Consider the following 144,179-nt stretch of genomic DNA (forward strand, 5'->3'; position numbering starts at 1 on the left):
ACAAGGCAAACAAAATAGGCTGACCCTGGAAGGAGAAAGAAAAGCGGGGGGGGGGGGGGGGGGGGGCATTTCCAAGGAAGGAAAAGGCAGGGGGGGGGGAATGGCCCGAGTTCAGAGAAAGCCAAAAGGTGGGGGCGGAGGGGGTAACAGGAATGTCATGGTTTCCGAGAACTGGTAGTAGGGGCTTAGGAGAAAGAAAAAAAAAGGGTGAACAAAGGGAGAGGGTGAGAAGGCCGGAAATGTGGTGGAAGATATGACGTGGGAAGGGTGCAAAGAGCGATAGTATACTCAGAAGTACTTGTATTTGGGCGTGTTGGTTCATAACTTTTCAGGAGGACACAGGGGCGCAACAAAAGACACAGACATAGAAGCAGACAGGGACAAGCCCTTGTCCCTGTCTACTTCCACGCCCGTGCCCCCCATCCCGCCCCTGTGTCCTCCTGAAAAGATAATATACTTATGCGAGGTTCTAGGAAATGGTCTGAGCACGTGCAAGACATTTGTTAATTTAAAATTATGCTAACCCTGGAATGTACCTGAGAGATTCCAGGTTTCCTCTAGACATGTTAATCCCTGTTGGTTGCAGTGTTTTAAATTTGTGGATTAGGAATGCTTCTCTGTATTTTCTGTCCCTAGTCGATTTGAAGCCTGACTGAAGAATGAACAATTTGAGTTCGTCGAATTTGTGATGGCGTTGATTAAAATGGGTCGACACTGCCTTCTGTTCATTCCGTGTTGTGTCAGCCCGGTGCCCGTTTAATCTGGCACTCATTGTTTGCCCGGTTTCCCCGATATATTGTTTCAGGCAGAAGGAGCACTGGAGCATGTAGATAATATTGGACGATGTGCAGTCAAAACTAGTCTTTATATCGAAACTGAAATCGTTTGCCGTACTTTTAACCGTAGTGTCCCTTTGTAAATGTTTGCATGTCTTGCATCTAGGTCGAGAGCATGAAGTTACTGTCGGTGGTGGTTTCTTACCGAGCCTAGCATGCACCAGGATGTCCTTCAGGTTTGTGTTGCGTCTGTATGTTACCCTTGGTGCGTCGGGAAATATTTTCTTGAGACGGTCGTTACCAGTTAAAATGGGGTGGTATTTCCGTAGGATATTGTTTATTTTTGGAAGCGCGTTTGAGTATTTCTCAAACGGATTCTGAAGCATGGCCTTACATTTTGTCCAACTAACAATAATTTTAACGAGTATGAACTTCACAGATATCACAGAATTTGCGCGAAGATTGCGAATTAAGGAATTCTTTGCAGAAAAAACGAACACCCCTATTACTAACCAAGCTCTTTCCTGTAACACGTGGTCAACACGTGCTCACCCTACTGAAGTAACCAGCCTTAATCCCATCCCTCTTAAAGCCGAAAGCACATGGACGCCGGAAGCGCAGCAGAGTCCCGAATTAGACTTGTACATTAAATCTGTCTCGAAAGAAATTATAGACCAAACAAAGCAAGCTCGAAAACGCAGAAACGTCACCCCAACAGAACAGGCTACTCTGAACCACTTAGCTTCTAGAACCGATATAGTCATTAAGCCTGCAGACAAAGGAGGTAGCATAGTTATCCTGCCGGCCGAAAAATACAAAAAAGAAGCTTTTAGGCAACTCAACAACCCTTGTCATTATAGGAAATTAGATTCAGATCCCACTTCAGAGTTCTGCAAATTGATTCTGAACAAACTGGCAAACTTATTATCACGGGAACTAATCACGCAGTCCGACTACCACTTCTTAAATCCGCTAAACAAACAGGCAGGACGCTTTTACCTACTTCCAAAAATCCATAAGGTTTCCGCAGAAGACTTGTTTACCGCAGATATCCCCGGCAGACCTATCGATTCAAACAATAACACGCCCACAGAGAACTTATCAATTTTCCTGAACAACTATCTTGCAGATATTTCTACCCACCTCCCTTCCTTTGTCGAGGATACACCGCACTTTCTCAGCATAATAGAGTCTCTGAATGACGCTTCCATTATCCCAGCAGATAGCATACTTGTCACACTTGACGTCGCCGCTTTGTACACAAATATTCCCATAAATGAAGGTATCGACGCACTCTCCAAAATTCTAACTCAAAGTCCTCACCCGCACGAAACTGAAGTGTACCTCACGCTACTTGAATTGGTACTAACACTCAACTACTTTGAATTCGATTCTTCTTACTACCTTCAAGTATTTGGAACAAGCATGGGCACTCCCTTCTCACCCACTTACGCGAACATTTTTATGGGGCTACTAGAATCTCAACTTCTAAATTCATTTCTAAAAAAACCACTTATATACCTGCGTTACATAGACGACATTTTCATGATATGGGATCATGGGGCTGAGACCCTGAAGACATTCGTCGCACATTTCAATTCATGCCACTCCAGCATTAAATTCGCCTTCAACTCCTCGAAAACGCAAGTCAATTTCCTTGACACCACTGTCCGTTTAGAAAATAGCAAGCTCAAAACCACACTTTACAGGAAGCTCACTGACCGACAACAATACTTAGATTTCACTAGCCATCATCCAAGACACTGCAAACAAGGTATATTCGTAGGACAGGCAACGAGACTAAGAAGAATATGTAGCGACGACGACGACTACCTGAAACACCTACACTCGCTAAAAAACACACTAATCACCAGAAACCATCCACAGACAACCCTCAATAATGCGTTCCAACGAGCAACCACTTTGAAACGAGATGTAGTTCTTAAAAAACGAACAAAAGCTAACAGTCAACGACCTCCTGCACTTATAACGAAATACTCAAACGCGCTTCCAAACATAAACAATATCCTGCGGAAATACCACCCCATTTTAACTGGTAACGACCGTCTCAAGAAAATATTTCCCGACGCACCAAGGGTAACATACAGACGCAACACAAACCTGAAGGACATCCTGGTGCATGCTAGGCTCGGTAAGAAACCACCACCGACAGTAACTTCATGCTCTCGACCTAGATGCAAGACATGCAAACATTTACAAAGGGACACTACGGTTAAAAGTACGGCAAACGATTTCAGTTTCGATATAAAGACTAGTTTTGACTGCACATCGTCCAATATTATCTACATGCTCCAGTGCTCCTTCTGCCTGAAACAATATATCGGGGAAACCGGGCAAACAATGAGTGCCAGATTAAACGGGCACCGGGCTGACACAACACGGAATGAACAGAAGGCAGTGTCGACCCATTTTAATCAACGCCATCACAAATTCGACGAACTCAAATTGTTCATTCTTCAGTAAGGCTTCAAATCGACTAGGGACAGAAAATACAGAGAAGCATTCCTAATCCACAAATTTAAAACACTGCAACCAACAGGGATTAACATGTCTAGAGGAAACCTGGAATCTCTCAGGTACATTCCAGGGTTAGCATAATTTTAAATTAACAAATGTCTTGCACGTGCTCAGACCATTTCCTAGAACCTCGCATAAGTATATTATCTTTTCAGGAGGACACAGGGGCGGGATGGGGGGCACGGGCGTGGAAGTAGACAGGGACAAGGGCTTGTCCCTGTCTGCTTCTATGTCTGTGTCTTTTGTTGCGCCCCTGTGTCCTCCTGAAAAGTTATGAACCAACACGCCCAAATACAAGTACTTCTGAGTATACTATCACTCTTTGCACCCTTCCCACGTCATATCTTCCACCACATTTCCGGCCTTCTCACCCTCTCCCTTTGTTCACCCTTTTTTTTTCTTTCTCCTAAGCCCCTACTACCAGTTCTCGGAAACCATGACATTCCTGTTACCCCCTCCGCCCCCACCTTTTGGCTTTCTCTGAACTCGGGCCATTCCCCCCGCCCCCCCCCCCTGCCTTTTCCTTCTTGGAAATGCCCCCCCCCCCTCCGCTTTTCTTTCTCCTTCCAGGGTCAGCCTATTTTGTTTGCCTTGTTCTCATTTCCCTGTACCACGCTGACTAATCCTCTTATCTGAGTTTTTCAGGTCCATCCAGCGCCAACCCCCCGCCGCAGCCCCTTCAAAGCCTTTGTTCATTACACGCCCCCTGGTTATAAGTTTTTCCACTATTGCAGCTTAAAGAATCAAGATTCACCTCCCTCCCCTTCCTGACACATATCCCCTCTCACACCACTTTCCTTCCCCACCCACGGGGCCTTCCTCCTCGGAGCGAAGGCCCTATTTAATCCCTGCCAATGATGAACGCTTTGCCCAGACGAAGACAAGTCCCCTTGTCGAAACGTTGGCTCAAGCAACCTGAGGTTTTCCCCTCCCTTGTTCATTTTTGTGATTAAAAAGCTGACTTCGTTTACTGTTCCGATTGGCGAGCGGAGTAATACAAAACGCCGTGGACCGCGGCCCAGTGTTAGCAACTGCTGTTTTTTTTTTTAAGTTGTATCCTACTATAGTACATTGCAGAAGTGTCAGTCTTCTTCCCAGACACCAGACTTCATTCAGTTTTGTTCTCGCATATACTGGGTGCCATTTGCATACTTTCTAGCGCAGACAGCTTCGGATTGGCAAGCCTACGCGCTAGACTGTCTCATTTTGTATGAAAAATAGAAAGTGTGCTGGGCGTGCAAAAAAAGTTGGGCTGATACGAGTCCCGAACCTGTTCGGAACGGCTCCTTTGAATCGTTTCGGTTCGGGTTCAGCTCCAAGATGGCGAAAAATTATGTGTTTGGTTCAGTTCCTGTTACGGGCGAAAATTCGGTTCCGGTTTCGGGTTCAGGTTCGGTTCCGGTTCGACACCCTGTTTTCAAGCAAAAGTTCGAACTTTAAGTACAAGCAACACAGTCAGCAACGCCACTGACAGAAGCTGTTAAAAGCGAAAGGCTTCTGACTACTGCCGGGGAAGACGCACTGGAAGTCTTCAATAACTTTACGTTCGCTGAAGGCGAAAATAGGCAAGACTACAAGACTGAGGTAAAAAATTTGAAAAGTACTGCGGAGAGCAGCAAAACGAAGTCTACGAAAGATACGTCTTTAAAACAAGGACGCAAGATGAAGCTTAACCGGTGGAGCACTTCATACGACACCTGCGCAAGCAAGAAAGGTACTGTAACTTCTGTCTGCTTTCCGATTCGGTGATTCGCGACCAAATCGTGTTTGGTACATGGAGCAGTAGACTACGAGAAAAAAAAATGCCCAGATGCGTTGCATATTGCACGGTCTTTTTGCGCGAGGTATTGCTTGGCGGCACTCGATTTTCTCAGCAGCTTTTCCTCCGTGACGTATGGGTGGATGGATGGATGGATGGATGGATGGATGGATGGATGGATGGATGGATGGATGGATGGATGGATGGATGGATGGATGGATGGATGGATGGATGGATGGATGGATGGATGGATGGATGGATGGATGGATGGATGGATGGACGGACGGATGGACGGACGGACGGACGGACGGACGGACGGATGGACGGATGGATGGATGGACGGATGGATGGATGGATGGATGGATGGATGGATGGATGGATGGATGGATGGATGGATGGATGGATGGATGGATGGATGGATGGATGGATGGATGGATGGATGGATGGATGGATGGATGGATGGATGGATTCCTAGGAGCGCCCCCTTTGAAACGGGGCGGTGGCAACCGCCACCGTGCTCAGCCGTCCTTTCTTTATTCCTTTCTTTTCTTTGTTCTTTTTTGTTTTCTTCTTTTTCCTTTTCTTTTATTTTTTTCTTTTTTTGTTTTTTTTTGTGGTTTGGTGACGTCGCGTCACCACATGACGTGACGTCACCAAACCACGTGACGTGACGTCACGTCACGTGGCTGCCCGGCCGCGCCCAAGGGCTGAACTGAGTGCAATATGCTACGCATAAAGTGCTGAGAGAGAAGGATTTGACGCTCCAAAATCCGTCAAAGCCACTGTGCTTGAGAATTGCCGTGTGTGCGACGTGACGCGAGCTTCGCCGCACGGCCGTCGGACTGTTTTCTGCGGTGACAATAGCGATGTCGCCATCCTTCTGTGCCATGGTGCTCCATTCAATATATTGTGGTGATGGGTGCTCGGGTTACGACTCGCCGGAGGAACTGTGTAACCTGTGTGAAAACATCGATGCAGTGAAAATGTATCCTCGGGAGCGTCATTTCTTTTTATTTCCTGCCGGCTGTGCGCATATTTGCTCGCAACAAATATCGGCGTGATGAATGGGTGACTGAACACTTCCTCTAGCCATTTCGGTTTAGGTTGTAACATGGTATTACGCGATTACAAACAAGAATCATTGCCGCATTTAAATCACGGCAGTCTGTCAGAGTACAAATCTCTAATATGTGCCAACTCATGAGTCTATTTTTCATGAGCAATGTAGCGTAGAAAAAAAAAGTGTTGCAGCGGCTTTAAGAGAAAATATTGGGAAAATCTTTGCCATTGCTTTTATTTCTTTTTGCTTAGCAGTGTTAAGTCAATATTGACAAATTCTTGGCACTACGAAGTTGAAGTGGGATCTTGGTTTCCACTGCAATCAGAAAAATGCAGTGGTCGTGAAGCGCCTCATGGGCAATGACAATGTTTGTTGTTGATTTTGCTCACGATCCCTTCCCATCATCGGGAAGTCCGCATTACGAAACTGGATGATATGTTCACATTGCTATTGTTGCAGAGTTGCTCGCGAAATCAGCTTTATTGGTGTTAAGCGGTTGTTCAGCAGCGCTTCCTGCGTCAGCCGCAGCAGTTTGTTTAACAAGACATTCTCAAAGCCCTGAGAAGATGTCGATGCACTTGCATATGTCTGTCTGCTACCTTCATTTGCCTGTGACTGCTTGCTACAGACATGATTACTTGCAGACTGCAAAATAAGCCCTGTGGAGCTGGTAAAGCTACGCTAGGAACAAAGACGGCGAGAACAACGCCACTGCACAGGGTAGCAATTCTTGCCCTGTCGTCGCCCCTTAGCGCAGTTTCGACATGCCAACTTGGCACCGGTTCACCCCACAGTACGCTATGATTAAGTTCTGTGAAATTTAGAGAAAGCAACAAAGGGACAGGAAGCAGGTTGTGTAGGCATATCCAGTACATGCTGTGCAGAGAGCTTCCTGCCTCATAATAGCTTGGCCCCTCTGTTCTTTATCCTTCATCACCCAGCACCTATGGCCCATTTTTGTGGCATTGGCATGTGCTGCAAATCACCAAACACATTTCGTACTCTTGCACTGCTAGATTGTTTTGGCCCATTAAGTTGTTTCATCCAAATCGGCAAGCTTTTAGAAAACATTTCTGCAACAGCCAACTTTCTCTCGCTCTTCACGACATGCACTTTGACTGCAACCCCTATGATGCTTTTTTTCTTTCCTTTGAAAAAGCATGCGATTCCCTTATTTACGTAAGGCTGGTTTTCTCGTGCTTAAGTTGCGTCCAATAGCTCTAAACTGGATCCGAGCCTAAACAGCCAGCCGTCGGCAGGCTTCCCTTGCCAATTCTCATGCATCCTGCCTTTCCCTGCAATCTTCGACGTCCACCAAGGCACTCCGTTCGGCCTCAGCTTTTGATTACCCACATTATGACCTTCCCTTCAGTGTTGTTTTATCACATGCCTTCACTGATAGCTATATAGGGTCTGCCATCTTGCAATCAATACCAGCATTTCAATGTTTCAAAACAACATTTTTCACTCTCTGGAATGGCCTGTTTGCTAATGTTACTAAGAATGCACTAATATTTTTTTTATTGTCAGCGTTACATTTTCCCAAGTTATAAGGCTTTGCGATAAAGGTATATTCACGGTATACTGGTTTAAATACTCAGCTAATAATCCTCATACACACCCCAACAACCTAGGTTATTTACACGAGGACGTGTCCTTGGTATCACCGTCTTCCATGTTACTTCCGTTCAAATCCCATGTATGGCATCAGCTTGGGTATTCTAATGGCACATGGCACAAATCTAACTTAACTAGAATCCTGGAATGAGTTCAGACCTGAGCTGCTTGTTTTATTCTTTCAGACTGTTTTTGAAGCTCCAGTGTAACAGCACTAAAGGTGAATCTTCAAATTTCTTCATGTCGAGCAGAAACTGCAAGTTTCTTTAACTGTTCACCATCACATAACCAACTAATCTGTTCTGACTCATGGGTCCCTCTGCACCAGTCGCACAAGCACTGTTGTGCCTCAGTTAGCTCATGCCACTGTATTTCTCAGCCGCCGCGATGGCTCAGTGGTTATTGGGCTCGGCTGCTGACCCGTAAGACGCGGGTTTGATCGCGGCCGCGGCGGTTGAATTTCTATGGAGGCGAAATTCTAGAGGCCCGTGTACTGTGCGATCTCAGTGCACGTTAACGAACCTCAGGTGGTCGAAATTCCCGAAACCCTTTGTGGTGTTCTCATGTGTTCATGTGTAGCTTTTTTCTTGTTGCGTGTTGGCAACCTGTTGAACTCAGTTCTGTGCAACTAGCATTGTGCGCCCACTAGCCGAGGGTATATAAGCCGCTTACCCCAAATAAACGCTCTCTTTTTGTTCGCCGTTATTGGAGGTTGGGCTCTGTGTCCGGTGTCTTCTTATCTTCGCGCCCTTTCCCTCGGGCTGCGATACAACATAAATGGCGATGAGGTAAAACTGTTGTGTACAGCGCATGCCGAAACTTCGTCAACCTTAAGCATGAGAGCTCCAATTGCGTCGTCCGCTCCAACGCCCTCTGTCGCTCGCCACTTTGCGCAGCCAAGTTATACCCCTGTCACACGGGCACTGTAAAGGTACTTTGAACTAAAGCTCCATTACGCTACCAAAGGAGCACTACTTCAAGGGAGTTCGCCCGTGCTACACGGTCGCGGAACGACCTTTGAAAAACGATTTTAGCGCCCTCATCGGTGAAAACTGGATTAAAATTGCAGACTTCAGTGCACATGAGAATATAGCAGTGTCACATATTTTCATAAAAAAACTTGTTTTATATCAATATTATGCTCAATCGACGCGAGGCTCAGGGCGCTCGGGGCCGAGCCATGCCGGGCCGGTCTGCCAGCTCTGATGCCAGCCGCCGGCGACTGAAAAACGCGCTAGTATTGTTTGTTGACGTTCTAGCAAGCCCAGGGATAGATGCATGTCAAAATTGCATCACTTCTGACGATCGTTGGCTAATACCGAGTTGCACGTAACAAGAAAATTTCATCCCACAGCCGCTTCGGTGCTGCTGCTACTTAGTGTGGTTCGCCTGCCGTCTGCTAATCCGTTTCTGAAGGCGTCGTGGAAATCGAACATATCTTTTATTATGGGACGAGTTCGCAGTCAAGCAATGTGAATAGTAGGCCTTTTATTATAGCACAGGCGACTTCCGAAGCGCTGTCAGCTGCGCCTTCGACGCGAAATCAAGTAGGCCTAGCGACGACTACGGCAGCCGGGACCAGCGCGCAGTTCGTCGCCCAGCGTTGCCGCAGCCGGTGTCGTTGCCGAAAGATCCTCTTTTGCACAGGTATATTGTCGTTGCTCGAATCTAGGAAGCATCCTCTCTGGTACATGGCTGTTTTGTACTTTCTTGTGCGAACGTGAAGTACTCCGAGCATGCCGGCCGGCCGGCCAGCCTGGATCCCGTCTGCCGGCGTCATAAAAACGAGCTAAAGTGTGTTCTTGACTTAAATAATAAACGCTGGGATGAGAAATGTGAAAAATATGTCATTTTTGAGGATCGCTGACCAATACTGAGCTGCTGCTAAAGGTAACGACTGCGATACAAGCAAACTTCTATCCGCAACCACCCCGCAGCTGCCGCTTGCATGGCGTTGGGGTCCGGCTCGCCTGGCGCTCGCTCGCTTCGCTGCCGAAGGCGTCGCGGAAATTGGCCATATTATTACTTTATTGTGAGATGATGCTGTTGACAGTAGAGCGATGTGTGGAGTAGGCCTTTTATTATAGCTCAGGCGACTTCCGAAGCGCCGGCCGCTGCGGTTTCGATCCGAAAGAGGCTATAGGCCTAGCGACGACCACGGCAGCCAGGCAGTAGCAGAGCCCGTCGCCCGGAGCGCCCGCGAGCGGTGCCGTTGCCGAAAGCTCGCAACATAAGCAGGCATGCTTTGTCGCTGCTCGAGCAGACTTTCTGATAACAAGGCAATCTTGTCTTTTCTTGGGATATTTGTACACGATCACAAGCAGCGCTGAGGCACCGCTGCACGGCGGCGAAGTGTGACAGCGGTTGTGGGCGGAGCTTGGGTAGAGCGGCGCAGCGAATGCTCACCGCTCCGTGTGTCCCTGTTTGCAGTGGGATGCCAGTTCGCACGCGACGATCGGTGCGGCGCGTCGGCGAAGTTGTCGCACATGTGTCCCCTGCTTTATGCTCGGCGATCTCCGTCAAGATGTATCACTAGCTGCTGTCCGCCACTGTCCGTACTTGCTGAAAACAACAAACATGGCCGACATGGCGTCGTAGTTACCGTGGCGCTTGTAAATCCGGGACGAGAGTATGGCGTGGTGAAACCGCCACAAAACAAATAACCTTATATTTTAAAAGACCAATAATTTTACGAAGCAAATTTCAGAAAAGAATATCGATCGTTTCTTATCCCCATTTATTTTTGCTGCTAACTTACTGGGAGAGAGAGTACTCCCTTGCAGCCTCAAAGGACAAACTCGAGCTGCCTTGATTCGAAGTTCCTTTGAACTAGGTGTCCTTAGGCGCGCCCGTGTGGCAGCGCGCGTTCTCCCTTGGAGTAATGGAGCTCTAGCTCAAAGTACCTTTACAGTGCCCGTGTGACAGGGGTATTAGGCCTCCTGCGCTGCCAGTGTCGCCCTCCGCTTTGTTGACGCCTGCGCCTCGCTCTACGCTGGTAAGCCATGGCTGCCTTATTCAACTACAACCCGCCGCCGCCTCCGTTTCTTGCTACGCCGGGTCCTGCATCAGTGCCGTGGAAACAATGGAAGCTTGCGCTCCTCAACTACTTCGAGGCAATCTGTGGTGAGGACCTCACGCATCGGCGCAGAAAAGCCATCCTACTGAATGCACTAGGCTTGGAGGTGCAGCGCATATATTACAGTTTGGCGCCACTACCGCGTCGGAGCTCATCAACGTAAATGTCAAGGCCGAGCCTGACACCGATAATTCCGACGAGGCATTTGCACTGCTTGACAAATTTCGCTACACGCGTCGATGAGCTGATGGTGGTGGTGGTGAAAAGCATTTATTTAGTATTTTACAGAGAGGTGCTCGGGGAGAGGCCCCTAATGGGTCTCACCCCTTACAGTACTAGGCGGAGTCCCTCATTCCGGGATCCCGTTGGTCGAGACCGCTACACAAGTCCGCCGAACCAGGGCCTGTTGGGCCGATAGTTCCTGGCAGCTGAGCAGGGCCGCCTCCCAGTCCTCTCGGGTCGGGGAATGGGTGATGGGGGGGAGAGAAGGATTTTTCTGCATGCCCAAACCATGTGGAAGGTGTCGGCCACCTCCCCACAGAATGAGCAGCGGCCGTCAAAAGAAGGATTAAAGTGCTTGAGAACCACCGGGCACAGCAGGGTGTTTTTAAAGAGCCTGAGGAGAATTCGTTCCCCAGCTTTACCCAGTCCTTTCATAGGAACTGGGTATCGCCGGTGTTCGGCCCGATAGCGCTCAGTAATGTCTGATGGAGCGACACCGCTTTCGCCAGAGTCGCCAGCTGCCACGTGAGCCTTTCGAAGCGTATGCCGCTGCACTACGCCAGCTCGCCGCAAGATGTGACTTCGGTGACCAAATTGAGAAGGCTGTACGAGACCGGCTACTTGAAGGTGCAACATCACAATCACAACAAATACGTGAGCGTCTGCTTTTCGAGGGAACAAGACTTACGCTGAGCCGAGCTGTGGAACTTGGCAAACACATCGAACAGAAACGACAAGAACTCAAGTAGCTGTCAGCTGATTCGGTCGTGCAGATAATAGTTGAGAAGCCTGCAGGTGGGAGCACTGGTGGCTTTTCGGCGTGCTACCGTTGTGGGTCTACCGATCATCGTGCCAGTACAATAGAATGCCGAGCTAAAAAGGCGAGATGTCCAAAGTGCGACAAAGTCGGGCACTTTGCATCTGTATGCCGGTCAAGAGGCAAGTCCGGCTCTCCGGACAACCGGAAGAGCAAGGCCACGTCTGAAACGACGAATGCAATCTCCGTTCTCAACCTCAGCCCTGACGGCATGCGAGGAAAAGACATCTACATCGACGTAAATGTTAATATTTCTCTGAGCCTCCTCATCGACACTGGGATGTCTGTCTCTTTGCTGAGGGAAGCAAGCTTTCAAGAATACTTCCCCGGCTGTTCACTTACGGATGCCAAAGTGAGGCTGGTGGACTACTCGAAGCAACGGATTGCGGTGGAGGGTCGCTTTCTGGCGAATGTGGTTTGCAAGCAGGTTCATACTTGCTGTCTTTTTCATGTCGTGGAGTGTGGTACATCGCTTCTGGGAGTTGATGCCATACAAAATCTTCAACTTTGCATTGAAGGGGACACTGTCTTGTCTGCAAACAGAGTCACAGTCTTCATCACTGCTGCCAGCCGCCTGCGTGGTGAATTTTCACACCTGTTCTCCGGTTAACTTGGCCTAGCTAAAGGTTTCGTACACCAAGTCAAAGTTCGTCCTTATGTAAAGCCTGTAGCTGCCAAGCTACGAAGATTGCCGCTCACACAACGTGAACGTGTGTCTGGTGAATTGCGCCGAATGGAACTGCGCCGAACTTTTGAACTTTGAGGCATCATCGAAAGAGTGGATGCATCTCAATAGGTGTCTGCTATCGTCGTCGTGCAAACGCCTAATGGGACTATACATCTTTGTGTTGACCTACAAGAGGTGAACAAGGCCATCATAGTGGATTGGTTCCCCCTCCCCCACACAGAAGAACTTCTGCACCAGCTGGTAGGTGCAACTAGGTTTTCGAAACTGGATTTGAAAGCAGCACACCATCAGCTGGAACTGACAAGTGAGAGCCGTGAGCTCACATTTGGGAAGTACGAAGGACTATTCGGGTTTAGGAGAATGTGTTTTGGCCTTGCATCTGCTCCTGCAGCATTTCAGAAGTTGATGTCAGCGATACTGAAAGGGTGCCAAGGGGTACTTTGTTACATTGATGATGTCATAGTCTGGGGCAAGACTATTCGCGAGCATGACGAGAACTTGCGTGAAGTTGTGAGACGGATCTCTAACGCAGGGCTCACATTGAATGAGAAATGTGTTTTTGACGTAGACAAAATATCCTTTTTGGGACATGAAGTCAGCAGTGAATTGGCATTGCACCTATGCATTCGAAGGTGGAAGCAGTCACTCGGGCAGTGGTGCCATAAGATGAGCCAGCCTTACGATCGTTCTTGGGGCTCGTCGGCTATTATTCGCGTTTTCTGCCACACTATGCGGGCGCTGCGTAGCCGATGACAAAACTCTTGCGCAAGGAGCAAGCATTCGTCTGGGACGAAGCCGCGCAGCATAGTTTTGATGCAGTCAAAGCAGCGTTATCATCATGCAGAGCCATCCCCATGTTTGATCCAGACTTGCCAGTGGTTGTGTCTATCTACGCATCCGACACAGGACTCGGAGCTATGCTGCAACAGCAGGCTGGGAAAGAGCTGCGAACTGTAGCCTTTGCATCCCGATCATTAACAGCTGCCGAATGCAAGTATTCCGCTGGAGAAAAAGACCCTCTCGCATGTCTCTTTGCATGTGAACATTGGCACGTTTACTTGTGGGGCCGAGAGTTTCTTCTCCGAACTGATCATCAGGCGTTGGTGACATTACTGTCGTCGAGAGGTGCCGCTAGAAGGCCGCTACGAATTGCAAGGTGGTCTGCCAGACTTCTGTATTACAACTTTAACATCATGTACCACAAGGGAAGCGATAACTTACAAGGGTAGACGTGCAGGCTAGTTGGTGAACCATGATTCTTTAAAACAGCGCAAAAGACAGGGACACAGATAGAAAAGACACACGTTGTCGCTAACGTTGTCGCTGATTCCTTGTCCAGGTTAGCACTCACGTCTGCTGCTACTGCTACTGCTACTGCTACTGCTGAAGATGCAACCTTACAGACTGTGGCCGAATAAATTGCATCTGGATTTCCTGCCAAAAAGCTTTTAGGCCCAGAGCTAAGGCCCTATCATGAGGTGCAGGAGGAACAGTCGGTCATAGACAACATCGTCATTAGAGAGGAGAGAATTGTGCCCGCAGCCTTGACATCCGAGTTAGTGTTGTTCGCACATGACACTCACCCCGGCATAACAAGACGAAACAACGCCTTCCAGAGAAATTCTGGTGACCAAAAATGGACAGGGACGTGAAGCATGCAGTGAGAAGCTGCCATGTTTGCCACACAGCTGAGAAGTCGGCAAAACCAGTTCATGCACCCCTGCAGCCTGTTGCATTTCTGGGACTGCCATGGCAAAGGTTGGCTATTGACATTGTAGGCCCCTTCAAATCGCAGCAGCCCAACCCGAGGTTCATAATAACTGTCATAGATTATCATTCCAAGTGGCCAGAAGTTTACTTCACCAATACAGTGACGTCTGAGGTCGTCATCGAGTTTTTTTGTGGTGTCTTCAGCCGTGAGGGCTACCCGGAAGAACTTGTCTCGGACAATGGACCCCAGTTTAAGTCCCAAGTGTTTGAAAATTTCCTGAAGAAGAGGGGCATCAAACATTGCGTCTCTTCAGTGTACTACCCCCAAGCTAATGGCTTGGTTGAGAGGTTTAATAGAAGCCTGAAGGACTTAATTCAACTTTCTACCTTAGAAGGCCAATGTATCCAGTCGACTGTACTGGAGTATTTGACCGTGTACCGGGCGATCCCGCATGCTACTACGGGAGCCTCGCCGGCTGTGCTACTTCATCGCCGCCAGCCCAGAACCTGTCTCGACATTGTGGGCATACCTTTGAAGGAGTTCATTCAACAGCCTGCCTTGGCTATGCGCCGGCTACGTGCCCATGTTCGGGCAAAGCAGACTTCAATGAAGACTTACACCGACGAGAGGCGAGCAGCGAAGGCTCCGAAGTTCCGGGTGGGAAGTTCTATGCGAGTCCGTAACCCAGTGCGTACGGGAAAGGCAGGGCTATCCTACTCCAGCCCTTGCGAATAAGGAAGCAGCTAGGTCCAAGCTCTTTCCGCCTGGAGGATGGTCGCAAATGGAATGCATCCAAGCTGTTGTCTGTTCCAGAGAAACATCTGACCGAGAGGAACCAGCACTCGTGCCAGCTGCCTATTGGGGAGGACCCAAACCCAGGTGTTGCGGACAACTCGAAACTGTGTCTGCTAGCTCCAGCACCACTTTCTAGATCACCGCCTGATGCTTCAAGTTCATTCAACCTCCTGCAAACGACAGTCCTTCAGTAGTGGGATCAAGAGAACCATCTACTAGGGACAGAAGGATGCCGTCACGTTTCCGGGACTTCTATGTGTAACTTCTCATTTTTTTGCGAATGGGCTGGTGTGGTCTTCTCATGTGTTCATGTGTAGCTTTTCCTTGTCGCGTGTTGGCAACCTGTTGAGCTCAGATCTGTGCAACTAACATTGCGCGCCCCCTAGCCGAGGGTATATAAGCCACTTACCGCAAATAAACATTCTCCTTTGTTCGTTCGCCGTTACTGAAGGTTGGGCTCTGTGCCCGGTGTCTCTTATTTTCTCGCCCTTTTATTTTATTTTATTTTATTTTATTTAGTACATACTGCTAGCCTCATGCCAAGGCTGTTGCAGGATTGGGGCATATTATACAAGGGGAGAAAATGACATTAAGACAAAGTGCACTTAAATTATTTTTATACAGTTCTAGTTGGCACAGTGGAACAAAGGAAACAAAACTACACTCACAGATCATAAGTAAAAAAAAATTGCAGGAGGGCAAAAGTAAAATAAAAAATCGAGAACATTCTGCAGTCAGGGTACAGTTGATAGCTGGGAAAGAAAACTTTCCAGGGACCGGCACTTGACCATGTCGTCACGTAAGGCATTCCATTCACGGACTGCTTGGGGGAAAAATGAATACTTAAAGGTGTTGCTGTGAGCCCGGTATTCGATTAAATGCTTGGAGTGTTGTGTTCTAGTGGTGCGGTGAGCTGAGCGGGAGATGTAACTCTCACTGTTGATTTTAAAGGCTCCAGACAAGAGAAGATAAATATATTTGAGGCGTGTATGCTTGGCACGACTACTAATAGTTCTGAGACCAGCCTGAGTAAGAAGTTCGGGTGGTGACTCGTGGCGGCGATACTTGTTATAGATGAACCTAATTGCCTTGCGTTGTATGTTTTCTAATTTGGTAATTAAATTATTTGTGTGTGGGAACCAGCATATTATGCTGTATTCTAAAATTGGTCGCACGAGGGATGTATAAGCAAGCAATTTTGTATCGAGTGAGGCGAAGTTGATGGAGCGCCTTAATGAGCAAAGAGCGGAAAATGCTTTGGATGTTACTCAAAAGAAAACATTCGACAGAAGTCTGTCTGGTTGGGAAATTTAATGTTAGGAGAAGGTAAGTGACGCCAACCAAGTAAAATACAGGAAAAACACGACGTTTCGGGACCGTCTCGGCCCCTTCTGCGGTGGTTACAGAGCTCTTTAGGCGAAGGCTCACGGGTATCACATCCTTTTCCTTGCAGGTCTTGTTGAAGTTGAGATGTGTCCGGAAGAGAGCAGTACTCTTGGTGATGTTGATGTACCGCTTTACTAGCTGCATGGCATCGATGCCGAAGTCTTGGCGTATAGACTCAAAAGAAAACATTCGACAGAAGTCTGTCTGGTTGGGAAATTTAATGTTAGGAGAAGGTAAGTGACGCCAGCCAAGTAAAATACAGGAAAAACACGACGTTTCGGGACCGGCTCGGCCCCTTCTTCACGGTGTGACTACGGGCGAGCGCAGCCCCTGCGTGGAGGACCTCTGGGTCAATGGCAGCAGCCCATGGACGTAGGATGAGGGGAGTGTCCCCAGGGAACGATTAACATTCTCTCGTGTTTGCTGAATGTGCCACGACTCGAGCAGAAGCCTCCTGCGTGGGTTAACTTCCGTTTCCAATACAATGGTGCTGTCGAAGTCAATTGGGTGGTCGCAGCCTTCGCAGTGTTCGGCCACGGCGCTGCGTTGACGATTCATGTGACGGACGTCCGCTTTGTGTTGGCTCATCCTTTCCGCGAAGTTCTTCGTTTCCCCTATGTACGACGCCGGGCAGACGGAACACGGAATTTTGTACACGACGCCCTGGGCCTTTTCTTTGGGCTGCCGGTTTTTTGGGCGGGGGAGAAGGCGACAGATAGTGCTGGTCGGTTTGTGCGTTGCCAGCACCCCTTCTTTTCCGAGAATGCGAGCCAGCGTCTCGCTCACGCCTCTCACGTACGGGATGCAAACACGTTTTCGCTTCTGGCACGCGCCTGAGGAAACAATAGATCGGATTTTATTTTGCCTTTCTTGTTTCCTGATAACGCGCTGGATGAATGAGCTTGGGTAGCCGTTCTTTTGGAGGTCAGAAATGACTCGGTTCTTCTTCTTCCTTTTTTCTTCACGTGAGGAACATATGGAGTCGGCTCTCTTCAGTAATGGTGTAACGACAGATGCTTTGTGCGGGATGGGATGGTTCGAATCGAAATGTAGGTACCGTCCTGTGTGGGTTGTCTTTCTGTGCACCGAGAACCGCAGGCCTTTGTCGTGCCTTGTAAGTAGGACATCCAGAAAAGGCAGGCTGCCCTGCTGTTCATGTTCAACAGTAAATTATATGGCCGGTTCAACTGAATTTAGATGACTCTGCAGGTTTTCTTTCTCTGAGGTTTTCACCACACAAAAGCAGTCGTCTAGCTAACGGAGGAATAACTTTGGCTTGGGATTAAAGGAGGAGAAGGCCCGGCTTTGGTTAGGTTAGCCACTGTGACTGAAATCGATGCCCCCATAGCAGTTCCGGTTGTTTGCTTGAAAAATTCTCGGTTGTAGGTGAAAAAGGTACTGCGCAGACAGACGTCGAGAAGGCGACATACCTCATCGACGTTGAGTGGAGTTCTCTCGTGCAGCGTTTGGTCGTTTTCGAGTGCGCGGCGAGCAACGGACACAGCAAGGGGAACCGGTACGCAGGTAAATAATGACACCACGTCAAACGAAACTAAGCTTTCGTCTTCCTCCACGGTAAGGTTCGAGACAAGTTGGACGAAATGCCGCGAATTCTGTACATGTGTGGGTGTTCTGCCGGCGAGCGGCGCCAGTACCTTGTGAAGGTAGTCCGAGAGACGTCGCAGAGGAGACAGGGTGAAGTCTACAATTGGCCGAAGGGACACGCCAGGTTTGTGAATTTTAGGTAGCCCGCAAAAGCCTGGAGCTGAGCCGTTGCTGGATGTTTCTGTGGATGTTTCTGTGGTTCTGTGGTTATGTGGATGGTTTTGTGGATGTTTAGCATAAGGTAAGCATATCTTTTGCATTAACAGCGTAGGGAGCCAAGAAGAAAGCCGTTTGCATATTACTGTGACTGTGCAAAATGCTTGGGAAAGGCTGCTCGTGCAATAATTTTTTTTCTCTGCCAGCAATGCAAAAACACTGCACTGTGCTGAATAACTGACTAAAATTTTAAGTATGTAAACTTAACTATTTAAAAAATGTGATTATCCCGATTAAAATTGCGAACGGTTGTTAGCAGCCTGTACTGCAGACTGCCTCGATCGGGAATTCGCAGTAAGAATCGCGTCGTCGTTCTGAAATCGTCGCGGCAGCGTAACTTTCAGAGCAGGCAGCATTCTGTTACCTTGGGGCAGAAATGACAGGCCGTTGTGAGAAAGTATCGTAGAATGAGGAGGAGTGCTCGATTGCGATGTGACGTGTTTTTCAGTCATCATCATCATCAGCAGCCTGACTACACCCACTGCAGGGCAAAGGCCTCTCCCATGTCTCTCCAATTAACCCTGTCCTTTGTCAGTTGCCGCCACTGTATCCCCGCAAACTTCTTAATCTCATCCGCCCACCTAATTTTCTGCCGTCCCCTGCTACGTTTGCTTTCTCTTGATATCCACTCAGTTACCCTTAAGGACGAGCGGTTTTTCAGTCACTTGGGTAGAAATGGTCCAAACACGTATCGTTTCCCACGGCATCGCTTAAAATGATCAGACTCGCCTTCGATGTTGCAAATTTTTGTCGCGAATTGGTTTGTGGTTGTCAGGGTCGACTGAATCTAGATCCTTGCCATCACAGCCAACGCCGATTTCACCTTCGACGAACATCCCGTAGCAAAGGAAGCGTTGACGCAACGAATAGCTCTCGAATATGCCGCAATCAATACGGGTAATTTCTACCCCAAGATATCTGCGTGTTTCGCTACAAACACATGCCTGTACCGCCTCACGCGATTAGACGGGCGGCACTGCCGGGAGCGCCAATCGGAACGCTCGAACCATCCGGCTCGTCCGCAAGCATACAAAGTGATCGTACAACGCCTTTCCGCCCCACGCCCAGGCGTAGGCTGAAAACAAGCGGTCCGCTTGCTGGCGGAATCTGCCTAAAAAACGATTTAAAGCGTCAGAGGGTAGCACACGCGGAGTGCTTTAGAGCGCAGCTCTTTGGCGTCCGTTTCTGCGTTTCGAGGCGTCGCCGTTGCCGTCACCGTTACCGTCGCCGTTGCCGTCGCCGTTGTCCGTTGTAACCAGCAGTGGTCACCATAGTCGCACTTTAAGCTGCGAAAACAATGGACGGGAGCTTGGAAAGCAAACGAAAGGCACATAACTGCCCTCTTGGAACAGTGTACACCTCAATCGTGCTTTAAGCTTAGTTGTGGGTTTCTACGTGGACAAAGGCCACCACCCACCGCGGGTTCGAGCTTCGCGCGAGCCAAGGGCCCCGATCAGCCGTCACCACACACACACTGGGACACCGATGCGGTGCACTCAACCTCCGCTGGGAGGAGAGCGATTCGCCGCAAAGAAATAGGCCTCCAAGTTCACAAAGGAGACGTTTATTCACATCGTCCTCCAGCTGATACACACACACTCAATAGTCACCCCGTCCCGGGGGCGCGCGAGGAGCAAGGCTCCGCTGCGCGCACGAAGCGACTCGAGTAATGCGCACCGCTAGCACGCCGCTGCAGGAGAATGTCCCCGCGGCAGTGCTGTGATCTCTCTCTCGTGTCGACCGTTGGGCCGGTTGCGAGAGAGAGTGGGCATTCAACGCAAGGTACGCCTGTCAGAGGTCGCTGGACCCCGCTGGACAGGCTCGAGCCGCTGCAGGTCAGAGGACACGTGCGGGCGAGCTCGAGTAAGCACTGGTCCGAACGGCAACGGCCGGCACGGACAAACAGTAACGTACGCACCTTACGCTGTCTCGGAGGGATCTCTCTCTCTGGGCCCCGCTCGGACGGTCGCGGGATGCGCGGCCGCGGCCGCCAAAACGGGTCCCGGATTCCCGCCAAAAGGCGCCAATGGCAAAGGCCCTTGGGGAGCCGGGGCGGAGCTGTGGCTAAATGACAGTGATTAGTCACCCAGCCGCCTCTCCACCGCCTGAGGCGGGAGCAAGGGAAAGAGGAGAAACAACGCGGGCGGCCGGCACAGCCGCGCAAAGGCGACGGCGGAAAGCCAGATTCCCACATCCCCCTCTCCTTAAATGCCCTCCTACCCATCGGCAAAGCACGCGGCCAAAATAAAGAAATCAATACACGAAAAAAAATAAGCTACACTTCAGTTCCAAAATAAAGAAATGAATACACACACACAAAAAAAAAACTAGCTACACTTCAGTTCCAAAATAAAGAAATGAATACACACAAAAAAAAAAAAAAAAAACTAGCTACACTTCAGCTCCAGCCAGAACAACGTAAAAAAACAACGCACAGACAAAGAAAAAACAAGGCAAACAACACTTGCATACGCTTCAGTAAATCAAAACAGCTTGCAGATTATATACACGGTACACAAGGAGATGTGAATACCACTGTACAGCTGTGTTACAGGTGGATGCCAGCCTCAAAGTTCGATGGCGCGGCAAATTGGGCCGGTCGGCGACTCACCGCTCGCAGACTTCCAAGTTGAACGGGTTGGGAGGGCCGACGACTGATGGCGGTCTTCTTTCAGTTGATGTAGGGTGCGTTGATGACGACGGGGCCGCGGCAGAGCACTGACCTCGCGCCCTTGGACACGACATCACGTTCGGGCACAAGAAAGTTAGTGCACCCCTTTCACGCCGGCTGAAACGGGCGAGGACGATCGGCGGCGTCCAGATGTGTAACCTTGTCCACAGCGAGGGGTCCTTCTCATCCTCGCGCTCACGCAGAAGGACACAACGGCACAACTCACAGGCGTCGCCTTGGCTCATGGTTACGCGCGCACACAGCCACAGCCACAAACACGCATACACCGGCACGTGCGCGGACGCTGGTCGGCGACAACGACCCCCCCATCAGAAGCGTCCAAAGGCGCCGCGGCGAGGGTCAAAGGGTGCACTTTCCGCCCCCCATCGTCCCAAACGCCCCGTCAACTTCCCCTCCATACGGGCCGCACAAAACTCGCACCGCGACACACGGCTCCTTAACGAGCCAACCACCCACAGTCGGGCCGGAAATGAGAAAAGGCGCGCTGTACAAACGACACCTAATCCAATCTATTCCTTCTAGAAGATAAGAGCAAGCACGAGCGGGCTGAAGTTTGCCTATGTACATCTCGGTACGTTAGAACGAAAACAGATGTACAAGCGGGGAAACGAAAGTGGCTAGAAACTGACTCAAACAAAACAAATAAATAAATAGATAAACACACAAGGTCGGAACTGAGCATGCTGCAAAAACAACAAAAAAAATAATACACCGTGCTTCACCTGGGTAGGGCCTGACGAGAAAGCTCGCCAGCTAGCTGAGGCTGCGTGCCTTCGGTTGCGGAAAAGTCCGCCGTCCGGCATCAATCACACAGGTGACCGTCGCCTCAGATTGTACCGGTGCTCCGTACGCTTGCGTTCCGCAGCACCAGTTGTGCCTTTGATACCAATGGGTACCGGCGCAAGCTCATCAGAACGTGACGCGTAGGCCTTCAGGTCAATGAACCCCTGCTTGCTCCTGGGGAAAGGCCCCATCAAATCGCAGGTGGCCATCTGCCACGGACGCACACTGTCAATCGGTTTCATCATTCCAGGCGGCTTGCCGCCCCGTTACTTCACCGCTTGACAGACATGGCAGGAACGGCAATAGCGGAAAATGTCACGCTTCATGCCGGGCCACGTCACCGATTGACTCAGTTTTGCAAAAACTTTGTGGAGTCACTCAGATGACCGGCCAGTGGTTCGTCATGAGAGAATCGCAAAAGTGCGCCTCTTAGACTTTTGGGGATAACCACCTAGAACGGGTCGATGGACTCGTCATCGGTGGCTATGTACTTCAGCACGAGCCCGTCATGGTCCAGCAAATATGACTCCCCGGGGTTCGCCGCGACACACGCTGGCTTCTGCCCCCCTGCGCCCGCTACAATACAAGTAGCGTCACGGCGCTCCGTCTCCCTGAGACCGTCGCTCACCTCGCGACAAAAGGGGTCATTTTGCTGGGCTTTCAGTAGCTCTTACGGCTGAAAACGATTCCAGTCATCCCAGAGGGGAGCATGGTCTCGTCCCCACTCAGGTTTGCAGCCAAAATTTCCGTTCGCGTCGGCACCTCCGAGGCGCTCACGAAGAGCTTTGCCTCTCGTCCGCTTTGCGAAGCGCTGCTCGCCTGGTTAGCGGAATGGGTTAACCCGTTTGCGGGTTCCCCCTCCTTGCCGCCCGGCGGCTCGTCCGCTGTTTCGCCCCCTCCGCCTACAGGCGTCAAGGCGCCGTTGGCGAGTGGGGCACGGGATAGCGCGTCAGCTACCACGTTCGTGCTCCCCTTTCGATACTGCACGGAAAAGTCGTAATGCTGTATCAGGAGAGCCCAGCGCGCCAGCCGACCCGCAGGCTTGCGGAGCCGCATCAGCCAACTGAGCGCACTGTGGTCTGTCTGCACCACGAATTGCGTTCTATCAAGGTAGACGTCGAATTTGCGCAGTGCAAACACGATGGCGAGGCAATCCTTCTCGGTCACGGAATAATTCCTCTCCGAGGGCAGCAAGGAGCGGCTGGCAAAGGCCAGCGGTTGCAGCACGCCATCGAATTCCTGTAGGAGAACTGCTCCTAAACCCAGATCGCTCGCGTCAACCTGGACTACGAACTGTCTGGTCAGGTCGGGTAGCCTGAGCTGCGCTGTCTCGGCAATGGCACTAGACAGGAGGCGAAAGGATCGCTCTTGCTCGGGCTCCCATCGCCACGCGGCAGTCTTTCCCAAGAGCTAGGTCAAGGGTGCCTGCACGCGGGCACAGGACGATAATAGTTGGCCATTCCCACACCACGGCGCAGGCCGCGTACGTCCTTGGGCGCGGGAAATTCGAGTATGGCTCGAAGTTTCTCCGCATCGGGCTCAATGGAGCCCCGGCCTCAGCGACTGCGCCCCTGCCTCAGTGGAGGCTTGGGCGGGCTGCACGAACGAGGGAGGCAAGGCTCCTAGTTCGATGAGCGGCGCGGTTTCCACAGGGAACCGGCCAGCGCCTCGCCGTTCCCAGAGCAGAATTGACTGCTCGCGGGGCACGGCTGCTGCTGTTCGAAACTGCCGGTTGCGGCAGCGTGACACGAACTGCTTTCGCACTGGGCGGAAAGCGTGCACAGCTGAGGCATGTGACCAGCGGATGCACCGCAGGGTGCTTCCGATACAGCTCCAATGGGAGCCACGTGGTCAACATTTTGGGTTGTGTCACCGTAAACCCCAATGGGGGCCGCGGCCAACCACGGTGTCTAGCTATTCGAAAGAACAGCAGCCAGCGCATCAAACGACGCTACAACTCCGTAGGGAGCCGACATGTAGCTGCCGAGTGCCGCGCTGGGGGTGGTAGACACGGTGCGCAAGCGTGATCGTCAAGGCGACCTGCTCGGCTAATGTGTCATCAAAGGCGTAAGCGCCAATGACTTAGCACGTTGGGCGCCAGTTGTGGGTTTCTACGTGGACAAAGGCCACCACCCACCGCGGGTTCGAGCTTCGCGCGAGCCAAGGGCCCCGATCAGCCGTCACCACACACACACTGGGACACCGATGCGGTGCACTCAACCTCCGCTGGGAGGAGAGCGATTCGCCGCAAAGAAATAGGCCTCCAAGTTCACAAAGGAGACGTTTATTCACATCGTCCTCCAGCTGATACACACACACTCAATAGTCACCCCGTCCCGGGGGCGCGCGAGGAGCAAGGCTCCGCTGCGCGCACGAAGCGACTCGAGTAATGCGCACCGCTAGCACGCCGCTGCAGGAGAATGTCCCCGCGGCAGTGCTGTGATCTCTCTCTCGTGTCGACCGTTGGGCCGGTTGCGAGAGAGAGTGGGCATTCAACGCAAGGTACGCCTGTCAGAGGTCGCTGGACCCCGCTGGACAGGCTCGAGCCGCTGCAGGTCAGAGGACACGTGCGGGCGAGCTCGAGTAAGCACTGGTCCGAACGGCAACGGCCGGCACGGACAAACAGTAACGTACGCACCTTACGCTGTCTCGGAGGGATCTCTCTCTCTGGGCCCCGCTCGGACGGTCGCGGGATGCGCGGCCGCGGCCGCCAAAACGGGTCCCGGATTCCCGCCAAAAGGCGCCAATGGCAAAGGCCCTTGGGGAGCCGGGGCGGAGCTGTGGCTAAATGACAGTGATTAGTCACCCAGCCGCCTCTCCACCGCCTGAGGCGGGAGCAAGGGAAAGAGGAGAAACAACGCGGGCGGCCGGCACAGCCGCGCAAAGGCGACGGCGGAAAGCCAGATTCCCACAAGCTACGTGGCGGTTGTGGCCGATGTGCGCTGCATTCGTTGGCATTAACAACGTTGGGCCATTTTAAGGAAACGAAGTGCGCATGACTGGCCCCCTGGGTCAGTGGACCCATGAATCGCGCTTATATATACGTGCGGTGATCAGAGAGAGATATGGGCTGCAGGCATTGACTACGTTGTGCCAGAAACGCGGCACTGAAGCCATGGGCTGTTGGCGTTTATTGTGTTCATTGTTGGCGTTGACAACGTTTTACACTCCGATCATTTTAAGAAAAGGAAGTACGCACAACTGGCTCCCTGGGTAAGCGGAGAATCGCGCTTAAGGGTACGTGAGGTGATGAGAGAGAGTTGTGGGCTGCATGCGTTAGCGCTGACAACTGTGAGCGAAATCTCGCGATCAACCATTAACTACCACCTGCCAGGGTGGCAGGGCGGGTGGGGACTTTAATGTACATATAAAGACAAACAGGAATTTCTTACTATTTATGCGGAAGAACATCCCGTTCCTCTCGCTCGTAACGCCTGCCACGGCTGTGACAACCTCGCGAAATACTTGCATAGAACTCGTCTTTGAGAACCAGGCATTGGTGCAGCAAGTGGAGCATATATCCATCTATTTCTCCGACCATAAAGCTTCCCTAATGACAATCAACAACTCTTAGTGGAGTGTTTCTTGAAGAAGGAATATGTGAAAAATAGCAAGTTGTCTGTAATTGTACAGGTGCCGTCAAAAGTAAATGGAAGGCGATATTAACATAAAAACTTAATCATTGCCATCCAATCCATGCATCCTTGAATACATATGTGCAGCCTAATTGTGATTGTGCGAACTGCACTGTGCACCAACAAACATGAACCATTATGCTTGGGATTTAAAAAAAAAATTTTTTTTGACAAGTCGCCTTCCATTTACTTTTGACGGCGAGTGTACATGTATGTCTTGCTCCAATTCATTTCCTGAATCTATCGAAAAGCTGAAACAGCTGATGAGCTGCGCTAAAATTTCCCATTAGGAAGTAACGTAATTGTCGGCAATTTTTTTTTCCACTGCGGGTAACTACCTGGTGCGGAACAAACGGGGCGTCAAGCCCCTCTGTTCGAAGTACACACAAACTGCGAAAGCTTGCTGTTTTGGTTCTTCGTCACCACAGACCATGGGGATTTCAGATTAATTTTGATCGAATAAGACAAGTACTGCAGCCAACCTTAATATAAAACAAAACTGACCACCAAACTACACTTTTGTCCGAAATGTGAGGCCGAGTAAGTGGACGGTGAGGCCGAGAGAATTTTTTTCGATTTCCTGTGATCGGCGCAACTGACGGAATATTAAGAAACCTTATGCGCAGTATGCTCACAATCCCCATAATACTTGTTAGCCTGCCGTCTCCATAGCGTTTCTAAATAATACATTAAGAAATTCTATGGCCGTCTCCGTGCGCCTTCCAATGGAAAGGTGTTTTCGGCCTCGTAGTGGGTGCAGTGGCGGCGCTTCCTGCAGTTGGAGCCGCCCGGCTGGAGCGTCGTCGTCGCTCCGCCGTATTTCTGAGACGCTATATATGGCGTGACTACTGCCTTCATGGTTGCCTCACTCATTGCAGCGTTGACGCTTTAAACCACGCACGCTATGGGCAGGGTTTTCAGTCTGCTCTAAGCACACTCCGTCGACCAACCTTTCACAGCCGGCAGAGAAATAATCTTGCTTGTTCAGACTGTCGTCTGCTCTCACCGTATACGCACAGGGCATAGGCTCAGAAGCGAGAAACAGGAATTTAGTACAACAGATGTCGACACAAATGGTGAGTGATACGCTCGAAACAGAGCCCCCCAAACTGAAATGCACTGTTGAGGTTCCTGTCAACCGTGGCTAGAAGCAAGGTAAGTTGCGCAGTGCAGCAAGGCGGAACGGAATGAGAACGTCGTTATAAATCGAAGTGAATGTGTATGAGAAGCCGAAATCGCAGTTGTTTCTGGACAGCAATTCATTAAACTGGTCAAAGTATTAATTCACTCACAGCACAAAGGACTGCTGTATGCCAGAAGAGGGCAAATACGGGCTGGTTGGTACATGTTTTACGAATTGGAAAAACAGCGAAATCAAAGGCGACACAAGAGAAGGACAAAACACCAGCGCTGACTAACAACCAAATGGTTTATTGCTACAGGTGAGGCAGCATATAAATGAAATGGCTCGGGTAAAAACACAAAATAAGCATGAAAGATACCGCGCAACCACACAACTTTACTAAAAAAAGGCACGTCCCTGATAAAGATACGCAAGTTCCATAGGTAGTACATTTTTCGATGGGCTGCTGATACAAATGTTACCTAGCTTTTTGATATGGCAAGCCACCGAAATGAGGCTTGGCGTTGCCTACACCAAACACTATCTTCACAAGATCGGCATCGAAAGTAACCCAAATTGCGCACAGTGCCACACTCCAGAGACTATTGGACACCTTCTTTGCGAGTGCCCGAACTATACTGCTGAAAGAAGATTGGAGGCGACCGTGAAACAACTGGACTCTCGCCCTCTCTCTGAGGAAACTCTTCTGGGCGCCAGGACGAGACGTTCTGTTTGGTGGCGTGTGATAAAGGCCCTGCTCAACTTTTTGTGTGAAACAGGCCTGGATACTCGTCTGTGACCGCCTGTGCACAACCTACATGGTTAATGACATGTGTCGGTGTTTGTGTTGCAGACACCAGTTTTATGAGTTTTATGTGCGTCTACTAACCGCGATGCGAGTGCCAGCCAGTGTGGTGTGTGTGTGTGTGTAGACATCACCCGTGAAACTCATTGTATTATACCATCATCAGCCTTCATTCGCACTTTCCTTTTCCTCCTCTTCCCTTTCCCCTGTGTGGAGTAGCAGGCCAGGGCCATGTTACCACCGGCCGACCTCTCCACCTTTCCCTCATTAAAATTCCTTTTCTCTCTCTCACCGAAATGAGCCTTGTGGTCTCATCTTTATAACGGGCGATGATAGTGGTCCGATTGAGGTGCGCTTCGCAATCTTCACACTCAGCACACTGCACAGCAAAAGATATAGAGAACAAGTCTCGCAGAAACCATCTTGCTGTGCACTGTGCTGAGTGTGAAGATTGCGAAGCGCACCTCAATCGGACCACTATCATCGCCCGTTATAAAGATGAGACCACAAGGCTCATTTCGGCGGCTTGCCATATCAAAAAGCTAGGTAACACCTCTATCAGAAGCCCATCGATAAATCTACTACCTAAGGAACTTGCGCTGGATGAAGAAAGTTGTTAGAATCGAGGAAGTTTATGACATGGGAATAGATGACATGTTCTATGATTTTGCAAGGCACACTGGTTAAGGAGATGGGGCGGTAATTCAGTGGAGAGTCCTTTAGACCTGATTTGTGGACCGGAATGACCCTCCCAACCTTCCAGTCATCCGGTAGCATTCCTGCTGATGCTCTCTTCCTGCTGATGAAACTCTTCTGGGCGCCAGGACGAGACGTTCTGATTGGTGGCGTGTGATAAAGGCCCTGCTCAACTTTTTGTGTGAAACAGGCCTGGATACTCGTCTGTGACCGCCTGTGCACAACCTACATGGTTAATGACATGTGTCGGTGTTTGTGTTGCAGACACCAGTTTTATGAGTTTTATGTGCGTCTACTAATCTTTATCTTTATGTGCGCCTACTAATCTTTATCAGTGACGTGCCTTTTTTTAGTAAACTTGTGTGGTTGCGCGGTATCTTTCTCTCATGCTTATTTTGTGTTTTTACCCGGGCCATTTCATCTATATGCTGCCTCACCTGTAGCAATAAACCATTTGGTTGTTAGCCAGCGCTGGTGTTCTGTCCTTCTCTTGTGTCGTCTTTGATTGCGCTGTTTTTCCAATTCGGAAGACTGCTGTATGCTTTAGTGTTGCATCTAATAATAAATTCACTTGAAAACAAAAATCCAATTTAATTTTTTAACCTCGCGTGGCCCTATAGCAGTAGCGGCTTTTTTTCCTTACAAAATTTGACATATTTTTCGATATTTTTATCTTTTAGTATGTTTCTATTGCCATTCTCTTCTTTTCCTTCCTTTGCTTACCTCCCGTTCTCCTTCCTATCTTCAGGTTGCTATCTAAATTCGCAGTCCATTCTTAGTTCATCACAGCAGTTCTTTTATAGCGCATAGTTCTGAGCATACTACGATTTCTCCCACTGTACTTCGGCTCCCCTTTCCCTCCTTTCTACTTAATTCCTACCTGGTGACAGGTTTCTTCCCACATTCCTTCCCATTTGCACAACACCCTTCGTTCCTCGGGCGGGGTTTTTTTCTTTTTGTCTGCTTCAAGGAGTATCGCTTGCCAGGTGCCAGTAGTGTTGTGGTTTTCACAGGTGACCACTTCGCAGGTCGGCGCTGTTCGCACTCGTGAACAAGCCTTCATGCTGGGCTGACTGTGAACGTAGGTTGTATATGTTGAATCAGTGCGAGCCTTGAACATTCCTTTTTTTGTGTTATGCTTTCCGCATAATGACTTGCTTCGTTTATCTCGCTGAGCTCAAATTACACCGCTGCAGATACGTCAATCGTTTCGACCACGCCACAGGAAATAGTTTTTTTTTGTTTTTTCGGAAGGAATTTAAACTCTAGCGCAACCACGCGCACGTCTTGGTTATGACTCTGGTGCACAGTCCGAACCTTGCTCTCCCAGCGACATTTTTCGTCTGGGAGAAGTCTGTGAAGACCCTGGTTAACGTTGCGGTGCACTTTTGAGGGTCCACGAAGAGTTCCGGAGCAAATGAGGCACAATGCTCGGTATGCTAGGAAACAGGACTAATTATCAGTTTAAACTGCGACTTGTGGTAGTGAGGCTCACCTATGGGAGGCGATGCTACGATTCAGCCGGCTGGAGTCTTTCCTGGAGCTGGAACGAACCACGTGAAAGACTGCTCTGGATTCAGGAGACGTATCGGTGCTTGTGGGGCGAGGTGACGGTTGCCCCGTAGGAAGATGGCCAGGATTCCAAAAGGTCGTCGTTGTTGCCTCGTCCGCGACGAAAGGGAAGACCCTGTCGAATTTCTCCCACAGCGTGTCCGCGACTGATGGGACTATAGTGGAAGGCGAGCTACTCCGATGTCTACACCCTTTGTCTGGAGCTAGTCGTTCTCCTCCCCTCCCGCACTTCGACCTTGACGTCCATCGGCTACGTGCGGTGTCACACTAAAACGTTCTCCCTCCCATGCTGCGTCTTAACATCCATTGTGGGCTAAGGGCGGACTTACGCCTACACAGGGCGCTCACATTCTGTGCCGTACCTTTGACGTCTATTATGTACCTGCGATGAGTCACCAACAGTGGGATGCACTTCGACTTTGAAGAAAGGTCCGAGCTGGCCAGTACTGCCTCCCACTCCTCGAGAGTCCTTCTGTTTGCCTTGCTACATGACCAGACTGCGTGATAGATGTTCGAGACCTGCGCATTGCGGGCATAACCTCCCGTATCTTTCTGGCCAAATTACATGGCATCTTACTAAGTTGCGGCAGGTGCCGGCCTGTAGGCCCCTCCAAGCTGCTGCCTGTGCCCTATTGAGTGTTTTGTCGGGCGGCGGCAGTTTTCTCCTGTCTAGTTAAAAGTATGTAATCATTTCCCCGTATGAGTTTGGCATGAACAACCGCAGGGGCCTATCCAGGACTCCACTGCGCGTGTAGCCTCGAGTTGCCCGGTCTATATCCATTTGTACTGGTGTCCATAAAACTTTGTCTTCCAGGGATATCATTGTCATTCGTTTGCATAATCCGGCAGGCTTGTCTGCTAATTTCCCCTTCCTGGAAGGCTCTGCATGCAGATTGGGAGTCACACATTATTGTTGTTTGTATGCCAATTCGATCTGCCTCTTTGATTGCTGGTGCGATTGCGACTACTTCTGCCACTTGAATTTGGTCAGTCCGTCTTGTTGCACATACGATTTATTTGCCTTTCTTGCGCACAACCGTTGTTACTGTGGCGACTTTTCCCCTGCATTTCTCAGCCTCTGTGAAGAGTATAGACTCCTCCATCTCGAGTATGTCTTTATTCATTGCTTTTATGCGGGTCTCTCCTTTTCATTGACGGTTGTTCGGATCCATGTTTTGGGGATTAAGTAGGACCCAAAACTCTGTTCTTTCGGCGTTGCTGAGCTTGCAGCTTTCCTCTGACTTCCCTGGTAGCCCGGCTTCGTACCCTAGGTTTTGTAGAACCTGTCTTCAGGTCTTTGATTTTAATAATCTGTTTCTCTGAAAAACAGCAGAACCTCTTCGTGTTCTTTATACGTCTCGAAAGCACCCATAGCCATGACTCTTTCGTTTGGGACGAATGCTGGTAAGTCGAGAGCTATATTTTGTGCCTTTCTAATTTGACCTTCCATTTTCTTCTCTTCCTCTGCGGTTTTATTGTGACAAGGCAGACTGTCGGTCCATCTTGGGATCAGCAGAGTAGTTACCCCCGGAGTGCGTCCTCCTCACTGAGCCCCGCTCTTTTGTTTATAATCCTCTGAAGCATACCACAGATCTAGCTGGTGGTTTGAGCGGTTTTCTCATCACGAAGTTCCTTTCCCAGTGGTTCTGTATCGACATGCCGAGAACTGGTGGAATTTCGGTTTCTAATTACCCAAGCCTAATACTAATCGATACAATTTAAATTTTCGTGTTTGTACTCTTATGTATTCTCATTTTTCGGGGCACATTGCATGCCGCTATTTCTCGCAAAACTTTAAATGCAGGTCAAAGGCCTTTTGCAGTTTGTCCTGCTTTTCGTCGGCAGAGCCCGTATTGGTCCAGACAGTAATGACATCAGCATACAGTACAGGGCGTATTTAATGCCCTGTAATTCCTGCAGTTTCCTTGCCAGCGGGATCATCGCCACGTTGAATAGTACTGATGAGACGATAGAAACATACAACCACTTTCTTTGCAGACTTCCCCACAATTAATGTTGCCATGCGGTCCGTTAAGAAGGCCGTAACGTAACTGTAAGTCTTCCCCCCGCAGCCTGTCTCCTGCAGGCTACTCGTTATCGCTTGGTGACTGATGTTATCGAATGCTTTCTTGAGGCCAACTGCCTTAATGACTCCTTCATTTGCTCAGGAGTAGCGATCAAGAATGTCCTCGTTGAGTTGCACCATGATGTCCTGTGTTGACAGGTGCTTCCTAAAGCCGGGGAGTATGTCTTCTTCCTCTAGGAATTCGTATAGCCTGTCATTTGCTGTTTGCTTAAACCATTTGCCTAGACATGACGTCAACGAAATGATTCTGAGGAATAACCTCTGCATGTTTCCATTAATTTGGAAGTTTCCCTAGGTCCCAAAGCTCGTTTAGGATTCGTTCACATGTTCCAACTTCTCGTCGTTTAGATTCCTCATCTACACCTTATGGTTGGCGCATGATGGTCTTAGCTGCCTATGTAGCATTAAAAGCAACACAACACAGATTCCTGATGATGGGGCTTCCAATTTGATCTTTATTCGGCGCCGTGTTTTTCTGAAAGAATCAAACCGCTCCGCAGATCTCTTTTATCGTGATCAGCGCGTCCAGTTTTTGGCTTTCTCTAGCGTCGTAGTTTGGTCCCAGGCTGAGTTTTGAACGCTGTCTGCGTATTACACCCACACTTTATCTAGTATTTCTTCCCCCGTGCCTTCTAAAATGTGAATTACTGATCGATTACTTTGCTTTTTTCCCGCGTGATACTTCTCGGATCGATAAAATACCTGTGTAGCCTCCAGGTTTGGTCGTTTAGTAGATTGCAGATTTGAGCCCAGTTGCTGCGTGATAGGTTTTCCGCGTCCGCATGAATTTTATTACTGATTTGCTTGATTTTTATCTTGAACTTTCTATTGCTTTTGAGATCTCCATCATTTGATGAGGCCTCGGCGGGCTTCCCATAGTTGCATTAGGTGCCTGTATCTCCGGTGCCGAGTGCGCGGTGCTTATTTTTTTTTTTGTGCACTTCTTGTACTACTTTTTGATGACAGTGATCCTAGTCTCTGCGGTTAGAGGTGAGACAATCAGTTTGAATTGTGATTCCCAATAAATAGTGGTGGCTGCCAAAGTTTAAATTCGTGTTGGACCACTCCGTTCCTGCAAAGTTTGCCACGACGGCTAAGACTCGGAAAACGCTGTTGCCAAGCATCGTGGGGAACTTATATTTCAGTCACAATGAGCTCGATCCCCTATCATGTGCCTGTGCCCGTAACGCCATACCTGGTAGGGTGCATTGAAGTCTCCGGCAATAATAATCCCATTGCCTTTTCCACACATCTCTTGATAGGTTTTCGACGTCTGCTTTGTGGATATACGTTTAGTATAAAGACACTCTTTCGTTTGCGACTTCTTTGTGATGATCTCTACCAGGACGTTCTCCACACTACTTTCGCTTGTCTGATGCTGGATAACTCTACATTCTTACTGCATATCGTGACAGTTCGTTTGAACCAGTCGTCCACAAAGGTGTCTTATCCGGGGCTCCTGAACACCGTGTGTGTCTTTTGCAGCAAGATGATCTCCGGTTTGGCCTTCCCTTGCCCGATATGCATGCAGAAGTCCTTTTGTTGCTGAAGCCCCTGTAGTCCCGTTGCCCCAGTCTGCAGTCCTTGTTTGTCTGTGTGTTAAGGCTGTTATTTGGATCCGTCATAACTGTTTGCTGGTTGACCAGTGTACCTGCAATACACATAGGGTTTATCTAGATTTCTCGTCCCCGTTCTTTATTATTTTTGCCTGGCTTCCCCGTCCAACTTGGCTAGTATTTCCTCAGTTTTGCTCTGCCCGGCCTCATTGGTTATCAGTTTGGCTGCGATTTCTTTTTATCCATCTTACATGCTGCTTACGTGTTCAATAACGATCCTTATGTGCTTTTTGTTTGTTTTTTTTATAGCGAAACCTAAACTTGGCTAGAAGAAGCGCATTTCGCGGTGCCTGCCAAAGGCCACTACTGCGCATGAGCCGTTACCATGGCAACCAGTACCATGGCAGCCATGGCGCCGCAGCCGCTGCGCCGCATTGCGCATGCGCAGAGTTGCGCCGCTCAGCTGAGGTATAAGCCGGAAGCGATGCGCTCGCTCCTCAGACGCGCACCATGGAAGAAGGAGAGCGCCCGTGCTGGTCACGGCAGCAGTACAGACTGCGTGAAATTGAGTCTTCCGATTCAGAAGTCTTCGCATGGTACAAGACCGGCCCACAGCGTGAAAAGCGGGAGGCCTAGACGCCCGAAGAACGAGGGGAACGTCTCGTGAAGAGACGACGCCAAGCTGCTGACCGACAACGACGACGTGTCGCTGCCGAAATGTCAGTAGACAAAACTGCTTTCGCTACGTATATACTGGCCTAGCTGAGCTAAGCCACTGCCAATTTTTCTGTGGGAAAATTTGTCTGTTCCTGAGCGCGTTTTCATCAAAACTGATTTTGGAGCTCTCTGTTTTTCTCCTTCTTGCGGTGAAGACGGCCTGGGGGGCAACAACCGCCCTTAGACTAACGGACATCCCTATACAGAAGAGATCAATAAGGTGTTTTTCTCTCTCGCTCTCGATACCCATTGTCGACTTCAGGTGCCTCAGAGGTCTAGAAATATCATATCGGGTTATTCGTCTTTATCGAATGCAAACGCTAGGTTGTGAATTGTCTCTGTCAGTTGAGTGGTCGGAGACAGACCTTTCCTAAGTCCAAGCTGTTTAGGCAAAATTCTGCTGTTCTGTAAAAATGATGCGGTACGTTTTAAGAATTCAATGTTAAAGGATTCTGCAGGTCGCACAAGTAAGCGAGATTGATTAATAGTCTGATGAAATGGCAAGGTCGTCAGTTTCATGTAAAGGAATAACCTTAGCATTTTTTAATTTCTCCCCAAGTTCACCTTTTGGCGATAATTAAAGAAAACTTATAGACGATCAATTCCACTGATGCGGCAAAAGTATGCGTTAGAATCAGCGTTCTCCCCGACGGAGCAGCTGACGGGTTCAGACTGTGCCACTCCACCGGTCACCGTGTGACCCCCGCCTCTCTTCCCTCTCCATTCACTGCCATGAAAGTGCCCTCTATCCACTTTGCCATCTACCAGCAGAAGCATAAGCGGTTGAGGCTCTTTCGCCTCTGAGTGGGCTGGATATTCGCGCCCATATGTCCAGATGCTTGTGCCTAGCGTGGGTGGCTTCTGTGGCAACCTTTGCTTCGTGGATGTTGGTAGTAGATAACAATGAATAGATTAAGGTAATAAGTGACCATGGCAATAGTTGCAATGATTGTTCAAGCAGTTATGATGGTTAAAATAGAATTCCGTGCTTAATTCCGACGTGTACTATGTGCAGTATGCTGGTGTAATTAGATATGCGTAGTTAATGCACAGGAGACAGAGGTAACTTACCTGAATACGCGTGCGTTTTCAGGGTTCAGTAAGGTGCCGCCTATAGTCATCTTAATCGAAAGGCATAAACTAAGAGAGAGAAGAACCGAACAAAGTGCAAGATCCTGAAATGCTATTTGATTCAGCCGTTGTTTCTCAAAGGAAAGAGACTTGCCACTTCATTCTCGGAACATTGATTTGACTTAAGCTCACTGGCTACGGCAGCCATTCTTAGAGCTGCCATCTGGGCCTCTTAGCAAGCAGGCGGTGTATATGAACGCAGCGGGCTCCCTGTATGCACAAGGAGCAGGCGACGTCAAGACGAACGCTAACGCGCCTCCTTTTACTTTGGAATATGCTTAAATACCAAGCGGACAAAAACTCTCGGCACAACTGGCCAAGATCGGCCAGACGGCCAGCCTGGCTCAACCTTGCAGAATTGACACTGGCCCGCGACTGGCTGAAGGTAGACTACCAGCATACAGCCGACCTATATTTCCAACCTGGCGAAATGCAAGCCGGAAGTGGCCTGCAGTGGAGTCCATTATATTTGCAACCTTTGGCCGAACGTGCTTTCTACTGGCGCGAAAGTAAAGCTGACGCAAAGTGCGGGAGCCAAATCCGCTGAGGGCATGGCAACAAGTCGTCCGCAGCTCGATGAAAAGTATTGCTCCACAAAATTCTACGGGCCACTTTCCAGCCTACACCATCGACGAGGATCTGCGAGATGGATATTGACGAGATGGATATTTTAAGTTGATGCGTTGCACAGCCTGCAAAATCCTTCAGCATTTAATTCTTAAACATATCTTATAATCTATAGAGAAAAATTACTTAATTGTGGCCAACTAGCTTGGTTTTAAATAGGTTTGTCTACGACGACTCGACTGATGAGACTACTCACGACCTACAGCGCTTGCAATAGACAAATCCGGCTAACCCGATATGATATTCTTGGACCTTCCCAGGGTGTTGGATTGGTTTTCGCGTCCTACGCCCCTTCAGAAATTCATTTATTACCTCGCTGGCAACATCACCAAATGGTTAAAAATCTGTCTTAGGGGTCGGCTTCGATATGTACCCTAGAACAGAACAGAACTAGAACTTCGGGTTGCGCTGATTTGTTCTCTGGTGTGCCAAAAGGTGCCGTTTTAGCGTCTGTCCTCTTTCTTATTTTTATCGATGACCTGGAGGATAACATAGATGATAGACGCAACAATAGCAATGTTTGCAGACGGTTGCAGTACGTACAAGAAAGCAACCTGCCGCGAAGACTACGTAACTTTAAACAATGAGCTTGAAAAATAACACACAGGTGTGAAACGTGGAAGACGGTGATTAATGTGGAAGGAGGTTTTCATGACTTTGAAGAATAAGACAGCGCCCATTAACTTCTCTTATCATCTACACGGGAAGATGCTGAAGAAGGTGCAAGAATATAAATATTTACGCATAATTATTTCCTGAGACATAAAACGGAATAAACGGGTCACATATATTACTGACAAAGCTGTGGTAGCTCTGTACTCACTAAAACGCTCGCTTAGATTCGCATCAGTCCATAATAAGCGCCAAGCATAAATTTCACGTGTTTGCTCATTACTGGAATATGAAATGATAGGTGGTTCTCCTTCCGTAAGCCTGCGTCACGCTTGTGTAGAGCGCTCAAGAGGCGCACTTCTCTCCATAAAAATGGACGCAGCTTCGAGGAAACGCTTGAGCGGAGCCACACAGACCTGCAGACAAGGTGGGCACGAGCACTTTGCCGCCCGCACACCACGGGCTGCTTTCTAAATTCAATTTCACGTGTTTGCTCATTACTGGAATATGAAATGATAGGTTGGTTCTCCTTCCGTAAGCCTGCGGCACGCTTGTGTAGAGCGCTCAAGAGGCGCACTTCTCTCCATAAAAATGGACGCAGCTTCGAGGAAACGCTTGAGCGGAGCCACACAGACCTTGCAGACAAGGTGGGCACGAGCACTTTGCCGCCCGCACACCACGGGCTGCTTTCTAAATTCGGTTTTTACTGCAGAGCACCCACTGTTGGAGCGTACAACGGAAAGGAAGATTTATTTTCAACAAATATTGCCGTCATGACTCCCCTATTAAGGCAGAAGGCAAGCCGTTCTTCCACAATCGAGCCATATTACTGCGTCTTAAGTTTATTTTTCTTATTCTTAATGGCAGCATGAAAATCGTTATAACTGAGTACTTACTTCAATGAAATACACGCAGTGCCAGAACAAAACGCACTAAGCGCAATTCTTTTTTCCCTCACACATCAAGCAATGCTTTGTAGTTATGACGCTGTGCTCTTTTTTATTTGTTGACGACATCTTTGTTTACTTACCTGGCTTTTGTCCCCTAGCTTGATTCTTTGTTGCGCAGGACAATTTTCAGCAGCTGCTGTGTACTATTTCTTGCTCCCTGGGTATATAAATTGTCTGCTGTTCTGTTAACATTTTTGTATGTCTAAATCGTCGAACATGCGACTTACACCTCTTCATTGTCGTCGTTTAGCGCTTGTAAAATTAATATGCACTCGCATGTACTCATGTACTGCCTTGTCCAACACTAACTGCCTTCTTGCGCGCTTCTACTTGCACTTGGTTTGTTTTCATATATATGATGTGCTTTCCTGCAACGGTCTCAAATGTGAGACTAGCAATATGTTGAATTAAATAAATGGGAAATTCTCGCAATAAAAAGGTTCATTATCTAGATTGAATTATGCCGCTAATTAATTCAAATTTATTCTCACTTGTGAAATTTTCGATTACTACATTACAAAGTAAATCAAGTAGGCAACAAGGTAGATAACTGTGCCGTGGGTGCTTCCCAAGCCGAGGCAGAAAGGCGGCTTTACCGAGGCCTGCACGAAGTAAATGACGAACTTAAGGCGCGTGTAAATATCGAGCTCACTACTGATCTTCACTTAAATTTAGACTCCTCATTTCAAACCGATATCATCTACTTAGATTTTGCCAAAGCCTTCGATCGCGTCCCCCACCAACGCCTGCTGTCCAAGCTCACCCGTCTGTCTCTCGACCCTCTTACTTTATCCTGGATTCATTGCTTCTTAACCAACCGCCAACAGTTCACAGTCATTGCCGGTCGTACTTCCGAAACTACTCGAGTAATCTCCGGGGTCCCCCAGGGATCGGTTCTTGCCCCGTTACTGTTTTTAATATTTATCAATGATCTACCTTCTGGCATCTCATCAACCGTCCGTCTTTTCGCGGACGATTGCGTCATCTATCGCCGCATCAGCAACAGCAGTGACCAGACAATATTACAGGAAGACCTCAGCAGAATCCAGAAGTGGTGCTCCGACTGGTTAATGCAGCTCAATGTTTCAAAATGTAAATTCATGCACATTTCACGCAAACGCTCCAATCTTTATTTCCCATACACCCTGAACTCCATAGCCTTGTCTCAAACTAATTCATACAGGTACCTCGGCACTGAAATAACGACCAGTCTAACATGGGCAGATCACATGACGAAATTATGCGCTAGCGCTTCCAGGTCACTTGGCTTCATCCGGAGATCACTCGCCATGTCCCCCCCAGCCATCAGAGAACTAGCATATGAAACATATACTCGCAGCAAACTAGAATACGCCTCAACAATATGGAACCCGCACCAAGCCTACCTCATTGACTCACTCGAGGCCATCCAGAACCGGGCAGCACGTTTCATCACCTCGCAGTACACACCTCAGTGTTACTCTCATTAAATCATCTCTTGGTCTCAAATCATTAGCGCTTCGCCGAAAAATTTCAATCCTCTGCCTATTCCACAAACTGTGCTTTAATTTTCCAGCACTTCGTGAAAACCTTCTGCGCACTCCGGTACGATCATCTCGCCGTTTATATAATTCATTTAGCATACAGCGCTTGCACGGCTCCACCAATGCATTCAACAAATTGTTTCTTCCTTGCGGATCGAATTTTGGAATAACTTACCCGAAAACATTGTCGTTGAAACTAATCTTTCCAACTTTAGACAGCTACACATCGACCATTTCCAAGAAAAATAAAACTTTCCATGTATCAGCTGCGATGTGCTACAAAACGATCGCTTTATTCGACGCGTTGTTTTACTGTGGTGTGTATTTCTGTATGTTTTTTTTTTCACATTGTTTTTGATTGACTATATTAATGTATTTACTATTTTGCTTGTTTCTCACATTGTCTTTGATTGACTTCATAATTTGTTTACTGTTTTGCTTTGTCTAGCTTTCTTTCTAGTTTTTATTCCTTTTTTCTTCTTGTTTTTTTTTTGCCTTTTCTTATGTATGACCGTCGGACACTTGTATCCCCCCCCCCCTTATGTAATGTCCCCACGGGACCCTTAAGGACTAATAAATGATGATGGTGATGAAATGTGCAAAGGCATTGTAAGCACAACTTTCTGGCTTTTTTATAACGGCAGAACTTTATTAGACATTCTAATGTAACCTTCAAAAAATAAAAACAGCTTTCTTTTGCGACAGCTTGAAACGATAACGGCCAGTTTTATCGAGCAAAAACCATTCTCTACACAACCAGTGAAATAGCTGTCGCACCACCACATACAACACCAACAACAACAGGGTGACAACACCAAAGCCTAGCACTAACAAAGCCTAGCACTAATAAAATAGTGTAATGCTGCTCTATATATGCCAATTATTAACAACGCAGTTTGAAACAAACCAGGGCCAAAAGTTTAATAGAACACACAAACAGGCGGTGAGGAGCCCTTTTGCTGCTCCTGGGCTTTAAAACAGCTAAAAGATACGAAATTTAATGCTTGCATGGCAATACAGTTGCTTCCGCTATCAGTCCGAGGTGTGCTTTCAGGGAGCTGCGTCAAGCATATGCCACGGTGCATGCGCCAAGGCGAAGATGGTCTTCTACTTCAAAATCATAGATTCGCCGCGTAGCTGGGTTTCGCTGTCTTTTCAACACAAAGCACGATCCAGCACTAAGAAGTAGTTCTGATCCGTCGATTATGTCGAGTAGTACTGCTTTCCCGTCTAGTTTGTAAGAGATGCGTTAAGAGAAACACAACGCTGGCAATGGGATGTGCAGCCGCTAACACCGGCAATTGTCATGTCCCTTTTTGCTGGCAAAACATCCGAATCTAATGAAACTTGTCACGTTCCAGTGTCGATCGCGGCGACCGCCATCGGCAAGCGTTCAACGCGATCTTTCTACGCTGCGCATGCTTCATTAGGCACGACATTTATTCGACGCACTTGAGAACAACCGCTGTGCGGGGCATTCGTCACTACTCGCGTTGGTTTTGATGAGTCTACATTGAAGCTCAAAGCTCTTCTCCGTAGGCAGGACGCTTTTCTTATAATGTCTTCGGCATTAATATTGCCCGATTTAAGCACTAGTGCTAAGGGCTCTTTTTTTCTTTCAGCGCCCCAGCACGCAGAGCGGCTGGCATATCCAGCTCCATCTGCAGGAGAAATGTCACCAAAAAGTGTGCGAGCCCACCCAAACAGCCAAGAACACAGGGGCATGAACACCTTGGTGAGATCTGCAAATGCTACTGGCAGCATTTGGTACGCACTGCACCACGGTCAAGGCGCACACATACATTCCGGTTTACCATCACCATGTTCTAAACAGTTTCAGCCATACAGCTGCTGTCGCTAATTCGCACAGAATGGACACGCGATCGCAAATTTTTACGAACAGCGTTGGCTTCGTAAGCAGCCGTTCGTGTTCTTCAAAATATAAAGCCTCGCCACCTTCGTGACCCTGTCTCGGTGCGGCATCACTGTGGCGAACAAAGAAATAGACACAAATATCGTCCTAGGAAAAACTGCACAGCCATGGAGTCCTGCGTAGGTGCCTGCCTGCACTCGCGTCCTCCAGGGCACGACCCGGTACTCTCCCGCCGCACACGGCGCACACGGTATCTTCAGCCACTTTCCATTGCTCGGTTGCTTTGCGATGCGTTCTGCTGCTCGCACTTAGATGACGCAGGCTTGAACAACGCGAACAGTAAAGCACAGAACAAAATACACTAACGAAGCAGCCCTGTTCTCTGTTCGATAAAACCCTAGCTTCCACACAAGCAGCGATGCTTCTTCCACTATAAAAAAAAAGAGGCAAACTGCCACAAAATTTCTTCTGCACCAAGGTGTTAAACGTACTGTAAACAAACTTTAGGCGCACCCTTCAAGCACCGGTTGATGCTACCCTGTTACAGTAGTACTTTGAGGTGTGCTACATTACACAACTCTTCCGCAGCGCAGAAGGGACAAGGCGTCTCCCGGTCGGCGGCCCTTCACACGTTGAAGAGAGCGCCAGCAGTCCCACCGGGACACATCACCTGGACCGGCTTTGGCTTCGGGACACTTGACGAACGCGGAGCGCGGGACGCAAATCCTCTGCACCCTACTCCACGGCAATATTAAAGAGGGGGTGCTTGCGGCCCCTTGCACGGTTTTTGTACTTGAAGCATAATCCAACTTTGGCTGACCATTAGTGCTATTTTTCTGTGTTAAACGCACTTCTAACATGGGCACAAACTTAACGTAAATTACTCATCCTTCAGAGAGCTGATGGAATGAAGCTTGCGCTTTGACCTAAAGTCTGAAAGAACACCGATGGCCCACACTGCAGCGACAGTCAATCCCTTTAGCAAAGCAAACGACTTTACTGCAAAAGTAACGCAACCGGCATAACTTTCGGCTGTGAAATTCAGATCTTTTTTTGTGTGTGTAAAGCACGAAACCAACAGATAACCGGATTAAATATCCCAGCGACATTAGATATCCCCTTATTAAATGTATCTGTCACACTGGAAGATTTAATTTCATTCGAACCGAATCGCATTCGATGCATCTAATTAAACTTGGTCTCTCGGTGCCATACAGTAAAAAATAATTTCATTTCGCAAATGATGGCAATGACCAGCAGTGAATAAAAAATTAGAACAATTAAGGGACGTCAGAGGTGTTTGCAAATGTTGCGTAGTATTTTTAAAGCCGGTGAAACTATTCCTGTGGGCTTCAAATATTGTTACCGGCCATGCTGCAGCACTTCAGCCATCAAAAGCCGAGCAGAGTATAAAGTCAGTCATAAATCCGATAGATGCAAGCAAACAATATGGCTGACATGGCGGAGCGTGAAAGTGACATTCAAAAGGCGAAGCGCTCAGTCGCAGCGTTAAGTACTTCGTAGCTAAACGCTCGTGGAAGGCCAACCATCGCGGGCAGTCCCGCGCTGCGCACTGCTAAGACCGAGACTGATAGATATATCTACGACCGTGCGTGCAGTTTCACGCCAAATTTAACATTTTTAGGCAGAGTTCAGTAAACGAGTCTTAACTTTGGTGGAACGCACAATATTTTTTTCCGTTGCTTGATTCTGCTGCGCATATGGTGTACAGAGTATGCATTCGGCTTGAGATCGAATTCAAATGAGTTTCCCAGACTCATTCGATAGCGAACGTCACTCCAACCTAATGGCATTCAATGTTTTCATTTAGGAGCTGATTAATGGCTTCAGATGATAATGTCATTCGATTTGAATGACATTAAATTTTCTAGACAGTGGTATGTCTTATCAGCGACGACGTACACGTAGCGGCAATATGAACGGAAGCCCATTATTAGCATTCAACCAAAGATTACTCGACAAGTGCGAGCGGAAAGTGCACTTTATTCCTTTTTGCTAAGCTGTTTACGTGTGCACCAATAATACTGAAAACATATTTCAAACTTCATTGCAGAAAAAGACGACAAAATTGCTTCCTATATGCAAGCTGAGCGTTCCCTTTTTTACTGCAGCTAACTGTACTCTTCTTATGCGCCTGTGGTAGCAAGACACAAGCATCAACATTAAAAAATACTCGCTAGAGGGCTTCACTACACTGTGCCAGGCAATGAGTCGTTATCGGAAGGCATCCCAGAACATTCAAGCGGTTCTGTCTGACGTACTGGGCTGCGTGGTGCACATAGAATCACATCTTACACAATCGACATTTGGCACATGACCAGAGCGAGTGAAGAGGGAAAAGAAGGGCAAGGAGGTTAATCGAAATATGACCCCGGTTGGCTGTCACGCACTGAGAGAAGGATAAAGAAGGCAATTTGTGAAAATTGCAGGTTAGGCACAAAAAGTTGCTACAATATTGGCAGTATTGTAAGCAGTTAGAACTTTGGCCACGCAGCATCATTGATCGGCAGTTAACTCTCGAACTGGCCCGAAAAAAACAATAAAATCTGTAATGGCGATCTCGGGAGGAGCCGCAATGTTGTTTTGTCCATATGTTCCTTTCGGGAAACTGTTCATCATTGAATCGCAGGCGTAACCGTTGAAAGAGCGTTACCTTGGAAAAAGAAAAAAAAAGAAAAATTTTGAATATTAAAGCCTTGCTAGGTGAGCGACCCTGGATTTGAAGCCCCACATCAAACACAAATCGCCTGACATTCAAGAATCTCCAATAAGAAACAAATAGTTTAGTGTCACTTGGCACAGGAATAAAAGATGAGCAACTGAATACAAAGGCACATCAACAACATGCCAAATATGTGTGTTCGCGATGCCTTGGCCCTACTGCACAGTGGCCAGTCTGCAATAAGGCCAGCGTGCATCGCGTTCTACCAAGGATAATCAATGATATGAGAGATAGAGCAGCCTGTGATTAATAATTCCCTAACTTTGCATCGACGTTAACGTCGAGGGCCGAACTCAACCGAAGAAAAAAAAATTGGCTGGCAGTTTAGCATTGCTGAGCACGGAATATCATGCGAAACACGATTTTTTGCAGGTGGACACCACCGCCACGTACACAGCTCAAAGCGCGATCGGGGTGTCCACTCCCCCAGGGATCCGGTTATGCGCCTTTCCTTTACTCTTCTGACTCTCTCAGAGGCTTCACGGCCACCTTTTGGTTTTGTGGGATAGAAGGCTAATAGCGCTTTCGGACTCAAAAAAAACTACAATGAAGTGTTGTTAAACCATCCGGCTGCGCTGCGTTTTTGCATTCCTGGGCCCCAGTGCGCGTGCTGCAAGGTCCTCGCTGTGTCGCGGTCGTAAGAGATCACGTGCTCGAGAGCGCAAAGTTGGCAGCACCGGAAGTCGGGAGACAATGACGCGCTGGAACCACGAGCAACCTGCAGTGACGAAGCATTCACTGGACGACCTGAAACATCAGCCAGGGCACAAATGATGCTTCGCGTGCTGTGTCACTTTACTGTCATTCGTTTGGCACAAAAGGAAAATATATCGACACAATGTGACACAAGCCTTAGGCATGCCAGCTCCTTATTTATGATGTACACAACGAAAGGATGACATCCTGCGAAGATGTCTCCTGAGCGAAAGGACCTTGATTACGCACCGTTTCCATTGGTGGTTTTTCCATTTCGCGCTAGCACGCGACCAGTGCCCATCCTCAGAGCGCCAAATGCATTCGCGAATGGCTGTTCCTTTTAAATTGTAACAGACAGCTTAGAAACGACAAGCCTATTCATGACAGCCTCCGCGGTGCCGGCCGTCTTTCTCCCTCCCTTCTAGTAGCAGCTGCACGCCGGAGATGAGTTTTCGCCCATTACAAAGGGAAAAGAGCGCTGACATGATCAGGACGATATTACCTGGAGGAGCGCATTCACAGGAGGGAGTCTACTCACCACAGGCAATTGCGGGTCACACAAACATTTTGTGTGGACAATATTCCAAACATGAAAATTAAGTGGTATACATGAACCTGTCGTTCAGTGCACCCGGCAGCAGCAGAGGCTTGTGCAAGGTGAGAGGGACGCGGGGGGGGGGGGGGGGGGCACAGCTATTGTAGCCTGGTCAAGGTAGAGATAAAGGGTAGAGAGAGAGAGAACGGAATTTTAATGAGAGGAAAAGGAGGAGAGGTCGGCCAGTGGTAACACGGCCCTGGCCTGCTACACCACAAGGTAGAGATAAGCTTTCACTCTAGGTCAAGGGGGCGCGCACTTGCTAGAGAACGGCGCGAAAGGGGGCAAAAAGGTGGTAGGTTTCCTGCTGCCAGCTTTCAAAGCGCAAAAGTCATTCACTCATCCTCCGCGATCATTGTGAAGAACTACTTGGCATGACCCATTTTTCAGACCATTCACGGTATCGCAAGAAGCTCCGGTATACAGAAAAACGTCGCACGCTAAGTGAAGCGAAATTATAGGCTACAGCCTGGTCGGGATTCTGTGGCAGAAGTGTCCCGTTTTTGGAGCGCATCGTAACTGACACGGCGAAATTGAAATTCCGCAGCCCAGTATGAAACAACTTTTGTTCATTTTGGGGGGGTTCGCGCCAGTTTCTCCTAATCACCATCTCGCTAGGTGTGGTTTGGTTTTATGGGGTTTAACGTCCTAGAACCACTCAGGCTACGAGGAACAGCTTAGTGAAAGGCTCCGGATAATTTCGACCACCTGGGGTTCTTCAATGTGCACCGACATCACGCAGCACACGGGCGTCTAGCATTTCACCCCCATCGAAAGGCGACCGCTGGGATCGAAGCCGATTTCTTCGGGCCAGCAACCGAGCACCACTGAGCCACCGCGGCGGGTGCCACCTCGTTACGGTCCTACGCTGAATTTTCATCCCCAGTTAGGTTAACGCATTAAAAGCGCTGAGCAACACTCAGGTTTTATCAGCGCATCGCGTTTTGTTTGGAGTGCCGCATCTACGAGCTCACATGTTACGCAAGCGAGGTGGCCGAGTGGGTTCCATTAAAAGCGGCGCTGGGTGAATATGAGTTGACTTTTTCTGTCGTAAGCGCAGTTAGAATTAACTGATGTAATACTGCCTTAACAAATGTTCTAATGTAAAGCGAACAAGCCGTTTCTAGCACGTTTGCTTCCTGTCCAAATATATCATTTCGCAATAGCTACCAGTACCATCTAAAGTAGTTCAGACAAAAACAAGCAAAGGAGAACATAACCCAAAATAGCATTCACAGCCTTGCTGAGCAAAAGAAAGCAGCAGGAGATGCAAAATGATCAAGGCATGTCAGGGGAAATGGCTGTCGAACAGTGTAATAATGGCGCAAGCACTAACCGAAAGTATACTGAGAAAGTGCATCGCTGTCCAGGCAGCCGCTACTGATGCCATGCGCTAGAAAGCAATGCATCGGAGCGAACAGATTTCCATCGTGCGCACACACATAGGCTGCAGGTTCGCTGCGTGCCGTCTGGGTGACACGTGGCGTCTGTCCATCGGTGGCGTTCGCCTTTGATGTGGTACAGGCGTGGGCAGAAATAAATGTATCTCGCTCTTCGGAGTCATTTCGCTCTCGCCTGGCATAAATTCGCACTGTACCCACACACGACTCTATCATGCTCTCGCACAGGGTCGCGTACGCGCGTACTACATCTTCCGGCTAGGAGGCGTTCAGCACATTTGGAAAGTGTGTCACCGCGCCGTGACATGCTGCCACTAGAGCTGTGAAGTATGCAGATGGCATTAAGAGCTCCTAGCGATGTCGTCCCCCACAAATCCTACCAACCGAGCGAGTCGGGTGGGCATAGCGGGAAGGCACACTGGGCAAAGGCTATACCAGCGTTTGTACCCTTTGTTCTGGGCGAGGCATCACAGGCGCATACAACAAATCATGTCCACAGAGTGCACCCCGACAAAATGAAGATCCTTTAGTAACTGAAAAGATGGCATATCGCAAACTTCCCATAGCAGTCACTTGACTGCTCTCAGAGATGCCTTTAACGAAATGCGTATTTTCACAGAGCTTATCTCGGGTTCAATTTCCATTTTCCGGTTCAGGTGCGCGGGAAAAACTGCAATGTTGTCATATTGCCATTTTCGTAAAATTCATTTGACTTCTGAAAATTTCAAAAATTTAGAGACTCACAGCTATGAAATGTAGATAAACAAAGGCTCTCACTTTCTCATTCAAAAAATGTTCGGAAATTGAAGAATTTCAAAGTAGTAAAATTTAGCTTTCACAGCCCTCATAGTTCCGTGATGAAAACAGATATGCACATCCTATAAAATACACATGTTACAGCGTTCAAGGCACAAAGCTTGCATTTTATATTACTGTACCTGAAATTGCTATGTGAATGGCGTGAATTTTTCAAAACCAGATTCGTAATATAGTGCCGGAACACATTTATTATGCTTCCTTTGCCCGCTTCAAAGACTCTAGAAGATTGTTTGCAGCGCTTCTTAACTGCTATCATCTCCTAGCTACATAGTTCCAAGCTATAAATTCACACACTAAATTTGTATTTGTATGAATAAAATGGGTACCGTGGTCTAAACTATGCAGAAATCCCAGCATGCTGGCACGCAAGAACGAGCGAGCCAGGCCTGGAGTGCCCCAGGGGATATCCGCTCGCAACTGTGAACAGACGCACTGCGCCGATATGGTGACGCGCATAATTTGTCCTATCGGAGCATTTGGACCTTCGCGCTTTCTTGTAGACACAACACAGAGCATCTACACCTGTCGAGCAACTGCTGACAAGCATTTTGTGTGTCAAAGATGCCCCAGCTCTTCCAATGATAGACAGAGAGAGACTGAAGAGAGCTATCAAAAGTAAGCAGGAGCCGACAAAATTACCTAAATCTATTTTTGCCCATGTTTTTCATGTACAGCATCTTACCAACTCTATTGCCTGCACGCAGCATCATTCATTCAAAGATTATTTTTTATGTGTCTTGGCTACGCTTGACGACCTCCATACCCCACCTCGGTTGTTCCAGGATATAGCTACACAGGATACACCCGCCGCGAGTTAGCCTCGGCGATGCGACGGTGAGGCATCCAGCGGATCGCCCGAAGTGCGTGGCGCAAGAACAAGGCCCGGGAGGTAGTTATTCACGTGGCGTCATCCACAAAGGGCGCTAGTGCCCGGCGCGGCATTCGCCATGTTGGCGGTCGCATGCGGCCACCGCAGCCAGCCGCAGCATTTAACTCCCTGGTTATGTGTGAAATGTGAGTGTATTTCACGCCTCGTAGCAGATAATTTCTGTCCGCTCCTTAAAGCCCTGTGACTGAGTGGATACGCTACGAAATGCGCGAAACAGAAAACAGCGGGCACGCTGAAAAGGTTGCAGTCGGTGAAAGCGACCACCCGCTGGAATGCGGAGGCGCCGGCGTGGTGTGCGACTGTTGCCGCGCGTTGAATTCACCGACATAGAGGCCTGGCTCGTGCACAGCTCAATTCTGCCGATAGGCTAAGAAATTAAAGCGTACAAATCTCCGACAGGGTGCAATTCCTTGACAAGCTGGCAAGCCCAAGAGCCATGCTGAGGGTGCCGACGGCCGAAGTGCCATTTTTGGAGAGGTGAGTAATTCGACTTCTCTGTTATTGTCATTTGTCATCTCTATCTGCTGAAAGTAACCTGTTACTACTGAATCTAGCGGAATCACTGCGCATCGCGTTGCTGCGAACCAGCCCACATTCCAGGTCTTGTGCATTCGAAGCAGCGCTACGTTGCTACAATCAAAACTGAAAAACACTCTCGCTGGGTCTGCCACTCGCTCTGTGAGCGCATGACAGTATTTTTTCGACTGTTCTGTCGCATAATTAAGGCAGCTATGACCATTTGCCTTTATGCTGAAACACCGTCTGCGTAGCTTAAAACCAGTTCGCGAGTGTGAGTTTCTGCGGCGTCAGTTTTGTAATTCGGGCAATTAATCTTGTGCTGTTTATCGATGATGTGTCCTGAATGAGTAGCAGGCAGTTATCAACTGACATGAAAAGCAGCAGGTCGTGTACTCTCCTGTGTGCAGTGCAGCCGGCCAGTTTTGCTGCCGAGTTATGGCTCATAGGGTGGCCGCTTAGCTGAAACACTGAACAGGCAGCTCGATTATATCATGGCACAGAAGAATTCTGCTGCAAACTTCATGCTCACAAAGCGTTCCACAAAGAAAAGCGGACGTTGACGCATTTAATAACGAGAAAAAATGTTACGGATCACTAATAATATAGGCCGAGTACGTCACGGTGTACTTGACACTGCGCAAACTGGCATGAAACGACCATCAACATGGCGCGCTAGCCGTGACGACGCTCGCGCTGTCTGGTAGCGCGGCCCCAGTGAATACCTCCTATATGTTGCACCTACAGTGAGAAGCGCGTGCAGGGCGCATAGAGACTGCCTTAGAACAGCAATCATGACACGTGCAGCACAGCTAAACATCATGGCTGTGCGCGCCTTACGACGTTCAGTGGGCGTTCCACGGCATTGTCGCAAGGGGCCGCGGCGGAGCACGCAGACCTTCGTTGAACCTCGTAATGCCTCCTTATCCGCCGCCACGTGCACTGTGGCTTCATTGGTGAGGTACCATGGCATCGTGGGTTCGATTCCGGCTCTGCGAGGCGGCGACCGTTCACGCCCTCGAGTTGCTACGCAGCTTGCGGTCGCCTCCGGACGCACCAGAGACGCGCCGCAGCTGCCGGTACTGGCAGGCGTCCACGCTGAGGCGAGTGCTAAGGTGCCAGACGCGGAACAGGTAGGGCGTTCCGAGCGTCGGCAGGAAGGCGATGAGCACGGCGAATGCGAACGACAGGTCGAAGTGGACGCTGTGCTCCGGCCCTTCATGTACCACGTGCACGATGAGGCGAAGCACGTTGAGCGGCAGCAGGCAGACGGCGTACACGGTGACCATCATCATGACGGTGTTCTGGGTGCGACGCTCCTTCATCCAGTCGACTGAGTCCTCGGGCGACTTGTAGAAGGCTGCTGACGAACCACGGCACGCCTCGGAGCGAGAGCACGAGTCCCGCGTCGCGACGGGAAACGTGGCGCATGAGCGCGTGCTGTGCACCGACTCGGGCACCATGGACGAGGCCAGAGAGCAGACGGACGCTTCTTCGCCGCCGTTGCTCTCTCGCCGAGCGTGCAGGGCGAGAGACTGCGACGTCTCCTGGGCCTTGATCTCGACGCTCACCTTCACGTGGAGGTAGATGACCAGCGCGACGGGCAGCGCATACAGGACAATGAACAGGCCGCGGATGTACTCCTCGATGTTCTCCGTCAGGTTGATGGCGCAGATGCCCGTTCCCTGGAACTGCTGGCCCAAGTACTGCTCCAGGCCGATGAACTTGGTGTAGGCCGCATACGGCAGCGTTAGGATTCCGGCTACCAGGCATACGCCGAGAAGGCAGAGCAGGGGTGGTATCTGGCGCTTCATCGGGTTCATGGCGTACCGGTACCGGTCGCAGGCAATCGCCACGAACGTCAGGAGGGTCAGGTAGAAGGGAAAGTCCTGCACAATGGGCGACGCAAAGCACAGGAAGCTTCCAAAGACCCAGTTGTGGAGGAAGAGGATGACGAGGGAGATAGGCATCACGACGAGCAGCTTGAAAATGTCGTTGAGAGCATTTGCGAAAAGGTAGACACACACGGTTTCACGCGGCCGCTTCTCGCGATATATATGCAGCACCATCCAGCAGTTAGCGATGAGAGACGACACGAAGAGGGACCCGTACAGCACCAGGAACAGCGGATACGACGAGCGGAAGGTGCGCCGCAGTTGAGGCTTGCTAAATTCTGATGTGTCGTTCTGAAACTTCAGCATGAAGTGCATGATGTAGCCGATGTACTTGTCTGGGATCTGCTGAATGTTTAGCTGGTTGGAAGGTTCCTCCTCAACACTTGTGTTGGCCATCTTCGAACAACAGCAACACCTGCAAATAAAAACAAGCAGTCGTAGTTTAGTTACGCGCAATAACCGCAATGGCCGAAATTATGACAAAATATTTCATCATGAAAATCGCCGAAATTGTGACCGGCACTAAATGCTTCTTAGCATGTCGCCAAACCACATACTATGAATTAACAGACAGTTCCAGTGTAACGTGGCATTTACTGGCTGCTGTGTACTCATTGCCAGTACTGTTCGCTGATACCGTCCTCCCCACAGCTCCAGTTTTATACTCCGTTTCATACATAGCTGTCAACGCTGCCAAAGGTACGAAAGTAGTCCGCTGCAAAAAACAAGCAAAATGTATCCGTCCGCCTCGGACGACGACACCAGATAAGTACTTGGGCGTTCCGCTCGATGCGTACCGTGACAGCGAACAGTATTGGACAGGGCAGGTCAAAGAGATACGGGAGAGAGCGGATAAGTGGAAAGGGATGACCTTGTCCATTTTTGCCAGACCCACTGTTTGCAACCTGTTCTTCATCAGCAGGCTCTGGTACGTCATGCAGGTGTTGCACTGTTCACGGTTAAGCATTCAAAAGCTGCACAGAATTTTCGCCGTCTTCATCTGGTCGTCTGACTGGGAGCGCTGCAGCCGGACCAACCTGTTCAGACGGGTACAGGAAGGTGGGCTGGGACTGGGCCATTTGTTTCTTCGACAGCTGGTGAATCGTTTCTTGTTTTTTTTGGGACACAAGAGACCCGTTATTGCGCACCGTATGCCAAGTTAGGCTGCGGCGCCTGCTGCCGGAGTACGTAGTCGGAACTGCTGAGGTTTACAGTAGGGTCAGCTGTTTTTACCGGGAAATGTTGCCAGTGTAAGGTTTCTTTCCGCGCGGTTTTCGAATGACTTTCTGTCCACTGTGAAACGAAAGAAACTGTACCGTGCTTTGTGCGATGTAGTTTTCCCCGTGCCCTTGTACAGGGCCTTGTACAGTGGAGGCCCAGGCAAAGATGTTTTAAAGAGAGTGATAAAAATGCAGGTGCCGCCAGGAACAAAAACCTTCTTTTTTAAGCTGCACACCGGAACCTTACCGGTTAAAAAATTTTTAGAGGTAAAGGAATTCTTTTTATCCTGGGGATCTCACTGTTTGATTTGCAGGAAGCCGGAAACAACAGACCATGTTTTTATACACTGTTGGGAAGGGGTTTATTTTTGGGATGTGTTGCAGCGAACCTTAAAGAAAGAATTTCCGCTAGACCCGTACGGCATTCGGTACTTATCTGTTGAAAATGAGGATGGGGTGCCTTTCGACTTAATAATGCTGACAGGCCTCCACTGTATATGGCGCTCCAGAATGGTAGGCTACCATTGTGACCGAGACGCAAGACCTGCCAGGATTTACTTTCGCGAAAATATGAACATGTTTCTGGCCATTCAGAGGGCCGCTGCGGACCCTCCGGAGTGGCTCTCAAAACTAAAGCCGCTCTGTACATTGCCTGAATTTTAATTAGACGAAGCCAGATTCATGCTGGCTGACCACAAGTCGTATGTACATAGCGTTTATTGTGTTTTGTTGATTGTTTGTTTTGTCCAATTTTCTTTGCAAAAGCCAGGCAATAAAGAAAAAGAAGCGTCGTGGCTGAGTGGTACGAAGCGCGCGCCTGTGTGTTCATTTTACAAAGGGCCTAGGTTCGACTCCCGGCCTGGCTGGTTTTTTTTTCATTTATTTTTTATTTTTCATATAATTATCATTAGATAGAAAGTCGAAACTGTCAAACTCTAATGCCTACTTTGAAAAACACTGCGCTATTTCCTTGCGCTGCTTACTTGTTTCGAAGGGAAAAAGCAGTGTAGTGTATTGGCGACGGACGTGATTGCGAAGTGCTGTTCTCGGGCGTTCAGTGACTCTTTTGCATGCGGCACACAATGAATCATTAATTGTGTGGTGATAGAATTCAGTGCGGCGTCGATTATTCCGAGCAGCCTCGGCTAGCGGCAACCCGGCATTGATCGGCGTACTCAGCGGCTTTAACGTGAGCGACGTCTGATTCGGGAAGTCTCCACTTTTGAGCTGTTGTCACAAGGAAATTTCTTTGAAGCGCTTCCTATCGTAGTAATGTTTTGTATTAGATGTAGGATTCGGTGTGTTATGAGTGTGAGCTAGTGCGGTGAGATGGGGATTGTTGAAAGCTGTGTATTTGGGCCGTGAGCAGAGATTCCGTTGCGCAGGTCATCGAACGCAACAAGTGGTGTTGTATACAGGGTCTGTTCTGAAAGTAGTAGGACTCATTTTTTTAAAGAAAATTATTCAAGAGTATAGTAAAAATGATTGGAATTTTTCAAGGTAGCAAGCACCCTTCCGCACCTACACGCTGCTGCCAGTTTTGAGTTTACCAGTTTTCGTACGCCTCCAGGAACGCCTGAACCGAAATGCTGTTTAGCTCTCTCGTCACGGCCTGTTGAACCGCCTCTACCGATCCGGGACGTTTCCCCTTGAGCGTCGATTTTATTCTCGGGAATAGAAAAAAGTCTGGCGGGGCCAAGTCGGGGCTGTAGGGGGGCTGAGGCAGCGTTGCCGCCTTGTGCTGGGCAAAAAATCGGGGTCCTCCTTCACATGATGCAGAAGATCCTTCAGGTTGGCCTTTTCCTCCTCTAACAACACTCCCGGCACCAACTTCGCGCACGCTTTCCTCATAGATAAGTTCTCTGTCACGATCTCAAAAACTTGGGTTTGAGGAATGCTCAAGTCATCAACAATCATTCTGATACTCATTCTACGATCACTGTCAAGTAAATGTTTCACTCTCTACACATTTTCGTTGGTCTTGCTGGTCGAAGGGCGTCTGGAGCGGTCGTCGTCTTCCACTCTTTCCTGACCTTCTCGGAACAGCTTGTGCCACTCAAAAAAGACCTGATCTACCCATGGCAGCGTCACTGTAGGCCTCCTTAACCATGTTGTGAGTCTCTTTGCCCGTTTTACCAAGATTTACTCAAAATTTGATCGCGTATCGCGGATCCAGTAAACGCTCCACGATTCTGCGTGACGAGACGTTTCGACAGGGGTTCACAGTACAAGCGACCTCCTCTCTTCAACGGCCGAGAGCCGACTGCCGAATTTCCCCAGCATTCCCAATATCCCCCTTCAACGATCCTGCACGCGCAGACCGCCTCTCGTCCGCCCGTTCGCCGAGGAAAAAACCAGTCCTACTTTCAGAACAGACCCTGTATTAGCGCACTTGCCGCTGCAGTTGACATTGTTATTGTGAGAAGCCGTCGACGAGGTTCCGTGGTTCCTGAATAGGGCGCACAAAGAGGTTGACGAAGCTCGCTGTTCGTTCTCCACACAGTAGCTCGTCATCGCCCTCTCGCGGTAACAGTATAAGCGAGTAAAAATTCGGGCTTCTTACACACCAATGAGATGTAAGCGCAGCTTGAGTGAACGTTGTGGCTGGCATTTAATTGTTGACATCCGCTTTCATGTTTTTAATCTTTGTAAATATCATCTTTGTAACTAAAGTTGTCTATTTGCTCGATCGTAATCTACTATCGTTGTTTGTCACTGCTGCCACAACTCACAAGAGTGTAGAAACTGGTGCTGTAGGTTATGGAATGGTATACAGGGTGTTTCACCTAAGACTTTCTGCAATTTTTAAAAATAAGCTTTTTGAATTAGATGCGCGCTTTTTCTGGCATAGCATTGTCAGTGGTTTAGTACATCATAATGCAGCTAAGACGGGCTAACTATCAGGCTTGTTAACCAATATTTAATAGTTAACTTTTAAGCTATTACCGTTGGGCTCCTTAATTATTGAGAGGCATGTAGCCCACCGTAAGTGATGTCCATATCCGTTTTTAGAATTTCGAGAACGCGATTATCCTCGGCGCTGTGGCCCAACAAATTTTGGCTATTTCGACGAGTTACGTGCACTGGAGAGGTTGCTTTGCCTGCAAGCTTCTCAAACCGCATGTATTTTGGCGCGATGTAGGCGAAATTTGTTGGGCCACAGCGCCGAGGATAATCGCGTTCTCGAAGTTCTAAAAACGGATATGGACATTACTTGCGGTGGGCTGCATGCCTCTGAATAATTAAGGAGCCCAACGGTAATAGTTTAAAAGTTAACTATTAAATATTGGTTAACAAGCCTGCTAGTTAGCACGTCTTAGCTGCATTATGATGTACTACACCACTGACAATGCTATGCCAGAAAAAGCGCGCATCTAATTCAAATAGCTTATTTTTAAAAATTGCAGAAAGTCTTAGGTGAAACACCCTGTATATAACATTTGCTACGCGTATCATGTGAGTGGCCTACAGCGGTTGTACGGTCGGTGATTTTTACAGAAAACAGAACAGCGCACCAGATCTCGGAGGAAGGAAATGCTTCAGGTGAACCACTCAAGCAGACGACATGACCGGCCGGCCTGCGCGGACGGCCTAGCTGCGAAAACCTGATACAGGAGGGACAGGAAAAAAACCCAAAAAACTAAGCCACTCTGTTTTGTAGAACATAAAAAAGCAATCTTTTTGCAAAATAAAACACCGTTATTATTATACTGCAATATCAATCAACATTTACTTTAATTTTGAGTTCATTCGATTTTTACTTTGGACGCACTACATTACGATGCGGACGAGGAGCGCGAACAGGCGCCGCAGCCTTGGCTGCGTTGACTACTATGTATGAAACGGAGTATAGTGAAGCGCGGACGACCAACTCAAAGCAATGAGACATGATCTGGAAAAAAAAGATTCAAAGCACTCAAACGCAGCAGTAACAAAACCTTATCCGCGATTGTTTATGACAGGTCTCAATGAATTAAGAACATTTATTTGTTTCGCAAGGCAAGAAATGTCAACAAGAAACAAATATGAAAGGCAAAAATCGGACCAGCTGCTTTTTCCCAGGTGGTGGCAGTGAGGACAGTTAAACTTTAAGCTTAAAAGCTGGGAAATGGGCAACATATCTAAGAACACCGTGAAGTTATCACTTACATCTTAGCGTATCAATTTTATTATGCAACGCGAACGCAAACATCGCCGTTTAGAGATATTTATTGCGCTGACAAGTCGCTTCTGTCCGAACCGGCTGGCATAGCACCGCCATTCAGTGAAAGCTGCTTGCATATACAAGCCTCAATAGCGTAATGAGCATGTGCCCACAATTTTATTGTGTACGCGAGGCTTTTGAGTGCATTACGCCATGTTGTCTAGTGTCTCAAGACCCAGCGGTGCACCACTGTCAATGCATCCATATAATTCCATCACAAGCGTTTCCTTACAGTGCAAACGTGCGTGTCTTTTGGAATGGTGCCGCTGCGGCCGGAGATGAAACCCGCGACTTCTTGGTCGACATCAAACAAGCACAGTCCCATAGTCGTTCTCAACGACTCATCCATCATCATGCTGAAGGCTTTTTAAAAGAAATTGCGCAACAGCTCTCCAACTGCAAAACGGAATCAAGGGTCAACCTATGTTCTGAATGCATTTCGGAGCCCTTCCCTACGGCGTCCCTCTTAGCCTGAGTCGCTTTGGGACGTTTCGGACGCTTTGTCTGTGGTGCACCGCTGGGTCGTGAGACACTCGACAACATGGCGTAATGCACTCAAAAGCCTCGCGTACGCAATAAAATTGTGGGCACATGCTCATTACGCTATTGAGGCTTGTCTATGCCCTGTGCTAAAAAGTGTACAGGCAAGGAAGTTGTGCTTTAAAAACAACGGCAAACGTCTGAGCTGTCTCACTCTTATTTCTTTGTCTCATAGCCGGCTTGGCCATGCCAGGAGAATCGAGGTGTGCATGCAAAACTGGAATTACTGTAAGCACGCAGCTGCGATGTGTCTTCATGTGAATAACTAGCCAGAAAATTCATGCACCAGCCAGCTGCAGAAATGGGGCAAACCAAGTGGAAAGCCATAGAGGCGCCCAGAATGTTTAGACCTCTTCCCCAGCGAGTATGAAAAGTCGTCACGCTGTAGATTGCACTATTTCATTGCTTTATTAATTGCATCAATACTGAACACTTGAAACATTCTTTCTGGTCAGCAACGGTTCAGTTTACCCATTTTTTTGTGCGTTTGACGTGCCGTACCTTCAAGCTGCAGTTATTTTTTGATTGAATCATTAATATGTTCGTCTCTTGTCTCATCCTCCGTAATAGGCCGGGACAGTAGCATTCATGACACAAAGCCTACTGACCTAAACCTCCTTTTAAACTATCCGGACATAGTGTGCCTTTTCAGAGAGGTATTGGAGCTGCAGAATAAAAACGCTGACGATGGCACTTGTACAAACGTGGTCAATGACACTGTTGAGCAAGTGCCAGAAACATTGAAAAATGAGACCTTGAAGGACTTCTGCACCCAATGGGCATCGACCTGTTCAAAGGCACCTCGGTGTTCTTGAAAACAAAAGTACTCAAGTGAAGGATTTTGTGGGCGAAATGGACATTCAAAGGGCTGAAATCTAGAACACAAAAGTAGTAGGCAAAGAATCTCCATCTGAATCCAAACTTTATTTCACAAATGTGCATACAGTCTTTAGAATGAGCCACAAGCCAAAAGTTAAAGAAAATAGCTTGAAAATGCCTGTGGCTCATCTAAGAGTCATTACAAAATAATAAATAAAATAAACGCATACATACAACGGTGGCAGGTCGCATCTGACCTGTGCCTTCACACCACAGGCCAGGCACACTGCTCACGGTAACTTAACTTCAGTAAAAGGTAGCCAACACACCTCATATATATCGCATCGTATCATGTTTGCAATTCTGACAATTTGCAGATGGCATAAACCGCATCGACTTCGCATACGCAGCAAGAAAGCGCATGCCATCCGCACAAAATTGAATGATGAAGAATTGAAAAAAGCTGCCGAACAACTTTGAAAGACCTCATCGTACACAAGTGTTGCAATGCACTACGGTTTGTTTTCCAACAGCATACAACGTTACTGAAAAGAAACATATGCGGTGCTTAGTGATGCAATCGCAACACTGTGTTCACTTGTGCAACAGCAAGCTTGAAGGCAAACTTTGCAAAGTCTACTTTTCATAACAACAAGCAAAGATATTTAACCAGGGATCAAGACGGAAGCGATACCCCGAGAACAGCTCCAACAAAAGCTTGGCGTCCGCATTGTGCAGGTGAGTTTGCTTGCTGTTTCACCTTTCATGAGTTGCTGCATGTCCGGTCTTCTATCGGTTGCTCATTTGAATTGGCTTTTTATTTGCAGGAAACAATACAGATGAATCCCTGCGGGTGGCATAAGGCTAAAGGCTTGGAAGCCTGACGAGGCCTTAGACCCCTCACATCAGTTACAGCCTGCAGCAGCAGACACACATTTTCTGAATTTGAGCATGTACGCGGTTGCAATAGGATAACGTGTTCACGCTTTTCAATTAGAACACAATGAATACGAGAAATACACAGTACAATGCAGCAATATAACTTAAGTGCAGTTCGAAAGTTTGGAGCAGGAATGACGGTACATATTCATCCATGTACACATGAAAGAAACTAAGCCATAACTTGCGTACGTTGCGTACAAACTGGCGTTGCGTACAAACTGCAAGTTTCTAATAACACCATTGAGCAGAATTGAGTATTACCTTATATCACAGTCTAACGAAGACCCAGGCACTAATTCCAATTATTCTTTTTCTATTCAGGACTCATTGTGCTTCCAGAGCAACCATGGCTATGCTGCAGCCCAGATGGAATTACAAAAATTGGCAGTGAAACTGTAATGATTGAGATCAAATGCACTTACAAGCATAGAGCGGAATCTTTCATCAGCAATAAAGACTAAGCTTGCTTCCCTACTTAGCATTCAATGGGGACGTGACTGTGTTGAAAAACACACCTAGCTATTATACTCAAATTCAGGTTCAAATGTATATTCCAAACCTGCAGACGGCCCTACTCTCTGTTTACAGTCCAGAGCATTCAGTATTAGTTCACGTAAATAGGTACGAGGCTTTCCTATGGGATCTGATTCCCGAGATGGAGTAGTTTCATTTCAAATTTCTAATTCAGACTTTGTCTAGATTTCGTGCTTTAATTTCTTGGCTCATGCCTTGTTCATGTAAAATATCTGTTTTGTATATCCGCCTTATGCCATGTGATTTGCATACTGGTTTTGTATTTCTGCCTTGTTTAGTTTGAACCCTTCTCTATATATGATTTTATTATACTGTAGTGAAACCTATTTCATCATTTCGTATTTCAAGGTTAGGTACATTTATGTGGATTTGATGGTATGGCATATCGGGTTTAATGTCCATGCTTTGCGTCGTGCGCGTGTGTTTGTACTGTGTCCTACCAGACCTTCACGCGCGTGCGACTTGTATATATTTATATTTATCATGTATATATGTGAATAGATTTATTGTCAGTGTACCCCTCCCCCTGTCCTTCCTACTACCCCCTCACCCCTTTCCTTTCACTTCTACACACTGCCTGCTATCCTTTATTTCCGCTGCCCCAGCTCAGGTGCTTCCAGCCGCGATAGCAGATGCCGGGGTAGCAAAAATTATTTTACCTTCCATATTCAATGCAAATAAAAGCCACTACTACTACTACTTAATGTCCAAAAACTACTCAGGCCATGAACGACACCTTAGTGGAAGACTCTGGATATATTTAGACCACCTGGGGCTTTTATGTGTTTCGAGTCTTTTTGTTGTAATATTATATTTAACTGGCCCACAGCTTCAAGCATTGCGTACACAGTTGTTGTTCGTCTGTGTTGCCGTGCCGATGTCATTTGCTACGGTAGGGATATTTTATAAATTGAAATGCTAAGCGTTCACCTATTACAGCCTATAGAATATCCTGTCGAGCATTTGCTTGCCTTTTACAAACAGCACTGTGTAAATAGAATGGCAACCGTCACAAGCCTGCATTACATTCCATTTATTTGTCATGTAGTTATTTGTCCTGTTATTCGTTTGTCATTTGTATGTTGTGCATTGGGCTGACGGCATAAACGTTGCAATGCATAGTTGTCGCTAGTCTGTGTTGTCATTTTCCGCAATCGGATGGAGCTCACATTCAATAAACAAGTGTTCTGTGATATCGTTTGGATGCCAAGCGCTACTTCACCCATTTGCAGTTTTGTACGGCTGAAAAGATGAAAAAAGCAGGCATCTGCAGTGCAAAAAACATGGTGACCATAACACAACCACTCCTCACAAAATAAAAGTGAAACAAAAAACAGTGATCTGATTAATCTACCCATGTATTGGTTAAGCACCACAAAATTAGTGTCAGGTCACTTGGGTGGTAACATGAAATTGCAGAACTAGTTTGTATCTTGCAAACGCAATTCATGACTACCAATCAATTTATGGACCGCATCAAGCAAGCAGTCCTACTTCTCAATTATTGGTGCTGCATGTTTAAAAGGACATCTTGAATAAACAGCGCGAACGAAGACGAGCACAAAAGACAAGGAAATGTCTGCGTTCGCGCTGTTTATTCAAGATGCTTAACCAACTAGCCCGCCAAAACGTGTTAACGCAGCTTAAAAGGACAGCACACATTGAAATGACTTTGTTGATACGTGCGATCAGGCTCAGCACTACTCTGTTTCTTGGAAAACAATACCATTGGGTTACTTTTTCTACATGGATGCACACAAATGCAATCTTGTATGTCTTCTCCATGTCATGATTAGACAGTTGACCACCCTTTGAATTAAAAGGAGGCATATAGCACCACACCTTTCCCTTCTGCAATTATGCGTACGCTCGGAAATCCTTTGTCTCCAAATCCCTTAGTCTGAGAAGCTGCAGAAAGCCAGTGTCTTGAGTTATGAACGAGTCAGTGTGTCGACTTCCGCACACTTGAGATATGAAACTTATCATGCCATTAGGAATTATGCCAATTGAGATCTTTAGCGTGTATCCTCTCTTGTAATATGAATACAGCATGTGCTGACAATCACGATTTGAGGGTGTTTCTGAGCGTATCTGGGCGTTCTCCCGTGCGATGATCAACGTCGACATACACAGAAAGCATGTCTGTGAGTGTTCGTAGAGGCGTTCAGTCAGTCTGTTTGTTTGCGGATGATACGCCGTGGTCTTCCTCTGAGTGGTGTGAGTAAGCTCGAAGATAGCCCGCATTAAGTTAGCCGTAAAGGCGGTGCCACGGTCCGTGATGACGACCGATGGTGCACCATGACGAAAGACTATGGATGTTACAAAAAACGGGGCCAGTTCGGTTGCAGGAGCGCGGGGCAGCGGCTGTCCCTCTGCTTACCGCGTCAAGTAGTTTGTCGCCGCAACGATCCATTTTTTCTCCGATGACGACACCGGGAAAGGGCCCAGCAAGTCCATGCCCACTTTTTGGAATGGTGCTGTAGGCAGCGGTATGGGTTGGAGAAGCCCTGCTGGTTTCACGGGTGGCGTTTTTTGCCGTTGGCAGTCGCGACACGTCTTCACGTAGTGCTGGACTGAAGACGGCAACTTGCACCAATAGTACTTCGAATGGATGCGTATGAATGTTCGGGTGACACCGAAATGGCCGGCCGACGGCTCGTCATGGCAGGCGTGCAAGATTTCTGGATGGAGTTCGTATGGCACAACCAGAAGAAAGGTTTCCTTGTTATGTCCGACGTTCCTCTCGTACAGGACGCGATCTCGGGGGCTGCACGAAAACAAACCGCGGACGAAAGCCCGTGGAAAAGCGACGTCAAGGCCCTCGAGATGTTCGATGAACGGGCGCAACTCGGGGTCAGCCCACCGACGCTGGGCCATAACGGACGACGTGACAACAGCAAAAAATGGTCAGTCGTCCACGGTGTCAGGCGGGGCAACGTCAACAGGTGCACGCGACAAGCAGTCGGCATCATTGTGCTTACGACCGGACTTGTGAACAACTGTGGTGTCGTATTCTTGGAGCCGGAGGCCCCACCTCGCAAGCCGACCCGAGGGGTTTTTGAGGTTGGCAAGCCAGCATAACGAATAATGATCACTCACAGCTCGAAACGGGCGACCATACAGATAAGGTCGGAACTTTATGATTGCCCAGACTACTGCTTGGCATTCCTTCTCCATGGTGGAGTAATTTGCCTCTGCTTTCGAGAGGGAGCGGCTAGCGTGCGCTTTAACTTTCTCATTGTCATCTTGCCACTGAACGACAATAGCGCCGAGGCCAAGAATATTGGCATCGGTATGAATTTCGGTGGCAGCTTGTTCATCAAAATGGGCGAGTATCGGGACAGTCTAGAGCCGCCTGCGTAACTCGCTGAAGGCGGTCTCTTGATCCTCGTGCCATGCAAAAGGGACATTACCTCCAGTAATAGTGTAAGAGGCTCCGCAACTGTTGGAAATTTTCGATGAAACGCGTGTACTAGGCACAGAGGCCCAAAAACCTTCGAACGGACTTTTTGTCGGTCCGGCGCGGGAACTGTGCAACAGCAGCAGCCTTCTCTGGGTCTGGACGAACGCGCTCAAAACTTATCACGTGACCAAGAAAACGGAGCTCCTGGAAACTGAAGTGGCATTCCTGTGGTTTTATCGTCAACTGCGCGGAACGGAGGGCCTGTATGTAGCACCATTCGCAGCCGATTGAGGTGTACCTCGAAGCTAGGAGCAAAAATAACGACATCGTCAAGGTACACTAGGCACGTCTGCCATTTCAGTCCACAGAGAACGGCGTCCATCATCCGTTGGAAGGTTGCTCACGTGGAACAGACACCGAAGGGCAGCACACTGAATTCATAAAGACCGTCCGGAGTCACAAACGCTGTCTTCTCTCTGTTCATTTCGTCCACTTCGATCTGCCAGTAGCCATTCTTAAGGTCGAGTGAGGAGAAATATTTAGCATTACGCGGTCGATCAAGGCGTCATCGGTGCGTGGAAGTGGGCATATGTCCCGCTTCGTGACCGGACTTAACTTACGATAATCCACGCAGAATCGCAAAGTGTTGTCTTTTTTTCTTCACCAGCACCACAGGCGAAGCCCAGGGGCTGGTGGACGGCTTGACTAATTCGCCGGTAAGCATTTCTTGCACTTAGCTCCGTATAGCCTCTCGTTCCATCGGCGACACTAGGTATGGGTGCTGGGATATCGGGCTTATCTCCTCGTTGACAACAATGCGGTGTTTGGCTACTGGGGTCCGCCCTACCTTTGAGGACGTGGCAAAGCACCCGGGAAAATTCTGAAGCAGCCCTAACAGGCGCCGCCTTTGACCCGAAGAAAAGCCGGGATTGATGTTCACGGCAGACAGACAGAACGCTGGGTGCATCGCGTACTGCTGGCAACGGCGATTCCAGAGCATGTATTTCAGCGGGCTCAATAAACTTGGTGACATATGCAACGGCCGTTCCTTTCGCAATAGGCTGAAACTCGGTTCCGAAATTGGTAAGCAAGAGTGTCACACAGCGATCCTGTAAGCGCACAAGCCCTCTTGCAACGCAGATACCCTTCTCGAGTAGAAGGCTCACGTTTCTTTCCGCCAGAACATCGCGGTCACCGGGTGAGTCGCTTTGCACTGGGACCATCATGCTGCGCCGCGACGGCACCGTCACGTCGTCAGTAGCAACACACAAGGCGGGCATCCCGGGTTTGCGCAATAGCTTGGGTGGCGAAAACGTCCTGCGCGGCTCCTGTAAATTGATAACAGCGCCGTTAGCTTCCAAGAAGTCCAGGCAGAGTATGACGTCGCGCGAACACTGCGGTAGGACCACAAAGCCACAAATATAGACGAATCAGTAGATTGCAACCCTCGAGTACAGCTGCCAGCAGAAGTAATTAGGTGCCCCCCCCTCCCCCCCCCTCCCCCCCCCCCCCCCCCCCCCCCCCCCCCCCCCCCCCCGCTGTGGAGGATCTGAGGCCCAGCCCACGAGGTTAGTACTTGCTTGAGTTCCGTTGCCAGCTCACTGCTCATGACCGGATAGTGCGCTCCGGTACGGTATCCACCAAAGCGGTAACTGCAAAATCGTCGATAGCGGCCAGTAAGTCCAAAGCTGCGTATCCGTTGTTAGTACCACGTGTCTTCGTTTGAAAGCCGTCATCTGGTTGTAAACACGATGGAGGGCGTTCGACTGTTCGCTCGTCAGCGGCCTCAGCTCAGCAGACCGCTGGGTCTAGTTTTCCCGACGGGGACTAGGTGAGCGGCCAGAACGGCTTGTCGAGGGACGGGGGCTCGGCGAACGATAGCGGGTAGAGGTAGGTGAGCGATACTCGGGACGAGGGAGATCACTGTAGCCCTGGAACGTCGACAGGTAATCCTCGATTTCGCGGGGGCGTACACCGTTGCGTGGGCACGGGGCCTTCGAACGAAAACCACGAAGGCCAGCTCGGCGATAAGGACACAGCCGCAACATGTGTCCAGCCTCGCCGCAGTGGTAACACACGTCAGTCTTCCGGAGTCGTGCTTCGGCCAGCAGAGGTACACGAGAGGGGCAAGGCTGGAACGCAGGTGAATTGGCGCTGAAAAAGCTAAGGCCGCTGTTCTGCCGGAGTGCCGACACGTACTTCTGCGGAATGGGCACCGGGCGCCGGCAGTAGGGCAGCAGGCACAACCGGTTCTGGGACCACCTGCATCACTTCGTATCGGATAACTTCCGCTAACGACGGAAACTGCGCCGTCGGTGGCTGTGCAGATAAATGCATCTGGCGTAGCTCTTCTCTCACCACAGACCGGACGAACTCCCTCAGGGCGTCGGCGGAGCCGCTGGAGTCGGACGCACAGACGGCTTTGACGTCGCGGTAGTAGTAGCGAGCGCGTTGTTGCGGGTTGTTTTAGACAGTTGTGTCCCCCACTAGAATTTCCGCAGTGGTGCCAGGTGGTTTACGCACAAGCCCAGCGAATGGTTCCTGCTTGATGCCAGGCATCAGGTAGCGCACTTTGTTATGCTCGGGCATGTTCGGATCCGCCCTTTTGAACAGGCGGGTCATGTCTTCATAGTACATCGCGACGCTCTCATTCGGTCGCATGGTTTCGGAATTTTCCAGCAATCTCCACCAGAAAGAGTAACGAAGACTTGCCGCAGTCGCACTGCCACAGCAGAGAAGACTGCACAGAATGCCTGACTCGCCCACAGGCCCACTTTTTCCTCGTCGTCTGCTCTCTCTCATATGTCGGATCAAGCTTAGCGGTACTCTGTTTCTTATAATACAATAAATCTTCAACCTTCTGGTTACTTTTTTTTACATGGATGCATACAAATGCAATCCTGTATGTCTTCTCCATGTCTTCTAATTCCCTTAGTCTGAGAAGCTGCAGAAAGCCAGTGTCTTGAGTTACGAACGAGACAGTGTGTCGTCCTCCGCACACTTTAGATATGAAACATCATATCATTAGGAATTATGCCAATTAAGATCTTTTGCATGTATCCTCCGTTGTAATGTGAATACAGCACTTGCTGACAATCACGATTTTAGGGTATTTATGAGCGGATCTCGGTGCACTCTATTATTAAGATGCTATTTGGATAGTTTTCTTTAAATGAGCAGGTAGAGAAAGCTTGATTATTTCCCCGGAAGGCATGAAGACACAGTCTTTCAGGACAATGCTTAGAATACCAAGTGTTACCCTAAACACTGTTGATGCTGTTGTGGCTGTGTTGATGAAAATTGCTCGCAAGGCACTGTACGGTATCCCCTGCCGTAGCTTGGCGAGGAAAAAGCACAGATTGTATTCCCTTGACACTGCATTGCACCTGTACTTGGGTGGAAGCAACAAGTTCAAAAGGAGGCAAATGATTTGCAGCGTCACATCACACAAATCTCGCAGTGTGTCTTCCTTTTCTTTAGAGACTCGAAGCCATGAAATGCACAGTTCCTCTTCCAATTTCTATCTGTGCTTGCAACCTTCAGGAGAGAATAAACACACAGCATGATGAAATCAAACAGAGAATACACTTAATTAAGAGGAACAACAAAAAAAATAATAATATTTATACCCTTCTACCACTAAAATCATTTATTCTCAAAAAAAAGTAAGCACCACCCACATTTATGAAATGAAAAAATGAATTCTAGGCAGGAATAACAAATTAAAAATGAACTTCGCCCAATAATTCAAGTAAATTGCAATAAAACAACAACCTTTGTGCTAGCAGCAAGACAACACCACAGTTCAACGTAACAGATACGTAAGAAATGACAGCATCATCGTGGAACCTTGTGACTAATTTTTCTGTGCACAACTTTAGTAGACGCCTCTGTGTCATTTGTCGCTGAAAGTAGTTCGCTTTCCTAGAGTCGCGCATTCTTCTGTTTGGCATTTCTTAAAGAATTAAACAGAAGATATGCTGTGGTGTCTAGACAAATTTTTAGTGTTGCATAGGGCAGCTGAAAGGGCAGTTTTAAAAGCAAATGTATGCCGCAGCGGTGTCAAGTTTTGTCTGCACTGATTATACATGGCTCCACAATTAAAAGGTGTCCTTACAGTATCTTTCTTTGGAATGGAATGATTTTTTTCTCCTGGGCCACACACACGCACCAAAGGATGTGCGAAGAAGTAGCTGTGGTTCTCTCCAGAGATGCATCTCCGAGGTCCATTACGTTCAAGTCATGGCACGCACCATCCAGGATGGAGGTTTCTGGCGCCTGTATCAGCTGCGCTACCTGACGAATGTTCATCTCCTGCATCAAGTTGTCTAGATGAGATTGCCTGGTTGAAACGCTTTTGCCACCTGCATTGCATAATCAGAGGCCAACATCAATTAATGCCGCTTTCGTGTAGGCTGCAAGCAAACCTATCATGCAATCAAAGCACTGAGTGCATGTCCATACAGCTTTTATTCATATTATGCAGGCGTTCTTTTATTAAGGAAAGGAAAGTCGACAGAACTCATTAAACAACGCCCCGCCGCGGTGGCTCAGTGGTTACGGCGCTCGGCTGCTGGCCCGAAAGACGCGGGTTCGATCCCGGCCGCGGCGGCTGAATTTCTTGAAGGCGAAATTCTTGAGGCCCGTGTGCTGTGCGATGTCAGTGCACGTTAAAGAACCCCAGGTGGTCGAAATTTCCGGAGCCCTTCACTACGGCGTCTCTCATAGCCTCAGTCGCTTTGGGACGTTAAACCCCAATAAACCAAACTAAACCAATCATTAAACAACATAAGGCTAGTTTCTACTGGAAGCCTCACCTTTTCGCTTTCATTCTTTTGTGCCCTTTTCCTGTCAGGTGCCTTTTTTTCTGTTGACAGGCGGACAAATGGTTCGGACGTAGGATGGATGCTGGCTAAAATCGCTCTTGCAGTTGCCCACAAAATGAATGCTGCAAATTCGGGCACGCCACTTGACAACCATGGAGTTCCATCGGTACTGTATACTAAAAAGAAAAGAATTGTGTGTTGTCAATCGCCAAGGCACACGCGCGCGCACACGCATATACACATGCATGTAAGCACAAGCACGGACACACACGAACGAACGAAAGAAAATCGCACAAGCTTCGAAGGTGGCAACTAAAAGAAACCACACCAGTTCCTCAAGCATAGGAAAATACTAAGTGCCAATGATATTCGCAGGTTAAAATATCGCCATAATAAAGCGGCAACAAAAAGCAAACGAGCACACAAAGATTGTTCAAATTAAAAGCGGTCCCTTCCGGTGCGATAAAGCTGCTTTCCCAAAGCCTGAATTGTAGGCGCCGAACCTTTGGCAAGTTGACAGCGCAAGGCCTATTAAACCGCGCGATTGCATGCGAGTGTGAACTTTCAAGAACGACGACTACGTCTAAAAAAACAATGGGAATCAAGACGCAATGTTGTTCTCACCATGCAGCCGCAGCTCGACTTTTACAACACGTGCGTGCGAGAAGGCAGCCAGTACCAGCAATCATTACTGTAGTCGTCGCGTGCATGCGCTGCGTTGCATACTGGTTCAGCTAGTCGAAACGAACGAAAGAGATATAGCTTGTCGCCTTCCTTGCTCGTACCACCTGCCCGGGAATCGGTGCAGTTTCCCAGGTGGATGGCGTCCCTTGGTCTGCACCCACGACACGGCGATACATCGGAGCTCGCTTGGACAGGGCCGCTTCAGCGAAAGCGCCGCTACACGAATGTGTGCACCTAGCTAGTCCCTTCCCGGATGCCGCCGCGAGGGGAGACTGCCGTCGCGCGGCCATTTGGGTTTACAATTTCGAAAACGTGATTACCCTCGCCGCTGTGGCTCAAGTTCTAGGGACTGGAACCGAATCCGTATTTTTGCCCGAAACCGGAATCCAGCCGAGCCCGTATTTTTTTCACCACCTTGGAACTGAGCCCGAACCGGAACGATTCAAACGAACCGTTCCAAACCGGTTCGGTACTCGGTTCAGCCCCACTTTCCTTGCAAAACGGAATACTCCTCTTTTTCTCTGACAAAATTAGATGTGCAACCACGCAGATTTGGCCACCGGAAGCTGTCTGCACTAGGCACGGCTGAAAATGGCCCCCAGTGCGCTACAACAAAAATACGGGATTCTAGGAAGGTAACCCCACTGGTGATTCTGTAATGTGGTTTCGGCAATTCTAAAGCATTTTACGACAGACTGATTCGAAATCATCAGTTTATTAGATTCACATTTTTGCAGATAGTTTTAATCACATTGTTAGCACTGCTCGAACTCATAAAGCACCGAGTGAGAATATCTTCCCTATATTTGTGTCGTATACCACAAATTCGTGAAACATAGGTGAAACGACACAACCACGTTGTGCAACATTTACTTTCCGAGGCATTCGTTGTCTCAAACAGCATATACGAACTAACACCCGCCGCGATGACTCAGTGCCTCTGTCTCTCGGCTGCTGATGCGAACGTAGCGTGTTCGACCTCGGTCACGGCGGCCCCATTTCGATTGTGACGAAATGCAAAAACGCGCGTGCGTTGTGCGAGGAGGCCAGCGCACGTTGAAGGATCCAAAGTGGTGTAAGTTGGTCTAGAGTTTAGCATCCCGCATAAACCCCTTGTCGCTTCGACACGTTGAACCCCGATAGTATTAGTATTATTACAAAATAATGCCTGCATTAATTGCTGCAACCTTTTTTTTTTTTACAAGCCGGACATTATTATTTATTTATTTATACAGAATACCCCTAAAGGCCCTCGAGAGGGTATTACATAGGGGGGGGGGGGGGGGGCACAGGCAATTGAACAGAATAAAAAAAACCACAAATATAAAACAAACAACAAAAGCACAAATAAGACACACTGGATGAAATAAGTAAGCAAAAGAATCAATCAAAAGCACAAATAAGACACGTTGCATGACATATAAGTAAGCAAAAGAATCAAAAGAATGGCGGCGAGGCAAAGAACGAAGATTACTGCATTATTAAAATTATACAAACAGAACACTAATACAATGAATCTAGTTGCACGCCACGGAAATAAGCAAGGAAAGACAGGCCTGTAGCAGCGGCAGAGACATTTAAGGGAATCAAATTAATAAACGCTACACAAAGGAGTAATGCGGAAATGCATGCGCTCGCTGGTACACGCGATAATGATTAAGTACAGAAAGATGCTTCTGCAATGAAATGTAACAGTGAACAAATGATTTTATGTTATGCCGACGCGAAGAAACGGTCCTCCCTATAAAAAAAATACATACCAATCGTTTGCGGTAGGCTTCGTCACGCTTTTCTTGAACTGGTGAATATTGAATTCTCTGTCGGGCGGTTTATATCTGCCTCGTTTTCTTTCGCACTTCGGGTTCTTGGTGTCTGATACGAGCGGCATATGCTTATTGGCGTCCTTTTCTAAAACGCTTGGGCCAAGACACACGTGGAACATTCACAGTCCGCCTCGGCTGCATTGAATGAAATGTTTTTAGCACTTATTCTCGGCAAACACTAGAAAAATCATCCGGAAACCGCGGTGAACTTGAGGCAGAACATGCAGACAAAAAAAGATCAACAGGAAGAATTTATCCGAAACATTTGAAAAATTTCTTTAGCATGATATGGAAAAAAAAACAAAAGATGTCATGTGATGCGACAAATCTGCGTTAGCAGTATCGGTAGTACTTATCGCCCCCCCCCCCCCCCATTTCGTCTTCGAACTGGATTTCGCCGTAGCCTCTGTGTAGGAGGGGACCTATGAGAAGGAGGGTGGAAGCCTTCTTGAGGTTGTAGGTGGATGCCCGGAAGGGGGCCAATCAGAGGCCGACTCCAGAGGTTGGAGGGTGATGGTGGCTTGATGCTTTCTGGAAGCTAGAGGCCAGTGAAGCTTCTGGAGAGTTGAAGTGGGAGGGGGCGGATGTGCGGGTGCATGGTGACTTAAGGCTTGTTGTAATTGGGTATGCATTTTCATCACTGAGCGCCCGGATATGCTTCAAACTCTCTCTCTCTCTCTCTCTCACACACACACACGCACGCACGCACGCACGCACACACACACACACACACACACACACGCCAGGGACCATTTTGGTTTGGTTTGGTTTGGTTGATTGGGGTTTAACGTCCCAAAGCAACTCAGGCTATGAGGGACGCCGTAGTGAAGGGCTCCGGAAATGTCCGGATCATTTTGGGGAGAAGGCTATACTGCTGACACAGTAAAAAACGTACTCTAACCTCGAATGGGATTCGAAACAGTGCCCTCGCAAACAGAGAAGCTTCGTTTTCCGATGCCTTAGACTACTCGGTCATCTTATTTAGCTTCATTCTACTGCTGCATGGAATAACAGTGGCCTCCCTTACTCTCCTAGTGCCTTGTCCAGGTAGAATTCAGCGATCTCACGGACTCACGCCAGCACCACTCCATTACTCCGCCTGAACACCAAAATTTTGATTGGTGCGCACGTCAAGAAAGGGAAACCAGTCGGGCGATTGAACATGCGCACCGTGTTTGTCCATCATGCAATTTTTGTACAGGCTAAACAGTCCTATAGAGCAACAAAAGCGCATACAGAATCCCAGAGTCTTCCATTACAGGCAGAAATCTTACAGTGCAAGGCGTCATATCAATGTCCTTTTTAAGAATCTCCTGAAGTATGTCAGAAAAGAACGCCACACCAGGACACAACAAAAAGCATTATTCATTATTTCTCGTTGCTCTCACAAGTAGCAATTCACAGACCATGGCACAAACGTCCCCTTGGCGCGAAGGCGTGTCTTAACGAGTAAGGTGCACGTGTGGAGTCTAAAAAAAGATTTCTGCGGCCGACTGAACCTACATTCGCTGAACTCGCTTTAATACATAATCAAGAAAGGCCAGCTAAGACTCCAGGTTTATGGCTGCAGGAGGTAATGGCCGTTCAGAACCTTTTCCATCTGCCTTTTGGAGAGACTGTACAGGTAGAAAAGAGACGAATGAGTAAACCGCAAGTATACTTTTTGCCGCCGACGCAAAAGATTTATTTTTAAGGTATGCCGGTTGAGTGACCGGCAAGTCGGTTCCACGACGGAAAAGTGCCTGTCTGTAGCTGCCGATACAGGGCAGCTTATCTTTCAATAGTGTGCGGTAATGCGATAAGGTAGAGGGTGCATGCGGCGGTCCTGACGGCGCCCGCATATGAACTCTGCGTAGGAGAGATTCCCGACTGACACAAGCCTCACGGATGACCTTAGGTACTCGCGCGACGGGATCTCCGAAAACGCTGAGGCTGGAGGATTTTGTTGATGCAAAATCCACCAGCATTTCGTTTTATGCTCGTCATCAGATGGATGCTAGCGTACACATAGGCGATTTACAATAATTTTCAGTTGATTTGATTTTGCGTCAGCAAACAGATTCTTTTTTTTATTTTGTATACCAATGTAACTAAGAAAAGTAAACATATAACAAGGTTCACTAAAACACATCTAGGTTCACAATTTTTGGGGGGGTCCTGAACCCGTTTGAATCGGTTCTAACAGAGTCGAACTCCTTCGAAGCGCAGCGGAATGTCGCTCCGGAGCCGAACCCGGAACTTAACCCTTTTATCCTTTTATTGCTCCTCTCAGAGAGGGTAAAAAAAAAAGAAACGGGGCGCTCGGACCAGTGTGAACACGAACCCCAACCGAACCCGAAAAAAAATTAGGTGCGGTTTAACTACTGCTGAACCTGGTAAAGAGCGAAAGCTGTGGCGTATCGGGCAACTGTACCTTGCCACCCTGGTAGGTGGCAGTTAATGGCTGATCGCGAGAGTTTGCTCACCCAATTAACGCTCCAGCCTATTGCAGTAGTGCTGCGTGTCTGCCACAACGTTGTCAGCGCTAACACATGCAGCCCTCATCTCTCACTCACCACCCCACGTACCTCAAAGCGCGATTCAGGCGTCCACTAACTCAGGGAGCCAGCTATGCGCACTTCCTTTGCTTAAAATCATCGGAGTGTAAAACGTTGTCAACGCCAATGAACACAACGAACACCGAAGGCCTATGGCTTCAGTGCCACGTTTCTGTCGCAGCGTTGCGAATGCCAACGCATGAAGTGCACACCTGTCACTACCGCCACGTAGCTTAAGCCCGACTGAGGCGTCCACTGTTCCAGGGGGCCAGTTATGCGCCTTTCCTTTGCTCTCGAAGCTGCCGAGCTCCATTGGTTTCGTAGCTTAAAGCGCGACTAAGGTGTACACTTTCCCAGAGGGCCAGTTATGCACTTTCCTTTCCTGGGCTGAACAAATTTGCGCCAGTTCTCTTAGCCTGCGGGCAGCACAAAGCAACCTCAAATGATCCAAATTTGTTGGGCCACAGCGGCAAGCGTAATCGCGTTTTCGAAATTCTAAAAACTGATATGGCTATTTATAACGGCCGGCTACAAATCTCTAATTGCAATCAGGCACCTATCCGTAAGAGTTAAAAAGTTAACTGTGAGAATTCAGTCAGTGAGTTGACTAGTTGACACGATTCGCCTGTTTTCTACAGTCCCCCAACACTGCTATTACTATGGCCATAGTCCTTCAATGTTTTTTTCTGGTCGCGAAAATCCGGCCAAAGTTTCATATAGGGACAGCGCGCGCCGCTAGCGGCGCAGCTGTCGGCGAAGGGGCACGAATGGCTGCGCGAGCCCTGTTCGCAGCGGCTTTTTTTCCGGCCAACGGGCTCACGTTCGCTTGGTATTCGTGCTTACCGGTGATCTGGGCTTGGCATGGACGCTACTTTAAGGGTTATCACCTGAAAGCTTGGCTGCAACATCGAGACACTAGATCGACGGCGGCCGCTAGTAAACCTTGCTAGCGGCTGTTACCTGACCAGCAATTAACGCGCTTACTTCCTCTAGTTGCTTTCTATAAACCACATTTTTGAACATGGCTCCAGCCTGTGCATTCATTTTCCCCGCAACTTGCCTGCAATGTCACTCTGGAAGATCTAGCGCAGCGGTCAGTAACATACATCGTAGCGCTAAACAACGAAGACAAGGGAGAAGACAGGCGCTACCTTTCAACAGAGGGTTTATTCACGCGAAAAAATAAATATATACAAACAGGAACACAGGAAAAAGAAACAAAGGAAAGCACACACAAGACTATGTAATACTGGAATTCTAATATCTAATATTGAAATATTTGACTATCTAATACTGGAATATTGACATATTGGAGGGAGCTTGCCTTTGTTTCGTTTTCCTGTATTCATGTATATATATATACTTCCTTTTTGGCGTGAATAAACCCTCAGTTGAAGGATAGCGCCTGTCTTGTCCTATTCTCCCTTGTATTCGTTGTTTAGCGCTACGATTTATAGTTCAATCCAACTAGCCCAACTATCCGTTATTCTAAGTCAGTAACATATTTATATGTGTCTAGGTTGTGGCTGTTTTGGCGGAGTCCTTGCTTTCATCGAAGTGCATGCGACTGCTTACGGCTGGCGCTAACCTTGTGCGAGGTGCGTACTGCAATCTCACCAATGCTGAGAACAAAAAATTATGGCGGCATATAAGAACCTCAGTGTGCGTTACAAAAGCGATCACATAAATGCACCGGCAGTTTGATGATGCTATCTAAAATTGTTTTCTTTTTTTTTGCTGACACTTACGGAAGTGTTAAAGCCAGCTGTTGAAGACTCTTGCTATATAAGCCATTTATTTACACTTTGTCACGCTTTGACGACGGAGGCGCTGGAGAGTGCAAAGAAGTTTTGAAATTTTTTTGTTCATCGCTCATGTGCTGACTTTGCACTACCAAAATAAGAGACAAGCTGTGAGCGGTCACGCAATGAACAAAAAATGAGCTATGATAGAAAGCACGGAGGAACACAAAATAAAAACTGGTAGGGGTTTAACGTACCTAAACCGAGTAGACGTGCGAAAGCATCTGTTAAGCCTGTTTGGCTAATGGTTTTGCTTTGCTGGGTCGTCGGCACGTCTGGCGACGATATTAGACTCAGGCTAAGCTCTGATCGAGGTTAAGCTGACTGGATCTGTTCGTTCCGCTGGTGCAAGTTGATGAAGACAATGTGCCGTGCACAGCGCGAGTGTGCTGCAGTTCAACACGAGGCGTGATCGGCTGCGGCTAAAGCATATAGTGCTCTCGTGCAGTGGCCAACGAAGCTCATTTGTTCGCGCCGCCGCGGGTTCGAATCCCAGTGCGGAAATATTTGTTTTATTTCTGCGCCCTCAACGCCAGGGACGCCACAAGATTCTTGGTTGGGTTCGACCCCATGAAGTAGTTTGGTTTATTGGGGTTTAACGTCCAGAAGCGACTCAGGCTATGAGGGACGCCGTAGTGAAGCTGGCTCCGGAAATTTCGACCACCTGGGGTTCCTTAACGTGCACTGACATCGCGCAGTACACGGGCCTCTAGAATTTCGCCTCCATCGAAATTCGGCCGCCGCGGCCGGGATCGTACCGGCGTCTTTCGGGCCAGTAGCCGAGCGCCGTAACCACTGAGCCCCCGCGGCGGGGCACCAACAGATACCCCTCCCTGCCGTGAAGTAGTGGTTTCCCACTAAACGCCATAAGTACATTGAAAAGTACAGCTGTCTGAAAATGCAACATCGTCACAGATTATTGCTGTAGTACGCTGGTAGGCCTTCGACTATCTGCGGGACGGCGCCGGGCCTGAGTTCCAGCTTCTCGCCTTGCAGCGACACTGCTTCTACGTTGACCACAAACTCCTCACGTCGAAATAAATCCGTGGGGCCAAATGCCTCTCGCAGCCACAGACATGCTTAGAGTTGAAGCTAAATCCACCGCTTTACTGTCGAGGTATCGCCCGCTTCCATATTTTACGCTGCTCGACGTCGCTCGCACAAAGAACAGTGAGACCTTTTCCTGCGTACCTCCGTACGGCAACCCCTCGCTCAACAAGAATTCGGCATCGTAGGCTTGCGCGTCAGGTGCACTTACTTGTTCGCGAACGAAGACAAAATTAGAAGTGAAACAGCTACTGCCACATCGGCGCTGCCCCATTCCCCCTGTAGCTCTCGCGGCCATACAGATGCTCGCTTTCTCGCGTCGTTGCCCCCACATAGGTGCCTTGATGCCTCGCGCCTGGCCATCCAGGCACCATACAGCCCCCCCACAGGACTATTAGCGCCGTCTCATGGAAGGCGCGATCAACGTATGAGGCGCTCCCATCGAGTTACGGAGAAGTTTCATGACCATAAAAGCATTGAAGGACTATGCTATAGAGCAAAAAGCTTCTTTTTCCTTAAAAACCCTACTCTTAAAAATTAGTGGCGGGCTTCCCTCAAACACCTGGTATAAAGAAGCGCCTGACACAGGAGCCAAGATGCCTAGAGGCTGGTACTTTGGCACGACTGCTACTCAAACATACACGATACGGTGCCCGTGCCTTCAGCGCTTTTTTCTTTACGCTGCGTTGTCATTTTGTGAGCTATTTGGCTGCATGCTACAACCGCTTCTTTTGGACCCGGCAGCAACTGCAAGTATTGACAGTGTCGCTCAGACGGCTGCACACTGCTTCCGGAAGCCTAGACCGATGGCGGTGCTCGAGTGCCGCGCCGACGTTCGCTCCTTCCTCGCATGGAGGGTTGTACGACGAATTCGCGACAGCCCGCAGAGACCGCCGCCGCTCGAACTGGACGAGACTTCGCTGCCGTGGAAACGCTCGGTGCGTTACCTGGGTGTGGACATCGACAACCGCTTCCCCTTCCGCCCCGCGGCGACCAAAGCCTGTATACGCAGATGAAGAGGCCTACCGCTGCCGTACACAAGCTTAACGCTCGAGGCATCTCACATCAAGCCGCGCTGCGGCTCTACAATGCCGCAGCCCTGAGTGCCGCTCTCTACGCGCTCACGCTCGTCACGATGTGCAAACCGAACTGGAAGCAGACTGAAGTGCAATAGCGTAAAGCCCTGCGTGTATGCCTCGGCCTCCCCGCGAACTAACAGTGGGCGGAGACAATAGCCGAGGCGGGCGCGTGGCCACTACAACTTGAGGCCACGCGGCTGGCGTTGCACCACATCGACAGATTACACCGTGCACACCAGACGGCGGACCGCTACTGCAGCGTTTGCGCAAGTACCCACGTTCGCCCATGGGAGCGGCGCTGCTCGAGTACGACCAGCTAACCGACACCACGCCCCCATACAGCCTCTGTTCTTCCTGGCCTCCTGATCGCGGGAAAGCGGGGCACCCGGCTCTGTGCAGCGCAGTAGTCGGCCGGAACCGAGGAACTTTGAGACCACCTCCTCGTGTACACCGACGGCTCCGTGGCGAGCGAAAGCTGTTAGCTTGCAGCGGCGGCGAGCATCCTTGCCCTGCACGTGAACACGCCAACTTTCTGGACTCCTCCACCACGGCGGAGCTTATGGGCATCCGTTTGGGGCTCGACTTCATCGTCTCCCTTGCTCCGCCGAAGCCCAGTTGTTCTCTGTTATGCGACTCCCGCGCCGCCCTCAGCCGCCTGAAAACCCGAAGCCGCGGTACCTCTCTGCTGAGTGAAATCCGCGCTCGTCTAGAGCAACTAGCACAGCACGGCTGCGACATTCGTGCATAGTGGGTGCCCGGCCACCGCGGAATTGCGGGCAACTAGCAAGCCGACGAACTCACGACCACCGCACACCAGCTACTTCCTAGCGACCTTCCTCTGGCACTGGAGGACGTGCATGCGAGTGGTCATCTACGACCACCTCCGACATGAGCACCCCGACCCGCGCATCGCACAAGGGGTTCGCATGGACAGCATCAGTGGCCTCTCCCTGAAGCCTGTTTCGCATGCAGGATAAAACTCTGGCGAATCCTGCCGGCGCGGCGATGAGCGGCGAGGTTCCAACAAGTTGGAAATTTTCGCGGCGACGCGCCGCTCAATCGCTCCTTCGCTTGCATGCTGACCAGCCTCGACACGGCTGCAGCGCGCGATGATCCCCCGTGCGCCTGTAGGATGCGTGTGGCCCGGGGAGAGACGGGTGTGCCACAGACTAGCTACAAGTGACGTGTGTGGCAATTGTGGTGCAGTTGAAACACTGAACCACTTGTTCCTCAGCGGTACTACGCTCGCCCAACCGTGCTGCATCATGCTTGCGGCCCACAGGGCGCAGGGCTCATCCCAAACAGTGTATCGGCGCTCCTGTGGACGCAGGGCACTTCGCGCACCCGTGAGCGAACTCTGGTGAGCCTCTGTGTATACATGTACTTCGAACAGACGGGCTTGTCGTCCCGTTTGTTACGCGCCAGGTAGTTATTCGCAGTGACAAAACGCTCCGCGTGTGCTACCTTCGGACGCTTTACAGATGGGCACCCCCACACCAGCTTATCTGCACAGTGAGCCGCGAGCGTGTTTTTTTTTTGTCTTGTTTTTTCTTCTCTCTCGGGACAGGACACGGCACGCGCGCGGCATATAAATATTTACTTTGAGCGGCAGGCGCGCGACGACAAAGTGAGAGAGTGTGCGAGCGTCGATGCCCTCGCACGAAGACAATGGCCCCGCGCGATGCTCTTGACTGGCAGGTCAACCAATCTGTGCCGGGCCGCCGCGGTGGCTCAGTGGCTATGGTGCTCGGCTGCTGACCCAAAAGACGCGGGTTCGATCCCGGCCGCGGCGGCTGGAATTTCTTTGGAGGAGAAATTCTAGAGGCCCGTGTACTGTGCGATGTCAGTGCACGTTAAAGATCCCCAGGTGGTCGAAATTTCCGGAGCCCTCCACTACGGCGTCTCTCATAGCCTTAGTCGCTTTGGGACGTTAAACCCCATAAAACCAAACCAATCTGTGCCGGCGTGAAAGACTTCGCGTGGGCCACGACCGCCCCCCCCCCTCCAAACAAGCAATTTGCACGCCCGCGCACCGCGTACTCTTGACAAGCATGCGCGGCGCAGCACATCACTTGTATTTCTATTTCAATATCCTGTATTTGTACATAGTGTATATTGCCGCCCAAACCCGTATCCTTTTTTAATATCGCTCCCCCCTTTCTTTCCTTCTCCCTGTCCACTCCATCTCCTTTTATTCCCGCTAGCCGCAGCTCAGGTGCTTCAGGCTTCGATAACAGATGCTGCGGCTAACATCTTTTTCTTTAATTTTTATTTCCATTCATAAATAGCCACTAACAACAACAGATTTTTCATCGCGAGAATTTCGAGTGAAACTTTTTAGCCAGGCCTCATGATCCTGAAGTGACAACGGTGGACAACCATCTGCAACTCGGTAGGTACTCATATACTGGGTTTGTGTTGCCTCAACCCTCAAGAAGATGGGGTTTTCATGGTACCACATCTTTCATCTTGTTAGCCACGGATACTTCCGCTTCGAGTGCCGAGAACGCACAGATTACAACCGTTATGCAGCAATATCCGGCAGATAACTCCCGCGCGCTGACCAGAGAGGTGGGGGGGTTCATTTCTTTCCCTCTTTCTTGTCAGTCTATCGTTCCGGCTTACTTCCTCTTCAGGGGCACCAACTGAAATAACCCTCACGAGGAAGATGGCCTGCGTGGGTCACGAGGCGTTTCGAAACGAGTGCCGTCACGATCTTGTTGGGAGGCAATAAACTGCGTCTCCACGAACGAAGGTTGCCTCCATCCTGAATGGCGGCGCAGGAATCGAGGTACCTTCGCCCAGCACCGCCATCTCGCCGCAGCCGAAGGAACGCCGTAATTGATGTCATCGATGTTTTCTTCCGATCGCGCCGGTTGTAAAATGTACACATACAAACTGGTTTGAATCAGTAATTTAGTGTGAGCCATCTGAAGCTAGAGGGGCAGCTTGCAGAACCTCGTTTCATAATGAATAATGAAACAAACACTTTTCGGGGTAACTCACGGACAGAATTTTAGGGCGCCAGCTCCTTTCTTTCTCCACTAGCTGCAGCAGCAGCAGCGGCAGCGGCATCAGCAGCGCCGGAGATGTCGGGCAAAAAAGGGCCGTCGCAAGAGCCGTCCCGACTGTCGATGGGGCGTCCCGCCGGGAAGCCGCCCAAGGCGGACAAGCGCAAGGAGAAGAAGAGCGCGTCGCGCATCGTGCCGGCACCCAATCTGCCGGCGTTCGCGTACAAGGACGCCAATCCGAGCCGCCACATCAGCCACGTGGTGGGCTCGCAGTCCCGCCAGGGCTCCATCGAAGACCTGGCCGTCGACAAGACCAACGAGCGATCGCACTCGCGCCTCAGCCAAGCCGGCAAGCTGGCCTCCGCAGCGCCCGCCAAGGGCCGCAGCCTGTGGGTGTGGCTCGTCACCGCTTCCGTCTTCCTGTTGCTCGTCCTCGTCTTCATCGTGGTCTTCGGCCTGCTCAAGGGCGGCGACGGCCGCTCCTCCTCCACCACCACCACCCGCAAGCAGTGAAAACAACGCCGCTTGGGCTGTTTTTGTTACACGAGAGGGCTATCCCCCTGACGCTGTGTTTTGTTGCGTCAGAGCTATTTTCGGCTACCGTGCGAGCCTTGTACATATTTTGTTGAAAGACAGTGGTGCTACATGCAGCTGGACATTATTTGTCGCATAAACGAAACCGAATCGCTTCTACGAGTAAGGCGTCGTGTTTGGAAGGAACCAGTGGCGTGGCGTGGGGTTCTGATTGCACGAGCTTTGCGACACTATTTGGAAGAATGACGCTTAGAATTGGTGACGCAGTTAGTTTACGTGGTACGCGAAATGCGGCGGTCAGAAAAGCCCCCCTTGAGTTCTGTTCTCCGCCGCTTCATGCCACCCACATCAATGGTGGTTGACAGAGCAAGAGCACTAAAAGTGCAGCTTTCGCCCAGTCTCCAGGAGGCGTGGACGAGGCCTGCTAGAAATCGGCGCATAGCCAAGTTCTGTTTATGCAAGGAACGTGAATGAAAAGTGCCAACGCGTTTCGCTCGTCCCTCTCTCTCTCGTGTAGAGCTCGCAAGAAAGAAACATCGCCGGGCCGACGCAGCTCTGCATTCGTGGAAATTTGCCAGAATATAGTTGTTTTTGAAAGCATTATTTATTAGAAAGCCAAGTGGCCCGAATTCTCGGCAGGGCAAAGAAAACAGGGCGCTATTCTGAGCGCGTGAGGCTTCCGGCGCCATTGTGCGCGGCAGCGACTACGCACAGCCGGGGGGGGGGGAACTTTGTTGGCTGCTGTCGCACCTCCCTCCTCCCAAAACGTGCCTCTTAACACTGGCCCAGCTGTACGGATTCCTCTGGTGAACAACGTTTCTCTTTTTGCACTCAAAAGGTGACAACATATTTTTTTATGTCCCCTGTTGCCATTGTGAGCCTATCGAATCACGACGAGGCACAAAATACTACCTCAGCCTTGCAGCAGAAAAAGCGTTTCCTTTGCGTCCCAGCTTTTGAATGCAATACCTTGCCCTGCTGCCTTGAGAATAATCTTTCTTAACCGCCGCGGTCGTCGATCTGAAATGGCATTCTGCGCTACTTCTATTCGAAGACGTCGCCAACGTTAAACGCAAGAACACCCGTGTGCTCAGCTAGCGTTCTAGATCAAAGAGGTGGCAAAAAACTTTGCGGAGTTCTTCATCCATCATACAGCATGCATCACAGCATCGCTGCAGCTTTGGTGCGTAAAAATCCACCGAATAAAAACCTCGAACGAATGTTCAGAAAAATACAAAAAAAAACTTAGTGCGTTTATCGAGCTCCCGCTCTGAATATCAAATCCCTCAGTGAGTTTTGAAGCGGTATTTCGTCTTTCCGCCTGTCGTGCATAGTTTGTGACCATGCAACAGCACTGCCCCCCAACGACCCAAGTGCTGACTTGGCCTCGAGCTGCATCCACCGCTTGCACGAATCGGCAAGTTCAAACTAAGCCGACGTTTTACAGTATTTTCAGACGTTTTTGTAAAACAGGCTCAGTTCCACAAAAAAGACAGCGAAAGGAGTAGAGTATCAATGAGGACTTCGAAATTGATGTCCTTGCCTATGTGAGTCCACTGCCAAAGGCAAGTGTCAGGGAGACTTCTGAATGATGCGGGAAAAGTGTCACAACAGTGGTGAATGCCATCAAAAAGCACATCTATCATCCTTACCATGTAAGCCTTCCCCAGGACTTAAGTGGCGCTGATTTTCAGAAATGAGTAAATTTCAGTAACTGGGTCTTAATAAAACTTGACCAAGATGAGCATTTCCTGGAAAAAGTGATGTGGACTGACGAGGCTAGATTTTGCAGAAATGGAACTGTGAACATTCATAATGCTCACTACTGGTCCCACGAAAATCCCCACTGGCTGCTGCAGCACAACCACCAAATCCGCTGGGGGATAAATGTTTGGTGTGGCATACTCGGGGACAGGCTTATTGGCCCATACTTCTTCGAAGACAACATAAATGGAGAAAAGCACGCAGGCGACATTCTTCCTGGAGTCGTCGATGAATTCACCTCCAGCCTCTATCTTGGGGAACTACGGCAACTGTAGTTCCAGCACGACGGAGCCCCACCACATTCCTCTTCTACTGCAAAGAACTGGTTAAAAAGAAACTATCCTCGGCAGTGGACTGGACGAGGAGAGATGTTTTGCCCTCCCAGATCTCCTGGTCTCTCTCCATTAGACTTCTTTCTGTGAGCCTATGTGAAAAATGAATTGTACGCCGTAGAGCCCACTGATAACAACGATATGAAGAACTGAATTGTTTCTGCCTGTAGGAGCATCGGCCGAGAAGTACTCTATATAGTCGTTAACTCGATGCGAGAGCCGCTCATGTGCTGTGTTGCCGTGGACGGCCGGCATTTCGGACATTTTTAGCCATGGGAGCTTCTGGAAAACTTCTCATCGAAAATAACGGTAACAAGTATTGCAACTCATGGAATCTGACGAAAATTTGTGCCATACTATTTATGAAATGTTTATACGTAAAGCTTGGACTGGCAGTACTCTTTTCGCGTGCTTTTTGTTCCCTCTCCGCCACTATAATGACGGAAGTGAAGCTGCAGGTAGATAAATACGTGGAATACTTTGGTTCTCTGATGAGCGCTTGCAAATGCTGTTTTACTTTAGAAAAAACCTGTGCAATACAGTATACCAGTCCGTCATATACTATGCTTTCCCAGTCAAACAGCATGCAAAGCCTTCAGGTTAGTTTTCCGCATGTGCCCGACGACCCGGAAATTTGAGCTAATAATTTGAGGTAGTGCTCTCTGGCATGTATTGCCCTCGGTGTGGGCTGCTCACCGAAATAATTCTAATAGGTCAAGGCCAAAAAAGAAGGAACAAAAAATGGGCAATGTGGTATGGCTGCTTTTGACTGCCTGCCATATCTAAAGCGGAGCGGCATCGCGTCTTTGCACCATCTGTAGGAGCAACTGCTTGAAGGAGTAGCGTTCCTTTCTCGCCGATCGAACAGTGATTCATCGGTTTCGCGCGCCAAGAAGGAAAGCGCTGCCGAGAACGAAAAGACATCCGCGCCGCCGCTCGCTGCACACTTGCAAGGCAGAGTGCCATACGCAACAGATGCGTCACACGAGGGCGGGGCTTCACGCCGAGAGCCGCGGTCGCGCATGCGTAATTAGACGAACTGGGACGAAATTTCAGACGTGCGCATCTCAGGGCACAGGCGTGTTACTAAAATTGTACAAAATGGAATAGCCATGAAAAGCAAATGCCTCCAAGTTCTCAATATAAATATGCATGCTAACTTCAGGCAATAAAAAGTTAATTACTGGTTTTTAGCTAATTACTGCATTTCTGCGGACAATTATTACCCCACTTCGTATCCGCCTGGTCGCATTACCAAGGAGCAAAAGCGGCATTAGCGTACGGCGTTTCGCACGTTTTAAAAAAAATCAGTGAAGTCTAACTTTGAACACCCTGTATATTTCATAGCATTGTTGTTCGGCGGAGCTCGCTCGCTTGCAAAGCACGCGTGCAGACCTGGAAAGCCGCTGTGAATGCGCTTCCACACGGAGAATTAAATGCGCAAAGCTGTACGTTACGAAAGCGGAGGGAGTCCCTCCCTTGCAGCGAGCACGAAGATCCCTCTGTAGAAGAACACGCCTCCGCACCTTCGCCAAGAGTACACAGGCCACCTGCTGTTGCTGCTGGGAAATGCTCCTGTGGGCAAGACTAAGGCCCAGAAGAAAACTGGGCTGCTGCAAGCGCCGGAAGGTCTGCACCGGGCTCCCAGGAGCAAACTCGGTGGCCTGTATATTTTTGGCAATGGGCTAAATATCAGTGCATTCATAAGTGGTGCCTAAAGTGCTCTCGGCCTGTGAGCCCGCTGTGACCTACCTGATGAGAGAAAATATTAAGTAGTGCTTTGAATCGTCTGTGGCGTCGATATTATTCTTATTACGTTTACGGTCTCCATATGGCCCCAATTTAGCTGATTTTGTCTAATTCCTCTCAGCCTCGGGGTTGCGAGTCAAACCTTTCTTATTCATATTCTCAAGGCTGCAGAAAAATCCAAGGTCTTACTTTTTGCGAGTTTGATTTTAGAAAAAGCAGATCCACGGTAACGGCTGTGCTCGCTATGATAGGAAATGCTGCAGGGAACACCGATAACGGTCTGCAATTGGTCATGCCCATTTGTTCACTACAAGAAATCATTTTTGACTGCTCGACCACAGCATCCTTGCTAACGAGGCATATTCCTACGAAGGTCCTCCGTCCAGGCCACTGATTCTTAAGTCTGTGCTGGCTCCTGTTGAACAGTTTCTGAAAACAATGTTCTGCGTTTTGTAAAAACATCATCATGAACCTGACTACGCCCACTCAGGGCAAAGGCCTCTCCCAAATCGCTCCAATTAAGCCTGTCCTGCGCAAAGCAAGAACTGCGCAAAAAAGGACGGGACGACTGAGAAGAAGCAACTAATCATTTCGTCAGCCAGAGAAACTCCTTGCGGTGCAATAAACCAGTCTGCGCTCGTTACGTGTGCTACTGCGCTCTTGTCCCGTCCATATTTGCACAGTTATTGTTCTCATAATGTCGTATCAACTAGCCCCTCACCGCACTCTTCTAAATGCTCTCGGCGTTTCATACGTAGTGAGCCTCAGTCCCCTAGAAAGCACATGAGATTCGATTTACTTAAGACAACGTTGGCCGCTTTTGAAGTTGTGTCATCCAAAAATGGTGCCGTGTGAATGATCATGGCTTCTGAGTGGCAGCTCCTCAATCTTTGCGTTATGGAAACGGTAATAATGTGTCACGTCTGATGATGATATTCGCAGAAAATTTCCATGCCCCACAGATAAAGTGAACAAACTCGTTGACAGCGATGATGGACTTGAGAATCACTTGAGCACAAACAGAGTTACCTAGCAACGACTTCCGGAAGCGGCTGACTAAACAGTTAAGTATTTGTAAGTCCCGTTTATAAGTGGCCTGTTGATAAACTCCAGATTCCTTTTTTTTTTTCATTGCGGTCTGCAGGTTCACTTATGTACGCAAGGCGGTAATGACAAGAAAACGCGTCGGTCTCGTTTTGTTTGCTTCACATAATTTGAAAGCGTTGATGAAACGACCTTGATGAGCTGCCCTGGTCAGGATTTTTAGGGCAACAGCAGTACCGCGCTCTGAACGGAGGAAGAATTAAATTCTAGACAATCACGGCACCATGAGCTGGCAGCGGGAAGGCCGCAGAGAGACGTCCACCAGCCAATTCACAACAGTTCCCGTTCCTCCAACGTCCGCTTCGGTTCTGCGCCGTAACATGTTTTGTTGTTTCTTTTCAAGACCACTTTGCGTCTCTGCCAATATCCGGGTGTTCGCTTCCGCGACCCTTTAACAGCAGGGGAACAAAGCCGAACAGCGGCCGAAGCAACCCACCTGGTTCGGGGCCCACTGGCGTCGTGGCGGTATCCGGAGCTGGCGCGACCCGCGGAGGCAATCCGCGGCGTCCACACATGCTGGCGCTGTGCCCGACCAGTGACGTCACGCATACCCACTGGCGAGCTGCCGTCTAAACAACTCCACTCATCTCGACGGAGACCGAGTGGGCTGTCACTGGCAGGGGTCAACGCACGCATTTCGACGCAGCTGAAACACCGCTGGGTTTGCGCTCAATTTCTCGTTTCAACATCGGCGTCCGACCAATGTCACTGCCTTTCACACATGACGGTTCCTGCTCAGCCACGACCATGCGTATTCGTCGCGGCCTATGCCTTCGAGAAAGCGCCACTTGTTTGAAGGATGCGTATAATGATACATGTTCGAGGCGGTAAAATAACGGCCGTCACAGCTGGCCACTGAGGCTGCAAGCATGAAAGGCAGAAGGCTCGGTGACCGAGGAGAGAGATCTCTTCGAAGACCAAAAAACTGGAAGGGTTGAAAGCACTAATGTCAAGGTAAAATAATGAAATACAGAGAAAAAACTTGGGAGACGTTTAAGCTCCGCCTTAAAAGTGAAACGTGATAGCATCCGCTCTCCGCATGACGGCCTCACGCCGCACTGCTCCTAGAGGCCCCCGTGCGCAATGGAAACTTTCCACTCCGCTTCCTCAAGGACGAACGATGACGTCGCACTCACTCACAGCGCCCCTGGTGTCCTCCGCGAGAAGCGGAAAGCGTCCGTTCTCTCAAGCTGCACAAGGCCCCCGCAGCTGGTGCTCCTGTGATTTTTCAGGCACTAACGACACGACGGTGCGCCGGCTTTTCCGCCTCACGAGCTCCTTAACGTTCTCGCGTTGAAAGCACTCCACACGTTGCGCTTCACGTTTGAATGATCTGCTATATAAAAAAAAATTCAAGCACACATTTTAAATCTGGCAACCCGATAAACGCCGAGCATTCAGGCACTTTGTCTTTTCCAGTTCTGAAAATAAGGCGGTTCAGCAAAACTTGTAGATGGGCGAGATGGTGCATAACTTTTGTAGCGATAGCTGCACTACGCCATCCGCTTCGCGAGGTAAGCGTGGCCGCGCGCTGAGCCGTGGCACCACCGCTCCGCCAGCTGTGCGAATGCGCGGAGTGACGTCATAGCCCGCAGCTGGTGGGCGCGCCTCTCCGCTGCGCCGACGGCGGAGCAGATGCCTCCCGCCTTGTAAGTTGTGCACATGTGCGCAGCGACGTCATAGCACGCTACTGGTGAACGCGCCGCGCGCCTACATTGCAGGTCTCCTCGATTTGGCTGCCCTTTCTGCACGAGTTCACAGAAGTGCCGTGCCAGTGCAGTGCCAGTTCTTGCGGCGCGAGTGTGCCTGACACTAGTGCCCTCACTAGTGCCTGACACCGCCCACTAAAACAAGCGTGGCCACGGAGCATTCAGCGTGGCGACGCCATGGCTGGTCACGTGGTTGGTCACGTGGTGCGGAGCAGCTGCCGGCGAAACCAAAAGGGGCTTTAGCGAAACCGAGTGGGGGAGGAATGGAGAGAGCGAATCCACGTCCAGGGACGAAGATGAAGAAGGAACGCCCAGCGAAACGGAGCGGCGAAAGACTGACTTTGCGATTCGGCTGAGCGAGTTCCACCCGGCCAGCTGCAGCTATCGCGTCACTCCGGGTTTAACCAGAGCTAAACCACAGCCAATTTTTTGGGGAAGAAATAGTAGCACAGAAAGAAACACTCACGAAACGCCGAGAAATACTAAGGACACGCTCTAACTCTCATCTGACTTTATTAGCAGCCAGGCTAGAAAAATGTATACGGAAAACGGAAGACATACGCAGTGCTGAATAATATACAACGACAAGCCACCCAAAAAAATTAAAAATCACAAAAAACGTTCAAGATACTTGATTTATGCCTTGAAGGGTTTGGTAGACGTACCACGAACACATCTATCGCCTTTCTTCCTAATGTGAAAAGCTTCTAACAGTTCACGTGTCGTCTTATCGCGACCTCTGCCCAGGATCCTTACCTCATTCAGCCGCGGCTCACACGCTCTGCAAAATTTGTGCTTCTACCTATCAGCGCCTGCAAATGATTATATTGCACTTATTTTCGTGCCTCCCGTTACCTATACACTCATTAAGCGTCACCACAATCATTCGGTTGATGAAGCCGAAATTAAAGCAGCATCAAGAAGAAAATCAATTATAAATTATTTAATGGTCGTAGGTGAATTTCACGTGGTGAAAGATGTATTCTAATGTCTAAGGCATCATTTGAAAGAAGAAAACACGCGAATAAATTAACTGTCTATGGCCCTTTCACTTACCCCTACCATTTCATTTCCATAGCTCGCTGCACTGTCCTCAATTGCAAGACTTTTCGTTATCCTCAAACTTTCTTCCCTATAGATGAGTATTGGCAAGGTACAACTATTATAGTAAACTTTCATCTTGAGGTGTGCTGGTACCCGAAAGTACCTGCCAAATGTGCCCCACACCATTCTTACTCTCCCAGCGATTACACTCTCGTGGAGTGTATCTGCAGCCACTACCTGCCCTAAGTAGATTTCTTGCTTGGCATGCTTCACGGCCTAGCGTAAACTGCTGTTCCTTTCCCAGACTGTTTCACATTACTTTAGTTTCCATCATATCATTTTTAGATACACTATTCAGCTTTGCCTGTTTAGGACCTCAGCTCTTCTTACGTGCTTGCGAGCCCTGGAAACCAACAACTTGAAGGAAGTGTCATCCGCAAACCGGAGATTACTATGGCAACTCTGCCCAATCTGAACACGTCGCTACCTGATTGAGATTCTACCACTTATGGATGCTGTGCAGTCCCTATAGGTCAGCACCTCCACATACATATGCCTCTTCTACAGCGTGCTTGCGTAGTTCCAGCATGACTGCTGACGTTTGGACAGAATCAAATGTTTTCTCGAATCTATGAAGCCTGTACATAGGGGTTCAAGGAGAGGGCTGGGTCGGGCCGGTTGGTTCATGCTGAATGGTACGACAAAACAGCGCTGACGGAAGAAGAGACACACACATGCGCTGAAATAACAACCGAATGGTTTATTGCGAAAGAGGGGGGCAATATAAAGCATAGAAGGGAAGCAAATACGGGACCAACATGACATACATACGGGAAACCATCACTGATTAAGAAAGGCCTGTGGGAATAGAGTCACCGAAGCTCCTTTTCTCTGCCAGGGACAAGTTGGGAGGCCTGTGCAAGAGAGCGAACCAGGAAAGTAGAAAGAAAGCGTGTCAGAAGAAACTCCGAAACAAATTTGTCAACTGCTGCTGTGGTGTAGTCTACAAGGTCCCGCTGTCATGCGACCGTTTTTACATCGAGGAGACCGGACGGTGCGTCAACGAACAGCTACGCGAATACTCGAAAGGTATTGAAAACCAGACACGCGGAAATAACATTGTCATTCATTCCGCAGATTGCAATGACTGTGAGGCGTTTCTGAATTGAACCACTATCATCGCCAAGTATAGAGATCCCACCTCGCGCCTGATATCGGAGGCTTTTCACATCCCCGTAATAGGCGACTCATGTGTAAGCCAAGCATCGGGTGGCTCTATTCCCACAGGAGGTCGTCTTTCTTACTCAGTGGTGATTTCCCGTATGTATGTCATGTTCGTCCCGTATTTGCTTCCCTTCTGTGCTTTATATTGTCCCTCCCCCCTCTTTCGCAACAAATCATTTGGTTGTTAGTTCAGCGCATGTCTGTCTCTTCTTCCGTCCCGTCCGTCAGCGCTGTTTCGTCGTACCACTCAACATAGGGGTTGGTGATGTTCTGCGCACTTTTCTATCACCTGATTGGTGATAGAAAGCGCCCGTGTTGTCGTCTTTCTTGTGTTGTGTCGTTGCGCTAAAAATCCTTTATTATGCCTGATTGGTCGTATGAATGTGGTTTATTTTCCAATAGCCTTTCCGAAAGCCAGGCTGATCTTTTGGTTGACAGTACTCTAAAGTTGTCCTAATTCTGATACCGCCCAGCAAACCACAAACCTCCCATAGATGTCCAGATTAAGTCAGAACGTCTATGTACCAAAGCAAAATCTCTCAGACGTCTTATCTACCAACCTTTTTTCGTGGAAAAGCTGGAGACGTACCCACGACATTATATCTGCCTTAGCCTAGACTCCTCGTAGATATTACTTGTCACGTCCTGGGTATGTAAGTGAGATATATAATTTAAGAATTCCATATTTTTCAATCGTTCGATATTTCGTGTTGCCTTACTGCATTTAAAGTTGGAAATCGCTGTTGACTACAAATTGGAGGCATGACCAGCGCTGCCTGTGTTTTTGTGTTTTTTTCGTGCTCGCTTCACGCCAACATTATCCTACCTAGAAAGAAGAAAAATACGGGAAGTAGTAAAGACAAATCTGAATGCACACGCATCAGGTTTCTGACTCAACTGTACGCAGTTGGTTTGAAATGCCAGTCACTTTGGTCAGGATTCGCATTGTTATTTCATTACCATTCTTACATTCAATTTATACCTTGTGCTACAGCCTGCAAGCTATCTCAACCACACTGAAAAGTCAGGACACACTAAAAAACTTTTTTGTTATTTAGCAGCCAGGACTATATAATAACCATTTTTTTATTAAGCATGTTTTATTCAACTTATCCAATTATTTAAAGTACAAAAATTGGTTCAGTTCAATTTTTGGAAGTTATTTTTTCTCAAAAATGTGTTAAATCTGCTAATCGCGTAGCAATGATAACTAACTATTGGAATGTTGAACTGAGGAAAGCTTAGTAGCTGAATGTGTGACCTCATATTTCTTGAGAATAAACTTCTTGAGTCCCGCTTTTTATCATCATGTCAACACTGTAATCATGTCCACTGCCGGCCAAAAATTTCTCCGTTAACCCTGTGCCAGCGGCGGCCCCCTTATCCCAGCAAACTTCCGAACCTCATCTGCCCACCTGCCCTGATCCTCTATGCTGTGCTTGCATTCTCTCTGAATCCAGCCCGTTACCCTAATGATAATTGGTTATCTTGCCTTCATGCTACATGCGCTGCCCATATGCCTGTTCTGTGCCGCGGACAGGCGGCGGCGGGGAAAGCGCGGTGAATTGCCTACGCCGCCATCGCGTTGTAGTTCGTATCGTATTTTATCAATAATAGCGCAAACTGCGCATGGTGATTGGAGCTGTGAAAACAGTAATATGCTACAATTTAAAAATTATTAACTTATTTTTCGTGTCACAGCAAGCCTGCTACTAAGTACAAAAAAGAGACGATACAAAATATGTGTCAGTTGCGTGTGCAAGCACACTCCGCTCAGCACGACTGCCTTTTAGTGCTGCAAGGGCAACCTTTGACGCTTCATAGACTTGCGTCGGTAAAAGTGGCGTAAATTACTGGGTTTGTTTGTTGTGGTTGCTGTGCTATTCTCTTGTCGCCTATAAAAGTGAACAATTATGCTTTCTTTTGCAGCAACCCTGACTTATTGGGCTCGGCAGAAGAGTATTGATGCCACCGCAGCTGTAAACCTGACGATTATGTTCAACAAGAAGATTCAGTGAAAGCGCCGAGCGCAATAAAACACTGACGCACTCGGAAGTCATCTTGCAGTATTTTGAGCTCCCGTGATGGCCATGTACTCGCTTACTCAACTGTATATGAGCTAGCTGGAGTGCTTGGACGTCCCGACGACTCCATAGGGAAGTCTGTGGCTGGAATGCAGTAGGTCTCCGTTCCATCTGGAATTGTAACAGGTGTCTGCTGCATCTCGTATTGCAGCTGGTTCCAGTCGCAACTGGTTTAAGGAACAAATTTCCAGTTGCAACAACTGGAAATGTGTCCCTTAAAACTGTTGGACTGGAACCAGTTAGAAATTTTCACCTGGGTATTGATCTATGTATAGCCATATTCTCTTTATATAGACGTCTAGACTACGTAGACTGGGCGTACTTACATGTTCCTAAATATCTGATAAATGTCGAGCGTGATGTCTGCAGTACGTACTTACAACGTGAACTGGACCCCAATTTTCATGTTGTAGGTACGTAGATTTTTCGTAAACGGTACTAAAATGGATGTCTAGTGGAGGTGTCTTATGTCCAGCGTAAATATCTCGCTGATGTCTATGTGACGTTTTATGGTTTACTGGGCGGTTACCTTAATAAATATATCGCAAGTAGCGGCAGTAAGCTGATCAGTCTAATTTTTTTAAATACCTTGACATCCCTGTTTTTGCGTACAATGCTGCCGTTCTTCCAAGCTTCCGGTACGCTCCAGGTTTTCAGGCATTGCGCCCACCGGCTGGAAAATTTTTCTAGCACAATGCTCCATTCTCCTACAGCAGGTCGGCACTTACTTGATCCTCACCCGCCACTTTTCCCCTTTCACCGCTTGTCAGGGTGCCATTCCTTCCCCTTTCGTTATCGGCAACTCCTCGGCCACTCTGCCTCCGTCATTGTCATCACGTTTATTTCGCATCCATATACTGCCCTGCTTGTCCCTCAGTGAGTGCATCTGATTTTTTGCCTATGCCTAAATTCCTCTTAACCGTTTTTAGGCTACCTTCCGTACTTTAGAGCATGCTTGATCCTCTCCATATAGTACTTCCTTAGGTCTTACGCTTACTGAACAGCTTTGACAGCGCTGCCAGTTTTGTTCTATCTATGGCATTCGAAGCTTTCATGCTTTATCTATTTATCTTCTACCCACAGCGCCAATTTGGCATCACAGACCGGGGGGGGGGGGGGAGGGGGGGAGGTAACAGTATATTTAAAATATAGGTACGACAAAAAAAAAACTATACAATCATTTATAAAATGAAACGATAAACTACATGAACGCAGTGCACGTGTAAAACTGATCAGACAAGACGACTACAATGGTGCGTTCCCTACAACGAAAAGCCATTACAATAAAAAAAAAGACACGGAGTGCAAAGTTAACCACAACTCTGATACCGTTCTACGCAGTTGCCTGCAAACACTGCGCATGCTCTTTGATAAACTGGCGGCACGCAGAGTCTGTGAGTAAAACGATGTGGCATGGCACAGAGACGACAAGAATGTGCCATTCGATGAAATAACTACAGCAGTTGATGACAGTCGATTCCACTGAGGGATAGTTTGGGGAAAGAAAGTTGCTGTCTTGCGTCTGTATTCGTGCACTTTGTGGTTATGGTCTAGACGAACGGAAATGTGATATGACTTGAAAATGTATGTTTCACGCAGGATGCCGATGTAATGATAATAAATGTTGTGGAACAATTTGAACAGAAGCTTTTCTCTGCAGTTAGTTTAGTTTATGGGGGTTTAACGTCCCAAAGCGACTCAGGCTATGAGGGACGCCGTAGTGAAGGGCTCCGGAAATTTCGACCACCCGGGGTTCTTTAACGTGCACTGACATCGCACAGTACACGGGACTCTAGAATTTAGCCTCCATCGAAATTCGACCGCCGCGGCCGGGATCGAACCCGCGCCTTTCGGGTCAGCAGCCGAGCGCCATAACCACTGAGCCACCGCGGCGGCACACTCTGCGGTTGTCTAACGATCCTCATATTAATGAATTTTTTTGCTGCTGTGGGAATCAAATTTCCATCTTTTACTAATATTCCCAAAACGTAGCGAGCTGATAAGGCCTGAATTCTTTCTAGTTTTTCTTTATCAGTTTTGCTAGGAGGATCTCATAACGTGCATGCATATTTCTAAACCGACAGTGCATTAGCTTTGTGAACGACCTCACCGGTAGCTTGTGGAAACGAACACGTATTTCGGCACTGAAATCCTAATGATTTTCTTGCCATACCAGCAGAATATTCTGCATGGCGATGTCATGCCTTCACACCGTAAGCACACCATTTCTTTTACCGCCCTGCAGTCTGAACAGCCCTTTCATCCGTCCAACCCGATGACACTGCAGCCATCCTAAAGCCGTTTACTCTACGCGCGCTCACGTGGCTTCATTTCGAAAGTCAGTTTTTCTACAATGACGGCCTTCCGCCCAAATCGCCTTGTTATCAGACCATCACCAATTCCTGACCTCCATCAGAGGTTATCTCTAACCATTACCATCGCGCTTCATCGCCTCGTCGGGGCCGTTGAAGCATACACAAATAAATATGAAGCAGCTACGGTTTTAGGACGTCAGCACAGAACATTGCGCGCATGACGCAATGTTTCTGCATTTGAGCCGCAAATGGCCATGACTGCTGGGGTCGCCGAGGCGCCTCATTGTCGTACCGTCCTTGATACGATGCTTCTTTGCTCAAGCCAGAGCCGACTGCTTCTTCGTCTAGCATGCCACTATTCTTTTCATTTTTTGTAGCAATAACTATAGGAGGAAAGGAGAGGGTCAGTGCGAGCCTTTTTTTCCTTCGCCTGCTGGGAACCCCTCGAGTGAACGCCCCAGACGCCATAGGTGTCGACGCAGCGCGAAACACGGGGACAAGACGAGCACAGGGGCACAGCGCTGTGTCCGTGTGCTCATCTTGTCCCCGTGTTTCGCGCTGCGTCGATAATGTCCAACCAACTTGCCCAAGCTTCCAGTTTGTCCGCCATGGATGCTTTGCACGAACTGCGAAGACCTAGTTCGTCATGACGGAGTGTGCTAGGCGTCCGTGGACAGAGCCGAGACGTGCTCGGGACGTCAGCTGGAGGCCAGAGCACGAAAACATCCCGCAAATCCCAAGATCAGAATTCAAATGACAGGTGCTAACCATCCTTTGAGCTTTTTCTCCGTCAACCGAAGTGCAAGTGCACGTAGGGAAAAACTGCGCAGTTATTCCTTACAAATCACGATGCAGGTGTTATGAACTTTGGGCTGTAAGTTGCCGATTGCACGAATACGAGGCAATGTGCGCGGGTTATTACGCACCCGGCTCCGCCGTCTGGACAGCGGCGGCCGTTGAGGAGCGTGCGCCACGACGACCATCGGTTAACGCTACTAGCGTTCATCTTCCGTCGCGCCACATCGTCGGTCCTTTCGGCTTGAAACATTGCCACACGCTCGGACTCCTCGTACTATCTTTCGGGAGTCTTTCCTTCTACTGCAGCAATTGCGGTTGTTTTTTTTTTTGCTTTGGTTTATCTGTTTCTCCGCAGCTGCAAAATTTTTAGAGAGGCGCATGCCATTTTGCAATGCTGGCGAAGCACTTTAACATGTGTTGGGCATCGTTAGCGAAGATTGCTCTTCCTGGGAATCGAAGATCGTGTTTTCACCAAATGGGATAAAGTCGTCAACTGACCAGAGCGTCAGAGAAGCTAACGTGGAACGCGTCACCGATCAACGTCATTCATTACCATGCATTCAGGAAACCGTGGGTTTTAAACACTCGCCGCGTGGCCGGCAGTCCAAAGTGCACGTAGAAACACAGAATAGGAACAAGTTTCCTCTGACGCCCACAGAAACACCGCTCATGCGACGCCCACCTCAAGGCAGCCGTAACGACGGCGTCATTCAATGGGCCGCAACCGCTCCATTTTTAGGAGCACGTGCGTGTCCTGAAATGCCGTGAGAGTGTCGCAACGGCAGCAGTGGACGCTGCTGCGTTCTAATGCGCGCCAATGTAGTGCGCTGAAAACAGACAGCGTGTGGCAGCAGCTCGTTAGGCTGGATCCGCTGGTAGTTCTTTTCCAGAAGTGTACTGCGTGCGCATCGCTTTCGCGAATAGGTTTGTGAAACATTGCTCAACCAGCCTGGCTCCCGCTAGGTGCACTGTAGCGCATGGGGCGTAGAATGTTCCACAATGGCAGGGGACGGGCCGAAACAGCTGCGTAAATGAACAACGGCACAACAAACGATGTCGTCCGACAAACATTCGCCCAGTTGGAGGTGTCCGGAGAAAGCGGCTCGGAATGCGCCTTATCGGCGGCCGCACTGCGCCACATTGACCAGATGTTCACGTCTGCAACATGAAATTTTCGGCAGAGGCAATAAAAGACGTCGTAAAATATTTTCCATTCTTATGATTAAGCAGCACCTCAATTTCATGTGCCACTAAAACAATACTGAAACGTGGAAAGAGATATGGAGTTTTCTTGAACATGTATAGAGACAAGAAGGTCTTGCGTGCAAGTATATACAATCTGCCTTTTGTGGTATCTGGACGATTAGTGCAAGTAATTTTAATTGATTGGCGATTAACGATGTGCTTTCTCGCGATTAGCTTGCTCTCACCTTGGCCTTTTCTCCACATGCAGTAGTACATGGCGAGACGAACACGTGACGGCAGCCAGAAAAAGGAAACTGACAGGCCGCTGGGTTTGGAGATGGTTCGCGGGCGCATGCACAGGCACTTCGTCGCTGCTGCACTACAGCTTTCTGGGCTATCAGAGCAGCGCTTCAGCATGGTCTTCTTTCGCCCACACCGTCATGTGCGAGGGCAAGAGGGCACGCGAACGGCGCCTCCCCCGCCAGTCCTCGTTCGGAGGAAGGTCGTCTCCGAAAGTCCAACTCTTCATGTCGCTCGGAGTCCGTCCCGAGTCGACCAGAGCAGGTCGCCTGTGTGAACGCGCCTTTGGGCCACACTGCCCAAGTAGAGGCGATTCAGGCCGAGACAGTGGGCACTCGCGGCGAATGTAGTCAGACGGCTGCCTCAAGGCAGCGGGATCCTCCCAGGAGCGCGACGATGGTGGACATCGTGACTTTGCGATATGCTGCCGCTTGAAAGCGACAGCGCGGGACCGAAGGGGAACGCTTTCAAGAACGAGGACGAACGCGAACTGCTCACAATAAACAGCACGCAACTTCGCACGCGAGTCCGTAAGCACCGTGGCGTTCGGCGCCCAATATGGCGCGCGTCTGTGAAGAGGGAGAGCGTCTGCGTGGGGTTCGCCGCATTACGACAAACGAGCCCTTCTACGAGCCTCAGTTGCGAGCAGGGGTCACACATCACGACTCCAACAGACAAAACGATAATGGCGCCTTAGTCGACAGGAGTGAGTCGGAATCGGAGAGAATGGGAGAGAGAAGAGAGAGGGAGATAACCTGAAACGCGGATCCGCATAAAATTTTTCAAGTGGATCGAGCCAGAAGGAGAAATAATTTCAACAACCTCCATGTTCCACATTAGCTCGCGTCGACAAAGTAAATGCCCCCACGTTTCACATAATCTACAAAACACATACAATAACAAATTTTCTGTGCTCCACTTATCACTGAATGATCCAGCTAACATTGTATTGCTGCAGTAAAAATACACAAAATTCTCAGTTGATCTGGAACGTAAGTGAAACCAGATTAAAAATGGACACGCTTCTTTGTGCGAATTATTCGGAGAGTTCGGAGTACGCATTACCGGCCGGGACAGCGGCGTGTTGGTGCCGAAAAAACGTTATCCGATTGACTGAGGAAGCGGAGTGGCGCAAGCCTTGCGAATCACGGTGCCAGCGCAAAATCGCAGAGCCACTTCTGGGCTATGCACAGACACTAGAAAATAAACTCGCAGCCCCGTTCATTCAAGAACCAACACACTGTGGTGGGAAAGCGTGCGCGTACTGTTGGCCACCCCTACGTTGGAGCATCGCGTTTCGGTGAAAGTACGCTGACCCTCATTAGTAACCTCAAGCCAACTAGGAGGCGCGGTTACTTTTGAAATTCCCAGAGGTCCATTTGAGGCATACGCGTTACGTTCAAACTATGGGACAGCAGTTGCCGACAAGTTCAGTGTAACCCCGCCTTCCCCACCTAAAACAAATTATCTCGGAAATGAACACGAACCGCACCAAAGAGAAGGAACCGCTTTGGCAGCGATTCCAGCACGGCTGTAAGGGCAACATACGAGGTCTGTTAGAAAAGTATCCGACCTTATTTTATTCTGCGAACACCAGATGGATATGAACCAAGCGCGCTTGCATCAGCCGACCTTGAACTTTCTGCATATGCGCGAATTTTTTCACGCCTGCCGAGAGCGTCAGTCGCTGAGACGCAGCGTTTGAGTGAGGTAGTGCACAGTGCTCTCGTCGGTTTTTTATTGCAAGGAAAATGGCGGAGTGACTGGAGCAGCGCTACTGCGTCGAATTTTGCCAGAAACTGGGCGACAGTCAAGTGGAAACCATTCGGAGTATTCAGACGAGTTTCAGTGATGATGCTATGAACAGCCCACAGATTAAGCAGTGGTACAACTGGTTTAAAGACGGCCGCACACAGGTGGAGAGCGAGCCACGCTCCGGTCGGCCATCAACATGCCGAAATGATCAGCTCACTGCCGAGGTGAACGCTGTGGTGATGCGGGACCATCGTGTGACTATCAGAGAAATTGCAGAAGAGGTGGACATCAGCACTTTTTCTGCTCGTTCCATTATCACCGAAGATTTGGCAATAAAGAGAGTTGCGGCGAAATTTGTGCCGAAGATGCTCACGGAGGAGCAAAAGCAGCTTCCTGTTCAAGTTTCACAGGACATGCTGGATTCCGCAAACAGTGACCCCGACTTCATGAACACTATAATCACTGGTGACGTGTCTCTGGCGTACGGGTGCGACTCGGAAACCAAATCCCAGTCGTCACAGTGGAAGCATTCCACGTCACCAAGACCAAAGAAGGCCCGCCAAGTGCGCAGCATTGTCAAAATGATGCTGACTGCTTTATTTTACTCCCTCTGTTTGGCACACCACGAGTACGCACCCCACAGGGTCAGAAATGACCAAAGAGTACTACAGGGATGTCCTCCGTCGCCTACGTGGGGCTGTACGGCGCAAGAGATCGGAGTTGAGGTCAACAGGAAATTTGCGCAGCCTTCACGACAATGCTCCTGCACATTCCTCGCACTTTGTACAGACTTTTTTGGCGAAAAATCAGACTCCTCTAGTTCAATATGCTCCAAGCTCTCCTGACATGGCCCCCTGCGACTTCTGGCTGTTTCTCAAAATAAAGAGGTCATTGAAAGGAGCGCGATTTCAGACAAGAGAGGACATTATGGCTGCAACGACCGCTGAGCTAAACTCCATTCCCAAAGGGGCCTTTTCGGAATACTTCCAACAATGGCAGCAACGCAGGGAGAAGTGTGTGGAGTCCCAAGGAGACTACATTGAGGGTGATAAGGTTTCCAACGCTCCAGTTATGCCAGTTTTTTTTCTTCGGCCAAAGGTCGGATACTTTTCTAACAGACCTCGTATACTCGTCACATGCGAATCATCAACTGGCGACCCTTACTGCAAACTACTCGTGGCGAAAATTCTGAGCAGAGTGCAATGCGTTACTCGGGCTCACTGCGCGGCAGCTGGCTCTGATCGAGTGATGGGAAACCGCAGAAGAAAGCCTGTGGATGCACAGCACGTGGATGTGATCTCCGATCCGCGTCCGAGTTGCTCACGTCGCGTACATTCGCTTATATTCGAGGATCTCTAGTTCACGGCACCCAAGCACAGGTGCATACTTTCGAATTACTGTCAGTTTTCCTTGAAAGGTGCAGAAATGTAGAATGTTAAGATCCGTTTCTCCTTGCCAAGAGCAACAAGATTATCTATAATTAATCGTTCGCGAACAGTAGTGATTGGGGCCCTAATATTTTTACCCGAAGCGCTTTACTATGGACTTAACATGCTACTCTTCGTGCTATTTCGGAACTTCATTTTTTGTCTGAAAAGTATTTCACCTACTCCAATTTTCGGCTCGTGAAATATTTTGGTACAATATTTAGTTTGCAGCAAATCCAACGTACACAAGAGGAGAAAAATTATACAAATCTCAGGAGCGGCACTCGAATTTGATGTAAGCATAAGCAACAACAATATAATCAACCAATCTCCTGTAAAGCACAGAACATTGAGTTTAGAATAATTAAAGCTATATTGTAGCCACCAGTGCACGAACAATTTTTTTGCAATTTTTGCTATCAAGAACGCACCTGCCACTACTCCGACGTTGAAGCAGTGCGTAGAAAATCAGGAATTTTTTTTTTTCGAATAGTAAAAGAAAATGTTTTTTTTTTTTTGTATCAGGAAATCGACTCAAATATTTTACAGACAGCGATAGAGAAGGTCGCGCACACTTTCTGGTACGTTTGGCATGGAATAAATGCACATAACTGCGAATATCGAGAAGTGGCGAATAATCCTCGCCAGTGAAAACCAGCAACAGGCGGCACCGCCAGACGTGCACTGGATATCGAGCATTGGGCAAGCGTGAGGGTCATGCCTCGGTAAAACAAGTGACGCGCGTCGAAAGCCAAACAGTGTGGTAGTGGAAGTAGCATTCACATTCTTGACGGGATATGGCAGCACTTGATCCGAGCACGTGCTGCGTGTCACGGGGAAAAACCAAAGAGGGCTGGGGACTCGCGAGAGCACTGCAGCGCGAGTGCAGCGCTCTCGCCGAGAGCGACGCCGGCAGCAGAGCGGAGAGACGTGCTCACCTTGGCGAGCCCTGCTACAGCCGGCCAGGGGTGCCGCGGGGATTGCTCTGTGGGCCCCCTTCGGCAGCCTGCTCCTCGCCGGGAGGCCGAGGCGCAATCGATGCTGCACCCCCCGCGCGCGCATGCGCCCGCGCCCACGTGACAGCGGCGCCCCTCTCCTCCGGTCCAAGGCGAGGGTCGGTGCCCTCGAAATTCGGTTTTTCGAGCCCGCAGAAACGCGGTCACAGCTGATCCACTGCTCAGCAAGCGATTCAAGTTGGCGCCATCATCATCCTTATAGCAGCGAATAGAAATTCACAAGCTATCCTGCCGTCGAGAGCAGATGTAAGCATGAATTGCACTGCAGGAAAGGCGCAAGGTAGGTATTGACAGCCTCACTAGAACAGCATCCTTCATCAGCAGCTTTTTTTCTTAGCGAGCGCTCTCGGCTCTCTTTGCCGCTTCTATGTGTGGCGAACACCGCTCCGCCGAAGAGAGGATGGTATGTGCTGCACAGAGCATGGGGCTTTCGCCTCTGCCCGCCGCCTCCGTCACCACCAGGTCGAAGGAGGACAAGTTACGGCTGGTTGCTGGCCGTGTTGATGGATGGAATGTCACCTAGGATGCCTTGATGATGTCCGCTCGCCTGCACCCTAAGTGTCACCGGCGCAATATTACTAATCTCCCGTCCCATCCGTCCCTTTTTCATAGGGGTGCGTGAATATCGAATCGAACATTCTTGTACTCGAGTAGGTGTACGAATCAACCAGGATTAGTTTTCAAGTTTTCGAATAGGCCATGCCTTAGCTTTTTCAACGATTGTTTCGGAAGTACACTCTTAGAAAAAGGTAGTGGTACTTACTAACTTTGGGGTAGTAACTGGTTGTCACAAATTTTACTAACCTGTTAGCAACTGCAGTTAGTAACGGGAAGGTAGTCACATCTACTAGCCCATTGAGTTAGTGACGGCTGCTACCCGCAGTTAGTAACGGGAAGCTAGTAGTATTTACTAAGAAAACGAATAGAAACTCGTGCTGGCGTGGCTTGTTAAATTTGTGCATACTGGAAAAAGAAACAAAATCTACATTGTCAATTTGACTAATTACCGAAACCAGCCAAAGCTATCAGAGCGTGCTGGCCGTAAATCACACACATACGTTTAGGTTCATTGCGCATTACATGTATAAATTATGCGAGGTAATGGCATGAAACAACCTTACCGGGCGCACACAAAGGTTCAGAATGCAAGAAAAGCTCAAACAAGTAAGAGTCACCGGTAAATCTTCCTCAGTCATATATACTCCGTAAATCTGACTATTAATTACGGGCTAGTTTAGAGACTTGTCACACAGGCGCGCTTAACCTCGGTTAAGGTAACCGCCGTTTTCGCTAACTGTGGTTACTGCTGCTCACACGGCGGACCTGACCGAGGTTACGTCGCTAACCTCGGTTATCGCGAACCGAGCTTGGCGACCTCAGTTTGCGTCGTTAACTGAGAAGATGGGGGCATCGATTGACGGAAAGTGCCCGTAGGCTTACAAGTGCGAAAAGCGCACGAGATGGCCCGCTTCAAGAACGTACTTTTTTCGCACTACATCATGTTTAAACAGCAACGCGTTGAAATAGGCAGTGTGTATAGTGCCGTCCAACGGCGCTTTTATGCAGGCTTCGAGAATCGTCCGACGGCGCAGCAACAGCGTACTGCAACAACGTCCCGCGGTGCTCAAGCCACGCATTCTACCGCCGTTACATCGAAAAAGGCGACAAGTTCACAACTCCCGCAGCACCGGATTCCGCGAGCCTACCCCAATAGTGCCGCCCGCGAGCGCGGCGGACGACGGCGCTCTGGTGTGCTTGTCCGTAGTCGTCGCTAGGCCTAATTTGTTTCGCATCGAAGCCACAACGGACTGCGCTTTTGAATTGATCAGCGCTATAGTAGATGGTTTACTCATGGCACTGCCTTCCTGACTACCTCATTGCCTGATATTAAAAGAAAGGATCGATTTCAGCGACCCCTTAGCAGCGGAGCTGGCGTGCAAGCGGATCGGGTCAGCCGCGCTGCAATGGCAGCAGCTGCTACGCGGATTGTAACATAAAACTAGCCTGTATCGCAGTTATTACTCCTACCAGCAACTCTGTACAGGTATAAGTAATGATTAAAGGAAATAAAAATAAATAAAAATACACAGAATAAAACAACATGAATAAAAGTAAAGAATTGCAGAAAGAAAATAAACGAATGCAAACAATCATATTTCGCTCTGCATGAAGGTTCGGCAGAATTGCGACGAACCTGATACAATTTTTTAAGGCGGAAGCCTTTAATGCCTCATCGTTGTAAGCAGGACTTGTCGACAGAAATGTCCCGCTTTTCAATTGGTCGAAATGGTCGTCACGTCACAGTGCGCGGATTTCAAACGGGCCAATTGTAATTTGGCTAGTAACCATGCAACCAATTAAAGGGACGGTATGGTGATGCTACAACTAAGTGGAACTGAGGTTAATTAATTGCATAATTAACCAAGTGTCCTAATTAACCTTTCTAGTCAGACCAGATAAATAAATAAAACCGAGCTCGAAATTGGTCGAGTTGGGGAATCGAACCCCGGTCTCCGGAGTGCGAGACGGGCACGCTACCACTCCGCCATGCCAGCTCGATGGTTTGGAATGAACAAAGGCGCGTCTAGTAAATACGGTGTCTTCGTTCACTTCCATCTTCTTCCCTTCCCGTTAAGGCGAGGTTCAGGTGTCCACCGAGATATGCGAGACAGATACATTTCCTTTCCTCAAAAACCAATTCACAGACGAGCAAGGCGTAAAGGCGAACGGGCGATGGCGTTCTGTGGACTCCCTGGCAGCGTTGCAAGACGCTGTCGCGTTCCACTCTTCGAGGCGATGCTTAAGATCTTAACCACACATCAGTGACACAAGCAGCACCACCGCGCTTAAGGCTTCCGCCTCTCCGCACTTCAGGCCAACAAAGGGCCCCACTGAATTTTTGAAACTACGCCTCTGGCGCTGCAGGAAAGATATGTGCAGTAGTCGGATACAACTCAAGAACTCAGCGGCTTTTCCCCGTCAAGCGTTGGCCGACTCTCATGAGCCTGCTAGGATGACAACGCAGGGAGCGGCGCCACTGTGGATAAAGGGAGAAAGAGTGCTCATCGCTGGTGACTCAAACTTGAGGAGGTGAAAAAGAGCTATAATGGAGGGTGTAAAGGGTGATAGGCGAGTAGCAGTCGGGATATTCTCAGGGAGGACAATGGACGCGGTAATGAGAGAGGAACAAAAAGGGAACTTTCTGATAACTTTGCAGCGCGTAAATTGGTAGCGATAGCGACGGGGCTAGATGATGTCTTGGATGGTGACGCCGCACATAGCGGACAGATTACCTGAGGGAGTTGGCGACATAAGGCCGATAGCACAGCAAGCGCAGATCGTGGTGTGCACTGTTCCGGAGGTGCAAGGACGGAGCGGAGAGGTTGCCAAGCACGTGGGGACTTTTAATTGAGAGATAAGGAAGTTAAGCCTGTAACAAGGAAGCAGGCTTTGTCAGAGGCTTTATACGAGATGGCATCCATTTCAGTGGAAGGGTAGGAGCAGGGATCGGCTGGTGCCTGGCACTGCCGGGTGGTTTCTTTTTTAGGGGGTCCACGGCGGGGTAGGTATAAGCGAAGTACAGAGTGTAACAATCGCGGCTGAGCCCAACAAAATGGCCGCTAGGAGGCCCAGGGGGGGAAACTTGTGACTCTGTTGTTGTGACTTATCTTCCCCAAAGTTGCCTCCGTTTCCGGCCTTTTATTTTCTTTTCTTGTTGCTTCTGTGGGTATGTGCATGTGAGTGCATCTACACCCCACGTGTGTCTAGTTAAATTCCACTCTGCCCGCCTTGACTCATCCTGCCAAAGGAGTTGCACATGGCGGAAGTCCCCCGCCCTTTCCACATTTGCTTCCTTGTATTTTGTTTACTCGTTTAAGTGAACAACCCGTGAGTGCATCTCAAATCTATGCTGTGCTTCGGCCACTGTCTGTTTCCATGCACTTTACTTGCTGCCGCTACGTGACGACTCAGGTCGGCGTCCATTCTTCTCTCCCGCCTTTTTTTTTCCTTTTTTTTCTCTTCCTTCAGCCGTTCTTCCCTCCCGCATCGTCTGCTTGTTTTGGCTCATGTGTCGCGCACCTGTACAGATGAAGACCCTTTGAGAAGCAAGAACCATGCAACTTCAGTCTTGAAAAAGGACAGGCTCTGTCCGAAACGTCGACTCCCAATAAATGTTTACCTAAATGAAGTGTTTCTCAACTCAGGAGAACGCGTTAAAAGTGCCTATCCGCGCCTGGTCGTCTGCTCGCGGCGTATACGGTCAGAATAGGTACAAATCGGCGCTGTCTACGTACCATAAGCGTATGCACGCTTACGTATGCTACACGTAAGTATTTCGCGCGGCGTTACGCCATTTGTCACATTCTAACTTTTAGTTAAGCGTATGCAAACGGAGATGCAATCATAATTAAGTTCAGCCTAGTGGCACTATCTGGTTGTTAGAACTGAAAGAATTCTGTCAACGAACTGACGCTCCTCTTTAGGACTAGAAGCAGCAGAATCGTCACTCTAAATATAAAAAAAAAAATAGCGAAAGCATGATCATCGACTTCCATTTGCGGCGCGAACAGTTATACGCCTTTCCTTTTCTCAAAACCATCTCAGTTTGAGGGAAGGTCCATAAGTGGTTACTCTGGGTCATAGAGTTTCTAAATGCTACCTAGAGGGAAATTTGGCGCCACCGCCTGTGCGAGTCTCCTAAAGGGCACTTCATCCCCCTTGGGAATGCCGAGAAGACAGCATGAAGACAGGGCTTGGGCCTGAAACGTAACTACGACAGCAGGAATGCAAATTATCGCAAATTATGCAAGGAACCGTTGTTTTACAGTCAGTATGTCCTGCAATAAAATATGCTTACTGTGCATTGCAATAAATGAGCACGAAAGCAGATATATGGGCGTAAACGAGCACCGAATTTGCCCATGGCGAGAGGGCTTTCTCATCATGCCGCCAAATTTTGCGAATCATAGAAAACAATTTTTTTTTTTTCGTTTAACAGGGGAGGGCGCTACGAGCGGCTGAGGCAAGCGGACGCGTCTCACATCGCCTCCGCGGTTTTTCGATGCTTTCTGCGGATTTAAGTCTGCGTCTTCAGAAACTTTTGCGGGGACCGACGCCGGAAGTCTGCAGGACTACCGGGATAACAAATCCACGGCAAGTGAACTGACTTTTTGTGCTCACATCACGATCTTCAGTTCGCCAGCTTGACGACCAAGCTAAGCCTAACGTCGACTCTGGCCGCCGACGCCCGTAGGGTGCCGGCGAGGCAAGTCACCGGCCTCTTGTGGCCCAGGACTGCACTCGGAGGCCGACATGGAAGTTACGGTTGAAGGTGAGACGCTATCGCCAGAGGACTTTTCCATCCAAGCCGGATGGTTTACGATTGATAAGTCAAAACGCAGCGCTCGTAAGAGCGACAGCCATGAGGCAGGGGGACGCCAGGATGGCGTTCCGAACGAAGGAAGACAACAAGATGGTCAGCGAGGGGCTGCCAACTCAGCTAAGACGGAGGGCAGGAAGATGGCAATGCGTTCAGTGGAAACGCAGCACGTTCGTCTTCCCCCCGGACTACATAAAGTCGTCATTAGACCGCAAGGCGGACTTCGACCGCTCTCAGCATGCAAAACTGAGACGGTCTCTGACATCGTGAAGTCGGCGGCAGGTATTGCGGCGGCTGACGCAAGAGATGATATCGTCCTTCTGAATCAGAAGCAAAACACCATTCTGGTAGGCACCGACAGCTCTGAACGAGTGCGGAAGTATATGAATATTGGGCATCTCACTTTAGGGACGGAAAAACTTGCAACGTTTGCGTATCTTGTGACGCCGGATGGACACGGCAAAGGAGTTATTCACGGAGTTCCGCTGACTCACACGATTGAACGGGTGCGTGAGAACCTGATCAACAAGTACAACCCTGAGATTGTCGGGGTTAGAAGATTAGGAAAAGACTCGAGCTCTATTCTGCTGCTCTTCGCAGATGAAAAGGTGCCATATTGGATCTACTACGCGAGCACCCCCTTTCGGTGCCTATTATATAAGAAAAAATACGAAGTGTGTTTCAAGTGTGGCCAGCTCGGACATCGCGCCGATGTCTGCCCGAACGCAGGCGTGGTCAAATGTCGAGGATGTGGCATGGACAACCCAACGCAAGACCACTCGTGTGAACTTAAGTGTGCTCTTTGTGGCAAGGGACATGAACTGGGACACAAAAAGTGCCGTGAGATGTATAGGATTCCTTACATACTCAAAAAGCGCCAGTGGGAGAAGAAGACCCACGACAAGACGGCAAATTCATCAGACAATACATCAAACCGGAGGAGCCGACCTAGGACCAAGGAGGAAGAGGGCTATCGCGGCCGCTCGGTTTCCTTCCCTCGTCTCGGGTCACGGGGCCATTCCAGCTCTAGGGACCGTTCCGGCTCCAGGGGCCGTTCAAGATCCAAGCCCCACTCTGGTTCCAGGACCGGGCCCCAGTCCAGGGGCCGCTTGAGCTCCCGAGGGCGATCACCGTCGGTGTCTTCAGCCAAGAACAAGACGGCAGCCGACCATAAAGAGGTGAGCTGGGTAGGTCGATCCTCCCAAAATAATTCGGATAAGGGGGCAGATGAGCTCCTCCAATTGAGAAAGATGGTTGAGACCCTTACTGACACCGTAAGGAAACTTACTAAAAAAACAGAACAGTTAGAGAAGGAAAATTCAGAACTCCGGAAGATGGGCCAATCCCGGCTTACTCAACAACCAAAGATAACGCCTGCACTGGTGGAGGCGGCGGCCGGTGTCAGTGATGCCTCGGTGGCGCCACCATCGCTTCCCCCGCCTACAAAAAAGAGGACGTGTGACAACACGCAGCCCGAGCTCACGCTCGCAGAGGTATGCAGGAGGCTAGAGGACAAAATTGCTGCCCAGGTTCAGGCCACAGATAACAAAATTCAGGCACAAATTCAGTCCATTGTTAACGTTGTTCAGGAAATCACTACAGAAACCAAAAGGCTAGGAAACGAGCTGTTAGCTATGAATGCATGGCGGCAGGCCGTAGAGAATAAGACAGACGCTATTACGATAACCCTTCAACAACTTCAAAATGGCCAGGCAACATAAGGACAATAGATATACGCTCTGGCAGTGGAACTGTCGGGGATACCGCCGGAAGCGAGCAGTTCTTCAACAACTCCTCATTGGTAAAGACTGCCCGGACGTGATCGCTCTTCAGGAAACTGGGGGGATTGCAAAATTATCAGGCTATCAATCTTTTAATACCTCTGGCGAGAAGGCGGGAGTTACCACCCTCGTCAAAAGAAACATAACGGCTATTGCGCATGACACGGGGATCAGCCACGTAGAGCACGTTCTTCTAGAACTCATTCCGAATAATAAAATTAAGACCAGCCTATTTGTGCTGAATATATACAGCAGTCCAAAACAAAGAAAGACTCGCTTCGGGTCGCTTCTTCAAAAAACTCTACGCATTGCTAACAAACAAGCGGTGGTGGTAATGGGGGACTTCAACGCCCATCACGCTGCTTGGGGGTACCAGAGAGAATGTGTCAAGGGTAGAGAGCTCTGGCTCGATATGCAACAAGGGGCCTTCACCCTACTTACGGACCCTCAGTCTCCCACTAGAACGGGAAATAGCGTCAGTACGGACACATCTCCGGACCTCACCCTCGTTAAGAACGTCGGCAGCGCAAACTGGGTTAACACTCAAGAAAATTTAGGCAGTGATCACTTTATTTTGGAAACGGTAATTACTGCTGGGCCCTATAAACGCCCAGGCCGACGTCACTCACTTGTTGAGTGGGACGCCTTCCGAAAAATCCGGGAACAGAGCGCTAACACCACAGAAATTGATGACATTGAGGAGTGGATAAGGCAGCTCCAATTGGACGCTCGTAAAGCGACCCAGACTGTGGCGGAAGACTCAGGCCTAGAAACAATGGACACCCGCCTCCTCCATATGTGGCAAGCCAAAACCAGTATGGAAAAGCGACTTAAAAGTAAAAAGTGGAATCGTAACCTTCGCAGAAGGATAGCAAGGCACAACAAAGAGATAGAGGAATATGCGCTCAAACTTTCTAGGCAAAACTGGGAATCGCTATGCGACAAAATGGACGGGAATATAAGTCTGGCTCGCACATGGAGTTTACTCAGATACCTCCTAGACCCTGACGGATGTAAAACGGCCCAGAGGCAAAACCTCCAAAAGATCCAGCATAAACATGAGGGTACAGAGCAAGAGCTGCTCGATGAGATTCGATCTAAGTACATAGGGGACACCGAGAAGGTACCTCTGCATGGTTACTGTGGGATACCCAACGATCGCTTGGACGAACCCATTACTGAATCCGAAGTGCGAGCAGAGCTTGCTAGATTAAATACTAATTCAGCGCCCGGACCGGATGGGGTAAGCAACAAATTGCTCAGAAATCTCGACGACAACTCTATAACAGCACTCACTGCCTACATGCAGAAATGTTGGGAGGCGGGTGAGATTCCTAAGCAGTGGAAGTCGGCTAAGGTGGTACTTATTCCTAAACCGGGGAAACCTTTGTCGATCGAGAATCTAAGGCCTATATTCCTAACCTCCTGTGCAGGGAAATTGATGGAGCATGTAGTGCAGACACGTCTCAACAACTACATGGAAGACCACCATCTTTATCCTATCTCCATGGTGGGATTCAGGTCTCATCTCTCAACGCAGGACGTGATGCTGCAACTAAAACATGAAATTCTGGACTCACAAACGCGGGACGCGAAGGTCATTCTGAGTCTTGACCTGGCGAAGGCTTTCGATAACGTCACGCACAAGGCGATCCTGGATAATCTCAGCCTCCTGGGAGTAGGCCCGAAAACCTACAACTATGTTAAAAATTTCCTTTCCGACAGAGTGGCCCAAATTAACTTCGGGGAAAGTAAATCAGACTACATAGAGCTAGGTAGCAAGGGGACCCCGCAGGGATCTGTACTGTCCCCGCTTCTTTTCAACGTGGCCATGATCGGGCTTCCTAGCAAACTAGCAGCGATTGAAGGTCTCAGTCATTGCATGTATGCGGATGACATTACTATGTGGATTGGCAAAGGAACTGACGGTCAAATAGAGGAGACTCTCCAAATGGCCATAGGAGAAGTTGAAAAGTATGTAAATGATAGGGGGCTTAGGTGCTCCCCGCAAAAATCGGAAATGCTTTTTTACCAACCAAAGAGGAAATCACGGTCGGATCCCCCGCGGATATCTCTTAAGGCTCAGGGACTCGATACCCCGACGGTGGACAGGATTAGAGTCTTAGGGCTGTACATTCAAAACAACGGTTTCAATGGAGAAGCAATAAAGAAGTTGGAGATATGCGCGCAACAGACTATGCGGCTCATCCGCAGAATCGCAAATAGGCGCTATGGCATGAAAGAAACGAATCTAATCAGATTAGTTCAAGCCTTTGTAATAAGTAAGATTGCTTACGTAGCTCCTTTCCTTAATCTCAAGGCAGCGGAGAAGTCCAAGCTGGAAGGGATCATTCGCAGAAGTGTCAAGCAGGCGCTGGGTTTACCAATTCGGACCCCCACCGCAAAACTTTTAGAACTAGGTCTTCACAACACATTGGATGAAATTGTGGAAGGCGTGACAGTCTCGCAGTACGAAAGGCTGTCGGGAAGCGTTACAGGCAGGCAAATCCTCGCGAAACTAGGAATAAATTACGAGAGTCAGCGAGGTCCGAAAGTGGACATGCTTAAGAGCGTGCGCGATAGGCTGATGTTCCCACCACTACCGAAAAACATGCATCCCGTCCACCACAAGGATCGCAGAGAGAAACGGGCTGAAGCCCTCGGCAAATGTTTCAAAAACTATCCGATAGAAGACGTGGCCTACGTGGACGCAGCTAATTGCGGGAGGGGGAGAATGGTGATAGCGGTAGCTAGCGCCGAGACATATCTCCGAGCCGGCGCTTCGATCACGACGGACATTCCCGAAATTGCAGAAGAAGCCGCCATCGCAGTTGCAATAGTGGGCACGGATGCGTCAATGATAGTCAGTGACTCAAAGGTAGCAGTGATGAACTTTGCCAAGGGGAGGGTCTCCCCTCTGACGAACGGAATCCTGCGGACTGCAAGGGACGACCGCAAAATTCGCATAGTCTGGACACCTGCACACGCATCCCTGGCTGGAAATGAAGCAGCTCACGAACTGGCTCGAGGTCTTGCTTTCCGAGCCAGTGGCCATACCGAGGGCTTCGCAGACAGGGATCGTCTTGTAGGTTACAGAGAAATCACACAACATTATAGGCTCAATCGAACAAAGTACCCCGCTGCTGATAAATCATTGACAAAGAGTCAGGCCACCTCTTGGCGCCGTCTCCAAACTTATACGTTTCCGAACCCGGTTCTGTGTAGTCGTTATTATCCGGGACAATATTCAAACGAGTGTAAGCAATGCAAGGCCAAAGCGGATCTCAACCATATTCTCTGGAAATGCCCTTTTGCCCCCCTGGAGGGACAAAAAATAAAGTCACTTGAACAATGGGAGGCTCTCCTACTCAGCTCCGATCCGGAGACTCAAACAAAAGTCGTCCAACTGGCCGAAGACGCCGCCAGGAGCCAAGACCTTCTGGCCGTCGTTTAGGCGGGGGGCCTTATGCCCTTCAGACTGTTGGCAATAAACGTTTTACAATCCAATCCAATCGTTTAACAGACATATTCTTAGTGCAAATATTCTTGCAAAAAAAATTGTAACCGCTTAAAATACTACACTTTAGAAGCTTATATTTTCCCACTGTGAACAACAGAAACACTTCATTAGTGTAATCTGCTAATCTGCTGTAAGGAAGCGTTGCTGTACCATCAAAGCTGGAGAAAAGGAAAATACTCGCTAACGCCGTGCATTGGGAGTCAATAGTCGTTTCTGCTTCCGCCAGTCCATGGTTGCCAGTCTCGAGTGGGCTGTGTAGTCGCGTGCTTTATGCATAGCAGAACAGCCTTTTTCGTCAGACTTATGCCATTTTTATTATTTTATCAATGCAGTTCTCGCTTGCAAAGTTGTCGGGGCAGCACTGTCGTATACCGTGGACTGCACAAATCATCCATGAAATCGGAAAGGCATTGAAGAGAGCGCGTGCGGGAAGCATGCAAAGGCAGCCCTGGATTTAAATGGCCAGTAGATAGATGTGTTGCGAAAACGGGGAAAGTCTTAGTACCAATTACAAACTCTCGAATATGTTCAACCCATTTCGTGGATGGTAGACGCACGGAAGAAAGTGCGGTACTGGTGTTGAATCTGGAATACAAGCGGTGGGCAAGTGCTTTTCTACTTTTATCGGGTCGCGCATTGTTTAAAAAATTGTTTTCGTTACCGTGAAATTACTGAGACCATGTCGTAAGAGCGAACGTAAATTTACCTCTGTCTTGTGTTACATTTGGCCTGGTTATCAGTGGTGTGATCGGGGTGGCATACCAAGAATTTGACGCATTGTGGGCAGGTCTGAGAACTCGAACTCTATTTGTACGTTGCAATAGGAATATGGGAACTGCAAACTTCCGGTCACTCCTGGATGTCGTCCACCAATTCGACGACTTTCACCGGGTGTGTGCATGATGAGCCATCTGTAAAAATAAAGGAATGACGATGGCGCTAAGGGTATACGATTGCTGCGAAAGCTTGCCGTTTCGGTCCGCTGTCACCGCAGACGTTGGAGATTTTAAGCCTTTAATGGCTCACCATTCCGTCCGACACACTATAGCTGTCAATCATCCCGGTGACGTCATCAGTGCTATAAACGCCGTACCATAAATCACTGAATTAATTGTGGCATAGTATGTCGTAACCATTAATCAGTAAGTATCGCTTAATTAGTACGAGTTATTAATAATTGATGAGCGATTAATAATTAATCGATAATTAGCCATTACTTACTAAGTGGTCCTTAATTCTTAATCAGACATTGATTGCTAACTAGTAATCTGTAATCGTTTAGTAATTAGCCATTAATAGGCAATTGGATCGCCACATGGTGACGCTCGCGTCGCTCCTTACTGCGCATGCGCTTAGAGCCTTGGTGGCGCCACCGTCGTGTGGCGCTGACATTTCAGCCGACCAACTCCTTTCATTCGTAAGCAGCATTCAATCAGCAACAGAAGCAGCCAAACTGACGCAGAAAGGCTTTCGCCTCGCGCGCTTTAGATCGCACCGCTGCGGTGACCAAGTGGTTGAGCATCCGACACGCATGTGGGAGGTGCGGGGTTCGATCCCCAGTGCCGCCGGTTACCCACCGGTGACCAGCTTTCCCCTGGCCTGGTGCTCCGCTTATCTTGGGAGAAATGCTTGGGGGAAATGGGTCTCTGACCCCACCTTGAGCACTTGAAAACACCTGTGCCACGGCGCTCTTTGGCCATAGATCCCCTTGCGCCATGAAAATCCATAATCATCATCACTTTAGATCGTCAAAGTGCCCTCTGAAGAAAACAACTTTGCTAACCTCAAAATGTGGTATATAGTGTTTGGAGAGCGGTAGCCGTGGTGTGCCTGAGGGTAAGAGAGAAGTGAAAACAAACAGGCCGAATCCTTGATCAAGGTGGTATCCTTGACAAATCATTGTGGTGGATGCGGCATATAGCCGGCCTCAGGAAAGCACACTTCCAACAAAGGCATGATTTTTGCTGAGAAGTGTTTATTAATTATCTGCGAGGTCCGACGGAGAGCTGCGCTTTCTGTAAGCACCAAAGAATTCTGATTCAAAACCAAGCACGCAGTACACCTAAACAAAAGCTAATAAAATTCACTGACGCGTTTTAACTGCTTTGTTAGAGAAAATGTTACTGAAAAAGTACTCTATATAAAAAGCGTAGGCTTCGTAAGCACCGGATGTTCCAAACTCGAAGATGTGCTGAACTTCATAGAAGCTTTCGCGCAAGCGACAAGCACTAAATATGCAGCTTCTAGTAGGAGACTCAAAAGAAACACGGAAACCTGCAGTCAGCTGCCTCCATGACAGCTGTGGTTGGTTACGGCTAAACGAAAGCAAAGATGCAGCACTCCTCTTGCCGATGTTGCGAGAGCGAAGCGGCGCGGCCCGCACCCTCCTAGGGTAGGGTGCCTCCGTTTTCGGCGGCGCGGGCCGCCGAAAACGGAGGCGAGCGGACATCAGGGCACCCTACACCCTCCCGACTTGCAGCTCTCCGCGCGGCGGACGTCGGCATCGCGGTGCCACCAGGGAGGTCACGGTCGGCATACTATCCAGTATATCCTAGAATTCGCGGCAGCGCGCCGCGAAACATATTTCGCCGCGAGAGAGAAAACTTTGAATTGGAATAGATTAATTCACAGGAGCCGGGTGTCCGGGGCCCCTAGTTCGGGGCTCCGCTGGCGGCAGCTGACTTGCGGACTATAGCTGGATGATCCAAGCTTGCTGGTCCAGGTTATCGCTGGGCAGGGCCCCCTCCCACTGCTGTGTGTCGGCTGTCACGGGTGTAGAAAGTTTTGCACGGTTTGTCCTGAAATTTCCAAGATGTATGGCAAAGCATGGGGCTTGCTCTGCACCAAGGAAAGTAAATTGCGTATTGTGTGGGTCTGATCTTGTGTAAAATGTGAAGACTTCGATATGTGTTTGTTTAAATTGTTGCAGATTCTATTTACAAAGGCTATTTGCATAGGCACGTCGACCCGAGCCTGGTGCGTCAGTGGCAGGATAGCGAACTTCCTCTTTTTCTGCGTGCGCCCTTCTTCGTTGTTTCTTCAGAGCCCATGCGTAGCGCGTGACACTTCTCCGTTCGCAGACGAAGCCCTCTGGGCCAGTCAATCCATCTGGGTCCCGAGAGTGGAAGGGCTTTAGCCGTGCGACATGCACGACTTGGGTTTTCCTAGAGCGGCGTCACTGCGTAGATTGGGGAGAGACCACATAGTTCAGGTCATTGAGGCCAGCTAGCACGATGAACGGGCCTGTGTATAACCACGCTTTTGATATAAACCACGCTTGCGGAGAGGCGTCCACAATCATACAACGTCACCGGGCAGGTAGCAGACAACCTTGCGTCGGCGGTCGTAACGCTGCTTAGAGCGATCCTGCGATGCCAAGGTGCGTGCGTATCCGGGCAAGCCTACGGGCTTCTTCAGCGCGTCACAGAGTGCTTGAAATAGAAGGCTCGGTATCGAGAGAGAAAGGCAAGATGTTGTCGAGGGATCTTCGAGGCGGAAGGGCATAAAGAAGGAAGAACGGGCTATAACCAGTAGTTTCATGCCTCGACGTGTTATAAACGCAAGTAATGAAGGGAAGCACGTCGTCCCAGTTCTTATGGCGGGAATCGACATACACAGCAAGCACGTTCGTAAGTGTCCGATTGGTACGTTCAACGAGTCCATTCGTCTGGGGTTGGTACGGCGTCGAGTGAGGAAAATGGCATGAACAAAGGCGCAGAAGCTCTTCCACAACGTCTGCCGTAAACTGGCGGCCGCGGTCACTGATAACTCGAGGAGGGCCATGCCGGAAGATGACAGCATGAAGAAAGACAGACTTCAGCAGCGGCGGCGGAAGGTAGGGCGGCAGTTTCGCAGTTATAACGGGTGAGGTGATCAACGCACACGATGATCCATCGGTTACCGTTGGACGAGCGGGGAAACGGGCCGAGCAGATCAAGACCCACTTGTTCATATGGTGTGCTTGGAGGTATCACAAGATGCAGGCATCCCGGCGGAGAAGTCGCGGGAAATTTGAACGGCTGACCCTGCACGCAGGTGACCACGTAGCGCTGAACCGTGCGACGCATTTTTGGCCAGTAAAAACGTTCTTTGGCGCGGTTAAGGGTACTGGCAGAGCCCAGGTGCCCAGCCATGACGTCATCGTGCATTGCGTGTAAACAGAGGAATAGAGAGTAGCCGGAACGACGAGGAGAAAGGGCGCACCTCCAGACGAGTGATTCGTTCTATAGAGTAAACCGTCGCGAATGCAGAAAGGGCTTGCTTATGTCGGGTCACGGGCTTCGGCAAAAACCGGCGCCAAGTGCTGATCCTTGCGTTGTTCGGTCTGGAAAGTGCCAAGACCCGGAAACTCTTGGGAAGCGGCAGCGAGATAGTCGTCAAAGTTTTCATCATCGGAAGCCTCGAGCGGCCGCCGCGAGAGGCAGTCTGCGTCGGCGTGTTGGCGGCCCCTTTTGTAAAACACTTTGAAGTTAAACTCTTGCAGGCGTAATGCCAACCGTGCCAACCGACCGCACGGGTCACGTAGATTCACGAGCCAGCACAGAGAATGATGGTCTGTGACGACTGTAAAAGCACGTCAATAAAGGTATGAACGAAACCGTTGTACGCCGAAAACAACGGCGACACACTCTTGCTCTGTTACAGTGGAATTGCGTTCAGATTTGCTGAGGGTGCGACTTGCATAAGCGACAACGTGCTGATTGCTGTCATGGCGTTGGATGAGCACAGCACCCACGTCGATGCTGCTGGCTGCGAGGTAAGGAGAAACTTGAGCTGGCGAAACGTGGAGTCACATTCGGGAGTCCACTGTTAAGGAGTGTCTTTCTTGTCAGCGGGTAGGCCAAGTCAGAAAACTTGGGAACGAAACGCCGAAAATATGTGCAAGGTCCTAAGAAATTCATGAGCTCTTTCACCGATTTGGGCTCTTTGACACTGCTTACATGCTTACAGCTTCAATATTCTTCGCGTCGGGCCTGACACCATCTTTGTCAACCAGATTGCCAAGCACAGTAATTTGGCGTTCACCGAAGCGACACTTCTTAGAGTTCAGCACGAGGCCCGCTCTCTCTATGCTGTCCAGGGCAACGGCTAAGCGGCTGTTATGCTCGGCGAAGGTCCTTCCAAAATAACATCGTCCAGATAACACATGCAAACTTGCCACTTCATGCCACGTAAAAGCGTATCCATAAACCGTTCAAAAGTGGAACGAGCGTTTCAAAGGCCGAATGGCATAACATTAAATTCACACAACCCGTCAGGAGTCACGAATGCCGTCTTCTCTTTGTCTTTCGGGTGCATCGGTATCTGCCAGTATCCGGATCGTAAATCCACCGAGGAAAGGTAGGAGGCTGAGTGGAGGCAGTCGATGGCATCATCAACGCGTGGGAGCGGGTAAACATCCTTCTTTGTGGCAGTGGTAAGCCGGCGATAGTCGACACAAAATCGCCGTGTGCCATCTTTCTTTTTGACGAGGATCACTTGAGCGGCCCACGGGCTTGAAGATTCCTGAATAATGCCGCGGTGCAACATGTCACGAACTTGTCCATCGATTATCTAACGTTCGGAAGGCGAGACGCGGTATGGCTTCTGTCGAATTGGTTGTGCAGATCCAGTATTGATAATGTGATGGGTACGGAAGCTGGAATCGGCGGTGGTTGCTCGCGACCGAAGTCAAACACGTCCGCATGCTTCATAAGAACGGCCACCAGTACCCGGCGGTCGCTGGTGGGTAGGGATTTGTTGACCATGGCTAGGAATTGAAAGTCGGTCAGGTCGCGGCGTCTAGTTGGACGGTAAACGTTTTCAGTGAGCACGGCAACTAGCACAGAAAGCCGTTCCTCAAAGCCAGCAAGTTTTAAACCACATGGCAATACGGCAGGATCGTTGGAATGATTGACAGTCCAAAGAGTGGCATGGTCCTTGGTCACACGGACAAGGCTGCGGGGTACCAGCACACGCTTCTTTGCGCAGTTAAGAGAACCAGGTTCCACCACAGCATCGAAGGCATCAGAAGCCGTGTTCGAGGACACAACGGGAACGAATATGGCAGACATCGCTGGAACGACGGTGCCTGCGGAGACAGAAAACGCTTGGGCAACCACCAGCGAGTCTTCTATGAGAGCTGACCGAAGGCCAAGAATTAATGATATGCCGCCACTGCGGAAGTCGAGAGTGGCGCCGCACTGGTGTAAAAAGTCAATTCGCACTTTTCAGCAACGGTGGCGCCCCCATGGGGTTCTTTTCCGAAGCGGTCTGCCGGTGATCGGCGTTCGCACTGCGAACGCCGATCACCGGCAGACCCATTGCCGGCACATCCCCGGCACATCCCCGGCCGATCGCCGATCGCCGACACATCCATTGCGCGAAGTGTAGCTGTTTGCACTGCGAACTTCGCAGTGCAAACAGCTACACTTCGCGCAATGGATGTGCCGGCGCGAAAAGTGTGAAGCGATCGTTTGTGTAGTGTCCCCCAGTGCAAAAATCGTGCCGGGTGAGATGAACTGAGCCTGTGCAGTTTCTCTAGGTACAAAAAATTGAAAGCACATTGAAGCTTGGAGCTGTAGATCGGGAATAAAGTGAGTGATTCAAATTCGATGGTCGTGTACTGTGAGAAATCTAGAAAGATTTCTTCTGGCGTTATCTCGGTGAGCTAGCCGCCACAGCGTGACTGGTTACGGCGCTCCTCGGTCCGGAGTTTCATGACTTCAATCAAGGATCTAAGCCCTCTGCGACCACGGCTGACAACCGGCACCGTGTCGTCGCTACAGATTACCGAGTACTCTCACGACATGGCGTCAAGAATAAAAAAAAACACAAGCCGGTTAGAGAGTTTGCATATATGCGTTTTAAAGGTGTGGTTTGAATGTGAACAGTTGATGTTCTGACCGTGGTGCTCATGAAACATTTAAACGTAGCGGACCCCTGTGCACAGTAATGTTTTGAGAAACGTTCTGTATTTTTCGCTCGTTAGCATGTTCACGAGTTCTGTAAATAGGGCGAGGTTAAAGCACTAGATTAGTGCCGGTCGTGGCTGATTACTGTAATTTACAATATGCAGTCCACACGTGTCAGCAGGGCTCAATTATTTCTGAAAAACATTTTGTTCACTAGACTGTCCGCGTCCGATACACAAAGCCCAGAGGAGCAACGTGTGCGACCGGCGCATAAAATTTATCTGCACACACCCCAGAACGATATCCTAATAGAGTAAGCATACGGAATTTCATTGCATATCTGGCGATATTGAAAGATACTGTACTGTCCGCGCCTATAGTTAGTGCGCCGCAAAGCGCGAAATTTCAGCTTTTTTTACATTACAGCCCGCGGACTGCATACCCGAAATTGCGGTATTTTGAAGCCAATTACTTAGCCATTCATGTGAAAAAGTTTTAGCGCAAGTTCATGCAACAGAGGATCGAAAAGAGGCGCATGAAAGTGCTTCCTTAGTCCCTTACCTTCCTTTGCGTTGTATGGTTTCAAGCTGTTAACGGATCATATGGCTGACATTGAAAGGTGAATCCTTCCCTACGGCGCACCTCTGCATTTGTTCAGCGAGCGGCAGAATCGCTTCGACAAACGCAACAGGGTCGGGAGCTGCATGCTCCTTCATACGCACGCGCTTCCGTGGTACCTCCATCACCGCTCCGTTCTCCATGACAGCGATGCCGCCGCGCCACCTGTAGGCGCTGAAAAGTGCGAAGGATGATGTCGTGCGTAGAACGAAGGAGCACCGTGAATTCAGTGCGGAACACGTGGCCAGCGATGACTACATTTACAAAACAAATACCAATCGGAACAAATGATTCTCCCCTTACACCACTGAATATGACAGCACTATCCCAAGCGAACATTTTTTTACGACCCAGTGTTGTGACTCTACCTCCCCCCCCCCCCCCCCTAACTTTCTTCGTGTGTTACCGTCACATCTGTATCCACTCAGGCCATGCCCAGAGGCAGTGCATGGTTCTGCGAAAGTGGTCTTTCTCCGTGCACGTGCTCCCATGCGACCTGAAAATAAAGGTGGAACCGAACACGATCGAGGGACGCATACGACTCCTGGATTCCACGTACCTCCACTTCTGCCTAACTGCCACGACGTGTTTTTCCCGAATTCCCCTTAAACGGCACCCAACGCAGCAGTATTGACCCTGCGACCTTGTGTGTACAACCGTCAAGGTTACATGACTCAACGCCTGCTGCCACGTGCGGAGACGAGCGTCTGCCATTCAACCGCGCCTCGCTCTTTTGTCAACTGCGCGGGTGACGCCGCTGCAGGTGTTCGCCTTTGGGCGTTTCCTTGAAAGAAGGTATGGGATCCACCTGGCCGGAAAGGACATTTCCGGGAAACTTTATCCAAGTGACTCAGCCGAGGAAGACGATGGAGCGGGGAGCTCCGAGTACCCGATTTCGAGCAGATGACAAAGCCAGTCTTTGAGCGTCGTTAGCTCCACTCAAAGGCGGCGGAAGTCCTACGATTGGTCGAAAAAGGCGGGAAGACCTCGGGAGGAACTATTTAAAGCGCTCGACACGTTCATCGAGGAGCTATTCTCTGAGCGATTCCCTCAGCGTTTCCCTGAGACTTCTCAGCTTTTACCCTGTTTGTCATTGCTTGTAAATAACTTTGTAAATATGTGAATACAGTTTTTCCTTTGCTTCTCCTTCTCCCTGTCTCCGGCCCACGTTCCTTCCTCCGTCGGCACAGCGGCGGTGCTCCTGGACCCGATGCCTGGTGGAACACGCTACTAGCCCGCCTAAACATATCACCAGACGGTTCTTGAAAGCTGATCTCATCACCGACACTGTGGCACCACTGTCCACTAAGGCTATGACGCAAATACCGTCCACTAAAACTTCAAGACTCTTCATTAACATAACGATTGGCAAAGGAATTGGCAATATCGATGACCCGGCAACCGCAGCTCCATCGGCCGCACACGCTAGTTTCCCGGTGACGGTGGGGAACGACGTTGGGGAGAAGGCGAGCGGCGAGAGCGGTGCGGAGGTGGAGTCAAGCTTCGGTCAGAGGCAGGGGAGTCGTTCCGTAGTGGCGCGTAACTGGATGGACGCTGAGATGATGTAAAGACACGGTCATGAACAGGCGCATTGGAACTCGGGCGAGGGTTCGACCATTGGCGCTAGTAGCGGGAAATCTGCCCTCGCGACGGCAAAATCTGGAGATGTGACCGCTCAGACCACATCGGTAACAAACTGGTGGGTCGCGAGGGCACTCGGAATAGCACTCCTCGTAGCCAGTGTCGAAGCGGCCATCGTACTCCTGCTGCCGCAGGTGGCGTTGCGGACGAGCTGGCGCACTGGGGCTGGGGTGGGTGATCCGGGGAGCGTCGGCGTAATCGATGCGAGTTGCACTGGTAGGGGCCTGACTGGACAAACTCCAAGGGGAGGAGCGGTGGGCCGGGGCTGCCTGCAGAGGACAGCTCTCATAAGGGAACTCCAGGGCGCCGCCCAAGATCGTGAGGCCGGGAGAGTGCGTCACGAAAGATTTGATGAATGACGTCAGGACGAGGCGCAGCATTCACAGGCTCACGGAAATCCACGCTAGCGACGGTGGTGGAACTTGGGAGTAATTCGACGTTGCTTAAGAGCTTCAAAGGTGCGGCAGTTCTTGATGATGTCCGTGGGAGAGTCTAAATTTTCTTTCCCAATAAGAAAACTGTAGACGTCCTCTGCGATGTCCTTGAGATGGCCAGCGCGATCTTCGTCGGACATACGTGGATTAACGACTTTTCAGAGCTTCAGTAGCTCTTCTATGTATGTCGTGCAAGTCTCACCAGGCACTTGCGCTCTGTGAAGCAAAGATTGCTCAGCGCACTTTAGTTTGGCAACGGTATCCCCGAAGCAGCTGCGGAGCTCTTCCACGAAGCGGTCCCAACTCGTTAACGACGGTTCATGGTTTTCAAACCAAGTTAACGCGGTACCGTCCAGAAAGCAAACTGCATTGACCAGCATAAGAGTGCCATCCCAGCGGTTGTATTTGCTCACCCGCTGGTAACTGGTGAGTCACTCATCCACGTCTTCGCCAGCCCTGCCGGAAAACGTCCGCGGCTCGCGGTAGTGCTGCCAAGCGGGCGGGAGGTACTGGGAACGATACCCCGCACCTCTAGCACACTGTTACAGGTTCTATTTACAAAGGCTATTTACGTAGGCAGGTCGACCCGAGCCTGGTGCACCTGCGGCAGGATAACGAAATTCCTCTTTTTCGGCGTGAGCCCTTCTTCGTTGTTCCTTCAGGGCACATGCGTACGCGTACAATATTCTCCAATCAATGGCATCCTAGGAGGACAGTCGTTTGTGTGGCGGTGAGAAATGTCTTCTTTCTAGCCTAAGGTGTTCTAGCCTGTCACCATAGTCTTAGAAGGGGTAGGGGTAGGGATGGGGATCCGCCCGTTCTTCTTCTTCTTCACCATATGAAAATGGCACATACCCACGCGGGGGGATGAGAGCTCGGACTAGATCTTTCGCTACCTCGTTTCCGGCTAGGCCTCCGGGACCAGGTGTCCAAGTTATTCTGTGTGAGTGTGGGAGTGTACTTAATAGTGTGCTCGCCCTTCCGTGAGGTTTTCCAGCAAGGTAGTCCCTGCAGGCTTGTTGGGAATCCGTCACTATGTGCGATGACTTCCCCTGTTGATCTTGAGTCTTCATGGTGATGGCTACGGCCAGTGATTCCACTTCCGCAGAATCTTTGGGATAGATTGAGGCCCTAATAATTGGCCACTGTTGGCTGTCGACCGCACCAATCGCGAACCTGCCTGGCTCGGCATAGGCCCCGATGTCCACGTATACCTTTTCCAGTTCTTTTGATAGTCTTTTTGCCAGTGCTTTGACTCTGGCTCTCCTTCTACCCTTCTGCCGTTCGTGGTGCATGTGCCTGGGTATCGGGTTTACATAATCTTCTCTCTTGAAGGTGTAGGAATTTGGGACCTGGGGTGGTATTCTCCCGGTGTCGCCTTTTCCGACAGGTTGCATTAGAGCGGGGCCTAAAAAAGTGCGTACAGCTGCTCGAAGAAGCGGAAGACGCCGCCGGCACTTTTGTCGGCGGTGCTTTCATTCACTCCGAGAAGCGACAATTTACCACTGCTGACTCACTAGCAGCAGAAGTTTCGTATCTTTGATTAGTAGTTGTTAATTATTGCAGAAATGTTTCTTTTTTATTTCAAGGAGCATTATGTACGTACTACAGTCAATGAGTATTTACAATGCAAGACTGATGGCACTTATTTCAATTTATCATTCGTTTTACGAGAGCGAGTGTGGTTTAAGCCGTGAAGAAAATGGCGCTTTTCATGTCGGTGTTTGAAACATATGATCGACAACACGGATGTGTTCAATGTTCAGTTGTATGTTTGTAAATGTCGTCACATTGCTTTAAATACTCTTCGGCTCGTGCGGTCACTGTTTCGTGGCGCTAACGTCATTAAAACGCCTTGAACGGTCATGTAGCCGCGAGCGCAAACGCTGCCAAGGCCATCTCGTCGCAGCGGGCAACGTCTGCTTCGTCGTCTGTTTACAACTGTCCAAAGTAAGTTCGCATGGCGAGCGGCAGCCCTGCACAGCAGACGGTAGCCACAGTGCTGTGCTCTTCGGCAGCCGGTAATGTCGCCGAAAAGCTTCGTCGGGCAGGGCAAACGGGTCGCGATCTCCGAGGACACGGCGCTCTTCTTAGCGACTCAAAAACCAGGCAAGCAGAGTGGGATCCATGGCGTCTAGTATCAATTTCCTGGCCCGTCGCCCGCGCGAACCGCTTCAGCGCATTCCGTTGTTCGACAAAGCCTATTAAATGGAGGCGACGTCACGATGACGTAGCAGGAAAGCGGATCCGCTGTTGTCACGCCTCCGTCACCGCGGCTCGAGCCAATCAGCGAAGAGCGAAGTGGACATGTAGCAAAAGGCGACACCGGAGAATACCACCCCTGCTCTCACTAGTTCGCAGTGCCGGCCGTAGCCCCTGTCTCGTCAGGGCTTGTGTTGTGGTTTGGCGCTTTTTTTTACCCTCTAGAACCTCATCCCTGAGCTCCTCGAAGGTGTTGTGTACTCCGAGTGGCCAAAGACGCTCCGTTGATGTCGTTGATGGGATGTTTAGGGCAGTTTTATAGGCTCCCCTTATCATGGTATCAATAGCCCTTCTATCAACGATTCTGATCTCTTCATAGCGAAGCCCGTAGGTAATCCTGCTAACGCCTAAGGCTTGGACTAGGAGGAAGGTATCTTCCTCCCCCATCCATTTGCAATGCCAGGTTACCCTTCTAATCATTCTTGATATTTGGTTGACCGTAGCCTTGAGAGTTTTGACTGTACAATCCGCACTCAGATTGATTTGTAACCACAGCCCCAAAACTGATCTCTTTTTCCTGAATTTTGTGGTTTCCTACGTAGAGTTCAATTTCTCCCGAGTGCTTGTAATTTTTCCTGTGTAGCCTTCTCGGATTTCCCCGGGGAGCACTGAAGACCGCTCTTTTCGGCAAATGTTTAGACCACATTTATAGCTGCTTACAGCTTCTTCCTTCTGCGCCAAGGATCCCTGCGTAGCCCATATGGTGATGTCGTCTGCGTAGAAGGTAAGGTCGATATCTTCGCGGGATAAGTTTTTTGGCTAAGTTGAGCATTCCAATGTTGAACAGCACTGGAGAGACTACAGAGCCCTGCTGCGTGCCGTTGTTGGGCATGGGTACCATGGCTGACCAAATCTCTCCAATTCCTATGGTGGCTGTGCTATCCGAGAGGAAGGTCTTCACTTTTATTTTTATTTATTTATACAAATTCCTGCAGCGTCGCAAGGGCATTATTGCAGAGGGGACATAATAGTAAAACATATGCCTAAAATGAGCATGTTACAATATTGAAAGCAAGCAGTAAAGCACAGTTGTCAGCCGAAAAACCGAAATGTGAGCGCGAGAAAACAGGCATATAAGAGCGTTGATTAGAAACTAAGTCAAACTGAACACCAAAAAAAAGACGAACTGAGAAAACGTCTTACATTGGACAATGCTCTTGGGGAGCCTGTTCCAGTGTGAAAAAGTACGCGGAAAAAAAGAATTATGTAAGACATCAGTTGGACAGCGCATTTCAAGAACCTTTCGCTCATGATCAAGTCGTTCAGAAATGAAGTTTGGAGGTAAAATGTACAGGTTCTTGTTTATCCGCGTGAGTCAGAGTATATTTGGAAAAAAAGTTTATTTGGTGTAAGAGTATATTTGGAAAACGTAGTTGAAGATTTTCTCCCCGCATTTGATATTGTTTATTTCTTGTAATATGATGTGGTGGCCGATATTGTCGAATACTCCTTTCAAATCTAATGCGAGGAGGAGGTTTTCGTCGTGTTTAAGGATGGTATTCATGACTTCTTTATTACGGAGGAAGGCATCTTGCGTGCAGAGTCCCTTGCGGAATCCCAGAACGCATGAAGGAAATGGTTGTTTTCTTCTATGTAATTTTGAAACCTCAGGTGGATTACTCGTTTATAGAGCTTTCCAAGCAAGAAGTGAGGAAAGCCGGAGGCTTTCCTGCCTTAAGTATAGTGATGATGTCCGTGTGTTTCGAAGCTGACGGGAGCTGGCCCTTCTCCCACAGTTATCCGTTGATGTAATTGGTTGGGTCCGTCAGGTGGTCGTTGCTGAGGTTCCTGATTATGCCGTTTGTAACCCCGTCACTTCCCGGGGCAGTGTTTCTTGTGGACATACGGGCTGCTTCGTAGACCTCTGCCAGTGTTATGGGGGAGTCAAGGGAGGGGTTTGGCTGGCCTTCATATGGAGTTTGGCAAGCCGGGAGGGGTCCCCTATGTATTTTTTGTTCATGGCTGTTACTTAATTCGCGTCCGTGCCCGGGAATTTATGGGCTATGGAATGTTCTGTTTGAGCCCGATTTGACTTTGGATGGGTCTATTAGGCATCTTAAGACTGACCATGTTTCGGCCGTACTTAGGGTACCTTTCAGCGAGTCACAAAACTCTACCCAGTTTTGCTTGCTGAGCTTTATAAGATAACTCCTGGGCTTCTTCCGTAACTTTCCCTATTTTTAATTGTAGCTTTCTATTTAATTTTTGCTTTTTCCACCGTTTCACTAGACCTCTTCCGGCTTCCCATAAATGGAGGAGATGTCTACCTCAGGCGTTTCTGTTGTGGTTTGGATGATGTGGGTTATTTTTGCGTCAGCACCTTTTATATTTTTAACCCAATCTTAAATTGTTGTGATGCTGCCTTCTGGCGGTTTAGTATTCCTCAATTTATCTCAGCTCGTTATTTTGTACAGCCAATATTCCGCCTTGTGCGGGCTGAAATCTAAGGTTTGACGAAATCTCGTCTGGTTGGGTGAATGCATGCTAAAAATAAATAAAGAAGCGCCGACCAAAAAAGGTGTAGTCAGTTTCGACTTCCACACGGAAGCCTTGTTCACTGAAGGGAAAAATTTCACACACAAAGCTCAAGTACGTTGTACTAATCACCGCATGTACGATGCCCTCTTTCGGGGCAGTCAAACAGGTTCAGGTACTCCATGGGAGCATACATCTCGCTCACAACCGCAAACCTGACAATGGAAGCACTGGAAAGCCGAGCTCTGGCTTCGTCCGAGCCACGCCTGAAGGTCTTTCTGCGGTACATTGATGACTGTTTTTGTATAATCAAGAAAGAACGCCTTGACTGCTTTCACGAACCATTTGAACTGCATGGAAGATTCTACTCAGTTTACCACCGAGAAGGAGATTTCTGGCCGTTTTCCTTTTCTGGACGTCATGGTTGAGTGTTGTGATGACCGCCCATCATTCAAGGTGTACAGAGAGGACACGCACACAGGCTAGTATCTTCATTTTATTTCGGTCCATCCAACGTGCCACAAGCGCTCCGTGGTTTCTACCCTCGTCCGACGTGCGGAAAGAATACGCTCGGAACCTGAAGATCAACGCCAAGTGCGTCACGAGCTTAACAAATGCGGCTACCCAAAGCACTTTGTGGACGCTGTTATACGACAGACAGCGAGACCATCTCAGCCCGTTGGCCTTCCTTGCCGCGCCCGAGCTTCAATACCTTATGTGCCAGGCGTGAGTGAGTCACTGGCCCGCGTTTTTTGCACCTACGATGTGCATATAGCTCATGTTCCTGCGTGCAAGCTTGCCACGAGGTGGTGGCCGTAAAAGACAAGCTAAGAAAGGAAAAGTTTCCCGGCGTAATTTATAAAATCCCCTGCTCAGACTGCGATCACTCCTACATAGGAGAAAGCGGAAACTTTGAAAGACGGCTGAAAGACCACAAGAATGATGTCAGAAACAAGAAGTTCGCTTCCAACGCGCTTGCTGAACACGTTCAAAACGCGAAGCACGATAGCGCCTGGGAAGAAGCGGCAGTTATCGGCCGTGAGAAAAACGGGATGTCACGCTAATATCTGGAGTCCTTGATTACCCAGATGACAGATCACACGCTCAACCGTAATATCTACCGCCCTCGTACGCTAGATGCCTGCGACGATTTAAACGCATTTCAAAACACCACTGGCTATACAAGGAACTACGGAACTACTTTGTAACGCTGTAAATACTTATGCACTATTAATATCGTTATAATTATTTGCTGTGTTGCTTAGCTCGGTGTACTACTCGTGTTTGCTTCGTTGTTTGAAAGCGTGTCATCTTCAGTTGTGTGTTCTATTTTTTCTTTGTACAGCTAGGAATTTTATGACATTTGTATATCACTGCCTCTGTTCCATACTTTGTGTTTCTACCATTTATTGTTACAATATCCTTTATAGTTACTGATGGTTTCAAATTAGTTGTGTGGGAATCCTGGCTTTCCGCCGTCGCCTTTGCGCGGCTGTGCCGGCCTCCCGCGTTGTTTCTCCTCTTTCCCTTGCTCCCGCCTCAGGCGGTGGAGAGGCGGCTGGGTGACTAATCACTGTCATTTAGCCACAGCTCCGCCCCGGCTCCCCAAGGGCCTTTGCCATTGGCGCCTTTTGGCGGGAATTCGGGACCCGCTTTGGGGCGGCCGCGCACCGCGCGACCGTCCGAGCGGGGCCCAGAGAGAGATCCCTCCGAGACAGCGTAAGGTGCGTACGTTACTGTTTGTCCGTGCCGGCCTTTGTTGTTCGGACCAGTGCTTACTCGAGCTCGCCCGCACGTGTCCTCTGACCTGCAGCGGCTCGAGCCTTTCCAGCGGGGTCCAGCGACCTCCGACAGGCGTACCTTGTGTTGATTGCCCACTCTCTCTCGCAACCGGCCCAACGGTCGACACGAGAGAGAGATCACAGCACTGCCGCGGGGACATTCTCCTGCAGCGGCGTGTTAGCGGCGCGCATTGCTCTAGTCGCTCCGTGCGCGCAGCGGAGCCTTGCTCCTCGCGCGCCCCCGGGACTGGGTGACTATTGAGTGTTTGTGTACCTGCTGAAGGACGACGTGAATAAACGTCTCCTTTGTGAACTTGGAGGCCTATTTCTTTGCGGCGAATCCCTCTCCTCCCAGCGGAGGTTGAGTGCACCGCATCGGTGTCCCAGTGTGTGTGTGGTGACGGCTGATCGGGGCCCTTGGCTCGCGCGAAGCTCGAACCCGCGGTGGGTGGTGGCCTGTGTCCACTTAGAAACCCACAACTGGCGCCCAACGTGCTAAGTCATTGGCGCTTACGCCTTTGATGACACATTAGCCGAGCAGGTCGCCTTGCCGATCACGCTCGCGCACCATGTCTACCCCCAGCGGGGCACTCGGCAGCTACATGTCGGCTCCCTACGGAGTTGTAGCGTCGTTTGATCCGCTGGCTGCTGTTCCTTCGAATAGCCAGACACCGTGGTTTGCCGCGGCCCCCGTTGGGGTTTACGGCGACACAACCCAAAATGTCGACCACGCGGCTCCCATTGGAGCTGTATCGGAAGCACCCTGCGGTGCATCCGCTGGTCACATGCCTCAGCTGTGCACGCTTTCCGCCCAGTGCGAAAGCAGTTCGTGTCACGCTGCCGCAACCGGCAGTTTCGAACAGCAGCAGCCGTGCCCCGCGAGCAGTCAATTCTGCTCTGGGAACGGCGAGGCGCTGGCCCGGTTCCGCCGCTCATCGAACGAGGAGCCTTGCCTCCCTCGTTCGTGCAGCCCGCCCAAGCCTCCACTGAGGCCGGAGCGCAGGCGCTGCTAGCCAGTGCTGCCCAGATGATCCAGTCGCTGTCAGGGGCTGTTGGGACGCTTTTGGCCACGCCGAAGTTGTCTCACCCCGCGGTCAAGTTGCCCATGCCAACATACCGCGGGTATGATGACCTACTCAGTGCCCGGGATTTCCTTGAGTCCCTCACCCATTATCAGAGAACTGTGGGTCTCACTGAGCAGGTGGTGCTTGCACACATCATCCCCGCAGCGCTGACTGACACGGCAGCTCGGTGGCATCGGCTTTCCGGCCACCGGGCAGCGACTCTCGAGGAGTTCCGTGCAGCATTCCTGCGCGAATTCCTGCCCGCTGACTACGAGCGTAGGATGCGGCGAGAGCTGGAGCTCCGTACTCAGGCTCCGGATGAGTCGCTGCAAGAGTATGTTCGTGCGATGGAAGACCTTTTCTCAATCGCCGAGCCCAGAGCCTCGAACGAGGAGCGTGTCGAAAGGACGATCAAGCAGGCACATCCGACCTTTTCGGCTTACCTGCGCGGCGGCCGATTCCGAGATTTGGAGGAGCTGGCCGCCGAGGCAAAGCGCATTCAAGGCGACATTCTCGCCGCGCGCGCCTATCGTCCGCCACCGCCGGCAAGCGAGGCCCTTGAGCCACGCTGTGCATGGAGAGGAGCCTTGCCCTTACCCAACCGGCGACCACCCGCACAACCGGCCTTTGCAGCTGTTAGCGGGCAAAACGATGCATGGGAGTTGAGCGACAGAGCTCTCGATCCCTACTCGTACGGGAGACGGGCAGCCTGCGCTGCACCGTTTTCTGAAGCGCGTGTTGAGGGGCGCCAAGCGCTCCAACGCACAGCGGAGGGGGAAACCCGACTCGGCCGACCCTTTGGTCGTGCAGCGGACGGACCCAGGCAGGGAGAGGCGCCATTGTCCCGCGACCAAGCTCGCGGCGGTGTGCGCTGTTTCCGCTGCCAAGAGAGGGGCCACTTAGCAAGAGAATGCACCGTAGCCAGGCCTCCTGCGAGGCAGGGAAACGGCGGCGGGGGTCGGTCGTGAAGGGACCACCGGCCCAATCTCTGCTAATTCCCTCTGCGTACAGAGCAAGCTGCCTTGCTAATGCGCACGCGCCGTTTATTCCGGTCACCATTGCTGGCCGCGAATTTTCGGCGTTACTGGATACGGGAGCCAGCGCTTCCTTGTTCGGTGGAGAGGTGTTGTCCCACTTGCAAAAGCACTCTGTGCGCTTGCGGGACTGCCGTACGGCATTCAACCTTGCGAAAGGCGTAGCCCATTCGGCTGGCGCCGCGAGGCTGACTGTCAGGTGGGGAGAGCGGACGAGACGCACGCGTTTCATCCATCTCCCAGGGCTCAGTGTGCCCATGATTCTCGGACGGGACTTTCTCCTAAAAACCGGGATCGTGGTGGACATTGCGAATGGCGGCTATCGCGACGGACCATTTTCCCAGCTTAAGCCGTTCATCAGCCCACCGGCGTCAGTATTTGCCTGCGCAGTGAAGGCGTTCGGAGAGTGCCACGCTCAGCGGACAGGGCCACGCCCTTATGTCGAGCGTTCCGTCGTTCAGCCTCCCCTTTGGGACCGAGCGGCGCGGCACGACCAGGCACCACATCCGCTGGCCGCCTGTGCGGTAACATTGGATGACACACAGAAGGCTCGTTTGACAGCGCTATTGCGTCAGTACGATGAGCTCTTCACGGATCAACCTGGCTGTACCACTTTAGTGAGCCACAAGATCCACACTGTAGACGCGCTTCCTTTGAAGTGCAACCCTAGACCCGTCAGCCTTGCGAAAAGGCAGGTGATTGATGGGTTGCTGGATGAGATGCTGTTGGCGGACATTATCCGCCGCTCGTCCAGCGCCTGGGCGTCTCCGGTGGTGTTGGTGCCTAAGAAAGATGGCAGCCACCGTTTGTGTGTGGATTATCGCCGTCTGAATGCGCTGACTCGCAAGGATGCCTATCCGCTCCCGACGATCAGCTCAATCGTAGGAAACCTGGGCAGCGCGCGGTACTTTTCCACGCTAGATGCCTCCAAAGGTTACCTACAGGTCCAGATGGCTGACACTGACCGGTCTAAGACCGCGTTCACGTGTCACAGAGGGCTGTTTGAGTTCACTCGTATGCCCTTTGGTCTCTGCAATGGTCCTGCTACTTTTCAGAGGCTTATGGACCGCGTCCTGGGGGAAGCGAAATGGTCCCACGCCATGTGCTACCTGGACGATATCGTGATTTATTCACGAACCTTCGATGAGCACTTAGGCCACATTGCCGACGTGCTCGAGAGGGTACGGGCTGCTGGGATGACTTTGAATCCTGCGAAAGCCCAAATAGCGCGGACCCGGGTTCAGCTACTAGGGTTCACGCTGGGCGAGGGCTCCATTGAGCCTGATGCGGAGAAACTTCGAGCCATACTCGAATTTCCCGCGCCCAAGGACGTACGCGGCCTCCGCCGCTTTCTGGGAATGGCCAATTTTTATCGGTCGTTCATTCCGTCCTGTGCCCGCGTGCAGGCACCCTTGACCAAGCTCTTGGGAAAGACTGCAGCGTGGCGATGGGGGCCCGAGCAAGAGCGATCCTTTCGCCTCCTGTCTAGTGCCATTGCCGAGACAGCGCAGCTCAGGCTACCCGACCTGACCAGACAGTTCGTAGTCCAGACTGACGCGAGCGATCTGGGTTTAGGAGCAGTTCTCCTACAGGAATTCGATGGCGTGCTGCAACCGCTGGCCTTTGCCAGCCGCTCCTTGCTGCCCTCGGAGAGGAATTATTCCGTGACCGAGAAGGAGTGCCTCGCCATCGTGTTTGCACTGCGCAAATTTGACGTCTACCTTGATGGAACGCAATTCGTGGTGCAGACAGACCACAGTGCGCTCAGTTGGCTGATGCGGCTCCGCGAGCCTGCGGGTCGGCTGGCGCGCTGGGCTCTCCTGATACAGCATTACGACTTTTCGGTGCAGTATCGAAAGGGGAGCACAAACGTGGTAGCTGACGCGCTATCCCGTGCCCCACTCGCCAGCGGCGCCTTGACGCTTGTAGGCGGAGGGGGCGAAACAGCGGACGAGCCGCCGGGCGGCAAGGAGGGGGAGCCCGCAAACGGGTTAACCCATTCCGCTAACCAGGCAAGCAGCGCTTCGCAAAGCGGACGAGAGGCAAAGCTCTTCGTGAGCGCCTCGGAGTTGCCGACGCGAACGGAAATTTTGGTTGCAAACCTGAGTGGGGACGAGACCAAGCTCCCCTCTGGGATGACTGGAATCGTTTTCAGCCGTAAAGAGCTACTGAAAGCCCAGCAAAATGACCCCTTTTGTCGCGAGGTGAGCGACGGCCGTGACGCTACTGGTATTGTAGCGGGCGCAGGGGGGCAGAAGCCAGCGTGTGTCGCGGCTAACCCCGGGGATTCATATTTGCTGGACCATGACGGGCTCGTGCTGAAGTACATCCCCAAAAGGTGGTTATCCCCAAAAGTCTGATAGGCGCACTTTTGCGATTCTCTCATGACGAACCACTGGCCGGTCATCTGAGTGGCTCCAAAGTTTTTGCAAAACTGAGTCATTCGGTGACGTGGCCCGGCATGAAGCGTGACATTTTCCGCTATTGCCGTTCCTGCCATGTCTGTCAAGCGGTGAAGTCACGGGGCGGCAAGCCGCCTGGAATGATGAAACCAATTGACAGTGTGCGTCCGTGGCAGATGGCCACCTGCGATTTGATGGGGCCTTTCCCCAGGAGCAAGCAGGGGTTCATTTACCTGATGGTAGTCGCTGACCACTTTTCCAAATGGGTTGAGTTGTACCCCTTTCGGAAAGTGTCAGCACGAGCGGTGCTGGATAAACTCCAGGAAGTGTTCTGTCGGTTCGGCTTTCCGGAAAGACTGATCACGGACAATGCGTCCTATTTCACCGCTCGGGTGTTCGGTAACACGTGCCGTTCCCTCGGAATCGAGCACTACACCACTTCACCCTACCACCCCCAGTCCAATTTGACCGAGCGAATCAACCGAACGCTCAAGCCAATGCTTGCGGCCTTTGCCGAGTGTCAAAAGGCTTGGGCAGACCATTTGAGCGAGTTCGCGTTTGCCATTCGAACAGCTGAGAATCGCTCAACTGGTTTCTCTCCCGCCTTCCTCAATTTCGGGAGGGAGCTGGCGAATCCGATGTCAAACGTCGTGCAGAGCCAGCTCGGGGATGAGCAGACGCGGGCAGACTGCTCTGCTTATGCGTCGACGCTTCGGGACCGGCTTGGTCGGGCTCTCAACAGAGCAAGGCAGAGTTTGGCGGCAGCCAGAGCCCAACAGAAGGCTCAATATGACCGCAAGCACCGCCGCCTGACTTTTCAGGTGGGTGATCTTGTCCTGAAGCGCAACCACGTTCTTAGCGATGCGAGCAAGGGGTTCTCAGCCTCGCTCGCTCCTAAGTGGCTTGGTCCGTACCGAGTGGTCAGAGTCTGGTCGCCACTCGCGTACCTGCTGGAGGATCCCCTTACGGGGAAAACCAGCCGTGCCCACATCGCAGACCTGAAGGCCTACGCGTCACGGTCTGACGAGCTTGCGCCGGTACCCATTGGTATCAAAGGCAAGCGCAAAGGCACAACTGGTGCTGCGGAACGCAAGCGTACGGAGCACCGGTACAATCTGAGGCGACGGTCACCGGTGTGATTGATGCCGGACGGCGGACTTTTCCGCAACCGAAGGCACGCAGCCTAGCTGGCGAGCTTTCTCGTCAGGCCCTACATAGGCGAAGCACGGTGTGTTACTTTTTTTTTTTTTTGCAGCATGCTCAGTTCCAGCCTTGTGTGTTTATCTATTTATTTATTTGTTTTGTTTTAGTCAGTTTTTTTAGCCACTTTCGTTTCCTGCTTGCTCGTCTGTTTTTGTTCTAACGTACCGAGATGTACATAGGCAAACTTCAGCCCGCTCGTGCTTGCTCTTATCTTCTAGAAGGAATAGATTGGATTAGGTGTCGTTTGTACAGCGCGCCTTTTCTCATTTCCGGCCCGACTGTGGGTGGTTGGCTCGTTAAGGAGCCGTGTGTCGCGGTGCGTGAGTTTTGTGCGGCCCGTATGGAGGGGAAGTTGGCGGGGCGTTTGGGGCGATGGGGGGCGGAAAGTGCACCCTTTGACCCTCGCCGCGGCATCTCTGGACACTTCTGATGAGGGGATCGTTGTCGCCGACCGGCGTCAGCGCACGGGCCGGTGTATGTGTGTTGGTGGCTGTGGCTGTGTGCGCGCGTAACCATGAGCCAAGGCGACGCCCGTGAGATGTGCCGTTGTGTGCTTCTGCGTGAGCGCGAGGATGAGAAGGACCCCTCGCTGTGGCCAAGGTTACACATCTGGACGCCGCCGAACGTCCTCGCCCGTTTCAGCCGGCGTGAAGGGGGGGCACTAACTGTCTTGTGCCCGAACGTGATGTCGTGTCCAAGGGCGCGAGGTCAGTGCCCTGCCGCGGCCCCGTCGTCATCAACGCACCCTACATCAACGGAAAGAAGACCGCATCAGTCGTCGGCCCTCCCAACCCGTTCAACTTGAAGTCTGCGAGCGGTGAGTCGCCGACCGGCCCACTGGGCCGCGCCATCGAACTTTGAGGCTGACATCCACCTGTAACATAGCTGTACAGTTCTATTCACATCTCCTTGTGAACCGTGTGTATAATCTGCAAGCTGTTTTGATGTACTGAAGCGTATGTAAGTGTTGTTTGCCTTTGTTTTTCCTTTGTTTGTGTGTTTTTTGTTTTGTTCTGGCTGGAACTGAAGTGTAGCTAGCTTTTTTTGTTTGTGTATTCATTTCTTTATTTTGGAACTGAAGTGTAGCTAGTTTTTTTTGTGTATTTATTTCTTTATTTTGGAACTGAAGTGTAGCTTATTTTTTTTGTGTATTGATTTCTTTATTTTGGCCGCGTGCTTTGCCGATGGGTAGGAGGGCATTTAAGGAGAGGGGGATGTGGGAATCCTGGCTTTCCGCCGTCGCCTTTGCGCGGCTGTGCCGGCCTCCCGCGTTGTTTCTCCTCTTTCCCTTGCTCCCGCCTCAGGCGGTGGAGAGGCGGCTGGGTGACTAATCACTGTCATTTAGCCACAGCTCCGCCCCGGCTCCCCAAGGGCCTTTGCCATTGGTGCCTTTTGGCGGGAATTCGGGACCCGCTTTGGGGCGGCCGCGCACCGCGCGACCGTCCGAGCGGGGCCCAGAGAGAGATCCCTCCGAGACAGCGTAAGGTGCGTACGTTACTGTTTGTCCGTGCCGGCCTTTGTTGTTCGGACCAGTGCTTACTCGAGCTCGCCCGCACGTGTCCTCTGACCTGCAGCGGCTCGAGCCTTTCCAGCGGGGTCCAGCGACCTCCGACAGGCGTACCTTGTGTTGATTGCCCACTCTCTCTCGCAACCGGCCCAACGGTCGACACGAGAGAGAGATCACAGCACTGCCGCGGGGACATTCTCCTGCAGCGGCGTGTTAGCGGCGCGCATTGCTCTAGTCGCTCTGTGCGCGCAGCGGAGCCTTGCTCCTCGCGCGCCCCCGGGACTGGGTGACTATTGAGTGTTTGTGTACCTGCTGAAGGACGACGTGAATAAACGTCTCCTTTGTGAACTTGGAGGCCTATTTCTTTGCGGCGAATCGCTCTCCTCCCAGCGGAGGTTGAGTGCACCGCATCGGTGTCCCAGTGTGTGTGTGGTGACGGCTGATCGGGGCCCTTGGCTCGCGCGAAGCTCGAACCCGCGGTGGGTGGTGGCCTGTGTCCACTTAGAAACCCACAGTTGTCACATGCTGTACGCTTTGCCTTGTATTGATTTCCTGACTTCGTCGAGCTGCGTTAGCAGCTTTTATCCAGGAAACCATCCAGAAATGTCTGGTGAATAAATTGAATATAAACTGATTAGTACTACAACGTACTTAAAGGCCTACTTGACCGAAACTTTACTTCGGCTAATTTTGCGCTCGATATAGTGTGCATGTTATTAACAATATTTATATTTAATATTAGGGCTGTGAAGCGTCTAGAATTTGTTAGAAGCGTTCAAAAACCTCTGTAGCAGACGACGCAGACCCCTAGCGGTGTGCTGAACAACTAACAAACCTGACCGGAAATGACGCACATTTGAGACACCGGCATCGCCGGCTCGCCAGTTTCAGGCGTTCTAAGTGAGTGCGCGCCCCTTGTAAGCTCTTCTTCTGGCGCGTTTCTGGCTGTTTTCACCGCGAAGCTCGATGGTATCCGAGAAAAATAAACTGCTGGCATCATGTAGACGAAGTGCATGGCCGCGGAAGGGAATACGAGGAATGCGGAAAGCACCATGTATACCTCTCGGCCCCTTCACCCCCGATCTCGAAAGCTGGTGTCAGCTGTCTGGAGCTCAGGTTTTAACGTGAATTCCCCTCTCTTCTTCAAAAAAGATAATGGTGGGTGACTGACGCTTCTGCCTCGCGCTAACCCCTTTTGTGGGTTGGGCTTTGTCAATAGACCTGTCCCGGTCTACATCATGCACCAGCCTACGTCTTTCTGGCCCGATCGGCAAAGCATGCCACGAACCGAAGGCTTCGAGGCGTCTCAATCGGGAGAATAAAGAGGAGGGGGGAACCGCTTGTCACAAGCTAGCTAAGCCGGTCCAGAAGTTAAAGTGGACGGCTTTGCTCATCAAGCAACGCCCTTTTGACGGCACGTTATTTACACCAGGCAGAAGTCTAGGAGAGGTCTGGTTCGTCTGAAAAGGAATCAACATATGCACACCCGTTTATTGCAGGTACAGCTCTGCCCAATGCGCAATAATGCCCTCGTGCGCCGAGTGTATCTGCTGCCTCGAAGATTTGCAGGCCGGGCTGAGAATCCTGGAAGGCCACACAAGCGTTACTGAAAACGTCGACTTTCTTACTACCTCACGCCATTCACACTTGAGGTCGATTACAGGAAGCTTCAGCGTTGCCATTCGAGAGGCGTCTCCAATACCCCAGAGAACTGCACGCATGTTATTTGAATGATAATGTTTTCAAAGAATTCTGATTTTATTCAGTAGGGTAAGGGTGCGGGCTAGTTGGTGATCAATAACATATAAATACCATAACATATAAATATCAAATTTATATGTTTGGTTAGAGACACCTACGGTAATTTGCGCGGTGGGCGTACACGGTCGACTGGGGTTCGGCAACCACGTCGTTCTGCCCAGCTGTGCCCTATTGAAAATATTGAGCGTGAATTCTGCGTGCCTATCTTTGCGTGTTTATTGCCACGCAAAATGCGACGATTGAACGAGGTCGCAGAACGCGAGACATATTTCACATAATTTGCGCAAGCCGAGCAAGCTCGCAAACGCGAGACATCTCTCACATAAGTGCGCAAGCCGCGTAAGGCTCGTACAGCAGGAGACATCCTCGCGTAATATGCGCAAGCCGGGTGAGGCTTCCAGAATGTCCGAGAGCCAAGGGTGAGTCCCAGAATGTTCAAGAGCCGAGTCTGGCTCACAGAGCACTAGACAGTGTCTAATGGAGTTACCATCATGATACCGATAATACCTTGCATGGCTGCAAGGCTCCTACATCACTGCTCAACACGGTACGCTAATGTACTGCATTAAGGCCTCCTCATCTGTCTGTCACTGCCTCATTCAGCATGCATGTTGTGAGATAACAAGCTTTGCAGAAACGGTGCTTCGTGGGATGGCTCTCATGTGTGTAGCATGCTTGCAAAAGGACATAGATAAGGTCACCTTAACTGGCTTTATTAATGCCACATCCCTCATGATGGGTGCCACACAGTGGCTAAACAATTTCTTCAGTTTCTCCAAGTCCAGCAGGTTGGCGTCTTGATACAGGTTCTCACTATGCAGCACCTGCAAAAAGGTAGGAGTATATATGCAAAAAAATTCAGTTAATCTGTTTTCTGGAAATTCCAGAAAAGGGCACAAGTACTTCTTCCATTAATGAACCAATGATGATTTCGAAAAGTTTCAGGTTTGAAATACAGACACTGGAAAACCCGACTCAAGCACGCAGACTGCTCAGCATCAAACCTGCACAAAATCTAATAACCGTGTCACACAGGCATTTTGAAGGCTTTCAAATGGCTATTAACTCAACGGCACTTGAATACAGCTAAATGGGCATTTCCAATAGCCACTGAGTCCCTAGAATAGTGTGGACATCTATTAAGATTTTGAAGGCTTTTCAGTGGTAGAAATTTGCACTCAGACATGGAGCACTCGCAACTATACACTAAGGAATAAAATCAAAGCAATTTAATCGCTGAAAGAATACTCAACATGAAATGTACAACTTATTTCACTAAAAAAAAAGAAGGCTAGCCACAAAACACTGCAGCAAGCATATTATCACTGTTGCCAATAGCACAAATACAATGAATACCACCTTTTCAAAACTGTGTGAGCACTACAACAGCTTCCCAGCAAAATTATCAACTGTGACAGTGGCGCCACAGCAGCTTGGTGCGAGATGATGAAATATCTCTATGGCGATCAAGTATTCTGTGTAGCAGTGGCATAACTCCCAAGATGAAGTGCAAATCTCGAAGCTCAATCTCCCACCTTAACTGTTATCTTTAAATACATATTTAAATTCATTGGAGCGTGCTGCAGAAGTAGGTGGTCAGATCATTCGAGAGGATACCTGCAAGGTATCTCAGGAGACGAAAGGTCTGATGAAGAAACGCCAAAGCATGAGGACGTCTAACTTCAGAGATAGAATAGAACTAGGAGAGCTATCGAAGTTATTTATAAGTGCAAGGTAGCCAACATAAGAAAGTTTAACATGGAGAAAACCTAGCATGCTCTAAAGCATGGAGGTAGCCTAAAATCAGTGAAGAGAAAACTAATCACAGGTAAAAACCAGATTTATGCGCTAAAAGACAAAGAGGGCAATGTCATAAGCAATATGGATAAGATAGTTAAAGTAGCCGAAGAGTTCTGCACAAATCGCTACAGTAGTGAATGTAATCAGAACGTTACGGAGAGAGGCAGTAGAGCATAGCAATGGGACATCCCGCCAGTAACGAGGGAGGAAGTAAAGAAAGCCTCAGGAGCAATGCAAAGGGGTAAAGCAGCTGGTGAGGATCAGGTAACAGCAGATTTGTTGAAGGACGAAGGAGAGATTGTGCTAGAGAAACTAGCCACCCTGTACACGCTTGCCTCGTGACCACGAGCGTATCAGGAGCTTGGAAGAATGCGAACATTATTTTAACTCATAAGAAAGAAGATGTCAAGGACTTGAAGATTTACAGACCAATCAGCTTACTATCCATTGTCTACAAGGTATTTACTAAGGTAATCACTAATAGAGTCAGGACAACCTTCGAATTCAATCAACCAAATGATCAGGCAGGCTTTCGTAAAGGATACTCAACAAGAGACCACATTCATGCAATCAATCAGGTGATAGAGAAATGGGCAGAATATAACCAACCCCAATATATAGCCTTCATTGACTACCAGACAGCAATTGACTCGGTGGAACCACAGCTGTCATGCAGGCATTGTGGAATAAGGGTGTAGAAGAGTGTTATGTGAAAATATTGGAAGATATTTATAACGACTGCACAGCTACCATAGTTCTCCATAAGGTCAGCAATAAAATTCCTCTATATTCCGAGTTTTCTAACACCACCATCATTTTTTGGCACCGTGACCATATCATACAAGAATGTGAGACCTACTGCATACCTAAAGAAAATATGTGTGTAAGCCAAGCATCAGCCGTTCTATGCAATAAGAAGTCTAAGTGAAAAAGATTCGATGTAAATTAGAGAAAGCCTTGCCATTTTTGTACTTCTGCTTCTATGACTGGTTGCTGGATTTTTTTCTTTAGTTGGAAGCATTCTTCCATCCCTTATCTCTATACACTATTCCTCTGCCAAATGACTGAGTAACCCAAATAGCAATTCCTAAGTAGGGAGGGGGCCTTCCACAGTGACCACACAGGGGCCTTCAAGTTCTTGCAGCAATCAAAACATCCCTTTGTAACACTGGCCTTGAATGCACCACTATACTTTTGTGGCAGGGCAAATACTTATACAATTTATGTTTTAAAACCACACAGAAATCCACAACTGCCATTATGAAAACAACCTAGTAATGTAACCATAAGCGTACCTGGCCAGCATGATCAGCATGGAAAGGCGCACAGCTTGTGTGCAGCTCCTAAAATGAAAGCAAATTCACATGATTAATTGCAATTTCCACAAAGACATTCTTGAAAAATCATGTTTTTGCACCACTCAGCCTCAAGCCTGCCTTATTGCTCCTGCAGCAATGAGGCAAATCTGAGCACAGCTTGGGGTGAGCTGGTGGTATCACATTACGCACCTGACACTACGTGCATCAATCCATTTGTATGAATGAATTTCAGAATGGCGAAGAAGACACACAGACAGGAAAAAATGGTGGGTGGATGAGATTAAGAAGTTTGTGGGGATACAGTGGCCGCAAGTGGCAAAGGACAGACAAAATTGGAGAGACATGGGAGAGGCTTTGCCCTGCAGTGGGTGTAGTCAGGCTGCTGCTGCTGCTGCTGCTGATGATGATGACAGCCTGAGCACACCTACAAAGTAAAACTGTGATCTCGACCCAGCAGCACTTTACTGTGTTGAAAGAGAACAGGTACAATTGAATTACTGCATTACCTTGTTATTATCATTAAAAAGTACAGGGCTCTAAGGACTTCCTAATTTACATCGAAACGAATGGGTTACAGTGAACTTTCACGGATTACACTAACAGGCACTGAAAATCCAACACAGCTGCCCAAGAGAATATTAGGCAGCCGCGCTAGCCTTCTTTTGCGCTATGCTACCTGATACCAGATTAAAATTCCAGAGCAATTTACTCATACTCTAGCACTGGGATACGTTATGCCCCAGACTGACGCAGCTGTCTTACTAAAGGCAGAGAAGCTTTCAGTGTGGGTCATGTGTGCTGTGGCGTGAACACATGCACAGCATCGCCTGCTACCATTCAAGTCCTCTGTGTACACAAATGCAGGTGCAATAGAAAACCCACATCCCAAATTTGGCTAGTCTGGTCGGCCAAGCATGGGCCAGCTGATAGCACGAAGCAGCAGGTGCGACACATACCATCATCATCAGCCTGACAAGGCCCACTGCAGGGCAAAGGACTCACCCATGTCTCCACATTAACCCTGTCCTTTGCTAGGTGTGGCCACCATATCCCCGCGAACTTCTTCATCTCATCCGCCCATCTAACTTTCTGCCGCCCCCTGCTATGCTTGCATTCTTTTGGAATCCACTCCATTACCCTTAAGGACCAGCGGTTATGTTGTCTTCCCATTACAAGCCCCGCCCCGGCCCATTTCTTCCTCTTAATTTCAAGTAGCATGTCATTAACCCGCATTTGTTCCCTCACCCACTCCGCCCCCTTTTGGTCTCTTAATGTTAGACTTATCATTTTTCTTTCCATAGCTCACTTTGCTGTCCTTATCGTTTGGCACGTGTTTTTTTCTTTGTAATAAGGCATAAAGTATTATACACGGATTACCACATGGCATCCTCCTATGACCGCTAAATAATTTATAATCAAATTTCTTTCTCCTGCTGTATTTGTTTCGGTTTCGACAGCTGAATGATGGCTGTGACTTCAAAGCGAGGTTATTGGTCACGTGAGGCATGAAAAACTGCAATACAATTGGTACTTCTGGCTCTTAAGGAATGCTGGCGTCAGCGCTGTAGCGAATTAAAACGATGAAGCAGCGATTATAAGTGCAGTTTTTCCACGCCTCACGTGACCTATAAGCTCTCTTTGATGTCATAGCCATAGTCAAATTGTTCACCGAAACAGGATGGCAGAAAAAGTTGATTATAAATTATTTAGCGGTCTCACACGAATACCAGATGGTGATTCATGCACAGTAGTGTCTTCCGCATCATTATAGAGAAGAAAACATGCCACCAAGATTAGGTGTCTATACTCTTTTAAGCTGAACTCTCTTCATTAGCCTCCACGTTTCTGTCCCAAAAGTGAGAAACATGCAGGCTAAAGAAAAGATTTCAGCTTAAGTACCAAAGTGGCTCTAATCACACGATGAAGCGGAAAAACTCTCGACAATTGAACAGAGAACAAATAGGAATTCCAACAAAATTTTAGATTCTTGTAAGGCTATCAAGCATTTCTGAATATTGTAAACTGCACTTTCACACATACAGTACGCATGTATGCCAAGCTCACATTCAGTAGCCCTGTTTACCGGCTGTAATTATCACGGTCTGAGCTCAGTTACAGATTTTAAACCAGCCAAAAGATGCAACACAGGAAAAGAGAAGAAAACAGGTTGGACTATCAATTGAATTTTTTGTAAAGGAAAAGAAGGCTCGCATGAAGATGCGCCACACATGACTCACACCAGCGAAAGGCAGGACAACAAATAACTGTCACTGATATACAAGCACGTCATCTAAAAGAGAAAATTCTTTCCGTTGAAGATTGACTAATGGCTTCGCTACTCATACAGCCGTTGCCTTGGAGATATGCATCAAATACCTTACAGATTTGTTTACCACTTCTATACACCACTGAAGTGTCACAGAAATCAGGCGTACATACTGATGGGTCATCTTATGATTTACACTCACGACATTGGCACTGTAGTGCCAGATTAGAAGCTGCCTTCCCCCTAACGAGTTAGTGCTCACTCAGGAACACATTAAAGACACCTGCACATATCCCTGAAGTAGTTTCTTGCACAAGCTAGCGGAATGTGATAAACCACTTCCTGCAAGTCCTGAACCTAGTTTTATGGGATACCATACTGCTATCCCGGTTTTTAACAGCAGTGCAAAGGCCATCAACACAATGATTGGCGCAAAAATTACATTTAATAATTTTTCCGCCACTCGATTTGAACTCATGAAGTCTACACAAAGGACTCCATGATAACCGTTCTGAGGTGAATGGCAGTTCAGCCTAGCCTCTGGAATCTGTGCCAAAAAAAAAACGGAGTCAGCGCATCGCAATTTACTTCCGAAATCAGCCGGTGCTGATGAAAATTGTATGTTTTGCTTTCTCTGGCTTATAAAGCTCCACTTTCAGAAAAAGTGTCGTCTTTGTGGTTAGGATGCGGAACTTCATCATCACAGGTCAACTTCAGCTTGCCATCAGTGTCACTTTAATGCCTCAAAGTTGAACAATAGCTCCATTCATAGAGGAGGGCTGTGCATAAATTTCGACCACCAACGATTCTTTAACATGCACTGACATTGCATAACACACGAGCAAATATGCATTTCGCCTTGTCGAAACGAAGCCACCACAATTCAATGCCGCGTCTTTGGGCTCAGTAGCCGAACACCAATGCAGTAGGCCACAGCAGCAGGTGAAAAACAAAAGAGAGCCCTTAATAGGCAACCTAACTTGCCAAAATCAACATAACGAGGTGTAAGGGTTCGGTAGCGTTCGCGGGGGTCATCAGAATGCGGCTGGGGTGCTCAAAGCGAAGCGTCTCCTTTCTTGGAACGCGGCCGCTCGCGAACGCGCCGGCAGGTATACGGGTGTCCCCCCACCCGCGGTACTGATTCGCACACGTGCTGGCACGGATGTCTATTTGTGTTTGTTTTTGTTTATTTAGTGGTAGAGAGGGTGGTTTTACCTTGTTGAAGCCGGAGGGCTGGACATGCCCTTGAAGAACCAATCATGTTGAGACCGCAGCATGATTGGAAGCTATGGAATGTGGGCCGGGCCTTTAGGGCTTTAAAACCGGGCCCCGGAGCTGGAAGCGGGGTTCTGCGCTAAGGTCAGATGCAACGCATCTTCGGCAACGCCGAGCAGGGGCCTCCCCTAGTATTAGCCAGATCCACCTTTTTGTTGTTTGTCTTTTGCCGTTTAATTTGTCTCGAGTGTCTAAACTTCTGTACGCTGTAAATATCTGTACATAAACCTCAGTTATTGCCTTTTTTTTATCCCTGCGTGTCAACTGATCACACGAGCGTCTCTGACGTGGCACCCCTGGTGCGAAGAGCTTCAGTTCGAGTTACCAACCGTCTCTGGCGGTGCACCTGTAGTGCAAAGAAGAAGAAGAACCTGATCTTTACTCGAGGGGTCACACAAGTAGCAGTGGACTAGGAAAATAAAAGCTACTTGTGTCGGAAGATGTCTTCAGTGCTTACCTCAAAAGCCTGCTTGCTTGCTGGGCATCCTAGCACCAAGTGAAAGGCTGGCACAGCCATACTGGAGAGCTTGGAAGAGGCATTGCTGGTAAAGCTATGTGGAGATTGCTGCAAGGTAAAAAGACACATTTAACAGCAGCACAGTGCAAAAAATGGACTAGAATCAAGCATGTAAGGCAAAGTGCAAGGCACAAAAAGGAGCCGGTCGCAGAATGGAACACAACTGTTTAACCACATTTCGAAGTGGGCCAGGCAACAAGAAATTCATAACCACGGCAGTCATTCACAACCTAGCCTCAGACGAGACATCACTTGCATATCGATATCCAGCATCGTTTCTACAATACATGCCACCATTCAAAAGAACAGACCACAGCAGGACGATATTTTCAGTAGAAGGCTGGTTTGCTTCAAATTCTGCATGCGTCCCTCAATTTGAAATCTGGCATGATTAGCAATGATTTCACATTCTCACAGGTATGATGAATTAATAGTGCCAATTGCAGAAAAACCACACTTTTTCCTTTAACATCAAATAAGGTATTGGAGAGGTACCTCAGCATATTTAAGTCAAAGTCAGATTTATTTGCGCCATTGGTTATAATCATGAAACAATCAAGTTTATTCTTCGTACATATTAAAGGCTCAATTACCCTTAAATTTCACTGCAACTTCGGGATTTAGGGCAAATGGAGCTAGGGCACCTGTGTGCATTTTGCAGTTGTTTGTACCATTTCAGCTCCGAGCCAAAGTATGAAAAAGCGAATGCCAAAATAGAGGCGAAAAACTTCAGAGCAATTTGTTTTTATCTCACCGTTCTGCTATTCAAGGCTCGACTACACTGGCTCGGCTATAAGTACGAACGCAGCTGGATCATATGGAGCTTCGTACCTTAAATACACAATTTATAAAAGTACAAGTGAAATACAAGTGAAAGAGGAGGAAGCTCAATCCAAACGCATACAGCTGAATCGCAGTCTACGTAGTTAAACTGCTCGAGCGCTGTTACTTCAATTACAGCGTAACATGCGGCGAGAATGTAAAGCCCGGGCCGAAGATCTATTGGTGGGCACATATTCCATTCTCGGCGAGAGATGAATGGCAGTACGGCGGCAGTACGGCGCCGATATCGTGCACCCCGCGATCGGATCAGCTGTGCATATTTGCATGGCATACTGACCATGACCGTGTGACCACTGACACTACACGCGCATTCATGCCCGTGTGCCGCCAGCAAACAACCTTTCAGCGCTGCGTGCTGCCGCGATACGCACTGCGTCTTCGCGTCTCTGTACTAGCTGTGTTGACGTGGCCAGTTGTGCGCAAAGGCTTTGAAATAATGAACAGGTTCGAAGAAAATTAACTTACCCCCAAGATGCGAGATGTCACCCGGGTAGTGGTCTCCCACCAGCTGCTCCGCCATGGAGGAAATGAGCCCCACCGTCCGCATAGCGTTTCCAGTGAAGGCGCGCAAAGGACGACGCGCTATCCGTCGAGCCCGCTGACGCACGCTATAAACACAGGTTTACTCAGCACCTTACCACGTTTTCGTACATCGCACCAGCGAATTTCACTGCTGTCGGCACATCACATATCGGAAGAGTGACAAATGCTCATGCCAGCGATCGTTCACGCCCTCGGCACCACAAAGGACCACGACAAACGTAGTAACGCTGACCGCGGCCCGCCATGCTGTCCCTCCCCAGACGCTGCGTTCGTTGGCTAGCGCTTAGGCCAGTTCCGGCTTCCTTCGACCCGTTTAGAAAGGCATCGCCTCCAGGCATTCCTCCAGGTCGTCTCTTTCGGGCTCTATGCTTTTGGGCAGTGCGATAGCAAAGAACTAAAACCAAATGAAACTTTCGTTACAAAAATAATTAAGTTCTTGTGCACATATTAGCATTAAAAACTTGAGAAATTTGTGACGCATGGACGCATTAATATGCGTGTCGGTACATTCGTGCGTGCGTGCGTGCGTGAGTGGGATGGTCTAGCTCGTCAAATCCAAAGCCTATCCGACATGCTGCATGGTTTCTGAGATCGCCGCCGTGAGCTTCGCTTGTTTTTCTCGTGCTGCTGCTGGGCTGTCTTGCGCGCCGCTGTTACTGTGCTGGAATCGCAAAAGAAGAAGGATTACCGGTGTGTGCTGCCGGTGGGCGCGCTCTCATCCAAGAGTAGTAGCAGCTCCCAATTAAGCGATCCGTCGGGGCATATGTGCTATGGATGTCTGGTCGACAACGATAATGAGGTCAGCAGTGCGGTGCCGTCGTTTGATGAGTCGAACCTTTCGGCCTATTG

The 144,179-nt window shown here is 49.4% G+C and overlaps 2 protein-coding genes and 1 pseudogene across 7 annotated transcripts; 1 reads left to right on the top strand and 2 right to left on the bottom strand.

Moving 5' to 3' along the window:
• Window positions 1-39,400: 39,400 nt before the first annotated feature.
• On the bottom strand, window positions 39,401-99,015 carry LOC149349400 (uncharacterized). Of its 6 annotated transcripts, none has more exons than XR_016290057.1 (4): window positions 98,934-99,002; window positions 66,680-66,864; window positions 66,034-66,226; window positions 63,418-65,399 (listed from the first exon to the last, which is right to left on the bottom strand). XR_016290057.1 is itself a non-coding variant. In XM_089578296.1 (2 exons), exon 2 carries the CDS (start codon window positions 50,594-50,596, stop codon window positions 49,316-49,318), a length of 1,281 nt encoding a protein of 426 aa, XP_089434422.1. In that variant the 5' UTR covers window positions 50,597-50,615; window positions 98,934-99,015; the 3' UTR covers window positions 39,401-49,315. The 6 variants fall into 6 exon arrangements, 2 of the variants coding, with proteins under 2 accessions (XP_089434422.1, XP_089434421.1); XR_016290060.1 differs by having other exon boundaries at window positions 65,980-66,226; XR_016290058.1 differs by lacking the exon at window positions 98,934-99,002 and adding an exon at window positions 84,591-85,259.
• Window positions 56,166-61,540, top strand: LOC149349401 (uncharacterized; annotated as a pseudogene).
• Window positions 99,016-134,945: 35,930 nt separating the features above from the next.
• LOC149349402 (uncharacterized) lies at window positions 134,946-143,607 on the bottom strand. The gene is made up of 4 exons (XM_089578297.1): window positions 143,253-143,607; window positions 141,885-141,992; window positions 137,863-137,910; window positions 134,946-135,591 (listed from the first exon to the last, which is right to left on the bottom strand). Exons 2-4 carry the CDS (start codon window positions 141,942-141,944, stop codon window positions 135,367-135,369), a joined length of 333 nt encoding a protein of 110 aa, XP_089434423.1. The 5' UTR covers window positions 141,945-141,992; window positions 143,253-143,607; the 3' UTR covers window positions 134,946-135,366.
• Between the last annotated feature and the right edge of the window lie 572 nt (window positions 143,608-144,179).

The sequence above is a fragment of the Amblyomma mixtum genome, chromosome 3 (assembly GCF_055824585.1).
Source record: "Amblyomma mixtum isolate Tamu chromosome 3, ASM5582458v1, whole genome shotgun sequence".
NCBI lineage: Eukaryota > Metazoa > Arthropoda > Arachnida > Ixodida > Ixodidae > Amblyomma > Amblyomma mixtum.

What these genes read in the sequence shown, in the direction of transcription:
- LOC149349402 (XM_089578297.1), bottom strand. Translation starts at nt 141,944, where the DNA reads ATGGCTGTGCCAGCCTTTCACTTGGTGCTAGGATGCCCAGCAAGCAAG. An exon ending in CAAGCAAGCAGGCTTTTGAG is followed by an intron (nt 137,911 to 141,884) that starts GTAAGCACTGAA and finishes CTTTCATTTTAG; the next exon opens with GAGCTGCACACAAGCTGTGC. An exon ending in ATGCTGATCATGCTGGCCAG is followed by an intron (nt 135,592 to 137,862) that starts GTACGCTTATGG and finishes ACCTTTTTGCAG; the next exon opens with GTGCTGCATAGTGAGAACCT.
- LOC149349400 (XM_089578295.1), bottom strand. Translation starts at nt 84,790, where the DNA reads ATGCGTGCGTTGACCCCTGCCAGTGACAGCCCACTCGGTCTCCGTCGA. An exon ending in GCCAGTGGGCCCCGAACCAG is followed by an intron (nt 50,616 to 84,590) that starts GTGGGTTGCTTC and finishes TTTTATTTGCAG; the next exon opens with GTGTTGCTGTTGTTCGAAGA.